The 113,936-nt window shown below is 43.0% G+C and overlaps 2 protein-coding genes across 5 annotated transcripts; one reads left to right on the forward strand and one right to left on the reverse strand.

Annotated features, from left to right (window-relative positions):
• Window positions 1-36,524: 36,524 nt before the first annotated feature.
• Window positions 36,525-56,661, reverse strand: ITGB3BP (integrin subunit beta 3 binding protein). 2 transcript variants are annotated; one of them, XM_075832760.1, is made up of 8 exons: window positions 56,562-56,661; window positions 47,995-48,031; window positions 46,127-46,256; window positions 44,589-44,661; window positions 41,625-41,703; window positions 39,606-39,699; window positions 37,064-37,109; window positions 36,525-36,747 (listed from the first exon to the last, which is right to left on the reverse strand). In XM_075832760.1, the coding sequence occupies exons 1-7, from the start codon at window positions 56,564-56,566 to the stop codon at window positions 37,066-37,068; spliced, it is 462 nt and encodes a 153-aa protein (XP_075688875.1). In that variant the 5' UTR covers window positions 56,567-56,661; the 3' UTR covers window positions 36,525-36,747; window positions 37,064-37,065. The 2 variants fall into 2 exon arrangements, with proteins under 2 accessions (XP_075688875.1, XP_075688874.1); XM_075832759.1 differs by lacking the exon at window positions 56,562-56,661 and adding an exon at window positions 55,409-55,747.
• Window positions 56,662-56,835: 174 nt separating this feature from the next.
• EFCAB7 (EF-hand calcium binding domain 7) lies at window positions 56,836-108,853 on the forward strand. 3 transcript variants are annotated; one of them, XM_075832755.1, is made up of 14 exons: window positions 56,836-56,941; window positions 73,426-73,613; window positions 76,500-76,711; window positions 80,596-80,682; window positions 82,158-82,335; window positions 84,651-84,772; window positions 93,249-93,387; window positions 95,540-95,649; window positions 99,734-99,891; window positions 101,498-101,631; window positions 104,593-104,741; window positions 105,049-105,258; window positions 106,351-106,458; window positions 108,674-108,853. In XM_075832755.1, exons 2-14 carry the CDS (start codon window positions 73,427-73,429, stop codon window positions 108,746-108,748), a joined length of 1,869 nt encoding a protein of 622 aa, XP_075688870.1. In that variant the 5' UTR covers window positions 56,836-56,941; window position 73,426; the 3' UTR covers window positions 108,749-108,853. The 3 variants fall into 3 exon arrangements, with proteins under 3 accessions (XP_075688870.1, XP_075688872.1, XP_075688871.1); XM_075832757.1 differs by having other exon boundaries at window positions 84,654-84,772; XM_075832756.1 differs by lacking the exon at window positions 56,836-56,941 and adding an exon at window positions 72,073-72,234.
• Window positions 108,854-113,936: the final 5,083 nt, after the last annotated feature.

Consider the following 113,936-nt stretch of genomic DNA (forward strand, 5'->3'; position numbering starts at 1 on the left):
AGTGCTTTATTAAAAACGTTTATATTTATTTGTGTGTTTGTGTTTTACTTTTTCTTATTTTTACACTTTTTCTTCCCTATGGGGGCTGCCATTTTTTGTTCCATTTCTGTATGTGTCGATTAACGACACATACAGACATGGAATACGGCAGCCACAGTCCCATAGGGACTGCGAACGGCTCCCGTCCCATCCACTTCTGTGTACGCCGTCTGTGTGGGAACTGCGCATGCGCCGCTCCCACACAGTCCAATTTGAAATTGGCGCCGTCCGGCGCCATTTTCCTGTGGACCGGAAGTCGCGGCCGGACAGTAAGATTACTACTTCCGGTCGCGGCTTCCGGACTTGTGCACTTGGACCAGCGGCAGCAGACGGAGCGGACGGGCCGGAGGGAGCCGCGGCGGCAGGAGCAGGTAAGAGATTTCAATGTATGTTCGTGTTTGTGTATGTTTACTACTGTATGTAAACCTACTACACTGTGTGTTAGCTCAAAAAATGGCGACACACAGTGTAGGAGGATAGACCGTTCAAACCCCTCGTTTATCCCGGCCCTAGCCAGGATAAAGGAGGGGGGGATGCTGAGAGCTCACTAGAGCGAGGGCTTTTTACCCAATTTTGCAATGCTGCAATTTTGGGAATAGCTCCATCTAGTGACCAGCAATGGGAAATATTATAAATTAGAATCTAATTTATAATATTTCCTTACTCGTGAAAAAAATAAAAAAAATTTGAACAATGTTTAATCACCTACACACTAAATGTTTAATTAAAAAAAACAAAAACATGTTTTTCTGGCAACACATTCCCTTTAATAAGGTCTCATCATAAAAGTAAATCCAAGGCTTTGTGTAAAGTGTGTGATATCATTCCAAGTCCCACGAAAGGAGGAAGGAAGAAGAAGAAAAGGGAAAGAGAGAAGTGGGGAAAGATCAAGGAAGAGATAGAAGCCCAGAGCTAGAAGACCTGGGCCACCAAGAGACTCCCTGTGTCCCACCTACCCAGTGGGGGCAAAGAGAGGATGGACTGGGGAGGAAAGAAGGGGTTCCCTTCTCCCAGACGGAAGCCACTGTAGTAGCAGACTGCTCCTGACCGACCCCTCTATGGGGGGGGGTTCCGCCTAGCCATTTAGCAAAGTGTGGACCAGATTTGAAGGACGACCATGCACTCCACAGAGAAAGAACCCTACCAATGCGATCACTGTCCTCTGCAACCAGAGATTCCATTCGACATAAAGAATCCATCTCCGCCACCCATTCGACAACTGAAGGCGGCACAGTGGACTTCCAATGTCTAGGAATAACTGTTCGTGCCGCAGTCAGGAAATGCCGTAGTAGCCCCTTCCTAATACTCGGCAAAGGGCCCGGAATTAGGGATAGCAAAGCTATCTGAGGAGTGGGCACCAGCTGTGTACCTTCCACTTATGTGTAGATTTCAAAAATCGCTTTCCAGAAAGTCTTCAATACTGGACATGACCACCAAATGTGTAACATTGTTCCGGTCTCAGTCCCACATCGCCAACATAAGTCTGACACCTCAGAGTACATTCTGCTCAGAATCTGTGGGCAACGGTACCATCTAGTCAGTATTTTGAAGTTTTTTTCCTGTGCCTGACATGCCACTGGCATTTTGTGAGACAGAAAAAATATTCGATCCCAATCTGCCAGTGACAGGGTTACTCCTAGTTCTCGCTCCCATGCGCTGACGTATGCAGGAGGCTGATCATCACAGGCCTCTAGAAGTAAGGTATACAGGTTAGATATCACCCGGGCCGGAGGCTCGGTTTGAAGCAACAACGACTCAAATGCAGTGCTAGTGACGATATGCATCCCGCCCGGTAGGGCTGAACGTAAAAAGGTGGACAATTGGGTATGTTCCATCCAAGAAAGCGTCCTCCCCGGGCAAGTCCCGCGCAACTCTGACAAAGGAGGGAGCCTCCCCCCATCCGACATTACCTGACATAATCTCGTGTCTTCAGAAGAGGACCAAATCAGAAACTGTTTCGTATTGACAGCTGGTAAAAATTCCGGGTTATCAAACAGCGGGCTAAGGAGCCCGGGTCTATGTGAAAGGCCCTTTCTAACCATCAGTCTGTCCCATAAAGTGAGGCAGTGCTGGGGTTAGCAATGGCAGGGTCGCAAGTGCCGGCCTATAATCAGGAAGAATCCATGGCAACGATCTAAGTGAGAGCGCGACTATGGACTGCTCAATCTCTACCCACTGTTTCTTGGATCCATTATGAAACCAGTCCACCACCCTTGCGAGTACTGCGGCCTGATGATAAATGATCAAGTCCAGGAGTCCAGCTCCCCCCTTCAGTTTTTGACGGGACAATAACTTCAGATTAAGGCGCGGCCTCAAAGTGCCCCACACAAAGTTCCGAAAGGCTTTCTCCAATGCCTTAAAAAATGTTCCAGGGATTAATACTGGAAGAGCCTGAAACATATAGAAAAACCGAGGGAGGATGTCCATTTTGATTGCATTGATGCGGCCAAACCATGAGAGTTGCGCTCGATCATATGAATGTAGGTTTTTGAGAGTGGTTTGCAGTAAAGGCTGATAATTGAGAGTGTAAAGATCTACTAGGTCCCTAGGAATCTGGACTCCCAAATATTTGATTGACCTCGCCTGCCATTTAAAATTAAAGGATGACTTTAAAAGCTCCAGTGTCTCGGAAGATAAGGAAATGTTGAGTGCTTCAGTTTTCGTATAGTTTACCTTAAAGTTGCTGACCTGGCCAAATACTTCGAATTCTCTAATGAGCACTGGTAAGGAAATCACAGGGTTTGTCACAAAGAGCAGGAGATCATCGGCATATAAAGCCAATTTATGACAATCTCCGCCTATTCCTATCCCTGTTATATCTGGGGAATTACGGATAGCCACAGCTAAGTGCTCCATCGTGATGACATAAAGTAATGGTGACAGGGGGCATCCCTGTCTAGTGCCGTTGGCAATCGAGAATGTTGTTGAAAGTACCCCGTTTGCCCTAACTCGTGCCGTAGGTGTCTGGTATAGGGACAATATCTTATCCAGCATAATGGGGCCAAGCCCAACATGGGTTAGTGCCGATTTCAGGAACCCCCAATGTACCCGATCGAAGGCTTTTTGCGCATCAATCGATATTAAACATGTGGGTAGAGACTTTTTCAGGACATAGGATATTAAGAGAGTGGTTTTATTGGTATTATCCCTCGCCTCTTTGTGTCGAACAAATCCCACCTGATCTCCGTGGATACAACGTGGTAGGAGTGGGGCTAGTCTATTTGCAATGGCCTTAGAGTAATGTTTGACATCCACATTTATCAGGGAGATTGGACGGTAATTAGAACAGGCAGAGGGATCTTTCCCTGGTTTGGGAATCACAGTAATGGTGGCCGCTAACGTTTGTGGAGTGAATGGCATGGAGGTTGTAACTGCATTATATACCTTAGTCATATAGGGAAGAAGTTTAGTTACAAAGGTCTTGTAGAAGGACGCCGAGAATCCATCCGGACCCGGACTTTTACCCGACGGAGCTGACTTTATGATTGCCTGTATTTCCGATTCCGAGAAGGCCTCCCCTAGCGAGGCAGTCTCAGTCTCCTCTATAGTCGGCAACGCCGTCTGTGCAACATAGGAATCAATCCTCCGTTTGAGGGCACTTGGAGACATATCTGCCAAAGGCCCCTTAAGGTTGTACAGGGCCTCATAGTAGTCCCTAAATTTATTAACAATGTCTTCTGGCTTATGTTTGACCTCACCCTGTGTCGTCTTTATCGTCGGTATAAAGGATTGAGGAGCCCGTGGGTGTAATGATCTAGCTAATGCCCTACCGCATTTATTGGAATGTTCGTAAGCGAAACGCCTCATCCGGTCTCGAAAAGACGCATGCGCCTGATCTAATAAATCTCTCAACGAGTTTCGAGCTTCTAGTAGCTCCGCCAAAGTCTGGGGGTGTTGGGACTGTTTGTGAGTGGTCTCTAGAGTCCGTATCTGGGACAAGAGCTTTTCAATTTTGAAAGCCCGTTCCCTTTTTAGTCTCGAGCTGGAATTATTTCTTGGTGCACTTTAATGATTTGTGGCTGCTCCTGTGAAACAAAATACACACCAGTCTAGATATGTGTAATAAAAAAAAAAAAATAATTAAAAAATTGATTTGCAATTGGTTAATAATAAAAAACATTTCTACAGTACGTATTACGATCCAATGCGAGCCTCACAATACCGTTCTATGCTCATTCCGTTAGACGGCGCTCATTGTGGGGCTTTTGTAATTAAAAAGGGTCAGTCCTTACCCCACAGCCAAAGACCCCAGCGTTCTTCCTTTCAGAGAGGTAATCCCCCGAGGAGACAGAAATACCAAAGATGGACAGAACGTGAAGATTTGGGATTTCTCCCCAATGTCTTCAAAAAGGATTTCTGACGCCAGGTTTCCTGTAGGTTTATTGTGCCATTTCCTTCCACGTTGGCAGTCCGTCCTTTGGCATCGGGAAAGAGGGGTACACCATCCAATTTCCAAATCATCCAAGGGACAGATATATCATAACGTCCTGTCTGTCACCTCCAGTAAAACTATCGTGTCTAGAAGCAGAAGTAAAATCTTTAATAGGGTCTTTTCCTCTATGGATCAGGTCCGCAAAGACGTTTACTCAAGAATCTATCCAGTATCCAAACCCGGAGGGGATTGCTGTACTATAAGGGCATGTTCACACGCAGAGTCAAAAATGTCTCCAAATACGGAGCTGTTTACAAGAGAAAACAGCTCCCGATTGTCAGACTTTTTTGTGCCACTTGCTATTTTCACAGCGTTTTTTACGGCCGTTTTTGGAGTTTTCTGCAATAGTCTATGGAAAACTACTCCAAAAACGTCCCAAGAAGTGTCCTGCACTTCTTTTTCGCGGCCGTTTTTGTACGCGTAAAAAAACGCAGCGAAAAACGCTCCATCAGGAACAGAACGCCGTTTTCCCATTGAAATCAATGGCCAGATGTTTGGAGGCGTTCTGCTTCCAATTTTTCGGGTGTTTACTGTGCGAAAATAGGCCGTGTGAACATACCCTAATAGATCCATGTTACCTGAACAAGTATATACGGAAAAACAAGTCCAGATTGGAAATCATTCATATAAGGTCAAAAAAGACCTAAAGCACTTAATTCTTAAAGGGAGCCTGTCCCGAGCATTTCACCTATTAAACCAGCGACACCTGGTGGACGCGGGTGAAAAATCATTTTCATGTAACCTATAATTGTCTTCTAAGTCGTCTCTGTAACTTGTTTTTTTAGTGTTCCTGCACCATATGCTAATGAGCATAAGTCATATCTTTATTCCCGCCCCCTTTTGATTGACAGCTCCTCACCTCCCCCCCCCCAGCACACGCTAAATCCTACGCTTGCGCATCGATGTTCTGGTGCGTGCGTACAACGGGACACGATAGCGGCGCATGCGCAGTAACTAGGTTTGAGGCCTGGAAGAAGCAGGGAAGGATATCGGACCGTACATGACTGGTACAAGCGCAATCTCAGCCGAGGTTTCCGCATTCAGGACGGGACAGTTTTTCATTGACTCTATAGAAAAACAGCTTAAAAAATGGCCGTAAAAAGTCTGAATATCAGGCGCTGTTTTCCCTTGAAAACAGCTCCGTATTTTCAGACGTTTTTAGCTAAGCGTGTGAACATAGCCTAAGGGTATGTGCACACACAAAATCAAAAACGTCTGAAAAAGCGCAGTGGAAAATGCTTTCTCTGCCTCCCATTGACGTCAATGGGAGGTCAGAGACGGGAACGCCCGAAGAAAGTGCATGTCGCGTCTTTTTCCCACGGCAAAAAACTGTGTGAACAGGGCCTTATAGTGGAGGACCTGTCCTGCAGTACAACCCATTGATTTCAATGTGCACTGTATAATACATCATTTCCCCTCTGGTGGCGCTGCAGCGTAACTAAATCCCATTGATTACAGCTGATCTCTAAAGGTCCCAGAAGCAGGACACCCCGTGATCAGCTCATCATTGGGGGATCCTTCTAACAAGTAGGGATTGTCCAAAAGGAACACTTAACTTTAATAATAGTTTTACATTGATTTTTTATTTTATTTATTTTTTAATATAATATTTTTCATTCCATATTTTGAATTCCTGGCGACAGATCACCTTCATTTATACTTTTATTCGGAGCTGCCACTTCTATTGGCAGTGTTATAAATTTACAAAAAGTCCTTTATCATTCCTAGTACGGCAGGTCTGTATTGTACATCTGAAATCCCCAAGGCCGTTCTAGTAATAACTAGTCTGTGTATTGAGGCGCCTGCTGATCTAATCGTCTACTGGTAGCGCCCGAATGCCACAAACTTACCAATATCAATACCAATACCAATACACCGCTGCCAATTAACCTCAGATTACAAAGAAAAATGGCAAAAATAAAAACTTGCAAAGAAAAAGAGGGTGTTACCCATAGCATCTATCTATCTATCTCCTATCTATCTATCTATCTATCTATCTCATATCTATCTATCTATCTATCTATCTCATATCTATCTATCTATCTATCTATCTATCTCATATCTATCTATCTATCTCATATCTATCTATCTATCTATCTATCTATCTATCTATCTATCTATCTATCTATCTATCTATCTATCTATCTATCTATCTCATATCTATCTCTATCTATCTATCTATCTACCTAATATCTATCTATCTATCTATCTCATATCTATCTATCTATCTATCTATCTATCTCATATCTATCTATCTATCTATCTATCTATCTATCTATCTATCTATCTCATATCTATCTATCTATCTATCTATCTATCTATCTATCTATCTATCTATCTATCTATCTCATATCTATCTATCTATCTATCTATCTCATATCTATCTATCTATCTATCTATCTATCTATCTATCTATCTATCTATCTATCTATCTATCTATCTCATATCTATCTATCTATCTATCTATCTATCTATCTATCTATCTATCTATCTATCTATCTCATATCTATCTATCTCATATCTATCTATCCTATCTATCTATCATCTATCTATCTCATATCTATCTATCATCTATCTATCTATCTATCTATCTATCTATCTCTATATCTAATATCTATCCATCTATCTATCTATCTATCTATCTATCTATCTATCTATCTATCTCTATCTATCTAATATCTATCTATCTAATATCTATCCATCTATCTATCTATCTCTATCTATCTATCTATCTCATATCTATCTATCTATCTATCTCATATCAATTCAATTCAAAGAAGCTTTATTGGCAGGACCAAATACATATTAGCATTGCCAAAGCAAGTAAGAAGTAAGGGAATGAGGGATAGGGACTGAGGGATTGGGGGATAGGGACACATCTAGGGTCGGGGTTATACAAGTCCATGGCATATCATGTCTCTCTCAGTTTATGGCATGCAGTGACATATTGTGCCGCTGTGCCCACTGTGGTTTCCTCTTCACCCAGCAGGATGTAGAGTTTCTCTTCCTCTTCCATGGAGCTGAAGTCCGGTAAGAGATCAGAGAGTTTCCTGAAGTGAGTGTCCCTCACTGCTGAGTATTTGGGGCAGTGTAGCAGGAAGTGGGCCTCATCCTCCACGGCCTCCTGGTCGCACTGTTGGCACAGTCGGCTCTCCCTGGGCTTGTAGGTCTGTCTGTGGCGCCCGGATTCGATGAGCAGGTTGTGGGCGCTCAGTCTGTAGCGGCTCAGGATCTGTCTGTCTCTGTGGTTTGGCAGTTTCTCCAGATATGGCGGCAGTTTATATTCCCGCTGTAGACTCCGGTATATTGTCAGTTTCTGGGATGTCTTTATGTCGTTCCTCCAGTCACTGATATATTCCTCTTGGCCTTTGTTTATTGTCTCCTTGATTTCGGCTTTTGTGAGGCCGCGCTGAGTGACATTTTCTTCAGGCCGGGTCAGGGTGAGATGTTCTGGGGGGCCTGGTTTACCTGGGACCCCTTGGTGTAACAGGGCTTTATGGTGATAGGAACTTTGCCTGCTGCTGTGTAGATGGGCCCAGAATGATAGCGCCCTCTTCTGGATTGTGAGGTGTAGTGGGAATCTGCCCAGTTCTGCCCGACAGGCACTATTTGAGGTGCTCCGATGGACTTGGAGAAGGTGTTTGCAGAATTCTAGGTGGAAGATTTCTGTTGGGCTATCTATCTATCTATCTATCTCTCTCATATCTATCTATCTATCTATCTATCTATCTATCTATCTATCTATCTATCTATCTATCTATCTATCTATCTATCTATCTATCTATCTATCTATCTATCTCATATCTATCTATCTCATATCTATCTCATATCTATCTATCTATCTCATATCTATCTATCTATCTCATATCTATCTATCTGTCTGTCTGTCTGTCTGTCTGTCTATCCACCCTGTAGTGTAAATGATAAGAATGTTAGAGGGCTGTCAGGGAATGCTGGGAATTGTAGTTCCCCAACAGTTGGAGAGCCACAGGATGGAGACCACTGTTCTATGTATATCACTTGAATGGGTTTGCCGCTTTGCACAATCCCTACTTGTTAGGGGGGATTTACACGAGCGTGTGCGTTTTGCCTGCGCAAAAGGCACTTGACAGCTCCGTGTGTCACCAGCATATGATGCGCGGTTGTGTGATTTTCGCGCAGCCACCATCATTATGACACTCCGTTTGGAAGTTTGTAAACAGAAAAGCATGTGGTGCTTTTCTATTTTCATTCATACTTTTCAGAGCTGTTGCGCGAATCACGCGCGTCCCACGGAAGTGCTTCTGTGTGCTGTGCGTGATTTTCACGCACCCATTGACTTCAGTGGGTGCGTGATGCACGAAAAACGCAGAAATAAAGGACCTGTCGTGAGTTTTACGCAGCGGACACATGCTGCGCAAAAATCACTGACAGTCTGCACGGCCCCATAGACTAACATAGGTCCGTGCGAGGCGCGTGAAAAACCCGCGCGTTGCACGGACGTATATCACGTTCGTGTAAAATCCGCCCTTAAAAGGATCCCTTGAGCGTACCCTTCTGGGACCCCTAGCGATCAGCTGTGATCTGTTGGGAAACCTGGCAGTAAGTGTTCAATTTCCCTGCAGCGCCGCCACAGGGGAAATGAAGTATTAGGCCTCATGCATACGGCCGTGCCCATAATCACAGCCTGAGATTGCTGGCACGGTCGACGGCTGCAGCCTACGTTTTTGGCCCGTGCTCCTATACAAAGTATGGGAACACAGCACGTAAAACGCAAAAGATAGGACATGTTCTTTCTTTTGCAGTACAGTTCTACGACACGGACACCTATCCGTAGTGATACTGAAAGGCGTCTGCGGCCAATAGAACTGAATGGGTCCGTAATTGCGGACCGTATTACGGTCCACAATTACAGAGATTTTTTTATGGTCGTGTGCATGGGGCATTACACAGCGTCCATTCATATCATTGTGTTGTCTGTGTAACACAGGACAGGACGGGTCCTCCAGAGAGAGACGCTCCTTGAAACCGCTCTACACTCTGGTCAAGAGATAAAGACCCTGAACCGAGGATCCCTCCATCTATTAACTCATAATGGGGTATATGGAAATCGGTTTTCTAAACTTTATAAATACAACTAAATGGAAAAAGGAAAGTTTCTTTGTAATCTAATTGTAGATTTTTTGTTTTGAATGCAGATGGCAGTGTAAAGAATGGAGATTTCCCCTCCCCCATAAGGGTTGGTGTGGCCCTTTTTACAAGGAAATGTGTTGGGGGCCGTCATCCTACTTTGGCTGCCATGGGCATGTGACAAATGTATTCATCTAAAACATGGTTAGACCCCTTTTAAATGGAAACGAATCCCACATCTTCCTCTGTGTTTTTTGCTTTTGTATCTTGAGAAGCAGCAGAGCCGGGCAGCACCGGGCAGCGCCAAGACCTTGTGACTATAGAAATATTGCACTTGTGGTTATGAAGAGATCATTTTGTATAATTAGATTTGCTTCCAAAATAGCTATTTAAAAATTAGCGTAACCACTATTCTAACTCAGGAAAAGTTATCTTAGCGACGGCCTAGAAAGATAATGACATCTCTGATGAGAGGATCCAAATACTGGTAAAGTATTAAAATTAGGACCTCACCTAGTGATCGCCTGATCGTCCCAGGTTCGGCAACTGAGACTCTAAGGGTATGTTCACACGCTGTGTTCTCAGGCGTATTTCGGGGCATTTAAAAATGGTAGCGGAACGGCTACAAACATCTGCCCATTGAATTCAATAGGAAAAAACAGCATTTCACTCAGACGGGGAGTTTTTTACGCCGCCATTTTAAAAAACGGCGCATAAAAAAACGCCCCAAAAAAAGGAGTTTGAAGTTGTTTTTCATTGTGTCAATAGAAAAACAGCTCCAAAAATGGCTTAAACCCCCCCCCCCCCCCCCCCCCCCGTTTGAACATACCCTAAAGCTGTGGGCAGCCACACATTTCTCCTGCAGTGGCCTCTGCAGGAGAAATGTGGAATTACATGGTGTCTATTCAAATGAATGTGATACTATATAACAGGAATTTGAGGCAGATTTTGACCTGCCTGCATGCTGTTTGCCGCGTTTTTCGCTGCATATTTTGGCCATGGCCATTGGGCGCCGCGAGCGTAAAACGCCACGGAAATTGCTTTGTCTGCCTCCCATTGATGTCGATGGGAGGTCAGAGACGGAAACGCCCGAAGATAGGGCATCTCGCTTCTCTTTCCCACAAGCATTTTTTTACCACTCGCGGGGAAAGAACGCCTCCGCCTGCCAATGAAATCAATGGGAGGCAATTTCGGGTGTTTTTTGGTGCCGGTTCAGATGCAATTTCCGCATCTAAAACAGCGCCAAAATACTCTGGGTAGACATACCCCCCAGGTCCTCGTCCGAAACGGTGCCAAAAACGGCCGAAAACGCCTCCATTGATTCCAATGGGAGGGGAAAAAGCGACACGACCTATTTTTTAAAAAAAAAAAAACAATTGCCGCAGCGTTTTCCTTTGCCTGAAGAAAAAGGTTAATAAACGGCTAAAAAATCTTGGCAAAAAATGCGTGTGGTGCAAAAGCACACGAAAACCGGAGCTGATTTTTCCAGGCAGAATTTTCTGCCTGCAAAAAAACTCAGTGTGAACTAGGCCTAAGTCCTCCAGAGCTGGAGCAGCTTTTTGCAGTGGCTATCTTCTCTGACTCATCAATTAAGGTCCTAAACACGGGACCCCCTCTATGATGTCCTTATGCCATAAGAGTAAATTTACACGTAGCTGATTAGTTTTCTGAATGTGAATTTCTGCGACTGAAAACCTGTTCCGTACGTCTGAATGGGGCTGTTTGTGGATTTCTGCAAGTTCCATTCAGATAAAAGCTCCAACTGATATTCAGCTTTATTAGGATGTCGATCTACATTTATTATATATAAGTTTGTTCATCTTTTTTCTTATTATTCTTTGATACAATTTTTTTCAATTTCATCCTTGAGGGAGACCCAGACAACTGAGAAGGAGCTGAATAAAATATTAAAGACTTCACACAGTTATTTTTTATAAGAGACTAATATTTATAGGTTATTTTTTATTTTATGGGGTTAAATGGCTTAAAAAAAAAAATTACATTTAAAAACAAAAATTTTTTTTAAATTTAATTTGTCAAAAAATTAAATAATTAGTTTTTTGCTTCATTATAAGATATGGCTGGTTACAATTTGGGAATGGGGGATGCTGTTATGATCTTTGTATTTACTTCGTTATTTTTGAGTATTCAGTTTTTCATTAAAAAAAATCAAAAACATATTCTATAAACTTTTTTTTATTTTATACTGATGCCGCAACCTTGAGCAGCAGCACCATTTGAAGCAACTCCCTGCGCATACCCGGCATACACGCACACCAATAATTTGCGCTAAAAAAGTGCATATTTTTAATAAATTCAACTCCATTTTACAACTTTTTTTTGTCCCTTTTCTCGATTCTTTTTAAACTTTCAAAAATAATGATAATGTTATTTTTTTCCCAAAAATATGTGGACCTCTGACAATCACACCTACATGAGCTTGTTGGACATTCCATTCCAAAACCACGGGCTTTTAATATAGAATCCAGTGGCCTCGTGCTTTATACCTCTCCAGGCGATGTTTGGCATTGTGATCTTAGGCCTGTATGCAGAGACCATAGAAAAACCCATTTATTGAAGCTCCGGAACCACAGTTCTAATGCTGATGTCACTTCCAGTGGCAGTTTAGATCTCTAACACAGAATAGCCAATTTGTACATGTCACACACTTCAGCACTCAATGCCATCTGCTCTGTGAGTTCACAATAATAGCATTTACAGTTGACCGGGGCAGATCTAAGAGATAATAGCACTTACAGGTGACCAGGGCAGATCTAGCAGATAATAAAACTTACAGGTGATCGGGGCAGATCTAGCAGATAATAATAACAATTACAGGTGACTGGGGAAGATCTAGCAGATAATAGCACTTACAGGTGTCCAGGGCAAATCTAGCAGATAATAATAACACTTACAGGTGACGGGGCAGATCTAGCAAATAATAATAGCACTTATAGGTGACCAGGGCAGATCTAGCAGATAATAAAACTTACAGGTGACTGGGGCAGATCTAGCAGATAATAATAATAACAACAATTACAGGTGACTGGGGAAGATCTAGCAAATAATAACACAGGTGACTGGGGAAGATCTAGCAGATCATAATAACACTTACAGGGGACTAGGCCAGATCTAGCAGATAACACAGGTGACTCGGACAGATCTGACAGATAATAATAACACTTACAGGTGACAGGGGCAGATCTAGCAGATAATAATAGCACTTACAGGTGTCCAGGGCAAATCTAGCAGATAATAATAACACTTACAGGTGACTGGGGCAGATCTAGCAGATAATAATAACAATTGCAGATGACTGGGGAAGATCTAGCAAATAATAACACAGGTGACCGGGGAAGATCTAGCAGATCTAATAGATAATAATAACACTTAAAGGTGACAGGGGCAGATCTAGCAGATAACAACAACAACAACACTTACAGGTGACCGGGCAGATCTAGCAAATAATAATAGCACTTACAGGTGACCAGGGCAGATCTAGCAGACAATAATAACAATTACAGGTGACCGGGGAAGATCTAGCAAATAATAACACAGGTGAGCGGGGAAGATCTAGCAGATAATAACACTTACAGGTGACTGGGACAGATCTAGCAGATAATAATAACACAGTTGACCGAGGCAGATCTAACAGATAATAATAACAACACTTACATGTGACCGGGGCAGATCTAGCAGATAATAATAACACAGTTGACCGAGGCAGATCTAACAGATAATAATAACAACACTTACAGGTGACTGGGACAGATCTAACAGATAATAACACTTACAGGTGACCAGGGCAGAGCCAGCAGATAATAGCACTTACAAGTGACCGGGGCAGATCTAGCAGATAATAATAACACTTACAGTTGACCGGGGCAGATCTAGCAGATAATAATAACACTTACAGGTGACCAGGGCAGATTTAACAGATAATAGCATTTACAGGTGACCGGGGCAGATCAGAAATTTTACAAACTGACTTGTGTTACTAGCAATGTTTGTCTATGGAGATTCATTGGTCGTGTACTTGATTTTATGCACCTGTTTGCAATGGCTGTGGCTGAAACGCCTGAACTTAATAATTAGAAGGGGTGTCTACATACTTTTTGCCATATAGTGTATAAAGGGCCTAGTACTGATCGCACCAGGGGGTCTCATTAACGTAGAGCGTGATATAATTTCCTGCATCATCAGGAGCTTGGAAAGGTCCCACTGGCTCCAGAAGACGTCTTGTCCACTAAAGTCAACTGCTTGGTGTTTCTTGTAGCCCCAGTGTACAGACACCTCCGGGCGTCCAACAACAAATGTATTGTTACCCGAAGGAGCATAAAGACAATTGTTTAATCTGCTGCAATAATGAAGGTTTTGTAGCTGAATGTACATAAACACCACAAGCGTGGGATGTGTGATCTCAGAGTCAGGGCTTTCTGAGACACCAGGGCCCATTTGTTTTCATCACATCGTCCAGAAAGAAATGCCTGTTCTACAAACCCTCAGCACTTTAGGCCAGGGCTCCCACTACTCAGCTTTCATCTACAATGGGTGACATTATTCCATGGGGGACATGTGGGCGCCTGTGTACCATGCAGCAGATATTGAAATTGGGCATGAATCAGTGGCGGTGGGGGATTTGCAAAATAATAAACTTTACTGTAAATGATACAAAGTAACAAGCGAAGGAGAGGGCCGATCAACGGATAAATAATGCCCAATGTTATTTTTGGTAATTTTTCTATGTGTGTCTAAAAGCAAAGGGCCAATGATGTAATTGCTGACTATTGCGGAAAATGTTGAAGTCAGGTTTAACCCTCTAGGAGGCCTCTTTGCATTATTTCTATGTTTTGCGCCATCGTGCAACTTTGTGTTGTTTGTTCCAACATAGATTTACAATAACATTTGTAGGACCCAAAATAAGTAAGCATAAGATAGACCCTAAAGGATAGGATAGCTCCATCCGATCCGGTCCAGTAAGAAATTTGCTGTTTCTGGTGCCCGTGCTGGTGTCGCTGGTTATTTATTGGTCAGTGTCAGGACCTTGTGTGTGCCGGTGCCCGGAAGAGAAGAGGACCTGGGAGCGAGGAGCGGTAAGTAAATGGAGGGTACATTTTTTGGGGTCCGGTTTGGGGTCTAAATAAATTTTGGGGTCTTAATCTGAATTCATTTCGGGTTTTGAAATAATTTTGGGGTCTGAATATTAGGGTCTGGTCTGAGCTCTGAAATTATTTTTGCTGTAGTATGCATGCTGAATTTATTTAGGGTTTGGAATGGGGTCTGTATTAAGTAATGTTGGTGTCTGGTCTACGGTCTGAATTAAGTTTGGGGACTGGATCAATTTTGGGGTGTCAATTTATTTAGAGGTCTGAATTAATTTTGGGGTCTGGCCTAATAGCTGAATTAATTTTGGGGTCTGGTCTGAGTTCTGGATTCATTTTGGGGTCTAGTCTCAATAAATTTTGGGGTCAGGTCTTGGGCCAAAATAAATTTTGGGGTCTGGTGTGAGATCTGGATTAATTGGAGGGTCTGAATTAATTTTGGGGTCTGGTCTGAATGTATTTAGCCCAGTATATCTCTATGACACAGTGGTCTGATGGGGGGCCCCAGTAATTTCTAGTTTCGCCCCTGCATTGGATCTCCCATGTTGTCAGTGTCACTTGTTTCCAATCCAAATGAAATATCGTTAACCGGTCGGCTATAAATATCACGTAATTTCACGGTAAAAGTTCAATTAAAATGAATGTATGAAGAAGTAAATCCAGGAGACAAATAGTGAACGTTTCCTAATGGACAGGACATTACTGGGAACATTATCCTGTCAATGTACACGGCAGATCTGCTATATGGAGCCTGTGACCTTTCTGCATTACATGTGACCTACAAGGTCAAGCATGGCGATCCAGCCACTGACAACTGACACTGCCACGGGTGTCAGCGCTCCTCACTCAGCAAACAACTTACTAGCTGCTGTATACTGTATCACACCGTAATGTTTGCAAAAACTAATTAATGGAGAATGCAAACATTTGCTTACTCTCTATATACTCCATGTGGACATCAAGGAGCAGGGGCTGCTCATAAGATTTCCTTCAGGAGCGATCAGATTACAAGACTCCTTATAATAATCCCAGAGAGTTTAAGATTAAACAGATTATATTATAATCTTATACCTGTATCTATAGGGGTTGTAGAGGCCGAAGTCTCACCCAGGCCCTGGCGCATTAGGGGGCACCGGAGCTTCAATTTATGGCTCTATATAGGGGCACAGATATAGGGGTGCAACCGGTCCTGGCGCCTGAGGGAACCCAACAGCCAAACTACCATTTAAGAGGACAGCAGTCGTGAATGACACATATTAGGTGGGGGGCGCCTTTACTTGGGTGTGGGGTATACATACAGAATGTGTCCACACTATATTGAAGCAGTAATAACTGGGAGAAGTGCAAATAGATGTTATTGTTTTATATTTAATTTAGAATTATTTTTCTTTTCTTTAATAATAATATTTTCTTTAATACCATGGAAAGTGCAGGGAAGACAATTTGTGCCTTTCCTGCCTATCTTTTTCTAAAGATTACTGGACATCTATGGCAATTATACCTATTTCCAAAGCTTAGAAATTTTGGCAGCAGGGATTTTTCTGGATTTCTTTAAAGAATAGAACATTCAGCCTCCCAGCCTGATAACAGAGAACAACAGATGGCCTGTATTAGCACAGCAAATTAAGTGAAGATAAACTTTAAGGGCCGAGTCCATTTAAACTGACAAAATGGCCAATTGAAAATTCAATATGTTTGACGTTTTTTTTCTTATGGAAAGAAGGAAACGTCCGTTGAACGTGCGCAATCTTCGAGCGGTCCAGATGTTATGTGTAAGGACGTTGCGGAGTACGACTCCTTGTATCTCAGAAATGTGCTATTTACATTGAGATTAGCTGCTTGAGTACAGTGTTAAGTTTAAATTAGACGCAAGAAACTAAATCTAGCCAAACACCTGCCCAGTGCTCGCAGCCATCCAGAACTGGTATTCGCTGGGCAGATAGATTTACAAGCATTTAAACTTCTCTTTTAAGATGATCGAGGCAGATGCGGTTTTATGTCCTGGAGATCGCCCACTTTTTTTTTTTTCTTCGGATCTGTTTGATATAAAATATGGTCAATGAAATAAGTTATTGCAAGCCAGGGAAGCATGTGCACATGAAGTGCTGTAACACAGAAGGTGCTCAATACACAGATAATATTTACACTATGAAGGCATTTTGCTTGTAGTCAGGACATTGCAAGGAATCCTTTTTAAAGGGCACCCCGCTCAGTTAACTCCTTATGTACCAGATGGTGGAAGGACAGTCATGTCACAGCAGCTAGTAAAAGACTAGAATATATATATATATTTCCAAATGTGCAGCAACTGAAAACTGGAAATTTGTGGGGGCCCTTCAGTTTTTCTATGGGGCAATGCATAGTAATACTGATTATACCCAAAATCCTTGTGCTTTACTGGGCTTAAATAACTTAAGCCTAGTAAAGCAAAAGAATTTGGGGTATAATCAGTATTACTATGCATTGCCCCATAGAAGAACTGAAGGGCCCCCACAAATTTTCCGAACTGACCTAATAGTGCCATACAGAACAGAAATATTAGTCCCATACAGAGCCCACATAATAGTGCCATACAGAGCCCACATACTAGTGCCATACAGAGCCCACATAATAGAGCCATACAGAGCCCACATAATAGTGCCATACAGAACCGACATAATAGTGCCATACCGAGCCCACATAATAGTGCTACACAGAACTGACATAATAGTGCCATACAGAGCCCTCATAAAAATGCCATACAGAATTGACTTAATAGTACCATACAGAAGCGACATAATAGTGCCACACAGATCCAACATAATAGTGGCATACAGAGCCCTCATAAAAATGCTATACAGAGCCCACATAATAGTGACATACAGAGCCCACATAATAGTGCCATACAGAGCCCACATAATAGTACCATACAGAACCGACATAATCGTGCCCCACAGTCAACATAATAGTGACATACAGAGCCCACATACTAGTGCACTACAGAACCCACATAATAGTGCCATAAAGAGCCCACGTAATAGTGCGATACAGAGCACACATAATAGTCCCATACAGAGCCCACATACTAGTGCCCTACAGAACCGACATAATAGTGCCATACAGAGCCCACATAATAGTACCATACAGAACCGACATAATAGTAACCTACAGAAATGACATAATCGTGCCCCACAGAGTCTACATAATAGTGACATACAGAGCCCACATACTAGTGCACTACAGAACCCACATAATAGTGCCATAAAGATCCCACGTAATTGTAATGGCAGGAAGGAGGTGAAGGGAAAGTGAGCCCTAATCTACCCACCGCCCTGTCCCTGCCTACTTGCAACGACCCGCCCTAGGCGACGGGGTACAACTGGGCGGCGGTCCCTACGCTGTCTAAGTGCACGGGAGAACAAACAGGGAACACGCAAGGGAAGGGGCAGTAGCCAACGGAACGCCGCGAGGAAACGGAGCGGTGAACAAATAGTCAGGACCAGGATGTAGTGGAGTATACCAACGTGAGCACGGAGAAGGAAGCAAGCCAGGGGCAAGCGAAGCAGGTAAAGCGGAACTGCAGCAAGGCAGAAGCACGGCAGAAGCAGGCTGGAGCAAGCAGCAGTGGGGCCAGGAATCCAGAAGAATTACAAGCACTGAGGAAGAGAACACGGCAGGTAATAAAGGACAGGGGGCGGAGCTAACTCCGACTGACCAGGCCGCGATAGGCTCTCCCACTCCTGAGCCTGCCACCCTGGTTGGTGGGAGACGGTGTCAGTCTAACAGGTCTGGCCTCAGGTGTGGATTCATTAATCCCAGGAGTATACCTAGACGTAGTACCTGGCAGATCCCTAACAGTAATAGTGCGATACAGAGCCCACATAATAGTCCCATACAGAGCCCACATAATAGTGCCACACAAATTCAACATAATAGTGCCATACAGAACCTTCATAAAAATGCTATACAGAGCCCACATAATAGTGCCATACAGAGCCCACATACTAGTGCACTACAGTACCCACATAATAGTGCCATACAGAGCCCACATAATAGTGCCCATACAGAGCCTACATAATAGTGCCATACAGAACCCACATAATAGTTCCATACAGAGCCCACATAATATTACCATACAGAGCCCATATAATAGTACCATACAGAGCCCACATAATGGTACAATACAGAACCCACATAATAGTGCCATACAGAACCCACATAATAGTACCATACAGAGCCCACATAATAGTACCATACAGAGCTCATATAATAGTACCATACACAGCCCACATAATAGTACCATACAGTGCCTACATAATAGTGCCATACAGAACCCACATAATAGTACCATACAGAGCCCACATAATAGTACCATACAGAGCTCATATAATAGTACCATACACAGCCCACATAATAGTACCATACAGTGCCTACATAATAGTACCATACAGAGCCCACATAAGTCCCTTACAAAGCCCTCATAATAGTGCCCTACAGAACCCACATAATAGTGCCATACAGAACCCACATAATAGTACCACACAGAACCCACATATTACCATACAGAACCCACATAAGTGCCATACATAGCCCACATAATATTACCATACAGAGCCCATAATAGTACCATACAGAGCCCACATAATATTTCCATACAGAGCACACATAATAGTGCCATACAGAACCGACATAATAGTACCATACAGAAACCCACATATTAGTACCATACAGAGCCCATATAATAGTGCCATACAGAGCCCACATACTAGTGCACTACAGTACCCACATAATAGTGCCATACAGAGCCCACATAATAGTGCCCATACAGTACCTACATAATAGTGCCTTACAGAAGCCACATAATAGTGCCATACAGAGCCTACAAAATAGTGCCGTACAGAACCCACATAATAGTGCCATACAGAGTCTACATAATAGTACTCTACAGAAATGACATATTAGTGCCATACAGAGCCCATATAATCGTGCCTCACAGAGCCCACATAATAGTTCCATACAGAGCCCACATACTAGTGCCCCACAGAACCCACATAATAGTGCCATACAGAACCCACATAATAGTTCCATACAGAGCCCACATAATATTACCATACAGAGCCCATATAATAGTACCATACAGAGCCCACATAATGGTACAATACAGAACCCACATAATAGTGCCATACAGAACCCACATAATAGTTCCATACAGAGCCCACATAATATTACCATACAGAGCCCATATAATAGTACCATACAGAGCCCACATAATAGTGCTATACAGAACCGACATAATAATGCCATACAGAGCCCACATAATAGTACCATACAGAAACCCATATATTAGTACCATACAGAGCCCACATAATAGTGCCATGCAGAACCCACATAATAGTACCATACAGAGCCCACATAATAGTACCAAACAGAGCCCACATAATAGTACCATACAGAATCAACATAATAGTACCCTACAGAAATGACATAATCGTGCCCCACAGAGCCTACATAATAGTGACATACAGAGCCCACATACTAGTGCACTACAGAACCCACATAATAGTGCCATAAAGAGCCCACGTAATAGTGCGATACAGAGCCCACATAATAGTCCCATACAGAGCCCACATAATAGTGCCATATAGAGCCCACATACTAGTGCTCTACAGAACTGACATAATAGTGCCATACAGAGCCCACATAATAGTGCTACACAAAACTGACATAATAGTGGCATACAGAGCCCTCATAAAAATGCCATACAGAATTGACATAATAGTGCCACACAAATTCAACATAATAGTGCCATACAGAGCCTTCATAAAAATGCTATACAGAGCCCACATAATAGTGACATACAGAGCCCACAAACTAGTGCACTACAGTACCCACATAATAGTGCCATACAGAGCCCACATAATAGTGCCATACAGAGCCTACATAATAGTGCCTTACAGAAGCCACATAATAGTGCCATACAGAGCCTACAAAATAGTGCCATACAGAACCCATATAATAGTGCCATACAGAGACTACATAATAGCACTCTACAGAAATGACATATTAGTGCCATACAGAGCCCATATAATCGTGCCTCACAGAGCCTACATAATAGTGCTATACAGAACCGACATAATGATACCATACAGAGCCCACATAATAGTACCATACAGAAACCCACATATTAGTACCATACAGAGCCCATATAATAGTGCCATACAGAACCCACATAATAGTACCATACAGAGCCCACATAATAGTACCATACAGAGCTCATATAATAGTACCATACACAGCCCACATAATAGTACCATACAGTGCCTACATAATAGTACCATACAGAACCCACATAATAGTACCATACAGAGCCCACATAAGTCCCTTACAAAGCCCTCATAATAGTGCCCTACAGAACCCACATAATAGTGCCATACAGAACCCACATAATAGTACCACACAGAACCCACATATTACCATACAGAACCCACATAAGTGCCATACATAGCCCACATAATATTACCATACAGAGCCCATAATAGTACCATACAGAGCCCACATAATATTTCCATACAGAGCACACATAATAGTGCCATACAGAACCGACATAATAGTACCATACAGAAACCCACATATTAGTACCATACAGAGCCCATATAATAGTGCCATACAGAACCCACATAATCGTACCATACAGAACCCATAATAGTACCATACAGAGCCCACATAATAGTATCATACAGTGCCTACATAATAGTGCCATAGAGAGCCCACATAATAGTGCCATACAGAGCCCACATAATAGTACCATACGGTGCCTACATAATAGTGCCATACAGAGCCCACATAATAGTACCATTTAGTGCCTACATAATAGTACCATACAGAGCCCACATAATAGTGCCATACAGAGCCCACATAATAGTACCATACAGTGCCTACATAATAGTACCATACAGAACCCACATAATAGTACCATACAGAGCCCATATAATAGTGCCATACAGAGCCCACATAACAGTCCCTTACAAAGCCCACATAATAATGCCATACAGAGCCCACACAATAGTGCCACACAGAACCCACATAATACTGCTATAAAGAGCTCACATAATAGTGCCTTACACAGCCCACATAATAGTTCCATACAGAGCCCACATACTAGTGCCCTACAGAATCCACATAATAGTGCCATACAGAACTGACATAATATTGCCATACAGAGGCCACATAAAAGTACCATATATTGCCCACATAATAGTGCCATACAGAACCCACATAATAGTGCCATACAGAGCCCACATAATAGTGCCATACAGAGCCCACATAATAGTGCCATACAGAACCCACATAATATTACCATACAGAGCCCATATAATAGTACCATACAGAGCGCATATAATAGTATCATACAGAAACCCACATATTAGTACCATACAGAGCCCATATACTAGTGCCTACAGAACCCTCATAATAGTACCATACAGAGCCCACATAATAGTACCATACAGAGCCCATAAAATAGTACCATACAGAGCCCACATAATAGTACCATACAGTGCCTACATAATAGTACCATACAGAACCCACATAATGGTACCATACAGAGCGCATATAATAGTGTCATACAAAGCCCACATAACAGTCCCTTACAAAGCTCACATAATAGTGCCATACGGAACCCACATAATAGTACCATACAGAACCCACATAATATTACCATACAGAACCCACATAATAGTGGCATACAAAGCCCACATAATATTACCATACAGAGCCCATATAATAGTACCATACTGAGCCCACATAATAGTTCCATACAGAACTGACATAATAGTGCCATACAGAGCCCACATAATAATAGTACCATACAGAAACCCACATATTAGTACCATACAGAGCCCATATAATAGTGCTATACAGAACGCACATAATAGTACCATACAGAGCCCACATAATAGTACCATACAGAGCCCATATAATAGTACCATACAGAGCCCACATAATAGTACCATACAGAGCCTTCATAATAGTGCCATAGAGAGCCCACATAATAGTACAATATAGTGCCTACATAATAGTATGATACAGAACCCACATAATAGTACCATACAGAGCGCATATAATAGTGGCATACAAAGCCCACATAACAGTCCCTTACAAAGCCCAGATAATAGTGCCATATGGAACCCACATAATAGTACCACACAGAACCCACATAATATTACCATACAGAACTCACATAATAGTGGCATACAGAGCCCGCATAATATTACCATACAGAGCCCATATAATAGTACCATACAGAGCCCACATAATAGTTCCATACAGAGCCCACATAATAGTGCCATACAGAACCCACATAATAGTGCCATACAGAACTGACATAATAGTGCCATACAGAGCCCACATAATAGTACCATACATAAACCCACATATTAGTACCATACAGAGCCCATATAATAGTGCCATACAGAACATACATAATAGTACCATACAGAGCCCACATAATAGTACCATACAGAGCCCATATAATAGTACCATAGAGCCCACATAATAGTACCATACAGTGCCTACATAATAGTGCTATACAGAGCCCACATAATAGTGCCATACAGAGCCCACATAATTGTACCATACAGTGCCTACATAATAGTACAATACAGTGCCTACATAATAGTACCATACAGAACCCACATAATAGTGCCATACAGAGCCAACATAACAGTCCCTTACAAAGCCCACATAATAGTGCCATACAGAGCCCACATAATAGTGCCACACAGAACCCATATAATACTGCCATAAAGAGCCCACATAAAAGTTATGTCTCCCGACTACCCTATAATCATGCACGTTCAGACGAGCCTAAATGTTTTTTTCTTTGTTTTATTCCTTGGGGACAGGGTAATTCGACTTATCTCCTGCAGAAAAAAAGTATCAGGCATGATGAAATCCAACATACCGATCCTTCTTTCCTCCGACATCTACCCATAGGTGCACAAATATATAAGATTGTAGGCCGATCCCATCGAAATCAGAACCACCAAAGGGATCTCCAGTGCATGCACCTCCCCACCCCACTGAAATATTCTGATCAGGAATTGCTTGAATGAGCCTTCTATGTATGTGTGATATTTGCGTATAGGGCGTGCTACCTTTTGTCTCTTAAATTTCCATTTCATGGGGCAGTGTATTGGATTCGAAGCTCAATAGGATCTACCCTGACGACTGAGATCCTTTAAATGCTACGCAAAGAGTGACTGACACCAATGTTGTTACAAGGACTAATGATCAGTTGAGTCCACTGTCCTTGACTCTCGCAAACTCAAGGAATCTATAAAATTCCCTCATAGGGAGGACCTACTGTGTTCATCTGCACTCATTAGGCAACCCAATAATTGGCCTACCCAACATTGATAAACAGTGCAAAATCCTCTTCCTGAGGGTCAAGAGGGCAACTATGTAGGTCTTCCTCAACGCCATAGAGCAGGAATTCCTCAAATGGATCTAGGAGGAATCACTTGAAGCCTCTCGGAGGTTCTGATTGGCTGGGAGGCTATACTTGGTCATTTCCAGTGTCTTAACTATGGGGGTGTAGAGGCTGCAGTTACAAATGGCCCCCTACTCTCTGAGACCTTCTAGAGCTCCAAAGAAACTAGACCTCTGCTATACACATACAGTCCAGATATAGTCCCCTAATTCACCTCTATGGGGGCACCTCTCCTGCCATGTCTATTTTAGCAAATACTTGTATTCCCCATGAATTCCTCCTAGAATTTGATGAAAAAATGTATGAGAAAATTGACAACTGGGTGTTAACATTCTTATCAAAGGGGCGTGTCCTTACAGTCTCACTGTCAGCACTGATTGGGCAGTGTAAGTATGTGTAAGGACACGCCCCCAACTGGTAACACCTAGTTATCAATTTATTCCTACATTTTTTTTAGGAGGAATAACAGAGGAACGGCACAACGTAGAGTTCGGAGAAAAGATGCGCCAAAGTTGTTATTTCATGGGGAATACAATTATTTACTAAAACAGACAGGACAGGACAGAAGAGGTGACAGCTCCTCTTTTATGGTCCTGCCCTCTAAATGCTCCACGAAATGAGAAGGTCCTTTAATGTCTTTAGGAAAACAGTTGTTTTACAAGGGGCAATTTCTGCGAGTTTATAAGGTAACTGAGAAAAGTTTATGTTTTTGAACCTGCTTGGCGACAGCTGAAAGTGACCGATTGAATAGAAGGGACCACACATAGGAGGATAATATTAGCTGCTCCGTCCCTGTGAACTACACGAGAACCCCGGAGCTACACAAACACAAGGCGGAATTGTCTATTAGCTCAGCGTTATCTGTGACGACTCTGTAACACTAGATCATGAGACGACTCTATTAAGCACTAACAAAGCTTCCAGTTAAATAAATCTGAATTACTGTGTTTACTCACACAATCCGATACAGCAAATAACCGTACTTCATGTTATCTTATTTAAAGGGCGCTCAGCTGGATGGTGACATTATAAAACACAATATGGAGGATATTCATCATAAACGACGTGGAGGCAACGAGAGAAGACAGTCGGTAATATTCAGCAACCAACCCGGTTCTGTTGGCTCGAGGATGGATGTGAAACTACAACTCCCAGCATGCCCTGACTGGAGGTTCCATATCCATCCTCGAGCCAACAGAATCAGGCTGGTTGCTGAACATTATCGACTGTCTCCTCTCGTTGCCTCCACATCGTTTATGATGAATATTCTCCATACTGGGTTTTATAATATCACCATCCAGCTGACCGTATATCGAAGAGAGACCCATGTTCCAGATCTTTGCATTAGGAAATCTAAACAACCGTCTGATAGGTTGCTGTGGAAATGGCGGCCATAAACTGTCCTGATTAGGTGCAGGGGGTGCTTATATGTGCCACTGAAAAAAGACCCCCTCTAAATGTGAGAGAGAGCACATATCCTCTATCATTGGTATTAGGGGTGATAACAAAAGTTTCTGTATCTCCCCCTGGGGTTAGTGAAGGCTGTACAGGTGGAACAATGATAGTAACAGGGCGGAACCTTTCGTTCTGCTCTCACTGGCAGCTCCCCCTTCCCCTCCCTTAGAGAGACACAGAACCAGGAAGTAACATTTTTCATCCTGTTTCCCGACTTGAAGTTAGTTCTGCACCCCGAATATTACACCTAGAGCTTTGAGTATCTCTTGAAAGCTAAGATTTTGGTCTTTAATTTAATACCAATATCTAAGCTCTACTCCTTATACTCTAGTTGCGGCAAGCGTTTAAACTCAGTTAATAATTTGTCTGACATCCACTCCATTTAATTTAGAGATCACTTAGAAGAAACCTACAAAAAGGAATATATGACAGACCATTTAAACAAAAAAAACAAAACGTGAAACCTGTTTTTCAATATCTTACTTCTATCCTGAGACATGGTTGCTTGAATTTACAGGCCTAAAGCCTGAGGCTGCACTACTGAGAAATTTTGATGACTGTATGCACCCTTATCATTTCTATAAGCTGAATTATTGTCATAAAGATTTAAAAATGGCATAGGGGTCTGGCGTTCCTGTTGCGAGTGGTTAGGAGTTTCGTGGTGTCAAGCAGCTCCTGAAAGGGGCCTAATCTTTATCTTTGCTATGGTTCCTGCCCCATCCTCTATGTAAGCTTTTTACCCAAATTGCATGCTTTTTAATAGTGTCAAGAAGCTCCAGAAAGGGGCCTAATTTTTATCTTTTAATAGAGCCCCCTCCATCCTGTACGCTCTGTATAGAACTAAAAAAACAGGGAGCGCTGCTCTGAAGCCTGCAGAAATAAGAATGCAGCCCAAAAAAAATAATTCTACCTATATAACAGATACCACCTTGGTGGCTTTACCAATTAAAGTGAGGCACTATTCTTATCCTCGGGCCACACTCTGCCCCCAACATTTTTGCCGTTACGTTTTGCATCCATTAAAAGCTTGTGGTAATATAAATCCAATCTGGGTCTAACGGTGGCAGAATAATTTTTTTCCACTTCAGCCTCAGTTAGAATCCTCCAGTCGATTCATTACTGTCTTTTATAGTATTTTTATTTAATAAAACCTATTAGAGCTTCCATACAAATCTCTTTCCTTACGCCTCTATCTCTTCGCTGATCAATTTTTATACTGCTGACATCCCATCTTTACCATTTGCTCATTTAAAAATTCATAGTACACAAGATGTGTCTCCGAGGAGAATGTCTATAAAATTTGTGGCGGCTGCCGAGCGCGCACGACTCGCTGATGTCCTATGACTAAATGCTTCAGAGAAAATAAAATTTGTTTCTGTAGTAAGCAGAACTGTTTAAATATTATTTATTTTTATGCTTCATAGGAAATATATTGTGAAGTGCTGCATTGATTTAATACGCATCAATGTCTGTGTACACGCTCCCCCCAGAAAATTTATGGAACCTTTGTACAACTTCTTTAATTGAATTTTCCAAATCTCTCACCACACACAAATAATCAATATCTCCAGCAGTGAAAACCGGTCAGAATTATTACCGTCTTTCTTTTCAATTCTGTTGTCATCAGCACATACACGGCACCTGGATATTTGCAATAACTGAAGAGGCAGAAATGGATCTGTCTTCAAAATTGGAGAGTTGTCTGATGTTGGGGCGGCCTGATGAATTCTGCCGTCCTCCGGTGTGGGGCGCCGTTTAATACGAATGTGTTTAATTACGAGATGAATTAGCGTGATGCAGAATTGGCGCACGTCTTTATCATCCCGGTACATTAGATTGTAAGCTCTTTAGAATAGCATTGCGTTTATTTAGGGGTCAGAGATATTGCATTTATATCTTGCGCTGTACAATGTTACCTTTAATCATATAGATGAATATAGATATGCGATAAATAGATATGAGATAGATCTGCGATAGTTATGAGATAGCTCTGAGATCGATCGCTCGATCTGAAATCGATCGCTCGATCTGAGATCGATCGCTCGATCTGAGATCGATATGAGATAGTTAGATCGATATGAGATAGATATGAGATAGATAATAGAGATAGATATAAGAGATAGATATGTGATCGATAAGAAACAGTTATATTGATCGAGAGACAGATTGATAGGAGATCGATAGATAGGAGATAAATAGATAGGAGAGAGACTTTACCCATCGGTAAGATTTAGCTGCCTCAATCATATGTCTGATATCCATCCAGATCCGAGATCTCTTAGTGGAGACCTAACGTCCCTAGTGCACATTAAAAATGTGAAAACTGCTTTTTAATAGCTTCCATCGATCCTGAGGAATGATCACTTGAAGTTACTTTTTCAAGCCTGAGGCTGCACTACCGAGACATTCTGATGATATGTCCGCTTCACCTGCAGTGATGTCAAAGAGAACTTGTGTGGATCCAAATCTACATCCAAATCCAAACTGGTTTGAACAATGTCAGATATGTATGATTATTAATGTGGGTGCTGACAACACTGCACCCGACAGAAATCAGAAAAAACATGTTTTTATCTCAATCTCTCAGTGGTGCAGCCTCAGGCTCTGGGCCTGTAACTTCAAACAATTATATCTCAGGATAGAAGTAAGATATTAAAAAACAGTTTTCACGTTTGTAATGTACATTAGAGGGCCTTTTTGTATAGTTAATTTTTTGCTGGATGGTTTCCTTTTTCCCTACATTCACCTTGGGGTCTGGTGAAAGAAGTCATATTGACCTTTGTGCTACAAATAATTGGTTTACTTACAAGACCGCCGTTTGTGGTACTTTGAGGAGTCTTCCTTTAGGATATTACAGGATGGGAATCCGCAGGACGAGCGCGATGCTCAGGCATGACATAGATTTCATCTCTTGGCAGCCGTGAGGTAGCTTACATTCTGTTAGAAAATATTTTGTTTACAGTAAATGCGATTCATGGGCAAACAATGGATCCGTTTTTACCGCTTGTACAAGATAATGATATACTGACCCGCACATAATGGCCGTCATTCATGCAGTGATGTTCTCTATTAAGTTGTTTTAAGGAAAGCTTGTTCAAGTAAAGTAAATAAATTTCATGCTTCGCCATGTGACGATAATGTGACATTCTGGCTCGAGCAAGCCACAGAATGGTCACGGGTTTAATGTTTCCTGAGCAGAACTAATCAAAAGTAATCACGAAAAAACCACATCCAAAAAAGACGAGGAGGAAGCAGAACAGCAGCGTGTCCCTCGCTAGACTTTCCCATCACCTTATTCATCCTTCTCTTTTTTTCTCACCAAATTATTATATAATATGTGCACAAAGTCCTAATTTTCCCCCTTCAAAGGAAACCCGACTCCCCTAACATAAGGACATCTAACCGCGTCCTAAAAAAGATGAACTACTAAGCAACAGTCCTCTGAAATGCCCATCAGGGCCAAAAGTGAGCCCCTTCTCCTTGAATGTATCATGTGACTGCTCTCGGCTCAGTTAATTGGCTGAGGGGGCACTCATGGTCATCCAGTCCCTTGCTGGCCACTTTGGGAGTCCAGATGGAGGGTGCAGTTGCCCCCACTAATTCAGTTTTATCAGGGCATCTATCAGATGTCATAATTTGTAGCGGGCCAGTCTTGGTGATGGGTTTTCTTTAAAAGGATGTGTCTTCTACTGGAGAGAGACGGGAGTATATTCTGTGTACACTGCTGGGGAACATGTTAGCACTATATAAGTATAGAGTCCAAAGATGGAACTAACTTTGCACTGGAATATGACCTAGATGTATATGGAGGAGCCAGATCCCCCCAAAGAGACTCTGAACTGCAAAGACCAGAGAGTCCTAAAGACTAAAAGCCTATGTCCACCCAAACACAAATGCTAAAGTTTATACTGTATATAGATTTAATCTAAATAGATACTTGAGTCACTGTGTATATACATTACTTCTCCTGTACTGATCCTGAGTTACATCCAGTATTATACTCCAGAGCTGCACTCACTATTCTGCTGGTGGAGTCACTGTGTACATACATTACATTACTTATCCTGTACTGATCCTGAGTTACATCCTGTATTATGCTCCAGAGCTGCACTCACTATTCTGCTGGTGGAGTCACTGTGTACATACATTACTTATCCTGTACTGATCCTGAGTTACATCCTGTATTATACTCCAGAGCTGCACTCACTATTCTGCTGGTGGAGTCACTGTGTACATACATTACATTACTTATCCCGTACTGATCCTGAGTTACATCCTGTATTATACTGCAGAGCTGCACTCACTATTCTGCTGGTGGAGTCACTGTGTACATACATTACATTACTTATCCTGTACTGATCCTTAGTTACATCCAGTATTATACTCCAGAGCTGCACTCACTATTCTGCTGGTGGAGTCGCTGTGCACATACATTACATTACTTATCCTGTACAGATCCTGAGTTACATCCAGTATTATACTCCAGAGCTGCACTCATTATTCTGCTGGTGGAGTCACTGTGTGCATACATTACATTACTTATCTTCTACTGATCCTTAGTTAGATCCTGTATTATACTCCAGAGCCGCACTCACTATTCTGCTGGTAGAGTCACCGTGTACATACATTACATTACTTATCCTGTACTGATCCTGAGTTACATCCTGTATTATACTCCAGAGCTGCACTCACTATTCTGCTGGTGGAGTCACTGTGTACATACATGACATTACTTATCCTGTACTGATCCTGAGTTACATCCTGTATTATACTCCAGAGCTGCACTCACTATTCTGCTGGTGGAGTCACTGTGTACATACATTACATTACTTATCCTGTACTGATCCAGAGTTACATCCTGTATTATACTCCAGAGCTGCACTCACTATTCTGCTGGTGGAGTCACTGTGTACATACATTACATTACTTATCCTGTACTGATCCTGAGTTACATCCTGTATTATACTCCAGAGCTGCACTCACTATTCTGCTGGTGGAGTCACTGGGTACATACATTACATTACTTATCCTGTTCTGATCCTGAGTTACATCCTGTATTATACTCCAGAGCTGCACTCACTATTCTGCTGGTGGAGTCACTGAGTACATACATTACTTATCCTGAGTTATATCCTGTATTATACTCCAGAGCTGCATTCACTATTCTGCTGGTTGTCACTGATAACAACCAGAAACGTAACTTTGCTGAGCTCCTATATTGCACGGGGACAGTTATTTTTTCCTACATCACATTACCATATAGTGCTTGGTGTAAAGACGACACTTCCTAAAAAGCAAATCAATAGAACAAACACTTTACAGACACTGAGCATGCACGGAATGCTGGGAGATTTCAGCTCTGAAGCCTGCAGAATTGCAATTGCAGCTCTGTGTTGTAATAGAGAAATGTTGGCACTAGTTTGAGCCAAACATAGTATTTTCGAGTTTTCTTTCAGGATTTTAGGCTCAGAAACCAATTCAAAGGTGACAACCAATATGGCCGCACTTCCTCGGCGCTTTTGCAACATTATGGAAAATGATATTTATGTGCAGAGATTTGTATAACATAATAAGCAAACTTTCTATTTACTACCATATGGTAAATTTTTCCTTATGGCTTGAAATCCTTTTTAATTGGCTTCTTCAAAAATTGGTAATTAAAGGGGCGGGTCAGTAAATTCTACAATCAACCAACGCTATATGAATAATAACCATAATTGTCTATGTCCTCCATACAGTCCACATATTGACTACGACGGTCCTTTATGATCCCAGAGGTCTACAAAGCGTTAAATTACAAGATAGAATTGGCTCCAGGGCTTTTCTTGCCAACCAAGAGTCGTAAATTCTTGACCAGTTCTTGAAAACGAAGCGAGTGGAAATAAATATTGAATTTTGTGTTAAAGTGCTGGAATCGACAAAAGTTCCCAGCTCTTTCCAAATTCTTTTTCCATAAGTTTTCTGCAACAAGGCTGCGGCTGACAAGGGTCCGCGCCTCTAAATACTGTATGTGCCTGAGTCTCCTGGGCAAGGTCAAGCCACGCTCCAGGGTCGTGATGAACGATCGGCGCTCGTCGTCAGTCCGGGTTATAACTCCATCCGAACGGCTGGTAAATCACGTATCCCTGGTCGCCCCTATGATGCGCATAGACCAGTGCGGAGGTTATGCAGGAAGTGCCCCTCACCTGCATGACAATATGAGGAGAGGAGACCCCAGCAGGGAGGAGAATGCAGCACCATTCACGGACCCTCAAACCTTCATAGACTGGAGGAAGCCTCGGCCCAGCAGGTAAAAGTGACTTTGTCTTTATGAACAAAACAACACAAAAAAGACAAAAACGAAAGCGCCAGCGACGTGATTTGTGGGGTTTGTGTAACCGGTGTGAATGGAAATTATACATAAAAATACCAGGAAAAGGTTTTACTTAGCAGCCCATAATGATCTGGGTCTATGTCAACATTTCCAGGGATAACTGAGGGAGGATCGTGGGGATCTCTGCAATGAATGGAAGGCACCCATAGAGGTCAGTGCGGCATACCGCCACCATGGACGGACTGGGTGTAAACAAGCAGCCCCGTCCCTATATTCTTGGGGACCAAATGTAAGCGAGCCCAATGATCAGCTTATCATCAGGGTCCGGCTTATCGAACCCCGGGATCAATTATATCCCATGGAGAAGCCGAGTCGGGCCATTCATTTGCACTACATTCACGCCATTTAAATGAATAGCCAATCATATATTGCCTGGACGTACCGGGCACGCTAAGGCGTCCATAACATCCCCTTAAAATCCCTGGTGGGAAATGGGTTTCGGACTACAGGCGTCCTTCTATACTTACTAAGGCCTCATGCGCACAACCAGAATTTTTTTGTCCCATGGATACGACCGTGATTTATACAGATCGGTGCCGGGGCCGCAAAAACTCAGGACAAGTCATTTTATGGACCGCATTTGCGGATTCACTAATACTGGTGAATCGTTGTGGATCCGTGACTCTGGATGACGCACAACAAGGGTTTTTCGGTCGTGTGCATGAGGCCTTGGTTAGTGAACAGATTGGTTGCCAAGAGCAACGCTGAGAAAACGCAACTTTATGTTTAATTCTATCCATTATTTGATTCACCGCTGTCCAGTCCTGTTCTGAAAAGAAAGTTTCATCATTCTGCAACTTTCTAACATACTTTGTGTTAATTCCTCGCCTCTGCTTGCTGTCAGTGCAAGGGAACATCCAGAGGCTGAAAACCCACCCTGACCTTATAATTGTCACAGATGAGGGTTTGTTACAATGTATCAGTGGAGGCAGAATGTAACAAACACTCAGGACAGGCGAGATTGGTGCTGCTGTGTTCAGCTCACGGAGCATTCTCGAGATTGGATACTGTTGCAGCGTCCTACAAATAAAAAAATGTTTCAATTTTCAAGATCTGTGCATGCGGTCAATGAATGAAAACCAAGTATGTTGTATAAGTAAATGGTTGTCAGGGCATGCTGGGAGTCGTAGTTTCTCATCAGCGATAGAGCCGTAGGTTGAAGACATTAGAACGTCCCATACTATTCTGCAGCCTAGAATTTGTGCTCACCGTGAGTTAATGACAGCATGAATGAGGTATGACGTGCCTCATGCCTTAGTATTTACTGAATCTGCATGTTGCACACATTCAGCCTTCACTATGTGCGGGCAACAGCTGGCATAGAGCAGGGCAGGAGCTTGTATTTTCAGATGACATGTACACATAAGCAGGTGAAAGCCGGAGGACATTTCTTACATTCAATGGGCGAAAGAATGTTCAGAGCACAGAAATGGAAATGTCCCTTTTAGGCCAAGACAAACCAGACAAAGGAGGTAGCGCTGCAGCTAAATGGGTACAAGATGGAGGTGACGGCTCTCCAGCTGCCCGATCACATAGGGAGATGTCCCGCAGCCGCTGATCCTCGTATGTTCTCCTATTATCGCTGTCCTGATTGGTGAGCGTTTTAACAAAATTTGGATTTTTTTTAAAATTTGAAAAAAAGTTACAATGAATAGATTAAAAACCGTGAAATTTAAAGAACGCTCACATTGTATCTGTCAGCTGAATATCCTGCCCCCTATGTACGATCAGCATATTACAGCCACAGGTTCGTACTTCTAGTAGCCAAAATGGCTAAAAAAAAAAAAGTTTTGCCATTTGGGTAATAGGAGGAATGAAAGAACGCAGCTGACTTTTAGTTATGAGCCAGCCGTATTCATGAGGGGATCGCTCCTCCGCACGGCGACTCACATCTGTATATGTGTATACACATCAGCCTGTCAGTCACTGAGGAGGGACTTGAAAAAAATCACGCCACACGAGGAAGAAAAAAAAATATAGAAATCAATTTTATTTGCTGTTACAAAAACTTATATTTAATATATATCCCCACAGGGCTGGCCTTCGGGGTGTGCGACCTGTGCCATTGCACAGGGCGCATTACTCCAGCAGGTGGAAGGGGGCACTGCACTGGCTCCCTTCCCCTGCTTGTTTCAAAAGTGCCCGGCGACTTAGTAGCCGCCTTTTCGCCCGGGCGCTTCTATACTTAGTGTGGTTGCTAAGGGTATGTTCACACACACTAATTACGGACATAATTCTGGCGTTTTTGCCCCGAATTACGTCTGAAAAATGCGGCTTGAAAGCGTTGACAAACATCTGCCCATTGAAAGCAATGGGCAGACGTTTGTCTGTTCACACGAGGCGTAATTTACGCGCCGCTGTCAAATGACGGCGCGTAAATGGACGCCCGCGTCAAAGAAGTGACCTGTCACTTCTTGGGGAGTAATTGGAGCCGTTATTCATTGACTCCAATGAAAAGCAGCGCCAATTACGCCCGTAATGGACGCGGCGTTCAAGCGCCTGCACATGCCGTTACGGCTGAAATTACGGGGATGTTTTCTCCTGAAAACATCCCCGTAATTTCAGCCGTTACGGACGCTGCCGTGTGAACATACCCTAACGCTGTAACAGCCATAGCGGCTGGTAGTGGCGACACTGGGCACGAGGTGCCCGTGCCAGGCCCCCCCCCCGAAATAAATAAAAAACATAAATCAAACGCTGCCATGTTTATCAGAAACGAATGGCTGAAAAAAAATAAATAATAATAATTGTCTCGCAAAAAAAAAAAAAACTGAAATCGCTACTGAACTTTAAGCTGCGTTCACACAGTGTTTTTGTTTTTTGCAGATCTTGAAGCTAAAGTCAGAAGTGATTTCAAAAGGAAGGAGAAATATAAAAGGAAGAACTTCTACTTTTCCCTCCTGAATCCACTTCTGGCTTTGGCAAAACAAAAATCTGCAACAAATACGCGATGTGTGAATCCAGCCTAAAAAAATAAAAACAAGTTCTGGCTGACGTAATATGAAGAGGCAAGAATGAAAAAATTCTCTTGGTCCTTAGTGGGTTAAGCTTTATTAAAAATAGAAACTGAAAACCTCTTTAATCATCGTGTACAAAAAAGTTCTGCAACTTTCTAATATACATTGTTTCAAAGATCTCTGCTTGCAGTCATCGAATGGAAACATGTCACGTTGACACAAATACATGGCTCGTTCCAAGAGAGAGCACCCAATACACTGTAACGAGGCATACCCCTGTCCAGTATGGATCAAATAACAGGAAATCAATAACAGCAATTCTTGGTGGTGTCCATCAGTGGTTACCCCCATCATCCTCACTTTTAGATTAGGAGTGATACAACAATCCTACAATTTGTTACGTACAATAACCGAAAACCCTCAGCTGTGAGAAGCATTGGGTCTGTACGGGTTTTCAACTACTGGATGTAATTAATGAAGGTTTCTATTCACTGACAGTAAGAAGAGATCTTCAAAACTGACGAACGGATAGAAAGTATATTAGAAAGATGCAGAACTTTTAAATATACAATGATTACGTCTTCTTTCTATAAAACCCCTTTAATGGTAATATAAGGCGGGGGCTTGTGTTGTGGAAAGGCGGGCGCAAGGTTTATGCCGCGTCTTACCCACCGCACCATCCGTGAAACCCAATAAGGGAGAATATCGGACGACTTCTCATGTGTATGGCCAGCAAAAATGTCCTCCTGGTGCAAATCTCCAGGTCGGCACGCTGACGGGCATTTCTTCTATTCGGCCTCAAAGCGTTTCTATGGAATTTATTTATACGCGTCCTCCGATTACGTCACGCTGGTCTCAGTCTTTGACTCCGGATGTTTATAGACATGATTTGAAAAATATAATGCTGCTTAATGTGCTAATGTAAAAGCAATTATTTACAGAACAGCGCCCCTAGTGGTGACATCATTACATCCTATGTTATCCCATCAAAATCAGCGCTCATGTCATTGGTCAGATTAAGCAGCGGGCTATTGGTATGCGCACTTTTACCGCAGCCGCCAGATGTTATGTTGTCGCTGTAATCACTAAAGATAGAAAAAAGTTCGGAAACAATGTGAAAAATTCCCCGTCCCACCTCACCATTTTTTTATTAAACATGCTTACTGTCAGTGAACGAGAACATGCTGAAAACATATCAAGCCCTACTGCCGTGTTCGCTAGTTGCGGTCAAAACTCATGAGCACAATACTTCTCACAGCAGGTGGTTTGCTACAATTGTATCCAGTCTATAGACAATCTTCTGTGCAGTAAACACATCAGGCATACAAATCTCTCTCCCTTCCTGGGTTTGTTACAATGGATCAGTGCAGGTAAAATGTATCAGTCAGGAGTCCACATTGTTCATCTCACAGGGGATGGAGTAGACTGGATACAGTTTTAGCGAACCCTCAGCTGTGAGAAGTATAAGATCTGTCCTGTTCAGCCTCTAGCTAGAAACAAAATTTCCCTGTGCACTGACAGCAAGCAGAGATGTTAAAAGTGGTGAGGAATTAAAAAACAAAAAGCATATTAAAAAAGTTACAGAAACTTTCATTATGCAACGATTAAGCTTCATTTTCACAAAGCCGGAAAGCCGAGAGCGATAAATATGTGGCTTCGTCTGGTCTTTTCGGACGCGGTACTGGCGACGTTCTGGGGGTAATAAAACTGCAGCATGATCGGATGAAAGCTTCTTTATCGCAGGAACGTCCAAATAAAACCGGCATCAAATCAAGTGGTGGTAAAAAGTGCTGAACAAACGTCAAACTCATCTGGGGGAGGGGAAAAAGCAAAAACATGAGAAGACATTTCAGACGCCGCAGCGTTAATGACGTAATATTTTAAGGTTCCCGCCGTTTCTCCTTCACAACCAACAACAAAAGCGCCGCCGGAACCTTTATAGGAGGTGTCCGGTGCCGATAAATAGATGGTGAATGGACGAAGCTGTAATACTCTGCACAGCTGCTACGAATGTGCCGATGTTGTGCAGTACAGAGCTGTGTAAGTGGTGAAGGAGAAGCAGCACCCGCCAGAGCGGGTACAGTGGGCACAGGGGCCGATGTGATAATATTCAGGGCCAGTACTCACTGTTATCCCGTGCGCTGCCTCTTCTTCCTTTTTCTTACTTCACAAACTAAGAGAGAAAACATGAATAATGACATCACAGCTCATGGTGGATATATTACACAATAGATATATGTGGCATGCTCAACGTAAGACTAGTGGGAGTTAAAGGGGGCACAATATATATATAAACTTTGTGAATTTAAAAGGGGGTGTATGGAATTAGAAAAACATCGCTATCTTTCAGAAACAGCGCCACACCTGCCCATTGGTTGTGACTGGTATTGCAGTTGAGCTTTATTAAATTCAATGGGCTGAGCTGCAATACCTCACACAGACTGCGGACAGGTGTGGTGCTGCGTTTGAAAGCAGCCATTTAAGTCCTTGAGTCGTCTTTGGTCAAGTTGTTGATTTCTGTTTAGCGGTTTTCATAGTTTTATCTGTTTCATGGAAAGCCGGGTGACTACCAATACTAGCGCGGACTTAGATTTCCATGACTTCTGAAAAAGCTAATCTGCCAAGCGCTTCTTCTCTCTTTCCTATATAGCTGCATAAATAAGCAGAATTATACAGAATTGTGAGAAGCGGGGTGATTAACCCCGGGGTGAGCTGTAACTGTGGCCCCGTAGGTTGTCACCCAGCTTTTCCAAGATCAGGTACACCTGAATAGAATGATGAACAATTTTCTAAATTAATTCTATCTATAATAAGGTCACAGCTGTGTTTTTCGGACACAGAGCTCCAAATCCTCTGCAAAGCCACAGTCAAAGTATTCTGTCTTCCTGCAGTCACCACTAGAGGGAGCTCAGGCGTTTACTGTATACAGTTTTATTATTGAGTTCAGTGTATAATCCATACACAGTGAGCTCCCCCTAGTGGTGGCTGCAGGCAGACATAATTTTATGGTGTAACCATATGTCAATGCAGAGGATTTGGTGCTCTGTAGCACAAAAACAGAGCGCAGAACATTTCAAGGACATATTAAGAAATGTATCGGTACCGAATTTGTAATCTATTTACATGGTATTGAAGGGTGAACATTCACTATAACTCAGAAGAAATAGCTCAATGACAAATTCAGCTCTGCTACATCTGTACATTTCACAGTCATTTTTTGAAATGCTCTTTGAACCATAGAAAGGACCGTAGTGTAACTGAGGCTTTATGGCCGATAAAAGAAAAACTTTCACATTCCGCAAAGTTTTGCCCCTTGTTTTTAACTTTAACAATAAATGTGGAGCCTCCGGCAGAACGCGGGCAGCGCACATGACGTCCTGCATGACGCTGCCGTAATCTATAATGAAATCTATGCGCATCCTTGAGAGGAAACGTGCTGATGCCCATTAAATACCAGTGCCCTGTGTGACACGCAGAGGAAGGAAGACACGCAGATTTCCACCCTCAATTGGACACAGAGAAATGCCAAGTTTTCCTGCACGTTCCCCCATTACGAGGCTTCACATGACCCAGGGATGAGAAAGCTCCTTGTGTGCGATTCACTACAACGCGATCCCAGCGCTTACCGAGCGGCCGCGTGTGTCCATGAAGACCTGCACGTAGCAACGAACCGCGCCCGCCTTCAATACCCCCCCATAATAATGAGCTGGGTGACAACCAATACTGATGGCCATTACAGCCCCCATTGGAGAGGTCACCCAGCTTTCCTAGAATCCAGAGCAGTAAGGCTACACCGGGTCGTGCAATACCCACGGTGCATTATAGTTGCAGTGACTTTTGCACTGATCACCCCCCCCACCCCCCATTTTCTTGGGGAATCCCCTGACGTGGCATAACAACTGTTCCGCAGTTATGGACAGCCAAGGACGGACGTCCGTAGCCGTCCGCAATTTTGAAGGCGCCCATAGGCGAGTCCGTGCCGCAATTGCAGACAAGAATGGGACATGTTTTATATTCTGCAGATCATTTCTACGGCCCGGGCAGATCCGTAAATATACGGGAAGAGGTCTAGAAAAGAATGGGTCCGCAGATTATCCGTAATTATAGAGCCGTAATAAAAATACGGTTGTGCGCATGAGGCCTAAGACAGATTTATTCAACGCTGGATATAGAAGGGTGACTCAAGGAACGGAGATTAAGGGGGAACGCCGCACCCCCCTCATCTATAAGGAAGGGCACCGGCCATATCATGATCATTTTTAGCGCCTTCATACTATATCAGAATTTTCTCTGTGGTTGTTGCCCTCTGACATCACTCTACAAGGAGATACCATAAGAACGTGCTGGCCCTTTAAAAATCCGCAACTGTCCCCCAAAACAGGCCGTCATCGAGCGGGAAATGTACCCGGGACCGTTTATCCCATTGATTAACCAAGGTGCCCTTTACCCTGCTCTGCAGCCGGACAGTAGCGCTCCGGAGGTCTTTATTACTGAAACTCTATATTTTATTGAGGACGCTACAAATGTCGCCGTCCCCATAACGCGGCCGCGGCCGCTTCCTAACCCTGGATCGCTTTCTCTCCCCCGGCCTTTAAATGTTTTTCTAGCACATCCAGAGAGGACAGAGGTCTCGTGAGTTGTAGAGAAGGGTTTTCTTTGTGGCTCTTACTCAGAACTTTGGTTTTCTGTATCTCCGTTTTAAGATCTAATTCTCCGGAATCTTTTCCAACCAGGTTTCCCAGCTCTCTGCTGCCCCCTACAGCCTAGGAGAGGAAAAACACAGATCACTCCATTACTAAGCGGACAAAACAACTTAAAAATGAAAGAATAATACCATAAAAAAAAAATATTATTGACTCCGGGTCTCGCGACTATTCCGGGAATTCTCTAAAACGTAACAAAATATTCCGCTCGGAATTCTAAACCCTTGACACCCGTGCTGCGCGGCTTCAGCGTTTTGAAACGCATGTTAAAGATGCAACATTAATGTTGTGCGTTTTTGATGGCTTTTCTGTACATGGACTTTATATTTTGTGACATTTTGGACATGCGTTTTTCCTAAAGAGGAAAAACGCCATAAAAAAAAACGGAATACGGATCCCCAAAATGTCACAAACCAAGATGCTGTGTATGCGGGTCTTCCCATATTTTACTGAAGACTTCAAAAGTAACATCTGGCCGCAGCATTTTGGAACAAAAAATAAAAATTGATTAAAACGTTGTGTGAATTGAGCCTAAGGTCACCCACACATGTAGCGGATTTGTTGCGGACACCCTAATAAATCATAGTAGTGAATCATTTAATTTAAAAGTGATGATAATAATTTACAAATATTTCGTACTAAATAAATGTCAAATATCAGGTGGCTGCAGATCATGACGTCCAAAAACAACTATATATATATATAAAAAGCAATACCCAAAAAAAAAATACAATAAAAAAAAAAAAAAAATACAAAAAAATTAAATAAAAATCCCCCCCTAAGCTCAGCGCTTCACCCCCTTCCCCGGAGAACTCGAGTTTTTCCATTCTGTAACAAGTGATAATCTTCAGGGTACAGGGCAGATTTCACACTGCGTAAATATTTTCCCCCGGCCCCAGACGTAAAAAATGTACAAACCACCCAGCGAGCAGTGCAAGTGTCACACATGAAATTCATACACACGCGCTGACGGCTGCTGTAAATGTCACAGCATGTGTCGCTAACAGCGAAGACATATTAAAACAGCTTCCTCCTAAATTAGGTAAACAGAAGGACACACGTCTAGAGCACAATGTCAAGAAGCTGCCGACTCGGCAGATACAGCCGTCCTGCAGCGGATTGTCCCCGGTCAAGAAGGCAGCTCTTAAAGCGCAGCTCCGCCTGTGAACATCACATTACCATGCTGGGTAACTTAGCAAAGACTTTGATTCATTTATGTTACATTACGCAGTGTACTCCACTCACATCCAAAGCTGCATCAAAAAAATAATAATAATGCATATTTCCCTAGTGCCCCCTGCTGGATGGGTGTCTAAACAGGATATGCAAACCGGATGTAACAAAGTACATCTCCCACCATGCAACAAACCAGAGTACATTGCGTTATAAAGTTTCAGCTAAGTTGTTAGGACCGAGTCTGTCAGTAAAGTGCTGATAGATCCTATATGGCAGCCAGCAGAATTCTGAATGCAGCTCTGAATGTAAATGGAGTAAGAGAAACGCTGTAACGTCCAAATGGAGTTAGAAAGTTAAAGTTGTCCAGTTTAGAGAACTCATTGTCATACACCCTATTAGGGAAATGTGAGATAATATCGGGGGGTCATCTGTTCAGGAGCTTCATCTCTTGGTTAGAGTGGAGAGCGGTTACATAGAGCGTCTCTCTCTGGAGGACCTGTCCTGTCCTGTATTACACAGACAACACATTGATATGAAAGGACACTGTGTAATGCTTCATCTCAACTGTGGTGGCGCTGCAGGGAAATCCCACACTTACAGCCAGGTTTCCTCACAGATTACAGTTGATCGCCGAGTGTCCCAGCAGGAGGACACTGATCAGCTTATTGTTAAGGGATCTTTCTAAAAAGTAGCTATTGTCCAAATCGGAGAACGCCTTTAAAATTAGCTACAGACATTCGATTATTTTTGGCAGTGAAATGATGGGAACAGTAAAGATGAGCGAGATGAGGTGTACGCAGCTCACTAACCTGTAAGTCTGTCAGACGCTGCCTCATTGTCAAAAACTCCTTCAGCGATCCTTCAACTTCAGAAAAGAGCTCTAAAATTCTTAAAAAAAGTACAATTATAATTATATTAATATATATATATCTCTGCATAGGTGCTGCAGACCCAAAACGGGGAGCTTTTTAATCACGACTATTTGCATTTGTGTATTTTTTTATTTCAATTTGTGTTTTACAATGTAATAGAATATGTTAATATAAAGATACATTGAATACGCTCTATATCTAGGTAAATGTTCATACATCCGCCCTAACAGCAGGGCTAAGCACAGGATAGACTAGGGGTCCTTATTAGGATCCAGTACTCTATGATCACTGTGGAAAGCCCAGTTGTGACATCACTAGGGTTTCCTTTGTGACATCAGAGGGGGAGCCCCTTTGATCTGAAACGTGGCCAGTCCTGACCACAGTGCTTTACCAGGAAAACGGCACATGTATTAACAGGCTTCAAATAAGTAAATGAATAAAAGGATCCTACGTGGTCCAGCTTTACGTATTGACTATAGGGACAGGTTCACTTCAACATGCACAAGAAGGGCATATTCACACAGGGAGGACAGGCTGCGTAAAATCACACAACGTATCCGCCCTTAATGTACTCGTTTTCTGTTGGTTTTTTAGGAAATCTGAGTTTTGCACAATGTCGTTTTCTTTTTTATATTCGCGATAATTCAAAAATAATAAAACGTGCTGAAATTGCGAGAAGAATGCGCTTTTTATTTAGTTTAAAAAATAATAATAAATAAAGATAAAAAAATATGTGCATCCCGGTCACAACTTACGCCCAAAAACAACGATCCTGGTCATTTATGATTGGTCGCAGAACATTATAGCGCACAAGTTTTATCCGAAAATAAAATGGAATTGCGCCATACGCAAAACAATGAATAAAATAAATCTGCTGGGAGGTTTTCAGCCGAAACAAAAACATAAAAGGGAACATAGAAAAATATTTGGGCAGATTTATCAACAACGTGTAAGAGTCAGACAGGGCGAGCTTGAAAATGCGCCAAACTAAATGACAGTGGCGCACGTTGTATAATAAATATGGCGCATTTTGCCAGACGCTTTTCACCTCTTGGTTGGTTTAGTGTAAGGCCACGTGCACACATTGAGTATTTTGGTGCGGAAAATATGCACCAAAGCCACAGCAATACACAGGAAATTCGCAGGTAAAAACCGCATCGGATAGTGCTTTTTCTGATGCGTTTTTTGGCGCGTTTTCCTGCTGCAATCTTTGGTGCGATTTTCCTAAGCACTAGGCAGCTACAATTCGTAAGCGGAACCGCAAGATCAATGGACATGCTGCGAATTCTAAAAAAAACGCACCGCAGGTCAATTTCCATCCCGAAAAATACCGCAGCGCGTACGTGAGATGTCCTGGACTCGTATTGACGATGCTGCTGGCACTGTATTATGCTGCGGATTTGCTGTACGCAAAACTGCGTGGAAAAAACACGCAATAAGCATCGTGTGCATTGAGTCTACGAGTGTTTTCGTGCAAAATATTGTCACATTTAGCCGCACCCTTTTTTTGCTAAGCCACACCCACTTTCCGGTATATTTCTGGAACGTGTCTAGTGAGGCATGTGTTCTTTTTGGCACATTTGCTCTGTAAATAGGAGATTTTAAACGCCACACTTTGGCGCATTTTTCCGACAAGGTCTAGTCGCAATCACATCAGTAAATCTGCGCCATTGTCTGCCGCTACATTCCCTATTGAAGGTTGTTTGGTTGCAGAGCGGGAATACTCGGACCAGTCTACAACCCATCCTCAAACCACAAGCGTTTTCTGACGTTACCAGCAGGGGGAAGCGGTTACAGCGCGGCGTCACCTGGTAAAGCGATTCCTCCCAGCGGCTCCGGCGATTCCTCCCAGCGGCTCCGGCGATTCCTCCCAGCGGCTCCGGACCTTTAAACAACCTTCCAGCTGATCCCTCCCTCCAATAAGAAGAACAGAACTAAGTAGTAAATGGATATTGAAGGCTGGAAACTGATCCTGGCGCTGCGGGAACCCCCCACCCCGATCCCACAGAAGGGCTGATTACAAGTGGCATTTACCAGGCACTTAAGTTGCTGTTTACGGCATTCCCGTGGCTGCAGCAGATGTCTGCCGAGAGAGGAAATGTCAGCGTCACCGTATAATACAAGATGGAAACCGCCTCGGGGCTGGAAAGTTCACACGGAAGAGCTGAATTTGTGTTGTCTGATGCCGCAGAACGCGTTACGTTACTTGTGGCTCATTCCAAATGTTTAAATACTTGTCCCTCTTCTTGTCACTCGTGTATTTAAGTGTTGTCGTCCTTCGGGAAATAGAGGCCACTAGTCCCCGACTCCATCATTCACTCCAACTGCGTGTACAATACAGTCCACAGCTACAGCGGCCGCACAGGAATAGTTCATTTAAAGGGGATGTCCGGTTTGGACAATACTTTTTGTAAAAAGACCCATTTTTTTTTAAAGTGAAAACCAAAACGGATAGATTTACTGTATGTTAACGGACACAATTGTACAGCGTTACATTTGCATACGTCGTCCATTGAGATCAATGCTAAAAAACACGTTACGCGGCGTATAGCTTTTTTGCAGTACAGAATAGCGCGGCAGACTACGCTTTTCAGTACTTCCAACAAAAAAAAAAAAACAGTATCCCAACATAAACCATGACAAACAGAGCGGACGGATGTTATTTTGGTCTGCGTTTAACCCATTATACTCTATGTATATGCCGAGCTGTACGTTTCAATACTTTTTTTAGCGTTTAAAAACGTATACACTCGGCGGATAGCACAAACGCAATGTGAATGTCGGAGATTACAGGGACGAGGACGTTACAACATTTATTAATCCGGTAAATAAAAAAAAAAAAAAAAAAATCGGACCCCACAATCTCCTGTTTTGATTTGTGATGCCCTTTAACCAACTTACTCTGCATTTTCCTCTGGAGCGGTCTGCCCTCTGCTGGACGTTTCTGGCTCTGCATGCCCAGTATTCGCATCAACTGCAAAAGGAAGGAACAAAAAACGTATTTGGTATATTTTTCCTTTACTTCTGTGTATTTGTTACACGTGACAATCTCTAAATGTATATAAACGTTTTATTAACACATCAATAAGCCGCGCACGCCGCGGGGACGTCTGCCTGCTCCTCAAGGGGCAGAAGCTTTCACCAATCACGTTACTTGTAATCTCTGCATGTTTTTGCCCAGTCGCTTTCCCCAACAATTTGGTGCTGGATTATCAGCTATATTGACCCATCAGACAGGACATTATTCGTAACTGCACCTGCTTTCCGGTGATGATCATGAAGGCCGCGGCTCTGGTGTCAGTATGCGAATGTTGGGGGGCACAACACAAAGGCGGTGATGCCAGCAGCGCAGAGTTCCTTCACCATTACCCTCAAGAGCCACCATGACATCAAAGACCTGATACAGACCCCCCCCCCCCCAGTGCTGTTTTATGGAGGTAGGTTCCCCAGCATAGGACTGTTATTATTGCATGGCGGATATTGTGGATATTCAGACCATATGATATGTGATTAAAGGGTTTATTCTCAGACGGCGGGCCATATAACTGCAGTAATGAGACGATACAGACGGTGTATATTATATATATAGAGATCGGTCTCTGGTTTTGTAGAACTACTTGTCGCAGCAAGTCATGGCAACCACTAAAACGAAGCCATGCAGTGGAGCAGCCACATTACTGCAGACCGATGACACAGGGATCAAGAGGTAACTGAACGCTCCAGAAGGCAAGGGCAGGAGCGGCTGATCTCATTACAGAGACATTGTGCCGCCGCTTCTCTCCTCCACAGCGTCCATGCTTTGCAGCACTAACGACCGTCTGCAGCCAGAAAATGAGATTCGGAGCGAAATCCACGGGCGCACTTAAGAAAAGTAATCAGCCGTCTCTCAGGCATGACTTACAGACGGATACACTCAGACGGAGACGAACAGTTAAACACACGCAGCCTGAACAAAGTTTATTAAAACCAATATCATTTACACTTTACATTACCGGCTCCCCCGCTCGCCTCACGTTACCCGAATACAGATTGCGCGCCAATGTCTGACTTTCATGACGAGTTTCCTTTAAAGTGACACATCGCCATTGTAGACGTGCCCTGAGTGCTTCTAAACCCCCCCCCCCTCGTTTTGCTGGACTGTCGGGTAGGTCCCCTCTCCCCATTGACAATCATGTCTTTGGTGACCTGCAGACTATCGCTCCCCGACCTCGCTGGAAAAACTGATCGAACATGTTGGATATCAGCTATCCAGACTCTATGAGATAAGGATCATCGGTGTCTGGCAGCTGCTTATCCCTGCTATGATATGAACAGGCATGTCTATGGCGGAGTCAGGGGGGAGATAGACAATCAATTGTCCGAAAACTATGGCCCCCCCCCACTGAAAACTTCACGTGTCCGTGTATTGACGAGTTGGCTCGTGGGTAGCGCCCACTTACTTGGTTTTGCACGCTCCCTGGCGCCTGCTGCTGGTCGTTTTAAGGCTGATGAGGGGCTCATCCGACGGGTCCCAGTGAGTGGAGAATAAGAGCTGGGGTTGCGCCGTGCGTTATCGCTGGACTTCTCGTTCTGCAGATAAAGGACGAGTCAATCACCACAAGTCTTCGCATGTAACATCCCTCCTCCTATTTGATTGGCTGCGGTTTTATTGCGTTCGATCTCGTGTGTGAATAACGTCGTCTACACCACACGTGATCGCGGACAGCGGTATTGTGGTCCGCTGCTGGCCCAAACTCCCGGCCATATGAAACAAGGGGGTCAAACAATCTGACGTCATGTCCTTTGGTCACATGACTCCATGACAACCTCGGTCTTGATCTGTGGTCTGGTCTTCTGTTGATTGGCTGCAGATCTGCCGTTTGGCATGAAAATCCAACATGGCAGCTCAACTTTTCCACAGATATCTCACGAGGGCTTCTACCGCTTCGTTTTAGCGATCGGTGGGGGTCTCGGTGCTCTGACCCCCCCCCCACCGATCAAAACGTCTGACGTCACTAGGACACGTCAGAAGTTTGTTGAACGTTTCGTTACCCTTTAAGGCTGCGTTTACTCCTCCGCGTTCGGTCCGTGATATATACGTAATTTGGCCGCATTTCCAGGACCGACCACGGTTCAGGGAGCCGGACTCCTATCATCCTAGAAAACTATGACGATAGAGAGTCCCTGTCCTGTGCAGTAATCGTGTTTTTAGTATTGGACAGTAGTCCCACGGGGACTCCTATCATCATACAAAACTACGACGCTAGGAGTCCGGCTCCCTGAACGGTGGTCTCTCTGGGAAATATGGCCGACATACGGCCCGTGATATATGGTCGTGTAAATCCGACCTAAGAGTCCAGGGTGCAAGTGACTGTGTCATACGCCCCCTCTTGGCCATGCTCATGGGGAGGGGAGGGGGCATATCTGACAAGTGATTCTCTATTCCCGAGGGAGTTGTAACTTTATCTATGCCAAAGTACATCCCAACGATCAGCTCCAGCACTGCCGCCCCCCAGGTGGAAGGGTCTGTGGGTGAGATTGAATTTGGTCGTGGTGCCCTTTAAGAAACCATATGCATTAAAAGAAGTCGAAATCTTCTCCGAGGGCGGCGTTGACCAGCTATACGCCACTCATTACTATCTGTCCGCCATTAGTATCCGCGCTAGCGCCCGCCGCTGGCATGAGAGGGCCATCATCTCGTATATCATGATACATTTGGCATCGCGGCTGATCCATTTGGCACGGCGTTTCCACTGTGACGGGATCCACAGACATAACAGTTACAGTGGAGTTTTATTTTATACGATAGTAATGGCGGGATAATTTATAGAAGCGGCGGTATTTTTACGGCTTAATTATAGCAGATTAGCCGAGGTAAACAATTATGTTCTCCACATAAAAATGCCTGTCTGGTTTCCCATTTCCCGCTCGCACGTTCCTAATATGCTCGATGTAACATTATCATAATTCCATATTGTTTGGAGTGGTGGTCGATGACAAGACGGCGGCCGCTGTAATTACACGGCTCCGAGCTGACAAATGACCCCCCTTCATCTTCCAACACATTCTCTCCGGAAAAGGACTACGGGCCGCACGAAAATACACTTGTCTCCTCCGTTATTACCGGCCCGTCGACAGCCCTTAAATCCAGTACATCGGCCCCTCCCCCCTCCACGAGCAGCGGGGTATGTGCGCTATGCCGAGCAACGAATACGATCTGGATTGATCATAAAACAGATGCAACATTGCAAGGATCCGGCGGCAGAGATAGGAGAATTAACCCTTCACAAGGCGGAAATAAAATCCGCATCCGCGCAGGTAGACGAACCTTGGTGTCCCCTTCCAGACGTAGGGATCTCCTGGCTCTGAAAACAAAAAGGTGAAAATGACATTCAGAAAAGATGGAGGAGACGGGAGCGGGACTTTCTGACCATAATGTGGAGTTAGGCCTCATGCACACTTCAGTTTTTTCCTTCAGGGTGCTATCCGTTTTTGTCACTGATGGCACCCTGAACCCATTCATTGCAATGGCCCCCCCATGCACACTTCAGTTATTTAAACGGATCCGTTGTTCCGTTCCGTGCAAAGTAGAGCATGTCCTACTTTGCTCAGTGATTCAGTGACCGTGTGGCCCATAGAAGTCAATGGGTCAGTGAAAAAAACGGATGGCACACTGAAGGCTTCCGTGTGCTGTCCGTTTTTGACTGATCCGTTGCCATAGCAACGGCTGGGTGAGCCAAAGTTCACAGACTCACAGACTACAGTAAACATTCATTCCTGAAGATAGGCTCATATTTTCACTCCAAAACACCCAAAAAAACAAAGTAAGCCAAGCAGAGTAATCTCAAACTGTTCTCTATGCTCTGAAAGCTAAGAAAACAGCACCAAAAACTTCATGTAACCTTTCTATGGGTGTTCCCTGGGACACGTGACAAGTTCAAATGAAGTTCACATTTGTCTTTTAGACGGAAAAACGGAAGCCAAACGTCCGTGTAAAACGGAAACACGGAACGGAAACGGAGTGCACACGGAAACAAAAACGGACACACGGATCCATCAAAAACGGCCGAGAAAACGGTGATGGAAGTGTGCATGAGGCCTAACTTTTATTAACTTTTATTAACTTTTTTTAGGGGGGGGGGGGGGGAAATAGGAGAAAACACAGACATTTTACCACACTTTTTTGCGTCCTAAATTTATGCCGTTTACCGTGTGGTATAAATAACACAATAACTTTATTCAGCGGTTTGTTACAATTGCAACGATACCAAATTTGTATAGTTTTTGTATGTTGTACTACTTACACAGTAAAAACGCTTTGTTTTCAAAATTATTTGTTTTTGTGTCTCCATATTTGAAGAGCCGTAACTTTTTTATTGTTCCGGCGATGCGGTCGTATGAGGGCTTTTATTTTTGCGGGAAGACTTGTAGTTTTTGTTGGTACCATTTTGGAGTAGATGCGACTTTTTAATCACATTTCAGTATTCACAGAAAACAGCAATTTTTCCATAGTTTTATTTTTATTTTTTACGGCGTTCACCGTGCGGGTTAAATAATGTAATACCTTTATAGTCGGGGTCGTTACGGACGCGGCGAAACCAAATATGTGTAACTTTTTTACTTTATTTTGTTTGTTAATAATAAAGCAGTTTGTAAGGGGAAAAAGTGGGTTTTTCATTTTTCCCAGATTTTCACTTTATTCAACTTTTTTTCAACTTTTTTACTAGTCCCACTTTAATATGCGATCCTCCGATCGCTATTATAATACACGGCAATACTTTTGTATTGCAGTGTATTACTGCCTGTCCCTTTAAAACGGACAGGCATCTGCTAGGTCATGCCTCCGGCATGATCTAGCAGGCATTCGCTCCAGGCAGACCTGGGGGCCTTTATTAGGCCCCCGGCTGCCATTGGAGACACAGACACTCGGCGATCGTATCGCCGGGTGTCGGTGGGGGAGAGAGGGAGCTCCCTCCCTCTCTCCAAAACCACTCAGATGCGGTGCACACTACTAAGCACCGCATCTGAGGGGTTAAACGGGTGAGATCGATACTAATATCGATCACACCCGGCAGAGCAGGGACGCCCCCAGCCCTCAGCCGCCTCTGGCTTATGCATCGGAATAAAGCCCATTAGTGGCCAACGTGAAAAGGTGTATTGGTGGTCACTAACGGGTTAAAAAAGGTGAATCCCCTGCCGTCACATAGCAACGCTTCCGCAATTACGGACGGCTACACATCCATAGCAGTCAGCAATTGCGGAAGCGACCATGGGCTTCTATGGGGAGTCGGTGCTGCAATTGTGGATAAGATTAGGACATGTTCTATATTTTGCGGACACGCATCAGTAAATATATGGAAAGGTGTCCGCGGCCTATAGAAACGTACGGGTCCACAATTTCGCTGGTAATTACAGATGAAAACCACGGTCGTGTGCACGGGGCCTCAGATATTGAGCGATAATGATAAAAAAGAAAAAAAAAACAATATTTAGGCAAATTTTTTGAGGAAACGACAATCAAAAGTTACAAAATGCACAAAAACCACAAACAAAACAGCGCACTGACTGATATACCAGAGGACGCTTTGGTGTCCCCCTAACAGCAGATTTCATTAACCCTCTAAAAAATCTAGCCACGGCGCCGCCACACCCCCCCCCCCCACCAAAAGAGCCAACCCCCAGCGCCCTATTAACAGCCCGGCATTACTTTGCACAGGATGTTTTCTCCGCAGAGGTGCTGTGTACAGATTATTTTGCAGGCAGACGACGCCGCCTGGGCCACTATCAGGTCTCGGTACGACCCCCGGCCCTAGATGAGGGTCAGCACATAATCGGGTTGTCACGATACCAGAATTTGGACTTCGATATTGATACTTTGTTGAGTATTGCGATTCTTGATACTTTGCAAATTAAAAAAACCCACAAAAATAAAAAGTTCTTTCATTTTCGGATATGAGGTGCAATGAATTTAACCTCCCTGTGCCTCACATCAATAGTGATTAACCCCATCATGTACCGCAGTCATAACGGGCAACATTGGGTTAATGTGAGGTACATGATGGGGGTGAAGGGGTTTCCAGTCCTAAGAAATTTATGGCCTGACCTCAGGATGTGATCGGGCGTCCGACTCCCGGCCCCCCCCCCGCAGATCAGCTGTTTTGGAGGTGCCGCAGGGCTCATGCGATCGCCGCTTCCCCTTCACTTGCTTTACTGCTCGCGCTGTGAATCGCCGACACACTTGTAGCAGCGGTTCAGAGTATTAGGAAGGATTCGCACAGGTCGGATATCCTGCCTAAAACTACACAGCGTATCCGACCTAGAGCTCGCCCGCTGCACGTTCTGAGGCGGAGAGCAGCGCTAGGAAAAAAAAATCCAAAAACATTCATACCTGCCCCAGCCGTAACCATGGCGACACGTCCCCCTGACGTCCTGCAGCCCAGCCTGGGATTGGCTGTAGCAGTCACATGGGATAAAATGTCATCCCAGGAGGCCGGGGTGACGCAGGAGCAGAGGGTTCTGGGTAAGTATGGTTTTTTTTCTTCTGAGTTGCGATTTTTGCAGCGGAATCACAGCTTTTCCGCCGCAGAAATCACAACATTTGCTGTTTGTTGCAGGTTTTACCTCTCCATTCAATTCAACGGGGGAAAATCCGAAACAAAAAAGCAGCGATTCTGCAGCATAAATTGTCGTGCTGCAGATTAAAAAAAAAAAAAAAAACACACCGCAGGTCGATTTAAAAACGTTTTTTCTACGTATCATCCGCACGCGCTTTGTTCAAATCTCATCGCTACGTGTGAACCCGGCCTAAATAGTAGGAGGGGAGAGGAGGGGGATGCAGCTGCAGCTTCTCACTCAGTGTTTTCAGTATAAATAAAATCATGAGGGAGAGGTGCAGCAGGGGAGGCATCTGATTGGCTCAGAGCACAAAGCGCAGCTCTGACATCACAGTTGGAAGAACTCGCAATCCCGGAGCGAGCAAATTTACACGAAGCGGCGAAAGAAGAGAAAAGAAGAGAAAAAAAATGACAAAATCTGCAGCTTTCACACAACATTTGGCTGCACTACGTCTTAGGCTCTGTTCACATCTGTGTTTATAACAGAAGTCATGATGCGGTGGGGGTTTCGTCGCATGAGGCATAACAGTGGCGCCAGACGACCGCTTTGACATGAAGGTCCATCAGGTTCCGTTGTACGATGAGAAATTTAGTTCTGCACGCTACGCAATTTTTTCCCCATCATATTTTACAGAATCTGCTCCAAACAGACCCTCCAAAAGCAGATGTGAACACAGCCCAAGGCTACATGCACAGGTTGCGTAATTTAATGCGAATAATCTGCATCTTAACCGCAGGTAAAATCCGTACTTAATATTACGGTTTTTTATTTTTGCATTTTAATACAGAAACAGTAAAGACTTATTATTGTAGGATAAAAATAAATGCTGCATCTTTGCATTTCAATTTCTCACCATTTCCAATACCGCTGCTTTCTGTCAATGAATAGAAACATTTTATTATTATTTTTTACACCCACGGGCTAAAAAAAACCTGCACTTACCTAATTCTTCTCATAGGGTTTGTTACAATTGTTTCCAGTCTAGACACATCACAAATCTCTCTCCTGTCCTGATAGTTTGCTACAATGTATCACTGCAGACAAAATGTATCGGTCTGAAGTCCAAATTTAGTTCTGAGGCCGAGTTCACACGCTGCATAAATAATGAGCGGAAAAAACGCTCAGAAATTGACCCGCGGTGCGTTTTTTTAATCCGCAGCATGTCAATTGTATGTGCGTAATTGCTGCTTTTGTGTTGCGGTTTTTCCCCATTAAATTCAACGGGGAGGTAAAACCCGCCACAAGTAGCAGTTGTTGCGATTTTTGCAGTGGAAAAGCTGCGATTCCGCCGCAAAAACGCAACTCAGAAAAAAAATAATCTTATACTTACCCAGAATTCTGTGTTCTTTTTTGTAGCGGCTGCAGCGGTCACATGGGATGAGGCTTTTTTTTTAATTTTTATTTTAACGTGCAGTTTTCCGCAGAGGACATTCTGGCCGAAAAACTGCATCACGGTTTGGTGCGGTTTTTCGTTCAGAATTCCCTGCAGCCGCCAGGGCTGATTCGCGGTGTAACTCTACTCAGCGTATCCGCCCTGTGAGAACTCAGCCTAAGAGGATTGTTAGGGTATGTTCACACGCACTGTTTTCAGACGTAATTCGGCCGTTTTACGCCTCGAATTACGCCTGAAAAAACGCTTCCATTACGCCTACAAACATTTGCCCATTGCTTTCAATGGGTCTTACGGTGTTCTGTTCGCACGAGGTGTAATTTTACACGTCGCTGTCAAAATACGGCGCGTATAAAGACGCCCGCGAAAAAGAAGTGCATGTCACTTCTTGGGACGTTTTTGGAGGCGTTTTTCATTGACTCCATTGAAAAACAGCTCCAAAAACGGCCGTAAAATATGCAGCGAAAAACGCGACTTGCTACAAAAACGTCTGAAAATTTTCAGACGCTTCTGGTCACTGCGTGTGAACATACGCTTAGACTGGAAACAAGTGCAGCAAATTTTATGTTGCGAGTAGAACAAGTTTTAGGGTATATTCGCACGCTAAGTGTATGTTCACACGGCAGCGTCCATTACGGCTGAAATTACGGAGCTGTTTTCAGGAGAAAACCGCTCCTGAATTTCAGATGTAATTGCTCGTACTCGCGTTTTTCGCGGCGGCAATTACGGACGTAATTGGAGCTGTTTTTCAATGGAGCCAATGAAAAACGGACATGCACTTCTTTGACGCGGGCGTCTTTTTACGCGTAGAAAAAATGCCCGTGTGCACAGAACATCGTAACCCCATTGATTTCAATGGGCAGATGTTTGCCGGGGATTTGGAGCTGTATTTTCGGACGTAATTCGAGGCGTAAAACGCCCGAATTACGTCCGTAAATAGGGTGTGTGAACCCTCAATATAAAAGTCTGAAAATACGGAGCTGTTTTCAAGGGGAAAACCGCTTCTGATTTTCAGCCGTGTTTTTAGCAACTCGCGTTTTTCGCAGCTGTTTTTACAGCTGTTTTTCTATGGAGTCAATGAAAAACGGCTCCAAAAACGGCTCAAGAAGCGACATGCACTTCTTTTTCGTGGACGTTTTTTTAAGCAGCCGCTTTTCAAAAGGGCTGCATAAAAAAAACGCCCCGTCAGAACAGAACGCCGTTTTTCCCATTGAAATCAACGGGCAGATGTATTGAGGCGTTCTGCCTTTCGATTTTTCGGCTGCTTACGGCCCAAAAAAAAGCCGTGTGAACATACCCTAAAGCCTCTGGATGTAAACAAGAATGTTCACATTTACTGACAGCAAGCAGAGATCTTGGCAACACTAAGGAACTGAATCACAAAGTATATTAGAAAGTTGCAGAGCTTTTGATTATACAATGAATCGCCTTCTGCGCGGTAGAAAACGATCGGGTAAAGACGCGGGAGAACGGACGCAAAAATCTTTCAAAAAGACGAGGAAAAGTTCTTTCTTGGGGATGGAAGTGCCGATGCTGAGAGTCAGTGACCCTTAAAGAAACTGCGCTCCGCCGTCCACCGTGCCAAGCGCCTCCCCCCCCCCCCCCCTCGCTCTTGCCAAAATCTGTCTGTGAGCCGGATGCCCAGCTGTTAATAGCAAAGCTCGAAACCCAGAGCGGAATATTTGCAATGCCTTCAATCTCACAGCTGTCGCCCGCAGAGCCGACATTAGCATTTTATTACACGGCGACGGCGGAAAGATCTTCAGCCGCACAAAACCTCTCAACGCTGCAAGGAAATTACGTGACCGCGCGAAGACGTGCGCTGGACATCGGCTGCCATTGCCTATTATGCAGCGAAATTATTTTTATCACACAAAGACTAATATAAAGCCCCTCCCCCGCTGTATACGTTTAAATCACCATAGAGGAGAGAGCAGGTCGGGGCACGGACTCCAGAGTAAGGCTCTGTTCACACACACTAATTACGGACATAATTCGGGCGTTTTTGCCCCGAATTCCGTCCGAAAATAGCGCCTCAATAGCGTTGACAAACATCTGCCCATTGAAAGCAATGGGCAGACGTTTGTCTGTTCACACGAGGCGTAATTTACGCTCCGCTGTCAAATGACGGCGCGTAAATAGACGCCCGCGTCAAAGAAGTGACCTGTCACTTCTTTGGCCGTAATTGGAGCCGTTATTCATTGACTCCAATGAATAGCAGCGCCAATTACGTCCGTAATGGACGCGGCGTTCAAGCGCCTGCACATGCCGGTACGGCTGAAATTACGGGGATGTTTTCAGGCGGAAACATCCCCGTAATTTCAGCCGTTACGGACGCTGTCGTGTGAACATACCCTAAGGCTCTGTTCACACGCTGAACAAAAAATGGCTGTATACAGAGCTCCTGATTTTCAGCCGTTTTTTAATTAACTCGCGTTTTTAGCGGCGCTTTTTACAGGCGTTTTTGGAGCGGTTTTTCTATTGAGTCAATGACGGGACATGCTGCTTCTTTTTACAAGGCGGTTTTTTACGCGACCGTTTTTAAAAACTACAGCGTAAAATACGCCACGTGGGATTGGAACCCCACGCAGATGTCTGTCGACGTTCAACCCCTGGATTTGTAGCTGTTTTTCTGTGTCGTTTACGGCCTGAAAAACGGCTGAAAATAACTTGTGTGAACATACCCTAACCGCTAATATGGTTGGGGGGGGGGCCTATTATTTCTTATTATACGCACCTCAGCTGCTGCAGAACCGCTTTCTGGAGAGAATAGCAAGCTAACATTATCTACCGTCAACCCCCAAGGTGAGACCCAAACAGTAGGCGCCAATTATCTCATTATTATTAGAAGGTGGAGTCAGTTATTGTTGTTATAGGGCGGAGTCAGGAATCAGTTTATTGTCATCGGGGCGGAGTCAACAGTCACACTATGGTCATCGGGGCGGAGTCAACAGTCACTATGGTCATCGGGCGGAGTCAACAGTCACTATGGTCATCGGGCGGAGTCAACAGTCACACTATTGTTAGAAGGCGGAGTCAGTCATAGTACTAGGGCGGAGTCATCAACCAGCTCATCGCCATTAGAAGGCAGAACCAAGAGCAGCATTACGAGCCGTAGTCCGACCACATAACAGAACCGTGTAATGAAAAGTTCTGCAACTTGCAGGTGTCTGTGCATCATCCTCGTTCATACAATATGGTGGCCGCAGAGTAGTACTGCGCCGCATAACCGCGTGTAACGTTTAATAAAGGCGTCATCCAGGATTAGAAAACATGGCGGCTTTCTTCCAAAAACAGCACCACACCCGTCCACAGGTTGTATGTGGTAATGCAGCTCGGCTTTTTTCAGATAAAGCCGAGCTGGAATACCAGACATAACCCATGGGCAAGCGTGGCGCTGTTTGTAGAAGAAAGCCGCAATTAAAGTGCGTGAGATTTTTCCACACCTGGTGGAAAGTACCTGCGCTGATTTTAGGACTCACAGGACTTGTAAATAGAAATGTTGCGCATTTCCCCCAACTGAAAAGTGAAATCCGTAAATTCCACGTAGAGCCACAACGCAGATATCAGGCAGTCGTCGAGAACTTTTAGACCAGGAGCGCAGTCTCCCAGCCGCCATATTTCACCACAAATCGACAGCCTCCCTACAGATTTTCACAAGGATTTCGCACGTAATCTGCATCAAAACAGCGTGCCATTGAATTGATGAATTTTAAAACGTAAATTGTACCATGCTGAGACGCGCGCAGTAATAATTATCCCAACTTTTCTTGCAATGCATGATGGGAGTTGTAGTCCCCCCCATTAGGAAACATCGACCCATAATTCTGAAAGAAGCCATACCTGCTGCCTAATATCACAGAGCCCGGCGTTCAGTGATTTATACTCACGGCATACTGTCACTCCCGGCTCAAAACTCCCGTGTTATTCTGACACTGGCGCTCTGTGCGCCTCTAAACTCTTCCCCCCGGAACTAGTATCACGCCGAAAGGTTCCGCACCACGTTTATGTATTGTAATTGTTCCAATATATATTCAAAAACATCATTCAGTTGCATTTTATTGACCCTGTTCTCAGACTGAATAGCCATTTGTAATGATAATTCTCCCTGGGATAAAACCAAAACTTGGCATTTACTCTTTTCGAGACGTTGAAGCCACATCGGCCATGTTTGTAACTGGAGAAATACGTCACTTCCGGCTCAGCGTTTCCCTGGTAACGGAGCCTCAGCAGAAGAGAACGGAGAAGCTGAAGACGGGGGGGATATAAAGTGAGTAGAGGGAGGGAAGGGAAGGGAAGGGATCCCCGATACTATGTGGGATGTGATGGGATAACTATAGTACATTCTCCTCATCCCAAGAGCTTGCACTCTATTGTGAAATGTCAGGGCGGGTCTCACCAGAAGGTTCTGTGTGTGTATAATACTAGCCGCTCTAACCATTTATAAGGCTCTGTTCACATAGGCGTTCAGAGTCGCTGTTGCAGATTCCATCATATTTGAAGGGGGAAATAGCTCTGTCGGCACCATGCCAGATCCCAACGGACTCCATTATTAGTCATTCACCATCGTATGACGCGTCCGTTAAGAATGGAAGCCACAACGCAAATGTGAATATAGCCTGAATGTGTGCGACTATACGTGACTGTGATGCATAGTTGTCATGAGGCGGCCTGACCGCGCCAAAGCTCCATCTACTACAAAAACCGAAAGGGTCTGGGACAGGACATTTGTGGCCTGCTAAAAGTGTAGATATATACCTGTAATCACCATTTTACAGTTTCCATATAGAAATAATCTATATAAAAAGAGGAGTCACTGGGCACATATATTACATTACTTATCCTGTACTGACCCTGAGTTATATCCTGTATTATACTCCAGAGCTGCACTCACTATTCTGCTGGTGGAGTCACTGTGTACATATATTACATTACTTATCCTGTACTGATCCTGAGTTACATCATGTATTATACTCCAGAGCTGCACTCACTATTCTGCTGGTGGAGTCACTGTGTACATACATTACATTACTGATCCTGTACTGATCCTGAGTTACATCCTGTATTATACTCCAGAGCTGCACTCACTATTCTGCTGGTGGAGTCACTGTGTACATATATTACATTACTTATCCTGTACTGATCCTGAGTTACATCATGTATTATACTCCAGAGCTGCACTCACTATTCTGCTGGTGGAGTCACTGTGTACATACATTACATTACTTATCCTGTACTGATCCTGAGTTACATCCTGTATTATACTCCAGAGCTGCACTCACTATTCTGCTGGTGGAGTCACTGTGTACATACATTACATTACTTATCCTGTACTGATCCTGAGTTACATCCTGTATTATACTCCAGAGCTGCACTCACTATTCTGCTGGTGGAGTCACTGTGTACATACATTACATTACTTATCCTGTACTGATCCTGAGTTATATCCTGTATTATACTCCAGAGCTGCACTCACTATTCTGCTGGTGGAGTCAGTGTACATACATTACATTACTTATCCTGTACTGATCCGGAGTTACAGCCTGTATTATACTCCAGAGCTGCACTCACTATTCTGCTGGTAGAGTCACTGTGTACATACATTACATTACTTATCCTGTACTGATCCTGAGTTATATCCTGTATTATACTCCAGAGCTGCACTCACTATTCTGCTGGTGGAGTCAGTGTACATACATTACATTACTTATCCTGTACTGATCCTGAGTTACATCCTGTATAATACTCCAGAGCTGCACTCACTATTCTGCTGGTGGAGTCACTGTGTACATACATTACATTACTTATCCTGTACTGATCCTGAGTTACATCCTGTATTATACTCCAGAGCTGCACTCACTATTCTGCTGGTGGAGTCACTATGTACAAAATAGAAAAGAATTTTCCTTTCATGAACTGCAAACTATGATGTGCCTGGAAAGCTTAAACACTGAAACAACGGAAATACATACAAATATGGCAACCAACTTTACAACAAGCAATGCTAAATTTTATCCCATTGCGTCCAGAACTGAATCAATGGACCACTTTCAATTGACAATAGAAAAAGAATTACAGAAACTTTCAGAAAGCATTCAAAAAAACAAGCATGAATCCAATCTTCCAACACGTCTCAAAAAAGCAATAAAATCTTTAAAAGACAATAAAGAAATTATTATAAAAAACTCTGATAAAGGAGGAAGTATAGTAATAATGGACAAAAACAACTACAAAAAATCAATATTAGATCTATTAGCAGACCAAAACACATACAAATTATTAGAAAAAAATCCAACTGAAAAAATACAACTTAAAATGAAAAACCTACTCATAGAAGGTGTACATAACGGATTTCTTACACAAAAACAAATGGACTACATATACCTAGAACATCCCACTATACCAATAATACATGCTCTACCGAAAATCCACAAAAACACCCTCCCTCCTCCTATGAGACCGATTGTCTCTGGAATAGGATCAGTTCTCGAAAAATTATCAGAATGGCTAGATTGCATATTACAACCACTTGCACAACAAGCACCAGGTTTTTTAAAAGATACTAAAGATGTACTCTCAGCTTTCCAACAAAAAAAGTGGAATAAAAATCTAACATGGCTAACATGTGATGTAGTCTCTCTATATACTGCCATTCCTCACCAAGTCGCACATGATGCACTGAAATATCACTTATATACACACAGTACTCATACTGAAGAATTTCAAAACTACATCCTAGAGATACTCATATTCCTCATGACAAATAACTACTTCCAATTCGATAACAAATTTTACTTACAATTATCTGGTGTGTCAATGGGGGCAAAATTTTCTCCATCCATCGCAAATTTAACAATGTCCTGGTGGGAAGAATCATATATATTTTCAAATAATCCATATGAAAAACAAATAGAATGGTACGGTAGATATATCGACGACCTTCTACTAATCTGGAAAAATGATGCAAATACAATTCCATTATTCATTGATTTCATAAACAATAATAACTATAATCTCCGTTTTACCCATCAACAAAATCAAAATAAAATTACCTTCTTGGATTTAGACCTGACAGGAGAGCCAGGCAATATCATACAAATACAAACCCACCGTAAAATAACCAGTGGCAACACAATACTACATGCTGATAGTAACCATCTAAAACAAACGATTAAATCAATTCCAGTAGGAGAAATGATCCGTGCTAAAAGAAACTGCACCTCTCATACCCAATACATTGAGGAAAAAAAACAAATCAAGAGTAGGCTTCAAGATAGAGGATACCCAAAATGGTCTCTTGAACGGGCAGACAATATTACATCAAAAATTGATAGGAACAAATTACTCACTCAAACCAAAAAATACGTTGAAACAGAACCAAATAAACCTACTCTCGTGCTTCAACAAAGCAATCAATTCCATCAAATCAAAAAAATTGTCAATAACTATCTACCTATATTAATGGAAGATGACACTTTAAGATCATTATTAAAAGATGGATGTAGAATAGTAGCCCGCAAAGCTCCATCAATAGGCAGTGTTTTATCACCATCAGCCTTTCAACCCATAGAACCAATGACCACATGGCTGGAAAACAAAGGATCATATAAGTGTGGTCAACACCCGTGTAAAATATGTTCATACACCTATGTCACAAAAATTTTCTCAAACTCCAATAATTCTGAAACTTTTTCTATACAAAGTTATATCAATTGTAACTCAGAACTAGTAGTATACATCATCGAATGCACAGAATGTAACTTAAAGTATATAGGCTGCACAAGCCGCAAACTAAAAACCCGTATTCTTGAACATTTAAGTTACATAAGAAACTCTAATATCCAAAATATATCAAATGCGGCAAGACACTTCATACTCCATCATAAAAGAACAATAAATTCATTCCGTTGCTATGCAATCGAAAAAATTCATAAATCCAAAAGAGGTGGAAATAGAAAAGAAAAAATGCTACAAAGAGAAGCCTTTTGGATCTTTCGTTTAAAAACCAGAATACCAGAAGGTCTCAATCTAAAAAGAGAGATCATGCATTATTATTAAATTACACCGGTCTGTAAGAAAAAAGAAACAAATTCAGACATAAAATACTGTCCATTGGATATGGATAATTCCATATCTACTACAATATACCATTACAATTGTTATGACAATATGCCATATCCACTTGTCTTTTCTCACAAAAGAACGTTCTATAATGAGAAATCAAAAAATACAAGCAGAATACAAACTGTACTCATTAAGCATAAATATATCACTACCCCAAAATTCCTAATTTAATACGATTTTAACTAGCTATATGTTTCTCCCTGGACACATAAGCCTTTTAACAGCTTAACTATGTATCTTTATTATTTCATCTTCACCACATTTTTGTTTAGTAAAATTTAGTTCTTCTTTTTTCACATCTCTCATTTAACCACCATTCACACATAAGTCTGACTCAATGCGTTATAAACTCCAACAATGTGTTTTTAGACTATGGCTCTCTCATACATCTGCCAATCCTAGAATAGTAACACACTATATGGACACACATATGTCTTAAATGGTTTTACAGACATATAAACTATTCAAAAGATATTTACCATTCCCGGATCATTCAGCTCATCAGCTCATGAACCGGTTAATGTGGAAGGCGGATCCAAGACTGCGGTCCAACATGACATTCCTGAAACGCAATTAATTAATTAAATATACACCTGTGGTCAAACACATTTAAACCCAACACACACAGTCAGACATTCTATCCTAGCCATGAATAAGGACGGAGACACCGTCTGAAACGCGTAGGCTACCTACCATTACTTCTATCATTGCAAAATATTATATATGCTATCGAACCTCTAATTTTTAAACAAGAACAATTAAAACTTGGAAAAAGATTCCTTTTATTTTTACGAATGCTGGATCCAACCTTCCTTCTCTTCTAAGCATACCCTTTTTCGTGAGCCACCACGAGGATCCGTGCATCAGGATTACCCATTACAAATAACCAGATTAACTTCTACAAGGTGAGCTGGAGAAATTCTCCCTATATTACTTGTTTCTATATGCTGGCATCTGTTCTCACGTGCTCACCATACTAAGCCAATTTTGGAACGTATTAAGCACTCCTATTTAACCAACAACGATATGCAATGATTATGAATAAATAATATCCTAATGAAAGAACAACTAATTATAACCATTACCAAAGTTTTTTCTGGCATAGTTTTGTTCACCATTCCCAGGAACGGTGCATTGTTTTTATATCAAGGTTAGTGACCACTGCTCTTCACAAAATTATTTCCATTTATTACTCCAAAAACATCATATTATTGAACGTTTTTTCATTTTTTATAAAAAGAAAAATAAAAGGCGCAGCACAGTGCATGGATCTTCTCTACAATTACTTGTACCAGCGATCAGTGTCCTCTACATAACCCTACCTATTTATTGCTTCCAAAAAGAATATCGCACAACCGAAGGTTTTTTTTCACTTTAAAAGGAAAAATATCGCATTCTTGAACGTAACCATTCACACTGACAAATGATGGAACAAAATTTTTCAATTTCAAGGAGTGAAATGGCAGCAAAAGTGTTTGATAACACTTATACGTCAACAAATTACAACTATACATTGAAGGATACCTTTCAAGAATACGAAAAACTTTTGACAAAAGAAGCAAAAATATGGTGGGACATGACAACGCTGAGCAACTATATATCGAAAAAGATGATACCGAGAGGTCTAAGAATTAAAAAAACACCGACATTTAATTACTCAACAGAGTTCAATGAAACCTGGAACCAAATATTAACTGATTGTTCAATCAAACTGATGCAGCTAATTACAAGGGAAGAAAAAACCAAACTAACAGAACTAGAATTAAGCATAACTGAAACCAAAACCAAATTAAATGCTTTTCCAAGCTCCCCAGAATTTGATAATTTCGAGACACGGATTTCTTCTTTTATTGATAAACTCAATAAATCGATAGCTGAAACCAAGACTAAGAAATTTCAAAGAGACACAAGAGACTACCATGAGAATACAGTTTACAATTGGAACCGCAATGAACATACTAGAAACATCAGACCCATACTGAAACATCAAAATCGATATAAAAGAAGAAATGACTCACAAAATAAAGTCAGCTTCAGCTCAACCGAACAAGATTCTACAGATGGCTTTTCAGAAGAGGAAATCCCCAGACATCAACACCAAACTAATTACAGACATGAAAATACTCATAGGTTTTCAAAAAACGCAGTAGGAGGGGCGGCAGAAAACACCGAAAATATAGACCAGGATCCGAGCCGTCGCCTCCGCTCACGAAAACCCCTGCATCAAACCTGAATGTCATTAACCTATCTTCCATCCCATTGTCGGAAGCACAAACTGAAGTCTTAACGCTAGGTCTGAATTTTGCTCCCAGCAATAACTTCGATCTTTTCCACACTATTATCGATGTCAACAAATTTATAAGAAACCTCACCGTTAAGAAACACTTCCTTCCGAAAGAAATATCCAGTACGGAATCAATAACAATAGAAAGTTCCACAAATATTGAAGCACAACAATTGGAACATACCTATTTGACAGAACGAGAAAATAGAAAAGAATTTTCCTTTCATGAACTGCAAACTATGATGTGCCTGGAAAGCTTAAACACTGAAACAACGGAAATACATACAAATATGGCAACCAACTTTACAACAAGCAATGCTAAATTTTATCCCATTGCGTCCAGAACTGAATCAATGGACCACTTTCAATTGACAATAGAAAAAGAATTACAGAAACTTTCAGAAAGCATTCAAAAAAACAAGCATGAATCCAATCTTCCAACACGTCTCAAAAAAGCAATAAAATCTTTAAAAGACAATAAAGAAATTATTATAAAAAACTCTGATAAAGGAGGAAGTATAGTAATAATGGACAAAAACAACTACAAAAAATCAATATTAGATCTATTAGCAGACCAAAACACATACAAATTATTAGAAAAAAATCCAACTGAAAAAATACAACTTAAAATGAAAAACCTACTCATAGAAGGTGTACATAACGGATTTCTTACACAAAAACAAATGGACTACATATACCTAGAACATCCCACTATACCAATAATACATGCTCTACCGAAAATCCACAAAAACACCCTCCCTCCTCCTATGAGACCGATTGTCTCTGGAATAGGATCAGTTCTCGAAAAATTATCAGAATGGCTAGATTGCATATTACAACCACTTGCACAACAAGCACCAGGTTTTTTAAAAGATACTAAAGATGTACTCTCAGCTTTCCAACAAAAAAAGTGGAATAAAAATCTAACATGGCTAACATGTGATGTAGTCTCTCTATATACTGCCATTCCTCACCAAGTCGCACATGATGCACTGAAATATCACTTATATACACACAGTACTCATACTGAAGAATTTCAAAACTACATCCTAGAGATACTCATATTCCTCATGACAAATAACTACTTCCAATTCGATAACAAATTTTACTTACAATTATCTGGTGTGTCAATGGGGGCAAAATTTTCTCCATCCATCGCAAATTTAACAATGTCCTGGTGGGAAGAATCATATATATTTTCAAATAATCCATATGAAAAACAAATAGAATGGTACGGTAGATATATCGACGACCTTCTACTAATCTGGAAAAATGATGCAAATACAATTCCATTATTCATTGATTTCATAAACAATAATAACTATAATCTCCGTTTTACCCATCAACAAAATCAAAATAAAATTACCTTCTTGGATTTAGACCTGACAGGAGAGCCAGGCAATATCATACAAATACAAACCCACCGTAAAATAACCAGTGGCAACACAATACTACATGCTGATAGTAACCATCTAAAACAAACGATTAAATCAATTCCAGTAGGAGAAATGATCCGTGCTAAAAGAAACTGCACCTCTCATACCCAATACATTGAGGAAAAAAAACAAATCAAGAGTAGGCTTCAAGATAGAGGATACCCAAAATGGTCTCTTGAACGGGCAGACAATATTACATCAAAAATTGATAGGAACAAATTACTCACTCAAACCAAAAAATACGTTGAAACAGAACCAAATAAACCTACTCTCGTGCTTCAACAAAGCAATCAATTCCATCAAATCAAAAAAATTGTCAATAACTATCTACCTATATTAATGGAAGATGACACTTTAAGATCATTATTAAAAGATGGATGTAGAATAGTAGCCCGCAAAGCTCCATCAATAGGCAGTGTTTTATCACCATCAGCCTTTCAACCCATAGAACCAATGACCACATGGCTGGAAAACAAAGGATCATATAAGTGTGGTCAACACCCGTGTAAAATATGTTCATACACCTATGTCACAAAAATTTTCTCAAACTCCAATAATTCTGAAACTTTTTCTATACAAAGTTATATCAATTGTAACTCAGAACTAGTAGTATACATCATCGAATGCACAGAATGTAACTTAAAGTATATAGGCTGCACAAGCCGCAAACTAAAAACCCGTATTCTTGAACATTTAAGTTACATAAGAAACTCTAATATCCAAAATATATCAAATGCGGCAAGACACTTCATACTCCATCATAAAAGAACAATAAATTCATTCCGTTGCTATGCAATCGAAAAAATTCATAAATCCAAAAGAGGTGGAAATAGAAAAGAAAAAATGCTACAAAGAGAAGCCTTTTGGATCTTTCGTTTAAAAACCAGAATACCAGAAGGTCTCAATCTAAAAAGAGAGATCATGCATTATTATTAAATTACACCGGTCTGTAAGAAAAAAGAAACAAATTCAGACATAAAATACTGTCCATTGGATATGGATAATTCCATATCTACTACAATATACCATTACAATTGTTATGACAATATGCCATATCCACTTGTCTTTTCTCACAAAAGAACGTTCTATAATGAGAAATCAAAAAATACAAGCAGAATACAAACTGTACTCATTAAGCATAAATATATCACTACCCCAAAATTCCTAATTTAATACGATTTTAACTAGCTATATGTTTCTCCCTGGACACATAAGCCTTTTAACAGCTTAACTATGTATCTTTATTATTTCATCTTCACCACATTTTTGTTTAGTAAAATTTAGTTCTTCTTTTTTCACATCTCTCATTTAACCACCATTCACACATAAGTCTGACTCAATGCGTTATAAACTCCAACAATGTGTTTTTAGACTATGGCTCTCTCATACATCTGCCAATCCTAGAATAGTAACACACTATATGGACACACATATGTCTTAAATGGTTTTACAGACATATAAACTATTCAAAAGATATTTACCATTCCCGGATCATTCAGCTCATCAGCTCATGAACCGGTTAATGTGGAAGGCGGATCCAAGACTGCGGTCCAACATGACATTCCTGAAACGCAATTAATTAATTAAATATACACCTGTGGTCAAACACATTTAAACCCAACACACACAGTCAGACATTCTATCCTAGCCATGAATAAGGACGGAGACACCGTCTGAAACGCGTAGGCTACCTACCATTACTTCTATCATTGCAAAATATTATATATGCTATCGAACCTCTAATTTTTAAACAAGAACAATTAAAACTTGGAAAAAGATTCCTTTTATTTTTACGAATGCTGGATCCAACCTTCCTTCTCTTCTATACATACATTACATTACTTATCCTGTACTGGTCCTGAGTTACATCCTGTATTATACTCCAGAGCTGTACTCACTGTTCTGCTGGTGGAGTCACTGTGTACATACATTACATTACTTATCCTGTACTGATCCTGAGTTACATCCTGTATTATACTCCAGAGCTGCACTCACTATTCTGCTGGTGGAGTCACTGTGTACATACATTACATTACTTATCCTGTACTGATCCTGAGTTACATCCTGTATTATACTCCAGAGCTGCTCTCACTATTCTGCTGCTGGAGTCACTGTGTACATACATTACATTACTTATCCTGTACTGATCCTGAGTTACATCCTGTATTATACTTCAGAGCTGCACTCACTATTCTGCTGGTGGAGTCACTGTGTACATACATTACATTACTTATCCTGTACTGATCCAGAGTTACATCCTGTATTATACTCCAGAGCTGCACTCACTATTCTGCTGGTGGAGTCACTGTGTACACACATTACATTACTTATCCTGTACTGATCCTGAGTTATATCCTGTATTATACACCAGAGCTGCACTCACTATTCTGCTGGTGGAGTCACTGTGTACATACATTACATTACATTACTTATCCTGTACTGATCCTGAGTTACATCCTGTATTATACTCCAGAGCTGCACTCACTATTCTGCTGGTTGAGTCACTGTGTACATACATTACATTACTTATCCTGTACTGATCCTGAGTTATATCCTGTATTATACTCCAGAGCTGCACTCACTATTCTGCTGGTGGAGTCACTGTGTACATACATTACATTACTTATCCTGTACTGATCCTGAGTTACATCCTGTATTATACTCCAGAGCTGCACTCACTATTCTGCTGGAGGAGTCACAGTCACTGTGTACATACATTACATTACTTATCCTGTACTGATCCTGAGTTATATCCTGTATTATACTCCAGAGCTGCACTCACTATTCTGCTGGTGGAGTCACTGTACATACATTACTTATCCTGTACTGATCCTGAGTTACAGCCTGTATTATACTCCAGAGCTGCACTCACTATTCTGCTGGTAGAGTCACTGTGTACATACATTACATTACTTATCCTGTACTGATCCTGAGTTACATCCTGTATTATACTCCAGAGCTGCACTCACTATTCTGCTGGTGGAGTCACTGTGTACATACATGACATTACTTATCCTGTACTGATCCTGCATTATATCCTGTATTATACTCCAGAGCTGCACTCACTATTCTGCTGGTGGAGTCACTGTGTACATACATTATATTACTTATCCTGTACTGATCCTGAGTTACATCATGTATTATACTACAGAGCTGCACTCACTATTCTGCTGGTGGAGTCACTGTGTACATACATTATATTACTTATCCTGTACTGATCCTGAGTTACATCCTGTATTATACTCCAGAGCTGCACTCACTATTCTGCTAGTGGAGTCACTGTGTACATACATGACATTACTTATCCTGTACTGATCCTGAGTTACATCCTGTATTATACTTCAGAGCTGCACTCACTATTCTGCTAGTGGAGTCACTGTGTACATACATGACATTACTTATCCTGTACTGATCCTGAGTTACATCCTGTATTATACTCCAGAGGTGCACTCACTATTCTGCTGGTGTAGTCACTGTACATACATTACATTACTTATCCTGTACTGATCCTGAGTTACAGCCTGTATTATACTCCAGAGCTGCACTCACTATTCTGCTGGTAGAGTCACTGTGTATATACATTACATTACTTATCCTGTACTGATCCTGAGTTACATCCTGTATTATACTCCAGAGCCGCACTCACTATTCTGCTGGTGTAGTCACTGTACATACATTACTTATCCTGTACTGATCCTGAGTTACAGCCTGTATTATACTCCAGAGCTGCACTCACTATTCTGCTGGTAGAATCACTGTGTACATACATTACATTACTTATCCTGTACTGATCCTGAGTTACATCCTGTATTATACTCCAGAGCTGCACTCACTATTCTGCTGGTGGAGTCACTGTGTACATACATGACATTACTTATCCTGTCACAGATCCTGAGATACATCCTGTATTAAACTCCAGAGCTGCACTCACTATTCTGTTGGTGGAGTCACTGTGTACATACATTACATTACTTATCCTGTACTGATCCTGAGTTACATCCTGTATTATACTCCAGAGCTGCACTCACTATTCTGCTGGTGGAGTCACTGTGTACATACATTACATTACATTACTTATCCTGTACTGATCCTGAGTTACATCCTGTATTATACTCCAGAGCTGCACTCACTATTCTGCTGGTTGAGTCACTGTGTACATACATTACATTACTTATCCTGTACTGATCCTGAGTTATATCCTGTATTATACTCCAGAGCTGCACTCACTATTCTGCTGGTGGAGTCACTGTGTACATACATTACATTACTTATCCTGTACTGATCCTGAGTTACATCCTGTATTATACTCCAGAGCTGCACTCACTATTCTGCTGGTGGAGTCACTGTACATACATTACTTACCCAGTACTGATCCTGAGTTACATCCTGTATTATACTCCAGAGCTGCACTCACTATTCTGCTGGTGGAGTCATTGTGTACATACATTACATTACTTATCCTGCGCTGATCCTGTGTTACATCCTGTATTATACTCCAGAGCTGCACTCACTATTCTGCTGGTGGAGTCACTGTGTACATACATTACATTACTTATCCTGTACTGATCCTGAGTTACATCCTGTATTATACCCCAGAGCTGCACTCACTATTCTGCTGGTGGAGTCACTGTGTACATACATTACATTACTTATCCTGTACTGATCCTGAGTTACATCCTGTATTATACTCCAGAGCTGCACTCACTATTCTGCTGGTGGAGTCATTGTGTACATACATTACATTACTTATCCTGTACTGATCCTGAGTTACATGCTGTATTATACTCCAGAGCTGCACTCACTATTCTCCTGGTGGAGTCACTGTGTACATACATTACATTACTTATCCTGCATTGTTCCTGAGTTATATCCTGTATTATACTCCAGAGCTGCACTCGCTATTCTGCTGGTGAAGTCACTGTGTACATACATTACATTACTTATCCTGTACTGATCCTGAGTTACATCCTGTATTATACTCCCGAGCTGCACTCACTATTCTGCTGGTGGAGTCACTGTGTACATACATTACATTACTTATCCTGTACTGATCCTGAGTTACATCATGTATTATACTACAGAGCTGCACTCACTATTCTGCTGGTGGAGTCACTGTGTACATACATTACATTACTTATCCTGTACTGATCCTGCGTTATATCCTGTATTATACTCCAGAGCTGCACTCACTATTCTGCTGGTGGAGTCACTGTGTACATACATTATATTACTTATCCTGTACTGATCCTGAGTTACATCATGTATTATACTACAGAGCTGCACTCACTATTCTGCTGGTGGAGTCACTGTGTACATACATTATATTACTTATCCTGTACTGATCCTGAGTTACATCCTGTATTATACTCCAGAGCTGCACTCACTATTCTGCTAGTGGAGTCACTGTGTACATACATGACATTACTTATCCCGTACTGATCCTGAGTTACATCCTGTATTATACTTCAGAGCTGCACTCACTATTCTGCTAGTGGAGTCACTGTGTACATACATTACATTACTTATCCTGTACTGATCCTGAGTTACATCCTGTATTATACTCCAGAGCTGCACTCACTATTCTGCTGGTGTAGTCACTGTACATACATTACTTATCCTGTACTGATCCTGAGTTACAGCCTGTATTATACTCCAGAGCTGCACTCACTATTCTGCTGGTAGAGTCACTGTGTACATACATTACATTACTTATCCTGTACTGATCCTGAGTTACATCCTGTATTATACTCCAGAGTTGCACTCACTATTCTGCTGGTGGAGTCACTGTGTACATACATTACATTACTTATCCTGTACTGATCCTGAGTTACATCCTGTATTATACTCCAGAGTTGCACTCACTATTCTGCTGGTGGAGTCACTGTGTACATACATTACATTACTTATCCTGTACTGATCCTGAGTTACATCCTGTATTATACTCCAGAGCTGTACTCACTATTCTGCTGGTGGAGTCACTGTGTACATACATTACATTACTTATCCTGTACTGATGCTGAGTTACATCCTGTATTATACTCCAGAGCTGCACTCACTATTCTGCTGGTGGAGTCACTGTGTACATACATGACATTACTTATCCTGTCACAGATCCTGAGATACATCCTGTATTAAACTCCAGAGCTGCACTCACTATTCTGTTGGTGGAGTCACTGTGTACATACATTACATTACTTATCCTGTACTGATCCTGAGTTACATCCTGTATTATACTCCAGAGCTGCACTCACTATTCTGCTGGTGTAGTCACTGTACATACATTACTTATCCTGTACTGATCCTGAGTTACAGCCTGTATTATACTCCAGAGCTGCACTCACTATTCTGCTGTTGGAGTCACTGTGTACATACATTACATTACTTATCCTGTACTGATCCTGAGTTACAGCCTGTATTATACTCCAGAGCTGCACTCACTATTCTGCTGGTGGAGTCACTGTGTACATACATTACATTACATTACTTATCCTGTACTGATCCTGAGTTACATCCTGTATTATACTCCAGAGCTGCACTCACTATTCTGCTGGTTGAGTCACTGTGTACATACATTACATTACTGATCCTGAGTTATATCCTGTATTATACTCCAGAGCTGCACTCACTATTCTGCTGGTGGAGTCACTGTGTACATACATTACATTACTTATCCTGCATTGTTCCTGAGTTATATCCTGTATTATACTCCAGAGCTGCACTCGCTATTCTGCTGGTGAAGTCACTGTGTACATACATTACTTATCCTGTATTGATCCTGAGTTACATCATGTATTATACTCCAGAGCTGCACTCACTATTCTGCTGGTGGAGTCACTGTGTACATACATTACATTACTTATCCTGTACTGATCCTGAGTTATATCCTGTATTATACTCCAGAGCTGCACTCACTATTCTGCTGGTGGAGTCACTGTGTACATACATTACATTACTTATCCTGCATTGTTCCTGAGTTATATCCTGTATTATACTCCAGAGCTGCACTCGCTATTCTGCTGGTGGAGTCACTGTGTACATACATTACTTATCCTGTACTGATCCTGAGTTACATCCTGTATTATACTCCAGAGCTGCACTCACTATTCTCCTGGTGGAGTCACTGTGTACATACATGACATTACTTATGTTTCTAGTACTGCTGTGTATGGCCACTTCCACATCTTGCACTGTAGTTGTCACCCAGCTTTCCTGACTATCTTCCTTGTTGCGATATAAGGACTGGCCGGGTATCACTCGTCAGATTAACCATCTTGCAGTTCGGGGAAAGCTGGATGGGGCTGTAATGGCAGCGATATTGATTATCACCCAACTCTCCCAGATCTGCAATTCCGGGATCTATTTTTCCTTCCTCAGTTCCTTATAGATAATGATAATATTAGTTTCTCCACGGCGCGCCGCTTTTTGGAGTATTGTAGATTATTTACAAATTTTAGGGTGCGCTTTCAAAAGTGCCCGTTAGTAGTCGCTGCCGGTGACATCTCCTCCCTATAATGCGGCTGTAATAGAAAGTGTCAGACGAGTGCGGCGCGGCCATTAGAGATGGACTTCTCCCTCCATGAGCGCTACTTGAAAAAAACAAAAAAAACACAAATTCCTTTCTATCTTAGGATCAAATGAGTTCCCGAGGTGACGCTGGGTTTGGCTATCTGTGACTCTGATGGAGAAGTAGTCGTTTCAATGTGCTCGAAGATATTAGAGGTTGTAAGACCAACGACACCATAAAATGACCGTATCGCTAGTGTTGTATCCTGCGGGTCCTGGGATCATGGGGGTGATCTCTTTATATCAGAAGATCTTCACTGCCTTGTCTATGGCTGATGGGTCTCAGGCTTGTCAGACATCGCCCCCTAAAGGCCACTCATGAAGCACCAGGTCTAGGGCTGTATTGATAATGCTGAGACTCGGATGATGGAATGGAACCACTCGTGTATTATACAGTGCGTAACAGTGGTGGGATTGTACAGCCCCTTTTTAAAGGCCCTGGGTTTACCCCCCTATAGGCAATACAGCCATATGCAGCACTGTAGTATTGTGGGGTCCTACATTGTAAACCGTGGGCGGCAGGGACAGCAATTCCTGGCATCGGATTAAAGGGCAATGGACGTCCAACTCCGAGATGTTAATATCTTACATTTATACTAGGGACTGTGACTGTACTCTAAAGTCATTATATTGCATTGGTTTCAATGAGAGCCCTATAAATAAGGGTTTGCTTTCTTTCCAGAAACAGCGCCACTCTTGTCCATGGGTTGTATCTGGTATTGCAGCATTCAAGTGAATGAGTTTGAGACAAAACCCATTGACGAGAGTGACGCTGTTTCTGGAAAGAAAGCAAACCCTTTTTTATATTCCTAGATAACCCCTTCAACTCTGAGATGAAAAAAAATATCTTTGCGTTAACATATAGGTAGACTTCCCCAGCCCGTCATTCTAGCTGGGACCCATTTGACGGCCCCCAGTGTGTTCTTTGGATGGTTGTTCGGTTATGAACGAATACTCTGTTATATTCCTTGCAAAATCTTTATCTTTGTACAATCTTTATACTCCAGTCACATCCAGAGCTGCATTCAAAAAGCAGCAGTACCGTACCTGTCATAAACACTACAGCCCCCACAGTGTACTATAACAGAGCATGCTTTGTACAGGTGCTGAACAAGCAGGGAACTGCCAAAAGATGTGAGGGGGATCAGCTAAGTTTTTATTGCAGCTCTGGATGTGACTGGAGGAAAATACATGATTTTTTTAATGTCATGTTGTTTTGTGTTTTTGTTAATAACCTCTCCTTTACATTCAGTAGTAGACAGGCTGGTCTCCGATGTCATTGGCTGCGGGCTTTATCATTGTGCCAGGCCTCGAGCTCTATAGTAACGCTGTGTCTGTCATTTGTAGGATGTCAGGCCTGTACGGAAGCACAGCATCACTTTCCAATAAACGACATACAGCCGATGAGCGAGCCGAAATCCAGAAGCTCCAGCCCAATGACCAGGAGTCTTTTTACACGTCTTGCCGAGCCGCGTACCTGACCGTCTTCAAGAGCAGCCTGGAAAACATCACGGAGCGCCGGCAGCTGAGTCTAGGTATCAACGCTACGGGGCAGAGATTCACACGTTGATGCAGTAAAATGCGCCAGATTTATTAAAAGGTCCACGCTGCTTAATAAATTTGGCCCATCTTGGATTCTCCTAAAGACAGAAAACGGAATCTATGCCCGCTACGATCAGACGTAGATTTGCGCCAATTTCTGTCTTTAGTAATAATAAATCTGTCGGAAAGCTGCAGGCTACACCCCTCCTGGTTGAACCACTTTTGGCTACTCTTTTGAAAAGTGCCGAGAAAAGTCGCAAATTTTAGCGCAAATATGGTGTGCTCCAAAATTGATAAAAAATGTTACATTACAAAACTGGCGCCAATCTCTTAAATTTCCCCATTTGTGTCAGTTTGATGTTTAGGCTGCATTCACATGTGACGTATTTTGTTGCGGTTTTATTGTATCAAACATCACGGGGAAACAGCAAAAGTGCGGCAAAATGTCACGTTTCTGCTCAAAACGGCGGCTTTTTGCCACAATAAACTGTTTTTTTTTTTATCACACTGTCTGAATAGGCCCTTAACGGGACATCTCCATCCTACATTTGGACAACATGCGTTTTCTAGGGTCTAGTCATACGGTGCTGTCAAATTATGGAAACATCGCAGCGGTTTTACCGCAGCTCTCAAAAACCGCTGCATTTTTTTGTGATCATTACGGTAACGAACCCGAGATTTGACCGCACCGTGCGACCGTGCCCTTGAGGTTCGCCGCTGACTTTTAAATACCACCACACGTCCTATCGGTGGCATTTATGAAGCTATTTTAACCCTTTATTGAAGGAAAAACGGCATCAGTAAAAACTGCACGGGAAAAATTGACATGCAGCGCGCCAAACGCGATTTCCAATGAATCCAATGAATGACGACGCTTATTGTTCTCGCGGCGGCGGCGCCTGCAGAACCGTACGGCACAATGCAGCAGATTGGAGCCGGCGCGGCGGGGGTTAAACTCTGCCGTTCCGCTATGTTGATAGAGAGATAAATCCTGATGACATGTTGGATTTTTTCGGTCGTGATATCCTAATTACGCCACGGCTAGTTTAACAGGCGGTCACATTCAGCAGATGTGCTTAGCCTAATGAAGGCTTTCAACATTATGGCAAAAGATTTTTTTTCCCCAGCAGCTAATGGCAGGTTTCTCATAATCCAGTTTCAAAAATAGTAGAGCTGAGAACAAATGTTATCTCCTTTCGGCTTGTTATGTCTTTCATCTCCTTCCACGAGCCACTTAAGCAATTGACCAATTATTATTCTACGAGCGCCGGTGTCAAGGTCGCAGAGAACAGGCCGTCAGAATACCAAATATTTCCCGTCATTAAATGATGATTAAACCTTTCTCGCCCGCAGCGTTGCCAGCATCCAAAGCCTAAGGGGTTAACTGTCCCAGGATCTGAAACATGTTCCCAGGAGATAAATGGGCAGGAATGAAAATAATTTTCCCGCAGTCTAATTCACAGGCTATAATGTTACGGCACGCCGGTCACGTGACCAAATGCATTTCAAGGAGCTGTGACCTTAATATGGGTTTCCCCAAGTGTGAGAGCCGCGACCTTCCATAGTTGACAAAAGTTAGAATTCCTTGGTGTTATGTTACCCGTTTGCATCTAGGGGGCGCTGCTGAGTTTGTTAAACACACGGCGGCTCACGTTTTTATTAAAGGGGTTTTACCTTTACAGAAATTGGAAATGCTATAAATGTCTTACGGGGTCTGACCTCGGGTCTCCAGCGATCCTGAGAACAGGGGTGCCCGGTTTCCTGTTTTTGGCGTGCGCGGTCACTCTCCACTATAGTATTTCTGTACGCGTGGTCACCGTTCTGGCAGGAATGGGGGTATTGGGAACCCTTTTTCTCTGAATCCTTTTTTCAACAGTTGGACCCTCATCCCATGGTTGGAAAAGGGAAATCTTCTTTAAGACCGGGTTCCCATGGATCGGATACATTGCACAGCGTATCCGACCTGGAACCTGCAGTACATTCTGTCCGAAAAATGTTTTTTTTGGACGGATTTTCTGCTGTGGAAAGCAGCGGTAAAAAACACTCATACTGTTATAATGGCGACGCGTCCCTCCTGTGCAGTCCGCTTCGGCCTCCCTGGATGACGCTGCAGCCCCATGTGACTGGTGCAGCCTGTGATTGGCTGCAGCAGTTACATGGGATTTAATGTCCTCCCAGGGGGTTGGATTAGACGAAGAAACACAGACTTCTGGGTACGTATGTTTTTTTGTTTTTTTTTCCGTAGTTGCGATGTTTGCGTCGTAATCGCCGAACAAGTGGCAACACTTGGCTTTCTGTTGCGGGTTTTGCATCCCCATTGAATTCAATAGGGAAAACCGGCAGCAGAAAATCAATGAAAACGCAGCATAAATTGACATGGAATTTAATTCTGCACAGCAGGTCCATTAATTTACGTTTATGCGGCGGTTTTTTTCCCCCTGTAGTGAGGTGGAGCGGTGGTCGAGCACGCACGCTGTCGCTCAATTCAAAGTCTTAGAGAAAGATGGAAACAGCCGAGTACAGAGTTCGGCTGTTACCGTCCGTCCCATAGGCATTGAATGGAGCAGCGGGCACATGCTCGACCACCGCCCCATACAAGCTACTAATCACTACACAGGGTGCTGTACGGAGGATCTGGGGGTTCGGGACCCCATTCTTGCAATCGGTGAAGATCCCAGCGATCGGACAATTATCACCTATTCTATAGATGATTATGGCACAACCCCTTTAAACCCACTGCTATTCCTTTCCAATAAAATGTATAAAATGTTATTAAAAAAATATAAATAAAATAACAAAAAATATATCGCAATTGACATACATATAATTGGTATTCCCATCAATGAATCTGACAACGTTTTATTTCTTACTTGCTGCAGTTCTCCAGCGGGCCGGACGAAACCCGTCTAACGGGACCCTCAGCCGATACTGGACCGCCAAGACCAAGGAACTGAACTTTGATGATTTCTGTGCCATTGTGAAAAAAGAGAAACCCGCTGCAAAAGCCGAACTTCTGAAAGCCTTCCGGAAGCTGGACCCGACTAACAAAGGATATATCCTGCATGACGACTTCACCAAGATCTTCACCACAGTATGTGCCCCCGACCCTCCTATACAGATGACTCCGAATTCTCATAGATACCAGCAGAAGTATATTCTATCTATCTATCTATCTATCTATCTATCTATCTATCTATCTATCTATCTATCTATCTATCTATCTATCTATCTATCTATCTATCTATCTATCTATCTATCTATCTATCTATCTATCTATCATCTATCTATCTAATATCTATCTATCTATCTCATATCTATCTATCTATCTATCTATCTATCTATCTATCTATCTATCTATCTATCTATCTATCTATCTATCTATCTATCTATCTATCTATCTATCTATCTATCTATCTATCTATCTATCTATCTCATATCTATCTATCTATCTATCTATCTCATATCTATCTATCTCATATCTATCTATCTATCTCATATCTATCTATCTATCTATCTCATATCTATCTATCTATCTATCTATCTATCTATCTATCTATCTATCTATCTATCTCATATCTATCTATCTATCTATCTCATATCTATCTATCTATCTCATATCTATCTATCTATCTATCTATCTATCTATCTATCTATCTATCTATCTATCTATCTATCTATCTCATATCTATCTATCTATCTATCTATCTATCTATCTATCTATCTATCTATCTATCTATCTATCTATCTATCTATCTATCTATCTATCTATCTATCTATCTCATATCTATCTATCTATCTATCTATCTATCCAGTGGCGGACACAGACTGCAAAAGGCCCCTGTGCAGATAATGTGCCAGGGCCCCCCCGCCCCCCCCCCCAATACCGACAAAGTTACCTAAACATATATATGCATATAAAAATAAACCTTACTAATAAAAATTATGAAGGAAGATTTATATTGTACATTTTATTACCAGTTTAGAACACAAGTAACACATTTTTTTCCGGGTTAAATTCTTATCTAAACTAAGTCCCTAAATGTGGGCAAAGAAAATGAAAAACCTATACTCACCTCCTCCGGCGCCTCCGTTCCCCCTCCGCAGCCCCTATCCCTTTCTGTGTTTACAAAGCTGCTGTGGTGACGCGCGGTCGATGGCACATGACCGCTGCAGCCAATCAATGCCCTCAACAGCGATTTGCTGTGGAACTACTGTCCTCAGCAGCACACCAATGAGGAGTTATTGGCAGCAGCGGTCACGTGCCATCGGCAGCGCGTCACCAGTGCAGCCTTGTACACTTGTAACACAGACCGAGACAGGAGGATGGGGGCTGCGGCGGGTGAACGGAGGCGAGGGAGGAGGTGAGTATAGTTTTTTTATTTTCTTTGCCCACATTTAGAGACTTAGGTTAAATTGAATCATTGAATATAACACAAAGCACTCATGCAACTGAGATGCAATAATTTAGATGATCTTATCATGCTTAGCTTACTGCACTGTTACCTATCAAGCAGGACTGAATCTCAAGATATCTACAGAGGGGGCTGTATGGCGTTATCTACAGGGGGGACTGTATGGCGCTATCAACAGAGGGGGCTGTATGGCGTTATCTACAGGGGGGACTGTATGGCGCTATCTACAGAGGGGTCTGTATGGCGCTATCTACAGGGGGGTCTGTATGGCGCTATCTACAGGGGGGACTGTATGGCGCTATCTACAGGGGGGACTGTATGGCGCTATCTACAGGGGGGACTGTATGGCGCTATCTACAGGGGGGACTGTATGGCGCTATCTACAGGGGGGACTGTATGGCGCTATCTACAGAGGGGGCTGTATGGCGTTATCTACAGGGGGGCTGTATGGCGTTATCTACAGGGGGCTGTATGGTGTTATCTACAGGGGGGACTTTATGGCGTTATCTACAGTGGGGTCTGTATGGCGTTATCTACAGGGGTTCTGTATGGCGTTCCCTACAGGGGGGGTCTGTAGGGAAAGTCATACAGCCCCCCCCTGTAGGGAACGCCATACAGACCCCCCTTTAGGGAACGCCATACAGACCCCCCTGTAGGGAACGCTATACAGCCCCCCCTGTAGGGAACGCTATACAGCCCCCCCTGTAGGGAACGCCTTACAGCCCCCCCCTGTAGGGAACGCTATACAGCCCCCCCCCTGTAGGGAACGCCATACACCCCCAATCACTCAAAAAAATGCGACCTACAGTGTGAAAAGACAAAAGACATGTATCCCCTATCCACAGGATAGGGGATACATGTGTGATCGCTGGCATTGATAGGGAGAGCGGGGGACCGAAAGTCCCCCGAAGTTCTCCATCACTCACCTCTGACTTCCGGTGTCTGCGCAGCTCAAGTGTGACCGGCGCTCCATTCATTTCTACGGAGCTGCCGACACAGACCCCGGAAGTCCGAGGTTTGTGATGGAGAACTTCAGGGGACTTTCGGTCCCCCGTTCTCCCTATCAATGCCAGCGATCACACACGTATCCCCTATCCTGTGGATAGGGGATACATGTCTTATGTTTAATGGCAGAGCGGGGAGATACTCCCTGCTCTGCCGTAGTGTTCCGTGGCATCGCGCTGTAGCAGCCATAGCGGCAGCTAGCGGAGATTCCGGCCAAGGTGGGGGCCCGTGCCGGCAGGTGACGCGGGCCCCCTCATGCCGCGGCCCCGTAGCAGCCGCTACGGCTGCTATAGCAGTAGTTACGCCCCTGTGTTAGGGGGAGTTCACACTGAGGTTTTTTTCGCGAAAAACGTCAGAAAGTGCCTCCCATTGAAATCCATGAAATTTTTCCTGCGAGCAGTAAAAACCGCATGCGGGAAAAAGAAGCGCAATGCCCTTTCTTCGGGCGTTTCTGTCTCTGACTTCCCATTGACAACAATGGCAGGCAGAAAATGCGTTTTTTGCTGCGTTTCCCTGCCCACGGCCCGATGGCCGAAAAACGCCACAAAAAAACGCAATGAAAAACGCGGGAAGTGTTCTACCGGCAGGTCAAAATATGCCTCAAAATTCCGGAAGGAATTATGAGGCAGATTTTTCTACATAAAAACTTCTCCCTTCTGACATGAACTTTTTAACTTCATCTACCTGTCCTCTGCAGTCTGCACGTCCTCCACTCGTCCTGTGTCTGTCCTCCGCTCATCCTATGAGTTCTCCGGCAGTCCTGACTGTACTGTCCAGCCGCCCGAAGTCTTACGTCGCACCGCCCCCTGTCCTCTCCCCTGCCTGAGCGCTCCTCCTACCACCAGCATCGCCGTCCTGTCCTATTCATCTGTGCCAGATTGGCAGTGCAGTGTAGCGGCTATCACCGGGCCCGGGCACCCGCCCCCTCCCTCCCGATTGGTAGTGCAGTGTGGCGGCTATCACCGGGCCCCCGCCCCCTCCCTCCCCTCATGCCTAGTGTTGTGATGCTACTAGGCATGAGGGGGCCCGTGCCGCCAGGCCTGGTACATAAAATGTAATGTGCCTGTCAGGGCGACACGGGCCCCCCCATGCCGCGGGCCCCGTAGCAGCTGCTACGGCTGCTACTGTGGTAGTTACGCCACTGAACGGGCCCCCTTCCCACGCGGGGCCCTTGTGCAGCTGCACCGGCTGCACATGCGGTATGTCCGCCCCTGTATCTATCTATCTATCTATCTCATATCTATCTATCTATCTATCTCATATCTATCTATCTCATATCTATCTATCTATCTATCTATCTATCTATCTATCTATCTATCTATCTATCTTATACTCTATTACAGCATACTAAAGATATCTCCAAGGCAGAATGCTTGTGGCGTTTGATGATTCGCATCTGTGTTTATATTTATATCTTTTTCATCCACCAGGAAGAATTGTCAGGTTAATTTTAAAGCATCAAACATTTATAAATGCTGACAGTATTTTAGATGAATATTTATTGTTCTTTTCTATATTTGACTATGCCAAGATGTAAAACCTCCGTTATTGTTTACAGAAAGGAGAGAAGATGTCTCAGGAGGAGGTGAGCGCCGTTCTTCGTCTGGCTGACGTAAACAGCGGCGGAAGACTAGACTATAATAAGGTAAATCACAGGGGGCAGATTTACTATTCAAAGTGCGTTAGAATTCTGGCATATACGCTGCGCGACGCGTTTATTAACCGTTGTAGGCACTTACGCTGTCTAAGGCCCTGCTCACACAGGAATAAATCTGCCTCAGAATTCCTTCAGGGGTTTTTTGCCCGCGGCCATTGAAGCTAATGCAAGGACTGCGTGCAAAAAATTCAGCGAAAAACGCTCAGAAACGAGCGCCGCAGGTTTTTTCTGCCTCCCATTGATTCAATGGGAGGTCAGAGGCGGACATGCTGCTTTCTTTTCCCCGCGAGCAGCCAAAAGAAAGAAACACCTCTGCCTCCCATTGAAATGAATGGACGGCGATTTCGGCTGATTTTTGGCACTGATTCCGATGCGGTTTCCGATTCAAAATCAGCGCCAAAAAACTCAGTGTAAACTGACCCTAATACATAGACAGTATTAGTAATTCTGGCCCCAGAATTCCTTTTTATACCACAACATGTCGGGTTTTTTAACCTATTTCATATGAAAACAACAAAAAAAAAAATCAAAATGTAATTAACTCCTTAAGGGCGGTGCCAATTTTGGCCTTAAAGGGGCTGTCTAGAATTTAAAAAACTTTGCTATGAGCAGGAAAATTTATAAAAAAAACAATACTCACCTATTCAATCCCCCGCCACTACAGTGCCACTGCCCCTCCCCCCAGTGTTTGTTTACTTGTCTTGCAGTGATGATGTGCCGTTCCTGCATGTGACCACCGCAGCCAATTACTGGACTCCGAGGTCTTGTGCCGTACATGATATCATCACCTCTGAGGCCAGTCATTGGCTGCAGCGGTCATGTGCGCGAACGGCACATCATTACTGCAGGGAAGTCAACAAGAACGGCGGTGTGAGGTCTGATGGGCACAGGACTAAGGGAGTCTGGCTGTCAAATACAATCACGCACCCACTCTTGATCACGCGGGCACAGCTTTTGTGCCCTCACGATTACCATTATTGACATGAATGGCATTGTGCGGGAATTACATCCAGCTGATGATGTACATGCATGGGAGTGGATGTTAAGGGGTTAATATCATTAGGAAAAGACCAAAAACAAAGCTAGTAGATTAAAAAAAAAAAAAAAAAAGTTCACTATTTTATGTAAGTACTTGACTTTTTCTCTTCGGTCAAGCTGTTAAAAAATTCCAGTTGATGTGATACTTCAGCACTAGCCAAATTTGCTGTTCTGGTCTCTAGGAAAGCTGGGTGACAATCCCTGTGAGAGGCAGTGGCCGCCATATTGGTTGTCATCCAGGGTTACAGGAAACAGAATGCTCTTTGAAGGTACATAAAACATAAAATCTGCCTTATCTCCATCTACTGTGCAGGTAAATGTAGTCTATTGTTCCCTGTTATCAGCCGCTGCCGATCACAGCATTCATAGGCATGATCAATATATGCAGTGTTTGTTTATAACGATTTTATATCTTTTTTGTACAGTTCTGTAACGCTTTCTTCAGCACCTGCGACCAATGCGCCAAGACGGCAATCGAGAAAATGGAAACTAATAGCCGAGCCAAACGTCAGCAGTTTGGGAGCCAGATTGAAACATCTCCCGAGCGTTCTGCGTCTCCTCGGAACCAGAGGTTTAGTGAAGGGGACACAACACCGCGGAAAGGTGCGTACAGGATTAAATTAACACTTAACCCGAGGTCCAGGCTGATTTTGGCCATCAGTGACATGAAGGTTTTTTTTTTATTTGACCTCATTGCATTCATAACTTTTTATTTTTTTGGTCGACGTCGCTGCACAACACCTTGTTTTTGTAGGTCAAATTTTATTTTATGTACATGCCATTTTTTTGGTACCTAAACATTAGAGTTTAATTTAGTATGGGAAAAGCGCAGATACAGCTTTAATTCTTATTTTAATATTTTATTTATTTTTTTTACACCGTCTGCCAATCATCATTAACCCCTTAGTGATCAGCCCATTTTAGGCCCTAATGACCACGCTATTTTATTCATTTTTCTATAGTCGCATTCCAAGAGCTATAACTTTTTTTTATTTTTTCGTCTACATAGCTGTATGAGGACTTGTTTTTTGCGGGATTAGTTGTACTTTTTAATAGCACCATTTTTGGGTACAGAAAATGTTTTTATTAACTTTTATTAACTTTTTTTGGGGGGATTATAAAAAAACCTGAAATTCCGCCATTGTTCTATGCATTTTTAAATTGACGCCGTTCACTGTGCGACGTAAATAACACGTTACCTTTATTCTATGGGTCGGTACGATTACGGCGATACCACATATGTAGAGGTTTTTTTATGTTTTACGACTTTTGCACGATCAAAACACTTTTGAACTAAAATTATTTGTTTTTGCCTCGTCGCTTTCCAAGAGCCGTAACTTTTTTATTTTTCCATCAATGTAGTGATTTTTTTTACTTGTTTTCTGCGGGACGAGACGTAGTTGTGATTGGTACTGTTTTGGGGTGCATGGGACTTATTGATTCATTTTTATTATGACTTTTTTGGGGGGCAATGGAAAAAAATTGCAATTTCGCCATAGTTTTTTGCGGTTTTTTTTTACGGTGTTCACCTTGCGATTTAAATTCCATATTAACTTTATTAATGGAGTCATTACGGTCGCGGCGATACCACATATGTGCACTTTTATATATTTTTTACTAAATAAAACCACTTTTTATGGAAAAAAATGGTTTTATTTATTTTTTTACTGTAATTTTTATTAATAATCTTTATTTCACATTTATTATTTATTTCACTAGTCCCACTAGGGGACTTTACTGTGCGATCTTCAGATCGCTGCTATAATGCTTTGGTATACTTCTTATACCAGAGCATTATTGCCTGTCAGTGTAAATCTGACAGGCAATCTGTTAGGACGTGCCTCCAGGACAGACCTGGGGGCTTTTATCAAGCCCCCGGCTGGCATGACAACCCATCGGAGACCCGCGATTGCATTTGCGGGCCGCCGATGGGTGACAGGGAGCACACTCCCTCTTTAAACAAAGTAAAATGCCGCGGTCGCTATTAACGGCAGCATTTAACAGGTTAAACGGCCGCGATCGAAGTAAACTTCGATCGCGGGCGTTGGAGCAGGAGCTCAGCTGTCATCAGACAGCAGAGCCGCGGCTCCAGCCTGCACGGGAAACCCGTGCAGGACTTAGACTAGGCTCACGTGAAAAGGCGTCAGCCTACCCTAAGGCCCCTAAGTGACCAACGTGAAAAGGCGTATTGTTGGTCACTAAGGGGTTAAATGATGTTAGAAATTGATTGTACAGGTTGTTAACCTGTGTTTTTATTTTACTTTTTTTTTTTATTCCATAGGGGGATTTTCAATTAAGATCTTTTAACTATAATGTACTGCCAAAAATCTATATTTCACTACATTAGCCTGTGTACAATAGTACACAGACAGTTGTTAGTATTAACAACAGGGAACATAGTCAAACAGCCCCGTGGTCCTTCAATGGACTCTGTGCAGTATGGGCACTGATCGCATCACAGGATTTCCCTGTGACGAGATCAATGTTCAGCAGAATTGATAGCGATACACAAATGGTTAAATGGCGGAGATCGGAGGTTTCTCCCGTCTCCGCCGCTACAGTGGGACTTCTACTGTGTGTCGCAGCTGTAGGGTCCGCTCCTGATTGTGCGGATACAGTAGCACGTTCCACGCGATGAACATGAAGATGTTGCTCGCGGATCCCCAGGATCCCCTCTTACTGAGGCTTAATAACTGGTGTCCTCACTTTAATAGAGATTAGCAGTACATGAAGTGAGGATTTGCTCCTACTCGGCAGCGGAGCTGCAGCCTGGGCCTCGCTGGTCATGGCTTTCATAGCAGTGATTGTTGGCTGGGTACACTGTGGCTGCATTTATACACTCACAATGTGTACGTAATCTTTTTACTCAATTTATTGTCTGAATGAGAAATAATAATAAGTCCCTTATTTTATTTCAGTAGAAAGTAGATCCTCACGGCCCTCATCAGCGCGAAACTACAAAGGGACAACGTCTATGGTGATTAATATGGGACCTCTCAGCGCAAAGAATTCCAGAAATGTGGAACCCAGTGATCTGCAGGTAATTCCCTGTACAATGAAAATTCCCACTACTATATGTACTTGTGTTTCACCTCCAAGACGATAGTACTCATCGCGATTATTATACTGTCCAAAAGCTTCCAATATTACTGCCTGCAATTTTGGATTGCAAAAATTCCTACGTTGTTAGATTTCAAAACTGTAGAGGATCCTTTATTAGCACTAACTACTATAATACTGCTCCTATATACAAGAATATAACTACTATAATACTGCTCCTATATACAAGAATATAACTACTATAATACTGCCCCTATATACAAGAATATAACTACTATAATACTGCCCCCTATATACAAGAATATAACTACTATAATACTGTTCCTATATACAAGAATATAACTACTATAATACTGCTCCTATATACAAGAATATAACTACTATAATACTGCCCCTATATACAAGAATATAAATACTATAATACTGCCCCTATATACAAGAATATAACTACTACAATACTGCCCCCTATATACAAGAATATAACTACTATAATACTGTTCCTATATACAAGAATATAACTACTATAATACTGCTCCTATATACAAGAATATAACTACTATAATACTGCCCCTATATACAAGAATATAACTACTATAATACTGCTCCTATATACAAGAATGTAACTACTATAATTCTGCTCCTATATACAAGAATATAACTACTATAATACTGCCCCCTATATACAAGAATAGAACTACTATAATACTGCCCCTATATACAAGAATAGAACTACTATAATACTGCCCTCTATAATACTGCCCCCTATATATAAGAATATAACTAATATAATACTGCTCCTATATACAGGAATATAACTACTATAATACTGTCCCTATATACAAGAATATAACTACTATAATACTGCCCCCTATATACAAGAATATAACTACTATAATACTGTCTCCTATGTACAAGAATATAACTACTATAATACTGCCCCTATATACAAGAATATAACTACTATAATACTGCCCCCTATATACAAGAATATAACTACTATAATACTGCCTCCTATGTACAAGAATATAACTACTATAATACTGCCCCTATATACAAGAATATAACTACTATAATACTGCCTCCTATATAGAAGAATATAACTACTATAATACTGCTCCTATATACAAGAATATAACTACTATAATACTGCCGCTATATACAAGAATATAACTACTATAATACTGCTTCAATATACAAGAATATAACTACTATAATACTGCCCCCTATATACAAGAATATAACTACTATAATACTGCCCCCTATATACAAGAATATAACTACTATAATACTGCTCCTATATACAAGAATATAACTACTATAATACTGCCCCTATATACAGGAATATAACTACTATAATACTGCCCCTATATACAAGAATATAACTACTATAATACTGCCCCTATATACAAGAATATAACTACTATAATACTGCCTCCTATATACAAGAATATAACTACTATAATACTGCTTCAATATACAAGAATATAACTACTATAATACTGCCTCCTATATACAAGAATATAACTACTATAATACTACCCCTATATACAAGAATATAACTACTATAATACTGCCCCCTATATACAAGAATATAACTACTATAATACTGCCTCCTATATACAAGAATATAACTACTATAATACTGCCCCCTATATACAAGAATATAAATACTATAATACTGCTTCAATATACAAGAATATAACTACTATAATACTGCCCCCTATATACAAGAATATAACTACTATAATACTGCCTCCTATATACAAGAATATAACTACTATAATACTGCCCCCTATATACAAGAATATAAATACTATAATACTGCTTCAATATACAAGAATATAACTACTATAATACTGCTCCTATATACAAGAATATAACTACTATAATACTGCCCCTATATACAAGAATATAACTACTATAATACTGCCCCTATGTGCAGGAATATAACTACTATAATACTGCCCCTATATACAAGAATATAACTACTATAATACTGCCCCTATATACAAGAATATAACTACTATAATACTGCCCCTATATACAAGAATATAACTACTATAATACTGCCCCTATATACAAGAATATAACTACTATAATACTGCCCCCTATATACAAGAATATAACTACTATAATACTGCTCCTATATACAAGAATATAACTACTATAATACTGCTCCCTATATACAAGAATATAACTACTATAATACTGCCCCCTATATACAAGAATATAACTACTATAATACTGCCCCCTATATACAAGAATATAACTACTATAATACTGCTCCTATATACAAGAATATAACTACTATAATACTGCCCCCTATATACAAGAATATAACTACTATAATACTGCTCCTATATACAAGAATATAACTACTATAATACTGCTCCCTATATACAAGAATATAACTACTATAATACTGCCCCTATATACAAGAATATAACTACTATAATACTGCCCCCTATGTACAAGAATATAACTACTATAATACTGCCCCTATATACAAGAATATAACTACTATAATACTGCCCCCTATATACAAGAATATAACTACTATAATACTGCTCCTATATACAAGAATATAACTCCTATAATACTGTCCCCTATATACAAGAATATAACTCCTATAATACTGTCCCCTATATACAAGAATATAACTACTATAATACTGCCCCTATATACAAGAATATAACTACTATAATACTGCCCCTATATACAAGAATATAACTACTATAATACTGCTCCCTATATACAAGAATATAACTACTATAATACTGCTCCCTATATACAAGAATATAACTACTATAATACCGCCCCCTATATACAAGAATATAACTCCTATAATACTGTCCCCTATATACAAGAATATAACTACTATAATACTGCCCCTATATACAAGAATATAACTACTATAATACTGTCCCCTATATACAAGAATATAACTACTATAATACTGCTCCCTATATACAAGAATATAACTACTATAATACTGCCCCCTATATACAAGAATATAACTACTATAATACTGCCCCCTATATACAAGAATATAACTACTATAATACTGCTCCTATATACAAGAATATAACTACTATAATACTGCCCCCTATATACAAGAATATAACTACTATAATACTGCTCCTATATACAAGAATATAACTACTATAATACTGCTCCCTATATACAAGAATATAACTACTATAATACTGCCCCTATATACAAGAATATAACTACTATAATACTGCCCCCTATGTACAAGAATATAACTACTATAATACTGCCCCTATATACAAGAATATAACTACTATAATACTGCCCCCTATATACAAGAATATAACTACTATAATACTGCTCCTATATACAAGAATATAACTCCTATAATACTGTCCCCTATATACAAGAATATAACTCCTATAATACTGTCCCCTATATACAAGAATATAACTACTATAATACTGCCCCTATATACAAGAATATAACTACTATAATACTGCCCCTATATACAAGAATATAACTACTATAATACTGCTCCCTATATACAAGAATATAACTACTATAATACTGCTCCCTATATACAAGAATATAACTACTATAATACCGCCCCCTATATACAAGAATATAACTCCTATAATACTGTCCCCTATATACAAGAATATAACTACTATAATACTGCCCCTATATACAAGAATATAACTACTATAATACTGCCCCTATATACAAGAATATAACTACTATAATACTGTCCCCTATATACAAGAATATAACTCCTATAATACTGTCCCCTATATACAAGAATATAACTACTATAATACTGCCCCTATATACAAGAATATAACTACTATAATACTGCCCCTATATACAAGAATATAACTACTATAATACTGCTCCCTATATACAAGAATATAACTACTATAATACTGCTCCCTATATACAAGAATATAACTACTATAATACTGCTCCCTATGTGCAGGAATATAATTACTATAATACTGCCCCTATATACAAGAATATAACTACTATAATACTGCCCCTATATACAAGAATATAACTACTATAATACTGCCCCTATATACAAGAATATAACTACTATAATACTGCCCCCTATGTACAAGAATATAACTACTATAATAGTGCTCCCTATATACAAGAATATAACTACTATAATACTGCCCCTATATACAAGAATATAACTACTATAATACTGCTCCTATATACAAGAATATAACTACTATAATACTGCCCCCTATATACAAGAATATAACTACTATAATACTGCTCCTATATACAAGAATATAACTACTATAATACTGCTCCTATATACAAGAATATAACTACTATAATACTGCTCCTATATACAAGAATATAACTACTATAATACTGCCCCTATATACAAGAATATAACTACTATAATACTGCCCCCTATATACAAGAATATAACTACTATAATACTGCCCCCTATATACAAGAATATAACTACTATAATACTGCTCCCTATGTGCAGGAATATACCTTGCGTGGAGCAGTACTGTAGTTCTCTGCACAGCCTGGGCCAGGATTTCTATCGAGTACATGGCTCGGCTCCGTCACTTATAGTGCAATATAATGGACACCGTGTAATGGATATAAAATATTTCTTTTTAGATGATTGCATTTGAACCTGCTGCTATTCCACATCTTGTTATAAGTCCAGGTAATTCCCCACTGACCTGTTCACTTTGATACACATCGTCATGGTAACTCCCAGTCCGTAAGGTCAGAGGGGGCAACAGGGGGCAATAATGGGACTTAATTATTGTGTATGACACGATTCCTCGGTTGCTGCCTTCCTTTAAATCCCACAACAGGCTAATCTTTAATACATGAAGTACAATGGCGCTTTATCTTGCACTGATATTAGACCCCAGGGCCACGGTTTTCTTTACTAGAAGTCTTTCTATATGTTTACGTGTAACCCCTTATTGCATGTGTTGTATATAGGAAAATCAAATTTCAAACTTTGTCCATTTAAGGCTTCGTTCCCATCCACGGGCTCCGTTTGAGTTTTCCGTCAGGGGAACCCGTGAACGGAGCCCTGACTGAAACAAACGGAATCCATACGTTTCCGTTTGCATCAGCATTGATTTCAATGGTGACGGATCCGGTGCAAATGATTTACGTCTGTCTCCGTTGTGCAAGGGTTCCGTCGTTTTGACGGAATGAATAGCGCAGTCGACTACGGTATTGATTGCGTCCAAACGACGGAACCCTTGCACAATGGAGGCCATGTGCAGGGGCCTCACTTGCTGCATCTTATATAAAGGAAAAACTAAATACGGTTTGGCCTAGTTTGGCGCTCTGGTCCCTCTCAGTCCGGCTTCCAATGTGTATGGGCTCGAGTTGGTCTTCCGCCTGCCCAATCCTTTGTTACCCTGGAGATAGGCAGTGGCAGATTATCGAGCAGCCACTTATCACAACCGCTGCGTTCCGTCCATGGTAATGGGTCACGTGACGGCATTGTACCGGGGTCTAAACACCACGAGGGGCGGCAGACCGGAGGATCGGATATTACAATGTTTATTATTTCTTTATTCTTTTACCTTTGATGACATAACTCTAGACTAATATCCGGTCAGCGCCCCTCGCCAATCGCCAGAACGGAGTGGTAGCGGTGCTGGGAAAGCAGAAACAGAGCAGGAAGGGGTTAAGTGACACCTCCTGTGAGGCCATATTGCGCAGTTGAGGTACGAGGCACCCGAATAACCCCCTCCCCTCCCCCCTACTCTATATCGCCATTGATTTTCATTTAGGAGGTTCCTCACCGTCACGTTGATAAATCACCGGCGCGGCCTCTCCTGTGGGGGACACATCAAATTCCGTTCCCAGAGTCAATATTTGTAGAGTGTTATTATTGATCAGCGGTTCTTCGCCGTCCTTTACTTCATTCGGACTTTACTAGGGTCTCTATTTTATTTTATTTTTTTCCTCCAACCTGAAATAATAGCTTCAGATATTAAAGCCATAAAGGGCAAATTGCTCGGGCCCCGCCGTAAAGGGCCCCCGGGGAGGAGTATGAGGCCCATAAAATGATTGTAGAACGCAGGCCGAAAATGCGGCAGTCACAGCTCTCTTGGGGCGCGTTCCCATTTCCAATAACAACTCCTGGTTTTGTTTTCCGCCCCGACCCCCCGTAAATCGTATCCGGCCTGACACTTACATTTCCCCGGCTTTACAGTTCAATGGCGGCTATTTCCTGGAAAGCCGAGCAATGAGTCCCGGTAGACGCCGCTCACCTAACGACGCGCGCTCCGGTTAAACGCCGTATTTCTACCAGTACAGACCTTATGTTTATAATGCGCCATTTATTATATTTATTTATTGTTGTACATGAGAATAAGATGGATTGTTATGTATAAGGGGATCGGGCACATCTTCATTCATAGCGGGCTTGTTCACATCGGTGTTGAACTTCCGTATGGGTTTCCGTTCATCTGTTCCGTCAGATGAACGGAAAGACAATCGGAAAGTATCGTTTCCGTTTGCGTCGCCATTGATTTCAATGGTATTTTTTTGGGTTTCAGTTTGATTGTTTGCCTCCTTTCATCTGGGTTTCCGTTTTTCTCCACAGAAGCAATTGTGCAGCACACTACGCTATTGTTCTCGTGAGAAAAACGGAAACCTAGCGATTCTTTCCTTTTATCTTTCCGTTACAGACGAACGGAAATCCAAACGGAAGTTCAACGCTGATGAGAACAAGTTCTAAAAGGATTGTCCAGAGTTAGAAAAACCTAGAAACAGCGCCACACTTGTCCATAGGTTGTGTGTGGTAATGCAGCTCAGTCCCATTCAATTGAATGAAGCTGAACTGCAATACCAGACACAACCTCTGGGCAAGTGTGGCGTTATTTCTGAAAGAAAGCAGCCATGTTTTTCTAATTCTGGACATCCCCTTTTAATTGAGTATGTCCTCAATTTAGCTCATCAGAGTGGGTCACGCCGCTATGACTCCGCCCCCATAACCCCACCCTCGCAATCAGCTGTGATCGCCATGGCAGCAACGTGACCTCTTCAAGAGAAGCATTGTGGCAGCCATTGAAATCAATGGACGTCCTTGTAATTGACAGGTGCTAGCAGACTTCCGAAGCAAGAGCCGCTCCGACTATAAACTGCACGTAGCATCACAGAGTAGGAACAGAACCTTTATTCATTATTCACATTAATATACTCTAGGTAATTATTTTGAATACAAATACTCCAGACACAGGGTTGAATCAATAATGCACAATAATCACCTGGAGTATCCAGAAAATTCTATCTAGGTGGCGCCACCCCAGGAAGTCATCACAGACCATGTGGACTACCAAGCCCCCATCTACAGCATCTACACACCGGCCTGCCTTGTCATATGCATCATCTTCATTCACCAATTGTGCCGATACAAGCAGATACTTATTCTACATGTGTATATAGCTTTATAGGTCTCCAATCACACACAGCTTGTCCCCGGATGAAGCAATGATGTGTCGGTGTTGTGGTCATTTAATGTAATATTTGGTGCTTCGTAATGACACTTTTTGTGTGTGATATAATTTTTGTACCCCCGGAGTTTGTCCATAGGATGTGTACGGTACTACGCCCCCTAGATAGAATTTTCTGGATACTCCAGGTGATTATTGCTTATTGATTCAATCCTGTGTCAGGGGTGTTTGTATTCTACAGAATTACCTGGAGTATATCAATGTGACTGATGAATAAAGGTTCTGTTTTATGAGGAGTTCCCTCTCTGATGCCACATATTGATTTCAGTGATGATACATAAATAGCGGGTTCAGAAAGGGGTTTTCACAGAAGTAAAACCTTTAATAAAGTCCCCCCCCCCCCCCCCCTATGCGACTTAAAAGGATTTTCTGTAAATCAAGAAAACATGTTAATTGTATGATGAAATATTCTGCAACTTTCTAATATACTTTGCTTGAATTCAGCAAAACTTTCAAGATCTCTGCTTGTTGTTAGTGAATAATGGGAATATTTTTGTTTACATGTATTGACATAGAGTCCGGACTAACGGACAGAAGATTGGACCCTAAACTGCAGACATTACAGCAAACCCTCAATATGGTTTGTACTTTGTATGTAAAGGAGTATGCCCCCATTCACTGACAGCAAGCAAAGATTTTGAAAATGTTGAGAAATTGAAATACAAAGTATATTAGAAAGTTGCCGGGCTTTTTATTCTACAAAGATTAAGCTTTATTTATGTGCAATTAGAAGTAATAGATCCTGTTGATGTGAACCCCTGGATTTTTCGGCAGGTTCTGCTCAGTCTGGTAAGATGTCAGAGCTCTGATCCAGTGCACACAATCTACATGCCCGCTCCCGGGACACTTTACAACTCCTTCGTCTTAACCACAGACGCAATGATTGTCTTTATATTCTACATTACATTTATGTTATGAACAGTTTGCTCTTGTCATTATTAGGACTGGCCTTGTACTCGGTCCAGAGGATGCTTCTTCCTGGAAGAGAACAGTATAATCAGTCATCACTACAGGCTGCAGCTAACCCTAAAATCTACAGTTTATCTGACAATCACCCCGTTAAATCTCAGCAGAGCTGAAGGTATGTGACACTGAGTGCTGCTGCTACTGCATGACCAGGAGACTGGGGATGTGCTGCCCTCTAGTGGTGTTCTATGGAGCTGCTTCCACAGTTTGAAGTATTTTTAGAAAACTCTTGCATTATGATGGGAAATGTTAGTGCAAAATAATATCAGAAAACGTCATAAAGAGGAACAGAGTTGTTAAGAAAATATATAATGGGGCAGATTTTAGAGCTTTGCTCTGATTGATGATCTCTCAGCAGAGTTTACCCCTTTTCAGAATCGCAGACGACTTCTTCAGCTATTCAGAATCGGAATTGCAAATCTTCAGTGCTAAAATTTTGATCAGAAGATCATCCCATCACTGTATGTAAATGCAATCGCAATCAAAAAGTTTTTTTGCCATGGGGCCATGCACCGTTTTGACTCTATTGCAGGCCTCCTTACCATGTGACTACGATTTCAGCCTCATCGCAATATCGAATAATGGACATATGTAAAGATGCATCGCACGCTTCCTTCTATAGTCGATCGGATGGTCGAATCGCCGAATTGTACGCATAAACGAAGCCTGTAAAATTACCCTCAGGCTGGGTCCACACGACCTATTTTCAGACGTATTGGAGGCATTTTACGCCTCGAATTACGCCTGAAAATACGCCTCCAATACGTCGGCAAACATCTGCCCATTACTTTGAATGGGCTTTACGATGTTCTGTGCAGACGAGCTGTCATTTTACGCGTCGCTGTCAAGTGCAGGACACTTCTTGGAACGTTTTTGGAGCCGTTTTCTCATAGACTCCAATGAAGAACAGCTCCAAATTACGTCCGTAAAAGACGCCCCGCAAAACGCGAGTACGAGCAATTACGTCTGAAATTCAGGAGCTGTTTTCTCCTGAAAACAGCTCCTTAATTTCAGACGTAAATGCAGTTATCGTGTGCACAGACCCTAAGAGCTCATTCAGACGAGCGTGATTCTCGTCCGTGTGCTGTGGGTTGAAACAACGCACAGCACGCGGCCCCGTTGATTTTAATGTGGCAATTCACACATGCGTGAGTTTCAAGTCAATGGGCGCGTGAAAACATCCGTGTTTTATGCATCAATTACATTGAAAAAAAAAAAAAAGAAGTACTTGCAAGTGCGTGAAAAACACATCCCACACGCAAAGCACACTGATGAAAAACGCAACAGACAACGGACAGAATTACGCCCGTTTTTATGCGCGTAAATCAGTCACAAACGTGTGAATGTAGCCTTAGTAGTAGAATAGGATAATGAGATAAAAGTACAGAAATGTTTTGGTGTGACAGACAGGCCACCACTCCCTACCTCTGCTTGCTTGCCAATATAAACCACTAATCTTGCAGCAGATCTTTATTTTCTTTGTATCACTGTTATAGAGTATTACTATGTATTTAAAGGGCTTGTCCAGTATTATGATGATAAAGCGTAATCATTGTATAATAAAAAGTTCCGCAACTTTCTAGCATACCTTGAGTTTCCATTCCTCGGTGTGATTAAGATCTCTGCTTGCTGACAATGAATGGAAACCATTTTTATTACATTCAGAGACTGCAAAACCATCATGAACTCCTCCTGCTCACACAGCTGGTGGTTTCTTACACTGTTTTAGTGTAGACAATTCTTTGCAGCAGCAGCACACATCTCTTTCCTCTCCTGGGCTTCAGGCTACAGCTCTTATATACATTATAAGGACCCCATCCGCTCTATGAACAGGAGTAGGTCAGATTGGGTTTTCAGCTTTTGATCCCCCTTACAATCCCATCCGTTAATCACAGACTATTAGGGGACACCTTTCACGAATACGTCATGAATTCTCATAACCCTTTTTTTTATCCGTTAAACGGATGCCATTAGAGTCTATGGTTTACAGAAAACCCCGTACCGCAAAGCTGATGCTCAGGTAAGTGTAAATTTATTGAACGCAATCCAAAATTGTCACAATATTACATTTCGGACTGATCTCAGACCTTCCTTAGATAATCGTAGTGCACCACAGCGAAAAGGTAAACCGCATTTAAAGAGTAATGCGACCACGACCGTGAAGAGGTGATACTTCGGGAGAAAGCAAGAAGTGTGATACACAATCATCTCCATTGTTTTACATTTAGTAGTTTTGCATTTTTTTAAGGAATTCTCTTTTTCTGTAGGGAAATCTTCCCCCTGGATGTCTGTGGACACGGCTCTGTATATCCTGAAGGAAAGTGATGGACGAGGAGAACCTCCGCTTGTATCCTTCACAGAACTGCGCAACAAAGAGGCAAGACTCTGCTTATCAACCCAACATCTCAGAAAGGCTCTGTTCCCATTATGTTTGAGCCTTACATTTGGTGTATACACCAGGGAGCTCCCGGCGCATACACCAAACGTATCATTCACCCGACCGTTGCCCAAAAAAAATATTTCCTTTTGCCATCGGTCGTGTTGGTATACGTCCGTACACTTTTTTTTTAACTGTATGGAAAAGCGTAGGCACCTACACTTGTTACATGGGAGCCTATTGGCGACATAGGCCACTGTGTGACTTTACCACGGCGTATGTCACAGCCTTGCCACATCCTCCCAACGTATACCTCCGAAGGAAGCCTCGAAAGTAATGGAAACAGAGCCTAAGGCCGGCCACATCCAGTGTGACGTCTCGGACACGACGGGCAGTCAGTATATACTCATCTCTTTTGGGATCCATTTGTGCCACCATCAGGATGTGACCTTTGTAGTACATGTGTCTCTGGAGTAATATGTTAGAAAATCTTCTTCAGAGAGAACATACTTTTCTGACAGACCAATCGAGACCATAATTATTGCTTGGTCATCAGGCTGGGGGCTAGACTAGGAAGAGGGGTGTAAAGGGGATGTCACACCTCAGAAAATGATGTCATTTATTGCTGGAATATTCTGGCTGATCGTGTGGACATGACCTCTGTGACCTCTAGCGATCACGGGAATAAAAGTCTGGAGCAGCATTATGCAGAGTGTGTGGGGTTTTGCAGCAATACTAGACACAGGGACAGGACGGAGCTGCGTGTGGTGAGGATCCAAACGTGGTGCTGCACTCCAGAGCGCAACCGTCTCTTCATTCTAGTGATCAGCGGGGATCCCAGCAGCCAGACCGCCGCTGATCTAGCAACATGCCATCACTTGTTGAGGTGAGAAAACCCTATAAAATATGCACCGATCAGCCGTAACATAAAACCACTGACAGATGAAGTGAAGAACATTGATTATGGGGTTAAAATGGCGCCTGACAATGAGGGGGATATATTCAGCAGCAAGTGAACAGTCAGTTCTTGAAGTTGATGTTGGAAGCAGGAAAAATGGAGAAGTGTAAGAATCTGAGCGCCTGTAAGGCTGGGTTCACACGACCTATTTTCAGACGTAAACGAGGCGTTTTACGCCTCGAATTATGCCTGAAAATACGGCTCCAATACGTCGGCAAACATCTGCCCATTCATTTGAATGGGTTTGCCGACGTACTGTGCAGACAACCTGTCATTTACGCGTCGCTGTCAAACGACGACGCGTAAAAAAGACGGCTCGTCAAAAGAAGTGCAGGACAATTCTTGAGATGTAATTTGAGCCGTTTTTCATTGATTCCAATGAAGAACAGCTCCAAATTACGGCCGTAATGGACGCCTCACAAAACGCGAGTACGAGCAATTAAGTCTGAAATTACTGAGCTGTTTTCTTCTGAAAAAAGCTCCGTAATTTCAGACATAAATTCAGTTAGCGTGTGCACATACCCTAACAAGGGCCAGAGCATCTCCAAAAGGCCGGTCTTGTGGGGTGTTCCCGGTCTTGTGAGGTGTTCCCGGTCTTGTGGGGGTTTTCCCACTCTTGTGAGGTGTTCCCGGTCTTGTGGGGGTGTTCCCGGTCTTGTGGGGTGTTCCCAGTCTTGTGAGGTGTTCCCGGTCTTGTGAGGTGTTCCCGGTGTACAGTGATCAATACCTGCAAAAAGTGCTCCTAGAAGGAACTACCAGTGACAGGCCACAGGATCATGGGTGACCAAGGTTCATTGATGTGCGGGGGAGGGAAGGCTACCCGTCTGGTCTGATCCCACAGAAGAACTACTGTACCATAAATTACTGATAAAGTTACTGTTGGCTATGATATAAAGGTGTCATAACATGCAGGACATCGCAACTTGCCACACTGCAGGATAACGCCCCCCCCCCGCCACACTGCAGGATAATGCCACCCGCCACACTGCAGGATAATGCCCCCGCCACACTGCAGGATAATGCCCCCGCCACACTGCAGGATAATGCCACCCGCCGCACTGCAGGATAACGCCCCCGCCACACTGCAGGATAAAGCCCCCGCCACACTGCAGGATAAAGCCCCCGCCACACTGCAGGATAACGTCCCCCCCCCGCCACACTGCAGGATAATGCCCCCGCCACACTGCAGGATAACGCCCCCGCCACACTGCAGGATAATGCCACCCGCCGCACTGCAGGATAACGCCCCCGCCACACTGCAGGATAAAGCCCCCGCCACACTGCAGGATAAAGCCCCCGCCACACTGCAGGATAACGTCCCCCCCCCCGCCACACTGCAGGATAAAGCCCCCGCCACACTGCAGGATAACGCCCCCGCCACACTGCAGGATAATGCCACCCGCCACACTGCAGGATAATGCCACCCGCCACACTGCAGGATAACGCCCCCGCCACACTGCAGGATGACGCCCCCGCCACACTGCAGGATAAAGCCCCTGCCACACTGCAGGATAAAGCCCCCGCCACACTGCAGGATAACGCCCCCGCCACACTGCAGGATAACGCCCCCGCCACACTGCAGGATAACGCCCCCGCCACACTGCAGGATAACGCCCCCGCCACACTGCAGGATAATGCCCCCGCCACACTGCAGGATAATGCCCCCGCCACACTGCAGGATAACGCCCCCGCCACACTGCAGGATAACGCCCCCGCCACACTGCAGGATAACGCCCCCACCACACTGCAGGAGAAAACGCCCCCGCCACACTGCAGGATAACGCCCCCGCCACACTGCAGGGTAACGCCCCCGCCACACTGCAGGGTAACGCCCCCGCCACACTGCAGGGTAACGCCCCCGCCACACTGCAGGATAACGCCCCCGCCACACTGCAGGGTAATGCCCCCCGCCACACTGCAGGATAACGCCCCCCGCCACACTGCAGGATAACGCCCCCGCCACACTGCAGGATAACGCCCCCGCCACACTGCAGGATAACGCCCCCGCCACACTGCAGGATAACGCCCCCGCCACACTGCAGGATAACGCCCCCGCCACACTGCAGGATAACGCCCCCGCCACACTGCAGGATAACGCCCCCGCCACACTGCAGGATAACGCCCCCGCCACACTGCAGGATAACGCCCCCGCCGCACTGCAGGATAACGCCCCCGCCGCACTGCAGGATAACGCCCCCGCCGCACTGCAGGATAACGCCCCCGCCGCACTGCAGGATAACGCCCCCGCCGCCCTGCAGGATAACGCCCCCGCCGCCCTGCAGGATAACGCCCCCGCCGCCCTGCAGGATAACGCCCCCGCCGCACTGCAGGATAACGCCCCCGCCGCCCTGCAGGATAACGCCCCCGCCACCCTGCAGGATAACGCCCTCGCCACACTGCAGGATAACGCCCTCGCCACACTGCAGGATAACGCCCCCGCCACACTGCAGGATAACGCCCCCGCCGCACTGCAGGATAACGCCCCCGCCGCACTGCAGGATAACGCCCCCGCCGCACTGCAGGATAACGCCCCCGCCGCACTGCAGGATAACGCCCCCGCCGCCCTGCAGGATAACGCCCCCGCCGCCCTGCAGGATAACGCCCCCGCCGCCCTGCAGGATAACGCCCCCGCCGCCCTGCAGGATAACGCCCCCGCCGCACTGCAGGATAACGCCCCCGCCGCCCTGCAGGATAACGCCCCCGCCACCCTGCAGGATAACGCCCTCGCCACACTGCAGGATAACGCCCTCGCCACACTGCAGGATAACGCCCCCGCCGCACTGCAGGATAACGCCCCCGCCGCACTGCAGGATAACGCCCCCGCCGCACTGCAGGATAACGCCCCCGCCGCACTGCAGGATAACGCCGGGTCACAGGTGTTTTGGTGGCACGGGGGCGACTACGCAATATTAGGCCGGTGGTTTTAATGTTAGGTCTGATCAGCACTTGATAGAAGACACAAAGCTTTCCTCTGCAGTTGTCTCCCCTCCATTGGCTGCTACTCTTTTCCCAGTGTCACATATATTGTTGTGGTCACATGACCCGGCTGTATAAGAATATGAAGCTATAAGTGCAGACTCGTGTCCGTCCTCATCATTTCACCTACTTTCCATTCCCTGCCCACAGTCCTACGTCTGGAAAGGTGATCTCGGAGCCGGCTCCTACACACTTCTACCTTTTACTACAGGCTGCCGACTGAGAAAGAATAAGAAGCAAGTCACCAAAGAAGCCCGTCTGGTCTATAGAGACGACCGTCAGGATTTACAACTGACGGCCGAGTTCAGGTGAATTTGAGTGTTTAGGAGGTGAAGGACCAGAGTCCCGCTATTGTTCTGTAATAAAAATAAAATAAAGCGATCCGGCGGGTCAGCATTTTATCCCTTCCCTCATCGGTCCTTTTTTTCCCTGAATGGCACAGATGACAGCGGAGGGGAGGACATCACTCACTTTTTTGACGCGGGCGTCTTTTTACGCGCCGTCTTTTGACAGCGGCACGTAAAAATAAAAGCCCGTCTGCACAGAACATCGTAAGAGCCATTGAATTCAATGGGCAGATGTTTGGAGCCGTATTTTCGGACGTAATTCGAGGCGAGAAACGCCCAAATTACGTCCGTAAATAGGGCGTGTGAACATACCCTGACAGTCTTCTAGGTTGAAGTACGTGGCCCTTGCTGGACAGATCTGGGAGGGCGGCTCCTGTCTTAACCACTTATGGCAGTAGAATTTAGCAGTATAGGCACGCAATTGTCAGGAAGGAGATTTTTGTAATTTAGGAAAATGTTTTGTTTTTAGTTTTTACGTTTCTAACCATGCAAACGTAAATTACAAATATTGCAGTTTTTACACTGGCCTTTAGATGGCAGCACAATAGGCTACAATCCAGACGGGTCAAACAAAAAAGAACATCTCATTTTCCAACCTACAGCAAAACTGAATATTATCACCTTATTATCATTTGTAGCCGGAGAATTAATAGCAGAAGGACTAAAACCAGATATTAAAGGGACATTTAACCTTGAATATGCTGCAAATATTGACATAAAGTAGTGAACAATGCGGCAAGATTCGTATAGTAAACCTTTCCCCCTAAGCCTGAAGTGGCTGATAACAGTGAACAATAAACTGTATTTGAGAGATGGTTGACTTTCCCTTTAAGCAGAAATGATCCCTCCTTATTGTATCACCAGCTTTCTATAAGGGTATGCTCACGCAGGGCGTAAAAGTACACATCGTATCCGCCCTGAACGCCGCAGGGAAATAAACCGCACCAAATTGGGGTGCAGTTTTTCGGCCGGAATCTCTGCTGCCAAAATCAGCAGGTAAAAAAAAAAAAATACTTACCTGTAGCCATGGCGACACGTCCCTCTGACGTCCTGCAGCCCGGCCTCCTGGGATGACGTTTTATCCCATGTGACCGCTGCAGCCTGTGATTGGCTGCAGCAGTCACATGGGATGAAACGTCATCCCTGGAGGCCGGCCTGGACGAAGAAGCAGAGAGTTCTGGGTAAATATGAGATTTTATATTTTTTCCTACTTGTGATTTTTGCAGCGGAATCGCAGCTTTTCCGCCGCAAAAATCGTAACATCTTCTTATTGTTGCGGGTTTTACCTTCCCATTGAATTCAATGGGGAAAACCCGCGACAGAAAACCAGCGATTTTGTCAGCATAAATTGATATTAAAAAGCCGCGCGGCGCCGCAGGTCAGTTTGAGCGTTTTTTTCGGCTGTATTTTTCACAGCATGCGGCTGACCTGCGTCCAAATCCCATCCACTCGGCTACCGCTGTATTACGCTGCAGATTTTTGGCAATGAAGTATTTACGCTACGTGTGAACCCGGCCTAACCGTGAGAAATAATGGCTTCTCCTCTCCCTCCTCGCCCACATTTCAGATCCGCTCTGTCAGACGTGTTTGACATCATTGATTTAGATGGGAACGGGTTCCTGAGCCTGGAGGAATACAATCTCTTTGAGCTGCGGAGCAGCGGTGAGAAGTGCGATGACGATGCCTGGGAGGTCTGTAAAGGTGCGCGCTGTTTTATTTTGTATGTTGTGCGCGTCTTCTCCGTCTTGTCTCCTTTATATTAATGAAGTCGCTTAATACAGTTGTTTAACAGGAAAAAGTGTGTTATTGGGAGATAATTTGGAGCAGATTTAGATACGTGGCACTTTCCTGCTGATAATACATGCCATATTACAAGCCGTAAAAAGTCCACTAATTCTGAGCAAAACATTTGCATTTTTATGGTTTCTATTAAGAATGCATTAGAACTGAATTACTTTTCTTTTAACCTTTCAGCAAGATGGTGAAAAAAAAAAGCCTCTGGCATAAAGGCCACGCGCGGGTAGCATTTATTATCATATGACCTTAATATCACCCGCTATCAGCCCCGCTCTTTCCTTGGACGTTGCAGAGGAAAACGTAACATCATTTACCTGTTATTAATTCCTCTCTTCATCCGAAAATATGCAGATAAAATGCTGGGAAGCTTCATAGTCCCTCCTGGTGGGGAATCGGGCACCACAGGGTCCTTATATTATTAACAGGATGTATTTAGTCATGTGCAATAGTATTATCTGCCATATTATAATACATTCATGATTTCATAGTGATGTCCACTATTATAGTTAGTATATAAATGTAAACCACATAAAAGTGGAGTCACTGTACATACATTACATTACTTCTCCTGTACTGATCCTGAGTTACATCCTGTATTATACTCCAGAGCTGCACTCACTATTCTGCTGGTGGAGTCACTGTACATACATTACATTACTTCTCCTGTACTGATCCTGAGTTACATCCTGTATTATACTCCAGAGCTGCACTCACTATTCTGCTGGTGGAGTCACTGTGTACATACATTACATTACTTATCCTGTACTGATCCTGAGTTACATCCTGTATTATACTCCAGAGCTGCACTCACTATTCTGCTGGTGGAGTCACTGTGTACATACATTACATTACTTATCCTGTACTGATCCTGAGTTACATCCTGTATTATACTCCAGAGCTGCACTCACTATTCTGCTGGTGGAGTCACTGTGTACATACATTACTTATCCTGTACTGATCCTGAGTTACATCCTGTATTATACCCCGGAGCTGCACTCACTATTCTACTGGTGGAGTCACTGTGTACATACATTACATTACTTATCCTGTACTGATCCTGAGTTACATCCTGTATTATACTTCAGAGCTGCACTCACTATTCTGCTGGTGGAGTCACTGTGTACATACATTACATTACTTCTCCTGTACTGATCCTGAGTTACATCCTGTATTATACTCCAGAGCTGCACTCACTATTCTGCTGGTGGAGTCACTGTGTACATACATTACATTACTTCTCCTGTACTGATCCTGAGTTACATCCTGTATTATACTCCAGAGCTGCACTCACTATTCTGCTGGTGGAGTCACTGTGTACATACATTACATATCCTGTACTGATCCTGAATTATATCCTGTATTATACTCCAGAGCTGCACTCACTATTCTGCTGGTGGAGTCACTGTGTACATACATTACATTACTTATCTTGTACTGATCCTGAGTTACATCCTGTATTATACTCCAGAGCTGCACTCACTATTCTGCTGGTGGAGTCACTGTGTACATACATTACTTATCCTGTACTGATCTTGAGTTACATCCTGTATTATACTCCAGAGCTGCACTCACTATTCTGCTGGTGGAGTCACTGTGTACATACATTACATTACTTATCTTGTACTGATCCTGAGTTACATCCTGTATTATACTCCAGAGCTGCACTCACTATTCTGCTGGTGGAGTCACTGTGTACATACATTACATTACTTATCTTGTACTGATCCTGAGTTACATCCTGTATTATACTCCAGAGCTGCACTCACTATTCTGCTGGTGGAGTCACTGTGTACATACATTACATTACTTATCCTGAACTGATCCTGAGATACATCCTGTATTATACTCCAGAGCTGCACTCACTATTCTGCTGGTGGAGTCACTGTGTACATACATTACATATCCTGTACTGATCCTGAATTATATCCTGTATTATACTCCAGAGCTGCACTCACTATTCTGCTGGTGGAGTCACTGTGTACATACATTACATTACTTATCTTGTACTGATCCTGAGTTACATCCTGTATTATACTCCAGAGCTGCACTCACTATTCTGCTGGTGGAGTCACTGTGTACATACATTACTTATCCTGTACTGATCTTGAGTTACATCCTGTATTATACTCCAGAGCTGCACTCACTATTCTGCTGGTGGAGTCACTGTGTACATACATTACATTACTTATCTTGTACTGATCCTGAGTTACATCCTGTATTATACTCCAGAGCTGCACTCACTATTCTGCTGGTGGAGTCACTGTGTACATACATTACATTACTTATCTTGTACTGATCCTGAGTTACATCCTGTATTATACTCCAGAGCTGCACTCACTATTCTGCTGGTGGAGTCACTGTGTACATACATTACTTATCCTGTACTGATCCTGAGTTACATCCTGTATTATACTCCAGAGCTGCACTCACTATTCTGCTGGGGAAGTCACTATGTACATACATTACATACAGTGAAATTGATCCTGACTTACGACCTGTACGAATTAAAGCTTGCAGAATTTTAAATCCAGCTCTGGAGTATATAATATAAGATGCAATTAAGTAATGTATTTATAAAGTGACTCCGTTTTTCATGTACATTATATCTATATATAAACTGTAGCAGCAGTTTTACAATATGTTGTGTCCTACAGATGGCATTCAGCCTGCAGTATCAGGGGGGCATATTCTGCTGATAACCTCGCAGGGCGACATTGGGGACCTGTCAAAAATCTGTATGAACTTACCCATTAAAGCAGGGGGCTGCAAACTGTGGCTAATGTAGAGAAAAGCGCTAGTGTGAACACGGCCTCAGACTTCCCGCAGTGCGTAGTGTTCACGTGTCATTTATATGTATTATAACAGAGAACTTTGAAACCAAGAAGAACGAGTTAACAAGAAAGGGCTTCATGGATCTTAATCTTATGGAGGCCAATGACCGGGAAGGAGACCCCAGTGACCTGTGGGTGACGCTGCAATCCATGGGCTATAATAAGGCACTGGAAATGACAGAGGTAATTATTTTCATTTGATCAATCCTTTAATCCAGCATCTGTTATTCCAGAATCCGTTAATCCTGCTCTTGAAATGAAGCTTCCCCTGATCACCGCAGGTCCATCTGCAAGCTGCGGCCGGCCGCACAATGCCCCTACAGGGCAAATGTAGTATTACATGGCACCCACCCAAATGATTGAACGAACATGTAATAAACGTGCATGACCAAGTCAAGTCCACAAGTGGGTGCCGCTCTCCATATCCGTACACTCCGTCCAGGGGAATATATTATTCATGTATATGTTATGCTTTTATTTTATACCTCAGGCCTGTCCTTTTATCATCGATGTTTATTCTGAGAAGAGCAAACCCAAGCTTAAAGCCGTGAGTCTGGAATCCAGCAGCCGTCTGCTGCAGAAGGTGCTGTGCAAATCAATCACTCTCAAAGGGGACGCAAAGCCCATGGATGGATATGAAAACGTCATCACCTACACCTATAAGAGTGACTCTCGCATCAGTTCTGTCATCGAGAATAAGGTGCGTAAAAGCCGTGAGTGGTTCAACGCTGCAAACTGCTGCAAAAGGCTGTAAAATGCACTTCTGATGGGTAACTCTACTTTAAGGCCATGTTCACAGTGAGTTTTTTTGCAGGAAAAAAAAAAAATGGCTCAAAATTATTTTGACCTGCCTGCGCTCTCTTTGCCGTGTTTTTCGGCTGAGCCTGTGGGCAAAAAAACGCAGCGAAATCCGCTCTCTCTTCCTCCCGTTGATGCCAATGGGAGGTCAGAGATGGAAATGTCTGAAGAAAGGGCATGTGGCTGCTTTTTCCCGTGAGCGTTTTTTTTCTGATCGCGGGCAAAATCAATAAGAGGTGATTTCGGCCATTTTGTCGGTGCGGTTTCCGCGTCAAAAACAGCGCCAAATATCTCTGTGTGAACAGGGCCTTTAGGAGTATTCCAGCCAGAAGCATTTATCACCTATTCGTTGGATAGGTGATAAATGTTAGATCGCTGATGCTCCGACTGCTGGGATCCCCACTGATTGCTAGAACGGGGGACCCAGGTTCCTCGTCCCCCCCACCCCCACCTGCGCAACCGCATCCAGGAGGAGATTGAATGGAGCGGCAGTCGAGCATGTCTATGGCACTGACGCTGCACGGGTGTCAAACTGACGGGTTCCTGGAAGCGGAGATCACAGCGGCTGACCCTGTGTCTGCTCTGCAGTGTATAAATCAATGCTTTTTGTGGACAATTCCCCCTCCATGACAGCGCCTCATATCTCAGCTTCCTGGATCCTGTGTGAGTGTGATAAGAGGAGTGGTATATCAGGGTTAACAGCGAAACCTGAGAGTTAAGCGGCCATAAACCTGCCCATAGAAGAAAGGGTCGGGCATGTTTAAACCCAACCTGCCCAATCACGTCCGGAAGCTGCCCACCGCGAACGTGCCACATATTAACCTTCAGACTATCCATGCCTGGTTATAGTCTACGAGGGGCCGTAAAAGGGTCGAGATATAATTGCATTGCAATGTAGGAGTGATACTGTTTGGATTATTACCATGAATCATATACTGGCTGCGCCGGTTTGCCGTCTGTATCCTACATAGTAACTCTGCTTTTCTATCGCCAGTCCGAAAAGAAGATTGTGGTGCAGGTAAATAACGATCAGAGCAAGAACTGTATGAACAGCCGAGGAATGAGCGTGTTTGCTGTGGAAGTGCCGGGAAAATCAACCACGGTAAAAAGACCTGACGATCCTCGTTATCAGACCGGTGTAGAAGGTTGGCACCGGATCCGCCTGCGTGTCTGGGCAATCCCTGCCGGCTAAGCGTCAGTGATCCGAGGAAAGATGGGACATATTCTATCTTTCCTTGGATCGGAGACTCGGATCATTTTTAACGGACCCGATTCACCCGCTAAAGTGAATGGGTCTGTGAAGACTATCGGGTGCCACAGGGACGCCGTCAAAAACGGTAGTGAGTATGAGGCGTAAGCAAAGTGTGCCAGATTTCTGCCACCTATTGCGCCAAAAATGGCATAGATGGCGTGCGCTAATTGTTTCATGTGTTTTGGACACTTTTTGCACTATCTTAGACCCTTTTAAAAAGTATCTGGAAAAGGGGGCATTCTGAAAGGAGTCCTAAAATGCGCCAGACTTGGGCCTCATGCACACGACCGTATTGCTTTTCTCCCGCAAATACAGTTTGTAGTGAGTGCCTCTGTATTTACAGATCCGCAAAAAAAATGGCAGCTACAAGTCCCAACACCTTGAAAAAGTCACACGATCGCTAAGGTGCTCTTTTCTTGGGGAACCCTCTGCCGTCGCATAGCAATCACTGTAATAAATTTGGCGCAGTTTCTAACGCTCGGGTCCAGTTTTTTTCCGGTCTAAATTGAGGAAAGAATTAAAGGGGTTTTCCTATCTTAGACATTAATGACATATCCACAGGATCTTCCATAAAGGTCTGATAGATGAGGGTCCAATCTCTGTCCAGAATGGGGGTCCCCCTTATCCCTGACCTGCCTAGTGCGGGGAATGAATGAAGAGGTGGCCGCGCGGCTCTTTACATTCTGTTCTATGGGAGTTATGGAAACAGCCGAGCACGCTATGTGGTCATCACGTCACCAAAACCGATTTTTATTCACTGAAAGTAAACATTAAAGGGTTCCTATTGAATGCCAGCAAGCAGAGATCTTGAAAAACTTGAGGAATTGACACAGAAAGCATATTTACAAAGAATAACATTTATGTGTTGAAACCTGAATGCCTTTTAAACAATTTGTCTGTGTGGTCCTTACTCTACCCAGGGGTCATGGTGCTATTGCAACCGATGGGGTATATTCACGCGGTACGGTCAAATATCTGTATATTGCCACGAAATTTCGGGAAAATTGCACTTTATTTTGCAGAATTACGGCAAAACCACGGCAATAAAAAGGACTGGTTTAGATCCGACCCGTAAAGCTCGTATGTTGGGACCTCTTACGTCCCTCTCCGTCTTTTCTGTAACTTCCAGGAATTTTGCCGAACTGCAGCCCCCTGAGCTGTAAACAGATCACAAACAGATGTCACTAATCGCAAACATGTTACCTGCGTTATTCTCCGGGCGCGGGGCTGGTTCTTATAATGTTCTGCGGGGCTGATATTAGGGGTTGGAGGTAAAACATATTAAATGACAATAATTAAAATGATCGTTAGATTACAGATCCTGAGCAGTTTCTTACCAGGAGTATGTAATGAGGGTTTATGTTTATGTAATGTGACCCTCAGCTGGAATCTAAAGGTCCTTTTACGCCGGCCCATTTTGGCCATGTAAATGAGCGCCAATCAACGAGACGGCTCATCGATCGGCGCTCGTTCATTGGCTGATCGTTGCCCTGGTTACACAGGGCAATTATTCTGTGAACGCTCGTTTGCCCAATACTTGGCCAGTGTAAGGGCTAGTTCACACAAAGTACTTTGGAGCTGTTTTTGATGCAGAAACCGCGCCAAAAATGCCAGAAATCGCCTCACATTGATTTCAATGGGAGGCAGAGACGTTTTTTCCCGTGAGCGGTTAAAAAAACGCTCACGGGAAAAAGAAGCGGCATGCCCTTTCTTCTGGCGTTTCCGTCTCTGACCTCCCATTGATATCAATGGGAGGCAGAGATCGTGTTTTTCACTGTGTTTTTTTTGTCCGCTGCGCTCAATGGTTGCGGGCAAAAAACGCTGCGAATAACGCGGCAAATGTTCTGCCGGCAGATCAACATCTGCCTCAAAATTCCTGAAGGAATTTTGAAGCAGATTTTTCCACCTGCAAAAAACTCAGTGTGAACAGGACCTTTAAAGGGCCTTTAGACTCCTAACAAGAGGACCTATTGCCGATCCAGCTCCCCTGTGACATCACTGTGACATCACGCAGCATTATGGGAATTCAAATGCATGAACTAACGTGTTGTCTTTCCATCTGCAGGTATCTCAACACATCATGGCTGTCAACGAGAAGCAAGAGTGGGTTTATAACTGTGCGCAGAACGTCCTGTCATAGAGCGGACCGACCCACGGATGGAATTTGCTTGCCTGTTTTTACGAAAAAATTATATTTTTATTGCCAAAGATTTTCATTCAATAAAAAAGTGCCAAATTTTCCTTATATAGTGTTTAAAAATATTTATTTTGCCAGAATTGCAGCAGCCAATTAAAAACGTTATTCTACTTAACCAAATTAGAGAATTAGCCAAAACTTACATTAAAGGGGAACTCCAGCAGCCAGACAACCTCGCCAACATAACAATGTTCTTCTATTTTCCCTTCTAGTCTTTTAGAATAGAATAATCCAGCTTCTGTTTGCCATCTTCATTGTAGAGATCACTGTCTGCAGGCAGTATAGCTGATAACTACATGTCCCATGATGCTTTGCCCAGATGTCACATTTGGAGGTGTGGCCAGGTAACACAGAGGGTAAAGTTATAGAAGTCATTCCACATTGACAGCAGGATGCTGGAGAGCCACAAATGCCGGTCTAAGGCACAGGAGAGGCTGAGGCTGTGCTCTATGCAGCAGCACGCAGCATGTCACAGGCAGAGAGCAAATCTCCAGCCCACGACAGAGATGATTGGTTGGTAGTAGCCTTATATCATCTATAGGAAAGAATACACAGGGCTATTATGCAGATTTGCAATCGGTCAGAATTCATCCAATTTTGAGGCAGATTTTGAACTGCCTGCACTTTTTTTTCTGTGTGTGTTTTGTGGCGTTATTCGCCCACGGACGAAAAACGCAGTGAAAAATGCTTGGAAACGAGCACCGTGGCAAGAAAGGACATAGTGCTTTTTTTTTCCCTGCGAGAGGCCAAAAACACCTCTGCCTCTCATTGAAATCAATAAGTGGGCGATTTCTGGCTTTTTTAGGCCTCTGATTCCGACGTGATTGACGTGTCAAAATCAGCGCCGAAAAACTGTGTGAACTGGGCTTTATATTGCCGTATCTTTAAAAGGATGAAGAAGTAGATAACGAAATGTATTGCACGCTAAAAAGACTAAGGGTTTCTCCGTGGCCAAGATTTATACCATATTGACCATATATATGGCGTACATTTCTCATTGGTGGGGGTCCTGCTCACTTAGTTGCTATGTTTACGTAACTTCCATTTACAATAAGGCCGAGTTCACACGGGGCGGATATGCTGCGTAAAAGCACGCAAGGTGATCCACTCTGTACATCGCAGGGAATTCTGGGCAAAAAACTGCACCAAACTGTGGGAAACTTATCAGGCCGGCCTCCTGGGATGACGGTTCATCCTGTGATTGGCTGTCGTGACGGTCACATGGGATAAAGCGTCATCCCAGGGGGCCGGCCCTATGATGTCATCCAGGCCGGCCTCTTTGGATTGACGTTTCATCCCATGTGAGCGCCGCTACAGCCTGTGATTGGCTGCAGCTGTCACAAGGGATGAAACGTCATCCCAGTAGGCCGCGTTGGAGGGAGGAACACAGACTTTTGGGTAAGTATAAGATTTATTTTTTTCTGAGTTGCGGTTCCTGTGGGGGAATCGCTGCGAACCTGCCGCAAAAAATGCGACATCTGCTATTTGTTGTGGGATTTACCTCCCCATTGTATTCAATAGGGAAAACCCGCAACAAATAAACAGCGTTTACGCAAATACAATTGATCTGCTGCGGATTAAAAAAAAACACAGCAGGTCAATTTCTGGGCATTTTTTCCGGTCAGTATTTACGCAGCGTGTGGAGGAGATTTGATTTATCTCATCCGTTTTGCTGCGTATTTTCCACAACAAATTCCGTTGCGGATATTCTGCAGTATTTACGCAACGTGTGAACTGACCCTAATGGATGGAGACTTCTGTATGGACACCTCCAAGCCAGGAACGGGACCAGGCACCCTCGTTCTCATCTTTTATGCGGGTCTCCGCAATCTTAACCCTCTGTCAGACATTTTGGCTATAACGATATAATTGTAAAGCCCCTTTAATGTCAGTTGTGATTATAGATGCGGAGGTCCGTTTTTTTTCACGTGCCATCGTGTTCGTCTCGCTTTGGTCATATACGGCAGCACTGATAGGGGGACCGTTTGGTAAAACATAATAAAATCATGATGATTAGGTGTGAATTCTGTGTATTGTCCGTCTGAAGCTGGACCCGTTTTCTGAGCGCACCAATCAGCTGACTGCAGCTTTCCCCAGAAAAAAATCAGCTGCATGCTGGGAGTCTGTTATAAGACAACCCCTTTAAAGTTGTCCTCTACCTTAATTTATTCATACAAAAATCTGATTAATATGGCAGAAAAAAGTTGCTCTCCAACCAGTCTGATATAAATGACTCAAAGCTGGATTGTCCATGTACTGCCAGAAGCGAAGAGGAAAAGTCCCACCATTTCCCATCTCAGGCTGTCGTGTTAATTAGGTTTGATTTAAAAAAAAAGACATTTCATGTGGAGGACCTCTTTAAAGTCATTGTCTAATTTAGAAAACCCCATTGTCATACCCCCTATTGGGGAATTGTGAGATAATAGAGGGGGGTCCTCTGTTCAGGATCCTCATCTCTTGGTCAGAGTGGAGAGCGGTTACATAGAGCGTCTCTGTCTCTCTGGAGGACCTGTCCTGTCCTGCATTACACAGACAACACATTGATATGAATGTACACTGTGTAATGCCCCATTTCTCCTGTGGTGGCGCTGCAGGGAAACAACACTCACTGCCAGGTTTCCCCACAGATTACAGCTGATCGCTGGAGGTCCCCGCAAAATCCCTTCTAACAAGTAGTGATTGTCCAAAGCGGAGAAACTATTTAAAACTGGTGAAGAGCATTTGGTGGAATTTCTTTGTTCGGAAAAATCCTGTGCACATATAATAAAATATATATATTGTTTAAATAATGAAATAGTGTCGCACCATCATTGGAAGGGGAGGAGATGTGAAAAGTTGAGCAAAAATGGTCAACCCGATCTTTCACTTGTATATAACATTGCAGCTCTAGGTGATAATGTGACCCTGAACTCCGCTGTAATACGGGGTCACTCATTAGGATTCACAAGCTGGGGAACATTGGGTTAAACCCATATTATTTGCTTAACCTTCTGTAAGGGCACAGCCAGTCGGAGTGCTGCTATTTTTGCCGCCGGTGACCCTCGCCCTCTGTGTGTAATAGTATCCCCCCTCGATAAATGTCAGCTGTGCAATGGGAGATCTGGAGGAGGCCCCCGCCTCACCTACAAATCACAAACATCACGCCGTGAGGGACATTTCAATTCTACGGCTCCGTCGTGTCGAAAATGTGAAAATCCTTACACAGCAAATACAAGCAGCGTCAGACAACAAAGGTCGTGGAGCCGCGCCATTACCAAGAACTGCATGAAAACTGCGGAGAAACTATGGGGCATATCCACTAATACTGGTGTCACGTGGGCCACGTCCATCGACACTGTGCAGGCCGATTGAGGAAAACTTCACAGCCACGGGGCCGTAACAGGCCGCACCTATGGCGGAAATGTTCTGAAGACTAGACCCTGTTCACGTCGCGTCACAGCCTCCTGTCGGAGGTATACATCAAGAATATATCCCAATGTATACCACCGATGGAAGGCTCATGTATGCTACCGTATAGGTGGAAGTTACAGCCTACGTCGCCCTCAGGGTATGCTCACATGGCTGTTTCGGGCCGGAAAATCGGAAGCAGGACGCCTCCAAACATCTTCCCATTGATTTCAATGGTAAAAACGGTGTTCTGTTCCGTTGCCTTGAAAACAGCTCCGTATTTTGAGACGTTTTTTATTTTGTGTGGGCACATACCCTCAGGGTCCTATTGTAAAAAAAAAAAAAAAAAAATGACACCATGCAGTATATGAGGTGCTGTTTTTATTAGTTCCCTGACGGATGCTGAGGGCGGGTTCCCACAGGTCGGATACGCTGCGTAAAACGTGCGTTTTAATGGTGACCTGTCCCTATTTACCCTCCGGTCACGGCTTACCTGGATGACGCTGCAGCCCATGTGACCGCTGCAGCATGTGATTGGCTGCAGCGGTCACATGGGATAAAACATCAGCCCAGGAGGCCGGACTTGAGGAAGAAGCAGTAAGTGCTGTGAAAGTATCATTTTTAATTTTTTTTTAGTTGCGATTTTTTGTGGCGGAATCGTCGTGATTCCGCCACAGAAGTCCCAACACTTGGCTTTCTGTTCTGGGTTTTGCATCCCCATTGAATTCTATAAGGAAAACCTGCAACAGAAAAGAATGAAAACGCAGCATAAATTGACACACTGTGGATTTAGTGAGTAGCTGAACGTTTGACAAACTGTCATAGTGACAGGTCAGAAGTTTTGATTGGTGGGGGTCCGAGCACTGAGACCCCCACCAATCGCTAGAACGAAGCAGCAGAAGACCTCGTGTGAGCGCTCGGCCGCTTCGTGTCTGTTCGGCTTTTTTCCGGAAATAAATGTATCGGTGTACGGACTCAATAGAAAGCCTATGAGCCCATTCTCCGATACATCGGCTTTCCGGAAAAAGCCGAACAGACACGAAGCGGCTCAGCGCTCACACGAGGTCTTCTGCTGCTTCGTTCTAGCGATTGGTGGGGGTCTCAGTGCTCGGACCCTCAGCGATCCAATCTTCTGACATGTCATTTTGCCGCTACTGTAAATGCTGTGGAATTTCAACATAGATTCCGCAGCGTTGATGCTACATGAGAACCCCGGTCTTATAGAACATTTGAAAGGGCAGTGAAAAATATGCCCCCATTTATTAGAGCTCCCGCTACACTACTCCAGGGGTTTGGGGCCTCCTGCTGTGCCTGGCACACATCTGGAAAGGACATGTCGGAGGAGAGTCCAGTTGCTGAAAACACTCCCAGAGACACTGATTGGCTACGTGCAGCTGATTGACAGACCGCAGCTTACAGTGCCCCTCCCATCACAGGTTCTAGGTACCCACCACTGGGCCCTCTCTCTCTGGGGGCCCCATAGTAGCGTCAGTGATTTCATCTATGGTACGTGTGCCCGTGATTCTTAATGTGGCAATGAGGGCGCTGTGTCTATGAGGCCCTGGCTCTGCAGGAGTTATGGAGACACTCGAGCGCTGACTATGGGGGCACTCTGGCACCGTTAATAGTGGGCACCTGACCTGACACTATGAAAAAGGATTCGCTATGGGGGAACTTTTAACGGTAGTGTTATGGTTGCCGTTGTAGTGGCGTAGTCGTATCTGAGGGGGTGGGGCTTATTTCC

Source organism: Rhinoderma darwinii, chromosome 7 (genome assembly GCF_050947455.1).
Source record: "Rhinoderma darwinii isolate aRhiDar2 chromosome 7, aRhiDar2.hap1, whole genome shotgun sequence".
NCBI lineage: Eukaryota > Metazoa > Chordata > Amphibia > Anura > Rhinodermatidae > Rhinoderma > Rhinoderma darwinii.

Bases quoted from the DNA above. Each gene is read 5' to 3' on its own strand.
- ITGB3BP (XM_075832759.1), bottom strand. From the start codon at position 55,455: ATGTTAGCTTGCTATTCTCTCCAGAAAGCGGTTCTGCAGCAGCTGAG. The intron at 44,662-46,126 runs GTAAGTGGGCGC...TTCCTTTTGCAG, and splicing joins CAGGGAGCGTGCAAAACCAA to TTGATGCGAATACTGGGCAT. The intron at 41,704-44,588 runs GTAAGTTGGTTA...ACTTTTTTTAAG, and splicing joins GCTCCAGAGGAAAATGCAGA to AATTTTAGAGCTCTTTTCTG.
- EFCAB7 (XM_075832755.1), top strand. From the start codon at position 73,427: ATGTCAGGCCTGTACGGAAGCACAGCATCACTTTCCAATAAACGACAT. The intron at 76,712-80,595 runs GTATGTGCCCCC...TATTGTTTACAG, and splicing joins TCACCAAGATCTTCACCACA to AAAGGAGAGAAGATGTCTCA. The intron at 105,259-106,350 runs GTGCGTAAAAGC...TTCTATCGCCAG, and splicing joins GTTCTGTCATCGAGAATAAG to TCCGAAAAGAAGATTGTGGT.